Source organism: Saccoglossus kowalevskii, chromosome 5 (genome assembly GCF_978046115.1).
Source record: "Saccoglossus kowalevskii chromosome 5, keSacKowa6.1, whole genome shotgun sequence".
NCBI classification, from domain to species: domain Eukaryota; kingdom Metazoa; phylum Hemichordata; class Enteropneusta; family Harrimaniidae; genus Saccoglossus; species Saccoglossus kowalevskii.
In genome coordinates this window covers 42,197,117-42,325,193 of record NC_140645.1, presented here as the reverse complement: position 1 = coordinate 42,325,193, position 128,077 = coordinate 42,197,117, and the positions used below count along the sequence as shown (strand labels likewise).

Below are 128,077 nucleotides of genomic sequence, written 5' to 3'. Positions count from 1 at the left end.
TCAGAGTTGCGGACCAATTGGAACACATCGTCAAAGCTTAATTTATACCAACTTGTTGAACTGGCAATCAGCTGATACAATGTACGTTTCATCATCTCGAAGCAAAGGTCACGCAGCCAAGCGAAATCGCTGGCCTGTAGTAGTGTGTGCACATACCAGGCCGCTACAACGTCGATGTCGGGGGGCGGTGACTCATTGGAGAGATACCGTTTAATATATGTGTGGCAACATACAGATAAACTCAAGACTTTGTATTTATAAGCCAGGAACACGATAGGGACAATCGTGTCGGTAGACAGATCGATTTTTCCGGTGTAGAAAAATTCAAGAAAATTGCGAAACACCTGCATGCACTCGGGATGCTCGTTGGTATTGTTGATGTGGTGGTAAAGGTCGCTTGCGTCCGTCGCTTTCTCAAACAAATCGCGGAACACTTCACTTTGCTTAAAAATCACAAGTTTGTGTAGATGTACCTCCTGTCCGTCGATGAGTAAGCACATGTCCGACTGGTCAGAATTGTCAAATAATGTACCGATGAGCTCGATGAGTTCACTACTACAGTCGGCCGATTCCGTCATTATGGCAGACCAGTAAGTTTAACAGACATAGGAACAAATGTCCTTGTACTTTGGAACTAGATAATTCAACAAAGTGCTTTCGTCAGATATATAGGCTTCTCCAATATGACTTCGGTTTATTACCCACGAAGTCAATTTTTCGAACAGATTGTCATAGTCTTTCACGCAGCGAATGAACCCGTAACGTCTTGCTACAACATACACATACACGCACTGAAGGCGAGGGCTTTAAGCTACGCTGGTGTAGACGACCTCGTCTCGGGACCAGGTGTGAAAATCCGCAGGGTGCCCGCTCTTCATACACCGCAATGTGATCACTAACATGCACACGCCGTTTTCGGTTAGTATACGTGACGTCAACCACCTAGTGTGCAGCCAAAACTGTGTCGGTTGGTCAGTGCACAACAAATTCCAATGAGCCTAGATTACGCTGAATAGATGACGTCGTACGTGTCATTTCGCGGAACTCATGCATATTCATATTTAATGAGTGTTAAATTTAATTTGCAGTTCAGCGAACTGCCACGGGACGCTTTCGCTTTGTTTGAACGTAGTGTGCAGTTTAATAGTAACACAGTCATAATAATTTTACACTCATGAAATCGTGTTTATTATAAAATGGTTAATCTGGATTTAGCGATCCGGTCTTTATGAGGAATATGCGCGTTCATTGCAGCTTAACCTTCGAATCGAACACGTGACGTCATTGACGCATCCGTCCCTGTCACTCGCCGGGTCTGTCGCCTGTTTAGTAAATCGATGTAAAAAAAGTAAATGCAAAGAATCACAGCTAAAAACTTTGTATATATTATGTAATATATATATTTACTATTTTGGCTTCGTTTATGTGCGGAAATAATGTATGGTCGGTATTGCTGTTAGTTTGTTGAAATATTATACTAGAATTGTTTTATGGAATGTGTTTAAGACCTGCAATTTTAATACGAAATTAACTTGAAGAACGCGCACTACACGGCAGGTAAATTTTAACCCCACAAAATGAATTAAAATGCCAGTTTACAAAAATGAAAACAAAAAAATCCACGTGGAAATCGTTATATAACGTAAAAATCGGGGTATTATGTTTTCAGAAATATCACTATTAGGTGTTTTGAAAAACTAAAACATGGCTCTTCGTTGCCCTTTACATAGTAGTATAGTCCAGGAAAATATGTTGAGAGAATTGGAAATTTACACAGAGCAACGTGATATAAACAACGATTTTGTAGCGTAATTTGTGTGCTAGCTTGTTATAATGTGGATATAAACGGTACTCTCGGGTATTCTGAATCGGTTGTAAGATCTCTCTTCGTAAAAATAGCATATTTGGGGCAGATCGTAACTTCGCTTACGCTCGGTTATTATCTCCCGCCATATTTACTAATTTTATACAGAGAGGCCGCGTATAACCTCTAATTAGAAACAAGTATATGATATTTCTGTGTTCACACTAATGTCATAACAATATACAAGCTATGATTTTTTAAGAATGAATTTTGCAGTAAACTCGGACGGAAGAGAAAATGTCGAAAATGTCTCACATTTCAGATATCGTGACCCAAACCCACATTTCCTATCAGCTGTGACGCGTGTCAATTTAATAATTACAGTACTCAATATAACGATTAGCTGAGCAATAAGAATAAACACTGTAATGCCACGAATAGTATGTAATGCATTAGGCTTCCGCGGCTGTAGACAAAATAATTAAAGCGAGAGGGTTGTCACCTGCGCACGCGCGGGAATTGAGTGCCAACCGACAACACATGCTAAAAACGCAAAAGCTCATGGGTAGACGCTTGTTTGTAAACAATGACACGCTATGGCCATCTGACGCATGCAAGGTGACGACTCCCCGCTTTAAATAAATTCCGTTCTTTTTCTATATTTGTATTGATAATATAAGTAGATAATTGTCACATTTTCATATACCCTGACGTTTGCAGTTAATAAATATCCTACATCACGTATATACCGAGTTACAATGAAATATGTTGAATAATTCTTGAGAAAATAGTGAAATAAAGTGTAACAAGTTAGAATTGTGCTAATTGTTATGCAAATTAGATTAATATCATGCAGATACTTCAACGAAATTGTGCTCAGCCTTTCAGTTTATCCTATGCAAGTTTCATAGAAATGCCATATATATACAGTACATGTTTAGATATCAGTGAAACAGCGCATGCGCACACACATCCACGTTAAACTCAAATTGGTGTATACGTTTTTTGCTTTGAAAACCAAAATTTAATTTTTTTTTGCATTTTTCAATGCTATAAGTTTTCACACGGGAGCCATAACATAACAAAGAAAACAAACAAACGTCAATTGCGTTAGTGTATTTTATTATAGTTTTAAATTTGCATATATTTCACACACCATTATTTACATTTATCATCGAAAAGGTATATTTATAATGTAAGATACAATGCTAAACTGTAAAATATTATCGGTACAATAATAACGACCGTGTTCGTGTTAATAAAATAAAAATAGACAACATAAATCACATGGAACACTCTTTCTACAGACTGATTTACAAGCCGTACGTCCACGTCATCAACAAACATTGAATTGTAAATGGCTTTTTATTAAATCGCAAACTGTTCTTTGGCAATTTTCATTTGAATTTATTGATGTGCATGTTATATGTCTATTAGGTTATTGTATTAGGACCTTTGAAAAATAATTTAAATTTAAAACACTTTGTAAATGTTACTGTCATCGTCCAGTCGGCCTAATAAGCCATTCATTATGGTTACTTTGGTAACGGCAATTCGATCGTAAATTGACATTATTACTATCTTCGAGAATAGTGAAGGTGATGCTAACATGAATTAGTCACATCTTTGCTTAAATTAAGCCAACACAAACATCACAATGAAAATACTAAGCGTATTGTATTCTCTGAAATTCAAAACAAATGGCAAGTTAGAACCACGCACGGACTGTTTGAATTCACACACCACTATTAAGGTAGAAATCTACTCATATTTTTTGATAACGCTGGTCATAAATCGCATGGTAATGTTTATTGATTTATTATATACAATCATGAAGCAATTAATAAAGGCCATGGCACGATGAAATAGCATTAGTTTGTGTGTTACGTTTTTTTGAGAAATTTGTCTATTTTTAAAAACAATTCAAGAGAACACAATGTTGAAGAAGAATTGCATTTTTGACACTTTTTAAAACCCATACTTTTGAAATAATTCAGGACAACAAGAAGTACTCATCATTAACAATATATGATTTTTCCAGCCTATATCACCACGCTAGATTTTGAGATATGGCATAGGAACCTATGGTAAAATCGTTATAATAAAGTATTAACTACAATACAACCATAATTTTCTAGAAATTAAGGCAGGTGACCCCGAAACAGGTCAATTCCCTTATATTGCCTTGGAGTATTGCAAAATGGATAAATTCTGGGTATTTTCATTTATCAGTAGACTTCTAACTTAAAGCGTGTGATTATATAAAAGCGAGGAAATGCAAACTGGATGAAATTAAATCAGTATTAAATATTATTATTTAAATTGACTTGACCTATTGACTCAATGAATAAAATAATCATTTTTAAAGTGCATGTAGCGTGAAACCTATATCAAACTGTAATGTGACCCATTTACAAAGTCACAGTTAAATTAAAATATCTGTGATTTAACACAGTCGTGGGTAAATAATAGGTGGGGTTTGTATATAATAATTGACAATTCGCCTGAGTTGTTTGCAAGTTCCAGGTACTTGCTAATTGTGTTTTTGTCTGTTAAAGGCGTATGGTCTTTGGCTGACTTATATATTCGATATCACAACATATTATATTCGAGGGTTCAAGTTGGCCACAAGAAACGTTGCATGTAGTAGACTTTATATTTCTATAGGGAAAATTACAGAAAAAAAATCTCACACACAGTAGAAAAAATACAAAAACATTATTGTGTAAAAAAAAATTCTTTTTAAAAACTAGGTGAAGAAGAACAAAATAAGTTGCACAATAGCTCTATCTCCTCTCTCACAGAGTTTTGATGGCTTAGCTCATTCCTGTGCAAAATGGCGACCGAAACGAATGGGAGTCAAAGGTCAAGTTGTCTGTAACAGAATTAATACAGGTTGCAGTACTATCGTGCGAATGAGTTACTCATTACTGCCGAGTAGTTGATTGAATGATATATACAGTATTCGTAATTTTTAAAATAACAAATAGAACTAAAAGAGAAGGGGAACAGCGATCACTGTATGGAATTGAGAACAGTCTAACCGACGACCAATTTCCAGCTAGACTGCTTGGAGGCGTCCATGTAATAAGGTTTCCCGCCGTTTATGATCATGCAGTATATCACTAAACGCGGCAAGCATTCATGTCGGAACACTTGTCAACCACTATAGGTGAGGTCAATCAGGTCAGGCCGTATTGACTTGGTTGTCTGGGTCAACTTCCGTTTTTCTTTATGCATGCTTTGTGTATTTGTTAAGGAATATTGAACCGAATTCAAACTCTGCATTACTGGGCATGTCATTAAGCCCATATGCATTATGGGAGAAATATTATCAATAAATGAAACTTGTATCAATTTGCAAATTCCCCAATATTAACATAACACCGACAACAATGTACCATTTTTAAAATTTCGACGAGATATGAAGAAATGCTTTAAATGATCAATATTGAGACACAACGGTTAATGTAAAATGTACTGATATTCTAAGACTTTTGCTTTTTGTATAGGTGTTTCCATTTTTTGAGCTGTTTTCATTTTTTGTATTCTAACATATGAAGAAGTGACATATAATATTCAATTTGCAATGCAACGCTAAGAGCAAGCTTAGCATTGGCATACTTGAAATTCAAATTAAAAATAAATCTCGTAGTACACCGCAGAGTTAGAACTGAAAAAACGCTATAAATAAAAAAAAAAAAAAAAAGGCTCGCACAAAGACTAAAAAAGACAAAGACAAAACGTATAGGAAGAAAATAACATTAAAGTATCTAAATAAAAATATACGAGTAAAATGGTGAATATTGACGAGCCTGAGAAATCGAGATTCAAGGCAAACAAAACATACATTGAAAAGAGCACAGTGTGAGTAAGCGTAAGCGATGCTTAAATTTGCATATATTTGAATATATATAGGATATTTGCAGGTTTGACATTTGATTGCAAAAATGAATCCAAGTTCTCAGAAAATTAAATATTTTATGTAGTTGAAAGGACATTTTTTTTTCGTTTCTTTTTTCGTTTTTTGTATTTGTAATCGATGTGGTATCGAATGCACATGGTTAAATACACGATATGCATGCATAAACATCACCTAGACAGACAGAGCTTTTTGACGACAAAACCTAATGAAAGGGTGGCTGTGTACATAGACGCCCTAAATGACGAACAACACCAACCTAACCAAATACAGTTGTCGCTTTCAACGAGATAGCTTTCACCTCACCTGCGCCATGTTGTGACGTCATAGATCATTTGTTGCTGGAGGACGCGACTCCTAGAAAAGGTGTATTTTTTCATTGTTTTCTGCAAGCTGATCTATCTTAAATCTGTGTTATGTAGCCTTTCGTATTACTAAATGTTTTGAGAGTATAACAAGTTTTAAAATTCAGAGAGGACTGCCATCAATTTCTGAATACATACACAGTGCAAGTGTCATAATCAGTATTTTACAACGAAGTAAGTGACGTGTGCTGCCAATAGAGGGCATACTTTACATAACATGTACAAGTCAGGAGTCGGGCTGTCTACTGATATCAAGACTTTAATGTGAAAATGTATTTTTTTGCACATTTTGTAATAAGTTTGGTCGCCTTCCACACGTTTTTTTTTATTTCAAACAAGTTCTACTAGAAATTTGTCTGATTTTGCTCACTGATATGATTAACTTGGTCACAATGACCCTGAATACACCTTTTCAATGAGTCACTATTGCAACAACGTGCTTTTAGGACATAAATGGGTGACATGTGTGCCATTAAAAGCGTCGATTTCGTTTCAATCTGTAGTCTGCCATCAATAAAGATCCTTTTTTTTCGAAATTTGACCTCAAGCTAGATGACGAACGATTACACAATTAAAATAATGTATATATATATCGAATTCGCATACGCCATCTAGTGATAATTAATGAATTATTTCTAGTACTTGTTTAATCTGGTCAGGTCGGCATGCAGTTTTCGAGTCTTCTTAATAAAAGCATGGTGTGTTCTTCAAATATATGAAATCCAATCGATCAAATTTACTGCGTTATACGGACAACATGGTTCTCTCCAAGCGGGCCTTCAATGATATCCTACAAAATAAAATTAACTATCTTATTTTAAGCAGCTTTTATTCCCCACAGTTTTGTTTCGAGAAAAATTAATTTCTATTAATAATAAATAAAGTACTCTACAGTATAAGTGTTCATTGTTTTACCCAAAGGTATACTATTATTGCGTTTATGTTACATATTAAATAGTTGACTGTTTTAAAATATAAAATTTAAAAATAATGTAATATCAAATATCAGTAAAATTATTATTTCTGTACAAAAAAATAAAATTGGAACGATATATTTTGCCTTATTCAATTGTGTGCATCTTTTTTTTTCATGCAATTTAAATAAAATATTTCTGTGCCTCGTTAAATTTTCTCAAAATGGATCATCACAGTCACCGATATCGTGGCTCCTGTTTACTCGTGTTCCCACTATATTCGCAAAAGAAGTTTTTGCGAGTGGGAGCGGTTGTATTGTTTGTCTGTGTGTCCTTGATTGTCGGTTTTGTTTTCCGGGTCACTCAATGCAGTGCACATGAACAATAGTAGCTTTTTCTGAATATAATAGTGAACGGCTTATTTTATTTAAGTTTTTTTTTTCATTTGTGGAAATAATTTGATAGAGCAAGGCGAAAAATTTTATTTAGCTTGCAATCATTAACATAAATATGTTCCTAGTTAGGGGGTTCGATTGATTATCTCACCTCTCCTTGCTTCAAGCACCATTCACCTCCAATCACGTACTTATACTGGTAATCACCTTCTTTGAGATTGAACTTGGCGGAAAAACACCTTTCTCTGTAAATGAAAAATAATTTATTATGCATTTTTTTCTATGATCATGTGAGTTAGAACAACAGTTATATCGACATGTAAAGTAGCCAAGCTTTCAAAGATGGTTTTATTTAAATAAATTGTTTTTGTAATTACCGTACAAATCAATAATGCTCTATTTATGCCTTGTTATATTGCATGAAATTATGATTTGTTGTCAACAATTATATATCATATTCGTTCCATATCAAATGAAAAACACGCATGCGTGTTCTGATTTTTGTAAATTGCTTTATCGACTGAATACTATTGTGCGTGTTTAAAAAAAGTGTCACGATTACAATACAATGAGTTCATCAACATGAAGTTTCAAACAGCTTTATTTAAAAGCAGAGGCTGCGGCACGAAATGTTACATGGGGGGGGGGGATCTGCTCACCAACCTCGCGCCTAGGGCCCGACATTACTAGGAGGTCCGGGGCATGCTCCCCCTTAAGAATTTTGAAATCAAGACCCTCTGAAACGCTATTTCCTGCATTTGAGGAACAAATTTTGCTGATACAAAGGGTTTCAAGCTTCAGCCCCTCTGCCTACCCCCTGTGCCACCGCCACTGAAAAGTGCTTGTTTTCGACGATATTGCATTTTGAACATGATGCGTACTGTACCTTTCATCGAATGTCATTGCACACTCCCTCCAATCCGTGAACTCCCCGGCGATTTGGACAGTGTTACCACTATCGACATCATTCCATCGAAACAATACGGTTGTTACACCAACATCGCTAGATCTGCTTTCAGACTGGTCTTTCGACAACGGGGTTGATGAATCCATCAGGTTTACGCCCGCCGACGTTGATTCTATAGGACCGTCGCTGGATTTCGTTCGAATGCACTCTTCAACGTTGCGAGGTTCAACCGCGCCGTGTACGTCCGATTCGCCTGCTAAGACGTCGCTTTGTGTATTGTTGCCGTCTGTCGGGGGTTCGCTGCTATCGGTGTCGGTGCTAACCTCGTATGAAGTGCCTTCGTCATCAGTTATAGTGATGGTGAACGGACAGGGATCTATGACGTCATCTAACTCTTTCTCCAAACTGTCTTTTTTCAATATATTTGAACTTTCCCGTGCATTCATTGACGGTGAAGCATCTTCAAACGTGAAACAGTTTGAGCAAACCATTGTCTCTTTATCACTATTTCCACCTACCGTCGACATTCCTACTTCAGCGACACTTATTTCAGCTAGTACAATGCCATCGTCGTCGATTAAAACCATCGCTTTATCGGTTTGAAGGATTCTAATAGTAGCTTGACATGCTTTATTTTCTCTAGTACTTGTCCAATTGTCGATACATTCAGAAAAGGTTTTGTCAGTTTGTTGTTCATTGTCATGCAATTTATGTCCGATTTCCGCATCTTTGGCGCTGGCGGCTAAAATAACCGACTCACCCGTCCGATCTGTTTCTAATATTTCGTCTTTAACTTGGGCAACAGCCAGACTTGTCGCGCTACACGTTCGATCATCTCTACCAAAAACTTCCCGTATTGCTTGACTTCCGTTCGAAATGTCTGTATTCGTAAAACCATCTTTCACATCCGGGTGTATATCGACCGACGTCCCTCTATCTGCTGTACTTGAGCCGATCTCGTCAATTTTCAATTTCAGATGTTCGTTTTCGAACGAATCCTCGTTCGCAAGTTTTTCCTCAGCGGCTATTAAACCATTTTGAATTTCCGAAATCAATTCGTGTAGGTCATACTCCTCAGTCGTGGAGGGTGTATTTTGATTTTCTGTTATTACGTGACACTCGTCATTGATATTTACCCCGCTGTCATTACTCTTTCTGACGCTCTCCGCAATAACATTTTCCTTGAAAGTGGTTGATGACCTCGAGAGGTCGAGACTGCAAACTAAACTTCCGTGCGCGTGAGACTCAGATTCGTTTCTTCTCTTTATATATTTGTCCACGTTGTTTTCACTCCCATGTGCGTTTGCTCTTGTCTGTTCCAACTCATGTTCTGATTGTATCCGATTGGACAAGTGTCTAGATTCAGGTGTACCGGGGTCTGTTTCATTCAGTGCTCCGCTTCTATTAACTTCTTGTTCTGTTTCATTTACTGATCTCCCATTGGTCGAAAGTTGGGAGGTTTCGAGCTTGTCATCAACATTGATGTGTTGGGAATAACGGGTCGCCTCAACCTGTTCTGCTTCAATATCGGACACATTTTTAACCTCGTCCGAGACACCAAGTTTTGCAACTACTTCATTTGTGTTGTGATCTACCTGTTTTATCTCGTCGCCATCGTTACTAGTCGTAGTTGTGTTTTTCCCGCCTAATATCGATTGTGCTTCAGAACGGACATATTTGTTCTGAAGCTCCCCAATATCTTGTTCCGAATCGTCCGATTTTAAAACCCCCTTCTCATTTTGTGTAATATATTGTGATTGCTGCTCAGAAATGTTGATGTCGTCTGCTTTTTCCGTCACAGTGCGGACGACACCTTGTTCAATTTGACTTACTGTCTCAGTCTCGTGTAAATGCGCCTCTGATGTCACACAACGCTCTGTGGCCAGGCTTCTATTTTCATTATTATGAGCATATTTATCATACGTAGTAATTCCACCGCGGTCTGTCGGCCCATGTGTATGTTCGTCTGCTAAATCATCCGAACTTGTTTGGTCAAAAACTATTTCTTTTCCATCAGGCTGAAAAGATTGTTCAGCATCTGCGGCGGCATGATGACTCTCAATTGTCAATCGTTTATCTCCGTGCTCTGTCACAAAACTGTCGACTCTTGTTTTGCGGTTATTAAAATCGTGAACATTATCGTCTTCAGGTGTCTGTTTATAGGCAGCTTCGTTCTCGTTCATCCCATACTTAATCGCAGCGCCTTTCTGAAAGACGATGGTGCTATTCTCACCGGACGCTGATTTTCCCATTTGATCGGCTGTCACTGTTGTACACGATCGATGTTCAGTAATTACACTGCTCACACTCTTAAGTAACTCGCGTTCCGCGAACGAGGATATCACACTCTCTCGTACATCCATGTTCTGTTCATTCTCATCCATGCCGTAAATACGTTTAGTCACTGTACTCTCCAATCTATCTTCTGTTTCTAGTGATGATTTAGTGACATCACTGTCAACAATTTGACCAAACTTTTTGCCTCCTTTCCAATTCTCGTCTGTGGCTAATTCGGCTTTGATTAATGCAACTTCTTTATCGTCCACTGATTTCAAATTAGTTTTTTCTTCCGCCATTACGTCAGTTTTGCCGATGATCCCAATCTTGGAAGAAGTTGGCAAGATTTTACTTCTACTGTCAACATCAACATCCTTACCATTGCCCCTGTCGTTATCGTTTATATTGCTTTTGGTGATTATTCCCACAGTTGCCATGTCGACAGCACCCTCGTCCGCATAGTTGCCTGAAAATAACAATGCATTACCATCTTTGTTGCAAGTTGATTGACCGATTGAACTATTGTTGTCCGACGATTTGTGATTGTCTCTGATTTGTGCGGGTTTGTTCTCCTGTCTAACTTCATCCATGTTGACAGGTGTACTGGTTGCTATGCCTTCTGTACTGCCAATACACTCTTCGACAAAAGACATTACACAAGCTTCCTCATGTTGCATGTCATTTCTTTCTGACAAGTTGTTAACTTCCGACATAAATGTAATGTCGCTGTCGAAAGTCGGATCATCAGATTTTCCAGTGTGATCTTTTGATGTTACTGACGATATCTTATTCACAAATTTGTCATACAATCCAGACTCATTACATCGTTTAATTTGATTCTCATCGGACGAGGATTCTAAGATTTTAGAATCTGATTCGACGTTGCCAGTCTGCCCCTTTTCTGTATTTAGCAGACCAGTACCTTCGTGACTGATGGTTTTCACTAATTTGTTGGTATTTTCAATAGCAACTTCATCGCTATTATCAGCAGTAATTTCATTACGATGTTCATCTTCTTTCAGAATAACTTGAACATCATTGTTCAGTTTGTTTTCTTTTGACAACGGTGACCTTATTTGACTTTGGTTTGTTTCGTGGCGTTGAGTGAAATTCTGATCTGTTGTGTTTTGAAGCGTCACCATCTCCTCGTTCCCGGGCAGAACACGACTTGTCGTTAATGTGGGTGACACGTGGCCAGTAGGTATACAACAATCGCCAATAACAACACCATTGTAAACTTGGTGGCGAATTGCTCCATTTGCAGTCTCGATATTCAAACTGTCAGAATGAGGGTACTCGCCACTCTGGTATTTTTTTATTGGTTGTTGGTTTTCTATTTCGTCCGGATAAATGTCAATACTCTCTAATTTAGTGACTGAAAAGTTTGTGAATTTAGTGTTGGTATTGTTCAGCAATGTATTCAAAGTTGAATCACGTGTGGTTTTTCTCGTCTTATCAAAGATGCCAAGAATTCCATCATTGGTGATTGACCTGCTTTCAAGAAAGGTCACATCGGTCGAACTACCAGCAACAACTTTGTCTTCGGTAGGGTACAATGATTTTTTAATATCAGTAGGGTGAACTATCGAATTACAACTATCGCCACTATCGGTCGCTGCAAGTATTCTTTTGTTTTTAATTGATTCATTATCGCCCACGTCGTCTGGCAAGACAGATGATTCAATATCCTTTGATGATGTTTCCTTGCCATCAGCTGTTTGACTGTCTGTGTTAATCCTGGTAGTAAGACTGTTCTTGGGTTGTCCAGAAATAAATTCAACCCCAGTTTCTTCTGTTATGTGCGCGTCATCACCAGAAAATGACCCTCTGATCTTTTCTGTTGAACTTTCAACGATATCCGGCATGACACGTGACTCTAATGCCACTGATGCAGCGACTACCTCAGTATCGGTAACTGTGACAATTTTACTACTAAGCGTGGAAGAAAAATCCGTCCCTAACGATGTGTCTTGTTTCCTGTCGTCCAGGTTCGCTGATGACTCGCGTCCCTGTTCATCAATGAATGGACGCTGTTTTTCGCTAAGCTCATAGCTGTCGTCTGTCCATGTTTGCCCGTAACATTTTGTGAAGCTTACTATCATTTTACTACCGGTTTCCAAGATTGACTGATGTTCTAATTCTTTCATACGTGCGATGGGTTCATTACCATATGCTTCTACAGTGTCTATGTTTTGATTATCCATATCACTCTTATTTACATAAAAAATTTCTGTTTTTAGAAGGGTTAAATCCGTCTGGCTTTCCGCGTTCGTTTTCAATCCCCTCACTTTTTGCAGACCTAAATCACTGGGGACCAATTTCTTAAGTTTCGTTTCATCTCCGCGTTTACCCGTCTTCCCGGCTGTACTTACAATGTGCGGGAGAATGGAATGTTCTTTTCGCTGCAAATTGTTTTTTCCCGCCTCTTTCGCGTAGACAGACTGTAGTGCATCTCCTGTGAACCGTTCATTTGGTGGCGTAGCAGCGCGAGCGTTAGTTTGTGTTTCATCTCTACTATGAGTTTCAGCTTTTATGTCTTCGTTCACTGTTTTTACTCGGTGGACTGAATTTGTATTTGTGACGCCAGTCTGCGTTGCGCTAAGTTCTTTGATGGTCCCAGAGTGCAGGTCTTGGTCACTCATTTTATTCGACAAATCCTCGTTAACAGTCACTGGACTCGGGCTAGTAGGCGGACTTACGTCATCAGCAGTTGAACCTTCTGATCCACTGCTAAACATCAAACTATTGAAACGACGGTTAATATAGTCCCAAAAAGCGTATTCTTCATTGCAGTAACGCTGACATTTTTCTTGGATGGAAAAAATCTGCTCCGGTGACCACATCGGGAATCGAAATAGCGGGAGAACTTGATTGAGATTTGTCACGACCGCCCTCTCGCGGTCTTTGTAGAGAAACCATTTCTCAACTGCTTCAAATAACATGAACTGTTCCTCCACTTTTAGTTCATTGTCCTTGAGTAGCGATACAATAATATCAAGCGGATAACTGAGCCACGAATCTTTCGAGATAATCCCTTGTATGTTGTTTTTTAATGCTTTCAGGCAACTTCGCCGGATCTTCACCAACTCACTGGCTTCTCTTACGTAACCATGCATGATCCATTTAACGACGACATCAAGGTCAAAGTTCGTGTCTGTACCTGACTCAAGGTAATGACACATCCACTGTAAACACATCAACGTCATGCTATCAACTTTGTATTTGATAGAAAGTATCAACAAGGGTATGACAATGTCTGTCGAAATACAAATTGAACCACTGTAGAAATACCTTAAAAACTCAGGGAAGACATCTAAACATTCCTCGCACTCAGTCAACTGTACGACTGTGTCCTCGACATGGCCCGTGTCCTTGAAAACTGCGTCACCAAATAAACTACGGAATATGGGACTGACGCGGGCAAGTATAATTTTATGCGCGTAGTACTCTTTATTTGATATCACCAAACATATATCACTCAGTTCACGCTTGTTAAACAAATCCGCCAACTGCTCGGAAAATAGCGGGGCGTCCCGCACCTGTGATCGGCTGAAGTACTTCAAGTCCGTTGTCAAATCCACATCGCTCTTCAGCGCCATGTTTTATGTTTGTTGGCACAGCGGCAGTCTGCCTAATATACAACCGAGATCCGAACAAAACGAAATTAGCGAGAATCAAAATAAGCAATATGGCGTCGTCAATGTGCCAATGTAGGAAACATTCTATCGATGATTTTCGACAATGCACGTATGTGTATATAGAATCCACTATATCGTTGTATGGTTACGACGCGACGTACACACATTACACTGGCGCGCATAGTAATACATTTCCGATCGAGCGTTCAGGAGGAGTCATGAGATCTCAGTGAGCAGCAAAATGACAGCTAGCTGCTGTGATCCATTGTGACCGCAGTGTGTCGGTAAACACCCAGTATATCTACGATGACACGGTAAGCACACGTTCTATTCCAGGTCACTCATAATTGTGGAGCCCTCACGACCCGTATGCTGTTCATGCCTGCAAGCTGTACGGTGAACACGTGCCCACAATATTTTTTATCATTTCCTGAACTTTGCCCCATCTCATTAAAAATCCAACTACCTTTGCAATTGACACAATAGTTAGTGGAAGTGATACAAATATATGCGGGGGTTCGATTATATATTATTATGATGTATACACAATGACGTCACGAACGTAAATGCGGTTGTTATCTTTCGCTTTGTCAATAGTCATTATAATAAAAGGTCTCGAACGAGGTGCCATGCTATCATAACACGTTTGCGAAAGCCATTACGATATCACAACACAGAGCCGTCTACTAAACATGAGATAAACAACTTACGGCATTCCAGTTAACCCCCCATCGTCATATCCGTGATGCCCGGAGCATTTGTGGCGCGATCTGCCGGCGATAAATTCTGTGGATTTGTTTATTCGGTGCTCGCTCGAAGTTGGTGAATTTCGTCGTTATATTTAAGTACAACACACCGTAAGCACATTCAAACACAGTCAGGGGAAAATATCTAAGTGAAGTGATCATAGTTTTTTTTAAATGCCCGTGTTTTCTTTTTAGTTGTTGAATTTGGGTGCCACTCACCTCTATTCCCGCCCTCTCCTTCTAATGTTTGAACAGTAACATTGACACAACCTCCACAACTAGAAGTTGCTCTACGTGACAGAATTCACCCACTGTGACCGGTCAATGGCTTCCCGGTAAATTAAAAGGAAAGTAACACATTTACAATTGTTAGCCACAGAACTGTGATTAAACCGCCACTAGTCATCAAGGCTGAACAATAGGTAATACCAGAATCATGAGATTTATTGAGCAGGGTTCAATACACAGGCTTATTATTGCTTGTATTTCGATAATAAGTTCCAGACACTAATCGACAAACACAATAACAACTGTAAATACGGCTATAGCTAGTCAATGAATTTTAAATTAATAATTACTTCTATTGTTCGGACTATAAACTGCATCGTTACATAACTAATATGATGATGTGAAATGTGCTTCTGGTTGTTAGCCGTTGCTAACTTCTGGACGCACATTACACTGTTTGTGTACTGTATTCTCTTGGGATACATGGGTAAAGCGTGTTACTATGCGACTATTAATCCACATACCGACATACACATAGAAATGCCTTTCCTTTGTTCCATGATTTATCTACCTTTAGTTGGTAATATCACCAAGCATAGGTCATGATGACGACCGGCATTCATGTTTAACGATTCACGTCGTGGGCGTGCACTAAAATTTATAAAAATAATGTCAAATAATAACTTAACAATTCCTCTGGCACAATATCTGAAATACAGCTTTGTTATTAGACAGCAGCACCTACTTAGTCATTGACTTTTTATATATCTATTATGTGTTCATTGGGTTTTAGTTTTTATATTCAGTTTATAGTTTTTGTTGGTGTTTCATTTTATTTTATTATATATTTCCGTTACTAACTTCAATTTAGTCTGTTTTGGTTGTCTTTTAAACTATTAGCCATTGTAATTTGATTAATTTTTAGCTGTAATTTTCTTTTGTAACATTTAACCTCCTTCAGTAGGTTGTTACAAGTTAATAAAATACATAGCGTGTCACTAAGGCAATTTTGGATATATATGTGTGACTTTGCAGTGTCCTAGGTGGTCCGAGGCGTGTGGATGTACAATAATAGAGGTACCCGTGTGGATATGTACTTCTGTGTTGCTTTGCAGGCGTCCGGACTAGTAGTCTGAAGCAATACTGGTTGTACCTTTACGCGGCTTGACGTCACGGTGTCATGGTGCGCAATTGTAGTCAATTCAGACAATACTATACGAACCTCTATGTGGCGTTGTGTCCACATAATCGCGGTCTGAGACGGGTATTTGAGGCAGCAGTAGATTCACTTCTATATGTAGTTCTGAGCGAGTTCTCGCCCAAGTCAACTCTCGTGGGGGAGGCGGTATATTTGAGAATTCATCAATAGAACAGCATTATAATAAATAAAATGCAATATGAAAAAAATGATAGTAATTATGTACATACGGGGAACTAAATGACAAATTAGAAGACATATGGTGATGCATTTTAATGTGTTTATGAGACAGCTGGTATGATGTAATTTACATGGTGCAAACGTTGGTGGATACAAATGCAGAAATCAATTACAGTGCTTGACACTGAATTTAAGTTGCAAAACAGAACTATTCACGTGAAAATATTTTATGATCTTAATTTACGCAAATTATTTGAATACATCTATTCATTCAAAGCTTGTCTGAATGACGGCGATCGTTTCCGTTTCCTGTTGTATGTGTTAGAATTTCCTTTGTCAATTATTTTGAAATAATGTTCCAACGCGCGTGGGTTAACCAACATATTTTCAAATTGTTCTGTTCCTAATTACGGCGGGCCCTCGAAATTTAAAACAATACAGATCTTAGTGAATTCTCGTGTTATTCTTCATTGCACGTGCACTTGACACGGGAAACAATGTTATATATATATATATAATAACACACATGTAATATATACACCCAACGTTGTATTTGATATTGATATGACACTACCCTCGCACCCGTCCTGTTCGATAGGAGACTTATAGAAAATTACAAAACGCGTGTAAAATATGTTTGTTTTAACTTTTTTATATATATATTCATTTGTCGTGACAAGTGCCCGTCACGGTAATGCAATGCGCGTTAAATAAGATCATCAAATATTGAATTTCTGAATACTCGATAAAAATATCAAATACATTTAATTCATTTTGTAAGCTAAACATGCTTCTATCATCTGAGCATGTTTTTAACTTACAGAAGTTATTTTCTATCCTTTATTTGTAATTGTGTAGCGTGATATTTAAATTTATAAAACTGATCAACATTCAGTTGGTTCTGAACTTGAACATTTTCAAGGGAAACATGATATACTAGTAGTTGATATTTAGCAGCTTGCCATCGAACCCAGCCTGTGCCGTGCGATGAGCGGGTATTATGCATTCCACGCGTCGCATGCGTCTCACGGGTCTCATTTGAATACGAATCGTCGAGAGGATTATTCTCCTGGCTTGATCAATCGAGTCACAAAAGGCTATACTCAATCATATAATATAAGGTACAGATTGAAATCAAATTCAAATAAATGTAATTGTCTCGAGCAACTGGTGTTTACCTTTATTTCTACCTTTCAAAAAAGTTCATAGCACGAATGTATGAGAGTAGACGAATGCGATTCGGGTGTTGCTGTGAATATATTTCTGTAAGCCAAGTGCTTGTTGTTCGATCACGTGACCGACATTGTACAAGAGCGTTAACCACAACATAATGCCATTATAGTGTACTGTCACGATAAAAACAAGTCCGCTGCGAATTAATCTGGGCAACGTAATGCACCAGTAACAGATTCGCGCTTCAAAACATTGGTGTTAAGTAACCACTGACCCGTACATTATTTGACAGGGTTGAAGTACAACTTAAGTAGAATTATTCACATTGGTATCACTAACAACATGGTCACGGTTGACCCAGCCTGGTATTGAAGGCGTTCGTCATTTAATAACCGGTTTGTTCTCATTAAATCCTATAAAACTGTGTTGTTGTTCTAATGATCCAGCAGGATATTCATTACAAAAAAGTTATTTTGTAAATAATCGGAGGGGATTTATTCTCGTATATCACGTGACCTAACGGCTGAATATGAGATGCAGTCATAGAGCGAACGCAAACCTGTATGTGTAATCGACACGTGACATACTTGCTACGATCGACACGTGACATACTTGCTACGATCGACACGTAGCTTATGGAACCATCAGAGGCGAACGCATTGACACGATATCACTAAAAATAGAACACCCGTTACACCCATGTGGTGTTTACTTAGATATAAATACAATAAAATGAATTATATATTAGATATAATAATACATTCTTTTATCATCTGGAACTGTACAATTTGCATAGCAATGTTAATCACCACTCATTATACAAGCATGACACGTCACAGACACTATTTGATGCGACATGAATAAATGATATCACTGTCTGATGTACAACGGGACGTCTAATGATCGTTCGACTTTTTTTGAAATACAGACTTATTCGTCTGCACCCAAATATCTATGACGTGTTGTTTCAAAATGATAGTTTCACTGTGACATTCTCCTATCCCACGCATTGTACATTTCTGTAGGTGGCTACACATATAACCAATTAACGGAGTGTGTTATCAAGCTGGTTATTTAACAATGTAAATTACGATAAAATTTAACACAAAATCTAAAATTGCAGCTTGTAAAAATATAACGACGAAATAGTTCATTGACCTTATCATTTCGGCTATATACGTAACTATGTTGACAATTCTCGGATCCTCTCGTTTGGCTTCAGAATTCAGCATTATTCAGTATGTATTTACAGTGTATTTTGTTAAATTTAGTAATTAGTGAAATAAGCTAATTTATTCAGATATGGACAACTATATCTATTTTCATCACACATTATATCACTTTAATAACCTGCTTGCGTGCATGGTAAAATATCAATTCGTACATACAAATATACAGTGTTACAGCGAACAATCTCCATGACACGACGTCGTTTCCGACATTGGTTATATGCGACGTTTGCTGCTGAAAATACTATGCAAGTCCTACGAGGGATGTACGACGATGGTGGCGTTTTGAGATTGGCAATTTTGTTATAGATAATTGTGTGTATTATTGTTACAGTATCTGTCGTCCACTCAAACTGTTATATCTTATTTAAATTGAAAATGATTATTCATGAGGCCGGTCGAGTGTTTCGTTTAAATTCCGACATAACTTTATTAACACTTACAGACTTCTCGGAGGGAGTGAAAATGGTTACAAAGGTAAAATAACTAAAAACAAAATAAAATAATACGTGTAATAACAATGAAAAAACATGAGATAATGAAGATAGAAAGAAAATACAGGCAAAACTAAAGTCAGGAAGCACATACAATTGTAACAAATAAATCGGCAGGAGTTGCTTAAGTCTATGCAGTTTTTTTATATATATTGTGCGTATATTTAGCGTTTTTTTTGAGATTAAATATATATCGTCCTGATTTATGGAAACTGTCTTCGATATACTCGTAAATATATCATGATATATTCGATATACTATTCCATACTTTCGTGGCGTATCTAGTGCGGTGATAACGCACTGATGTCTGAAACACATCGTTATTTACTATATCATTTACATTCATCATTGGTATTCCATGGAATAGTTGCCAGTGCGGTACATCTCCAAATGTTACTACATCTACAGTACTGTAACTCAATTACAACGAGTCGACTAATGCCTGGGGCATTCACTGGGGGTCACAGGGGGTCAAGCAGTTCCATGTAAATATATATAATCGACATTGGTTACAAAGCAGTACAATAGTGTATGTTTTCTCTCACAGTGTTTACGTAAATCACTGACTGTGGTGAATGAGTTGATAAAGTTAGAGGAAGCGGTTATATTCTCAGCTCGGCTAGATGTTTGTTTGGTTGGGGATTATATTGCCCTGTAAATGAACACGTTATCATTGTAAGAGTCGGTGATATTTAAATTCGGCATAGGCTGCCCAATACGATGACCGACATGGTCTTGCTGTAGCAAAACACACATTGGTTGACAAAACATACGAACCAAACTATTAATGAAAGAAACGTAATTTATTTAGCCCACCCTTCCCCCAATAATGGTGAAGAACAACACTCATTTTTAATTTACGTGTTACTGCTGGCAACTTCTTCCAACAAAATAGCAACAACCCAGTCGATTGGCATCCTTTCAACTACTAATAGTGTCATGATTCCTAATAGTTGAAACATTGAAAACAAGCGTCACGACGACACCCTCTCTAGTTAAACATGTCTGTATATGTTCTTAATGAACAACACAGCTGAAATAAAATCTTGATTTGAGCCAATTCATAATTAATAACATAATTCGAAAATATTTAGAGAAACAAGAGTCTGAAACTTGTTCAAAAACTGTATCCGAACGACCTTGACATTTGCGGGTTAACTTAAAGTTATTCTTGCTAGCTTGTTATTTAAATTCCATGAGTAAGTGCCGACTATAACACAAGTAATAAACAAATCTCCACGTTGATCTCTCACGTTGTCAACTCTGTGATCCGTTGATTAAAGTTAACCTAGAATCTTCTGCCTAGTGGACAGAATGATTAATTCATTTTTATAAATAATAAATTCTGTTTATTCATATGCATTTAATATTCAAATATAACGCTCTTCCCCGTTTTGTGTCATGTATATGTACGAACTGTCCCCTCCATTTACTAATAAGACCAGTATGTTGCGTGTTGATAGCACAGGAAGGGGAAGTCGGAGGCTATTTTTGTAAATGTACGTAATTTAGTTGTTATTGTCTACAGAACATATACCTATGGATCATTCAGAGGTTATTTATAGCATATCCGGTTAACATAAATATACTTTATGGTGCGTTTCGAAAGACCCTTCTCGATACCGACTGCTGTATTTGACTGCTTAATGTATTGTATTTTAACCAGACTCGTTTTGTGACAATGGAGCAGTTTACTCGAGAGATACGACTTGATATTGCCATTGTATTTATTTATTTATTTATTTATTTATTTATTTATTTATTTATTTATTTATTTATTTATTTATTTATTTATTTATTTATTTATTTATTTATTTATTGTCGTGTTTATATATATATTGTCAATTTCACAATTTCAAAATATCTGTTCGCCATTGTGCGGCGATATTTTCCAATGAGTGTACAGACGGGAACAAATGACTGCTTTATGCCCAAATTCAAAATGGCTGCTACTATACAGATAATAATGTAGAGATTTACAGATGGAAACAGACACTTTATAATACAAACGTCACCCACTTTGAAGGCTGAGTAAACAACACATTAGTACCTCAATAGTAATAATCTCATTAGTTTGACGACGACAATATCTACACAACGCAGGTGAATACTATTTACAGGGTGTTGTGGAGTCTTTGTAGACATTTCTAATACCATTGTACTGTGCTGTAAACACTGCATGAATGGGTAAATGGCGGAAAATATGCGACAATTGAGCTAGGGTGTGTTTTGGTATTCCAGTGTACACTCGGCTTTGCTATTGAAGATAACGTAACCTCTGACCTCTTGATGCGCCTGTGATGATAACATCTGACCTTATAAATTTACCTACACCCTGCAGTGATGTTCTTTCTGTATTTGTATATTCCTATATGACATTTTAATGAGATATATTAAAAACCTGTAATTTCAACAATTCCATTAGTGATGGGGATCTTTCTGTGGCGATCATGATGTCACCACAAAGGTCCCGGGGTTCCGACTTGTGGAAATACCTGGAACCCATGTTTGTGAAAGGGGTTTTCAAAATGACCCTAAACACGTTTTAAAAGGTAAAAATTTCGTACCCTTTTCACTGTTAGAAAGCTAAAATTCGAACCCTAAATGTGTTGAGTGTTTTAAAATCTATTTACGGCATGAAACAAAATTAAAGCAGAAATGTTGTTAGCATTTAAATGACAATTAAGACTGTGACACCTTCACAATGTGGCCATAATATCCTTACTTCTAAATGATTTACACTACAACATATTATGTTAAGATCATATTTATTTTTCAGGATTATGCAAACATCAAGACATTTCTCCAGTTTGGTTTCGACAATTTCCATCATTGAGGATCTATCTGAAACCCGTTTTCTTACACAGACATGCGTTCAAGATCATTCTTTAAGTTGGACCCCAGGACAAAGGTGTCTATGTTTTAGATCGTAGTCGTCCTGCTGTAGCAGTGAATGCTAAGTTGAGACGAAATTTCACTACGAGTCGTTGATGGCGCACTATACTAGAACGCTCAGAAATAGCGATGGACATAAAAAAGTTGTGCATGGACATTAAACGAAATATTGTTAAATAACGTTTGTTATTATACCCCTGTAATTATATATATATATATATATATATATATATATATATATATATATATTGCATTTCAATAACCTATTTAAACATTTTTTTTTTTATTTTTTACTTTCAACTTTCATGATTTTCATGTAGCAGGCAATGCCGTAATAGGAAAATTTCCAGCTTTATAATACCATGAACAAATAACAAACAAGTCATTCAAGTCCCATCAATAAACCAGTTGTCGATTTCAATATCACGCGATGTCTCCCTGCCATTTTATCTATCCCTAGTAAACGCCGATGTACTGTTACGTCATTTGTTTGCATGTTTTAACTAACCTGGGTATGCATGTATGTCGCACTTGGTATATAGTATGTATATATGCATATAGTACGTTTTTTATTTGATGAATTACATATTATATTTAATGACAGTAACTGCAAACAACGGCAATTTACCCCCCCCCCCCCCTCATTCGATGCAATCAACTGACTCTTGCCAACTAGTAATTGAGAATGCGCGCCGGTGAAGAGCGCCTGGCAACAGTCGAAAACCCTCAGAAAACTGTATTTTGCGCTAGTTGTTGAGACTCCCCCAAACAGTACAATGTAACAATTATACCCCAAATGCATCTGATGCAGATTTAGTTGTTACCTCAATGTTGAGTTTGTGCAGTTTTCTCGACGTTTGTTGTTGTCATCGGTGTTCCACAAAAGCTCACACAAAGCTCATACATAAATAAATGGCGGTACAGTGGTGCCCGTCATAACAAAATATAAAACGTTTTGAGACGAGGCTCCGGCCAAGAACGGGGGAAATAATCGCCTCGGTCAGAAACAACCGATACAATTACAAACAAATCATTGAAACAAATCAAAATTGAAAATGTATACATTTTATTTGTCACAGTGCCATCCTCTCATTACAAGAATATCACTACGCTAAGTGAATATCGGCAAACATACAATTACCTCAATCTGATTAAAATAAGATCCTGGTTGGCTCAATTTTTTTTTTATTTTTTTTTATATAATTACTATAATTATTATTTATTTTAATTATTTACTATAATTATTATTTATTTAAATTATTTTTGACGTTACAATTATTTTGCTGCAAGAATGGTTTTGTTCGTGAAAGCCACTGGGATCTGAACAACCCGCATAGGAACTCTCGTTCCAGAACCAGGCAATTTACTCAGCCAATCACATAGCGTCTTACAAAGCGGTTAAACTTATGTTTTGCGCAAGCGTAGAACTCCAGATGAAAAAATGGCTGACCACATATGTACTGCTGCAGAGGTGAAGTTCGAGGTATGTTTATGCGTGTTTCGATGAATTTCGTAATTGTTACTGACAAACAATCGTTGTCTCCTTGCATACTTCGCATATTGTCTTGTTTGTAGCTGTTATCCTGCAGCGTAACTTTGCGTTCGATGGCCGACTGGTTATTTAGCTTCTCAGACTTGAAACTAGTAGTACGCCCGTAGGATGCGTGCCTTGGCACACGTTACCCGAAGATTTCAGAACGCACTCGCATTTATCTGTTTTATGTGTTTTCGTAATGTCATTTCGTAATGTCATTCAAGTCGGCCAATTTTCGCCTGAGTCACAGCATCTTTAGTAACTTCTACTTTGGTCTACGATATCTATGTATATGAATACTAGTGAGAAAATTTATTGCAATATTTGTCATTATTTTGATTTTTCGTCAAACGGTCAAAAGGTCAAATGGCGGTGTTGGCGTCGACAGTGTTGTGTGAACGTTTCGTAGTTTTTTTGTGGACTTTGCGTATTCAGCAGGAAGCTGCAATAACTTGCATATGTTTTGTCGCAATTGTGGAGATTATTTATAGATAGACAGTACTGATGTTATGTCACTATTTGAAGCTTGGCAGGCAGAGCACTTCCTGTTGTCCAGCCAGTTCAACCCTTACAAGAGCTTACTTGAACAAATACAACATTAGCATACCTATAACAAAAAGGGTATTTTCATAGATATTTAAAAGGGAAAAATTAGGTAAATTTGATTATCTACCCTAAATTACAAGTCAAAAACTAAAGGTCCGCCCAGTTTTTAATGTTTTTTCTTCTTTTTTATTCAATAAACACAAGTCGCAAATTACTAGTATTTTGTATTACTGCATCTAACAATGGCTAGTGTTTACCAGTACTGTCAATCTTTAACCAAGAAAAAAAGAAAATAAACTAGGATCTCACTAATACTACTCCCTGTCACAATCCCTCTATCCTCATTTCCAGACCAGGGATAGAGGGACTATGTGTACATCTCGCACTACCTGGTATCTAGCATTATTTGATAAAATAATAAACATCCCCTCATGCTATAGTCACATCAGTTTATTTGATTAAAAAGTTAAGCCCCATACAAATGCATCTGACCAATGCTCATCTGTTCTATAGTAGTTAGAGTTATCTCGATTCGTGTTATTGTCTTATTAAAAACCTGGTAATACACTGCTCGAGTGGTACTACTTATACATGACTGTGACCTATGTTATTTTTTTACTATTTAATTTTAAGGTCTTTGGGAAGTTCGATGTCAGTTAAAAGAAGAACAAAAATTGGCTATAAAGTATCTATTAGGTAAAAATGATGTACTTGCAATTCTGCCAACTGGATATGGGAAATGTTTTCAATGTTATAATCACCAACTGATGGAGCAATCATAATTGTATCACCTTTGGTGTCCCTGATAAAAGACCAGGTATGTACCTAATAAAATGATTTTAGTAGAATTCTACTTTACTTCCCCTCTAAAAAAAATAATTCAATTGATTGATACAAACTTGATTAATTACATGTACAAATTAATGTTAATGTGCTCCTTTTTTTCTTTAGATATTTTTCATCAGAAATTGTGGTTTGTCAGCAGCAACAATAACAAAATTAAATCTCGATGCTGACCTGCCAAAATATATTTTTGGTCGCCAAAGGCTTAAAGAATACACAAAATATGGTAACAAGATCATTTTATTAGTGGTTGATGAAGTTCATACAGTTCCAAAGTGGTAAGTATATCACTTATTAACAACACATTGTACCACAGCGTTTTAGAATTTGTTGTTTAAAGCCATAACCATCGAATATGAGATCAAAGCATAGGCATCATCAAATTTGCTACAAATTAAAGCGGGAGGATTGTCACCTGTGCACATGCAGGAATTGAGTCTCATGTGATGATAAACAACACTTTAAAAATGTGTAGGCTTATGAGTAGATGCTTATTTGTGAACAATGATGCGCTATGGCCATCTTCATGCGCAGGTGATTACTCTCTACTTAAACTACACGTATAACTATTCGATTTGCCGAAACTGCCCAATTTGTGACAGCCATGGTACAAATTAGTTAAATAATGCTTTACAAAAATTTGTTCACACTCCTTCCAAGTTTCAAATCCTCAAGCCCCTAAGACAGAGGAAAAATGAATTACCGGTATCTATATTAAATTAAGTTACACATGTTGAGTATCTTCATTTTTGCTCTTTACAGGGGAAAGCAGACTATTGCTCAAAGTAACAAAGGCAGGCGCAAAGAGCAGGAATGTGCATTTAGAGAGTATTTTTTCTATTTAGGAGAACTATGATCCTATTTTCCTGATGTGCATTGAACGCAACAGCATCCAAATTGGTTAAAGTCACAGATCAAGGACAGTCTCCATTTCAGACTGTAATAATATAAATGTGTGTCCCAATAAGGCTAATGTTATACATGGTGTTTTGAAAATTGTATGTGATATCCCCTCAACTTTTTACTGGATGGTTGATAAGTTGAGAAAGGAAACTGACCAGTTTCCACGTACACTTGTCTACTGTTCATCACTTGATTATACATCTAGATTATATGATTACTTTGAAGAATATCCTGCCTCAATTTCTTACATTGGGATGTACCACAGCGAAACTGATTCTGTAGTATAATAGTCTCACTTAAAAGAAATGACGAAAGTGTCACATACAGAGTTGCATATTATTTTTTGTACAACAGCTCTTAGAATGGGTATTAATTGATATGAAAAATTTTCATCATGTTATTCACTATGGTCCTTTATTTGATATAGAGTTGTATGTACAGGAATTTGGGAGAGATGACAAACCATCTCATTCCGTTATTTTGTATCATACTTAAGAAACACAAATGTATGCAGACGGGTGAAACTTTATGAAGATTTTGCTTCAAGTTTGGAAATAAATAAATTGAAAAACAAAGTATTATATCACAGTTGTTGTGATATTTGTGTAACTAAGTGTTCATGTGGACATGGCAAAGATGAGAGTAGTTACCGGTATATTGAAAGACATCTTATTCATTACTGTGCAGATAGTGATAGTGTTAGCAGTGACAGTATAGAGTCTGTTGCAATAACTGAGAATAGCTCAAGCACTGGTACAGAGGACTGAATGTGCCATTGATAATAGCAGTGTGAAGTTGGTATAATCAGACTGGCATTGTATTTGTATTTTATTGTCAATGGATTAAAAACATTTGAAGAATAAGCATTTTCATAATGTTATTCAGTGGTGAACGAGAATTGATCACATTGTCATAATTTACAAGTGTGACATGAGGATCTGTATTTGTTATCCAACAGATTCAAACAAATATTCCTGAATATGTGAAAATTCTTATTTTGGGGATATTTTTAATCCAATGTTGATACGATGCCAAGTAGATTTTGAAAAACTTCAATAATAAATAACTACCGGTAATTAAATTTGTAGAACCTTTTTTTTTTTTACCCATTTTTCCTCAGTATGAGTCAGCCATGTTATTTGTGATTGACTACAGAAATTGTTAAAAGCTCTATCTTGCATATGAATTATTACTTGTAGTACAAAATTTCCTTTATTGGATCTGTCCCCATGGTGGGAATACATGTACAGAGACATCAGTTATATTATTTTTAATAAATTATTAACAATTGCCAATGTGTCTTAATTGCTGTGAAAACAGTTTTATATTTTGTTCCCTACACACATTTAGAACTATAAAACCATGTACCTAGGGGGTGATCCTTGTTGACAATACAACTGCATTTTATTTTTTGACCAAAAAATGATTCTAACAGACTAAAAACAATCATATCAGCTCTGCTGAGCACAGCCAACCATTTTTCAATCCAATAATTTCATCTGTATTCCGGAGAATCTTTTTTTCTGGTGTATCCACTGGCAAGATTTCCAGCTTTATTCAAAAACTCTTTTTTAAAACCAAAACTACATACGACATAGTAGCTAACAAACAGAAACAATCTGAAACTAAAAGAAACAAAATTAATAATTAGTTCACTTGTATTTACAGCTCCTATTCACGTTATTTCACGATAAATTATTCAATTATAGCGGCAAACACGGGGATTTCGCTGTAGTTTTCCTATTTTCCGCGGTTTTCTTTGTGAGATCAACCAATTTCGGACCATCGTCCTCAAAATAATTGATGAAAAAGTTTCGGAACCCATCGACAGTAGAAACTCGAGGCAAAAATAATGAAAAAAAAACTGCTGTTAAAATAGAGCAACTCGCATAGGATAGAACTGCAGCTCTCTGATTTCGCGTTAACACAACGATGAACGAAATACCAGACAGCGAAACAAAGCGAGCTACAGAACTGCAGCTAACCTCCGACGCAAAATAACAAAAAGTGATTGATTGATATCCATCATTACGAATGAATACAAACAAAATTGCATACATACATACATACACTGTCAGTTGACTAAAGTTGTCTGTCGTTTTTTGTTTTTGTTTTTTTACCAAGAAACGAATCTATAAATACACAATATACTTGCCAATAACAACTCCGAAATCTTCATGCTGGCGAAAAACTAAATGGCGACCATAACAAAAACACTCGCGTAATCTTGCACATGTTACAACGAATTTGATTGGCTGCTGTTTTTCTCGTGAATTGTGAGACTGGAACGAGAGTTCCTATGCGGGTTGTTCAGATCCAGGTGGCTTTCACGAACAAAACCATTCTTGCAGCAAAATAATTGTAACGTTAAAAAATAATTAAAATAAATAATAATAATAATTATAGTAAATAATTAAAATAAATAATAATTATAGTAATTATATAAAAAAAAATAAAAAAAAAAATAAGCCAACCAGGATCTTATTTTAATCAGATTGAGCACGGACTCTGCTTTCCTCTCGTTTGCATTTCTGTGAAGCACGTATTTTGTAATGACAGACGTAATTAGATGTCATAAATCCACCGTGACGTTGAAAATTTCCTCAAACTACACTCTCGAGAATGATGAAAGAATAGCCTGAAAACATCAGAATGAATAAATACACCCGTCGCTGTTTGTGATCTGTTTACAAAATCGCCATATTTGAAATGTTAATATTTGTAATAACGAATCGTATTGGTCGACGACTTTCTATCGCGTCCAGTCAGGTATGACTTCCAACATGCACGCTTATGGATAGACTAACCGCACGGGTTCGTAGAGAAAAGGGATGAACGGATTCGAAACTATGCGAGCTGACGATGTACGACTATTTGATTGACTTAGCTGAGTGCAATTCGAATGATCTGGTGTGTTTGCGTCGCATAGGAGCAAACAAAATCATGTGATATCTGTCAAGCGAGATTGAATATCCCGGATGAAAGTATAAACATATATACAGAAAGTATATACCTGACATCTTACAAACATGTATGGCTACTAACTTATTTAATTACAGGTGATAACAGCTTGGCGATATGACTGGAAACCATTCCCAGAGTAAATGTAGTACTAGTTGTAATGTTATGGGCGGAAGGGCAGTACAGACTGAAATCGGTATATAACCCATGATCTAGTAATCCCAAGAGTACAGTTGGTGAAAAGTTTCCTCATGAAATATTATGTGAATATTCTACGAAAGTAACCTCAAACCCTATCCTTTTCGGGGGAGTAGCAGGTCCCAGATGGTATTGTTAATTTCTACGCTGGGTGATACTATCATACAGATTAAATGGGTGACAAAGTCAAGTGACAATTTTAAAGTGAAGTAGAGTTATGTTTGACTTTACGGAATGCTCACAGGGCATACCTAAATGTATACTCATATCAAGTCCCCCGAAGAGGGACGGGGGACATTTTTCTTGCAACGGGGGTCAACAATTTCCCAAGAATGCTCAGCATTTCAGTTGTTGTAATTTTAATAATCAGTGATATCACACACCTCATTCACGGATAAAAGACAACTTCACTTGTTTTGGCTCATATATTAGGATAATTATTTTACTTCATCTAATCCCGAGAATAATGATAATAGTTTATTTTTGTTATATTTTAGTCCATCATGCATACAGTAATTATTAATTTCAACGTTATTTGTAAGCGTAATCAAGAAAATAATTTTCAAATTATTAAAGACATTTTTATATTTTGTGTTGTAAACATAAAGACAGCAATAGTGTTTCTTGGAAAAGAGAAGCGTAAAGCGTAAATACAACGCCTCAAAGGAAACATGTCCGATAAGTACTACAACGGTTCTAAACACGAAACTCCAACGTCCTCATCGTGGCTGCAGTCATTAACTCCCCATCCGTTACTACCACATTCACCTAAAGTTGTCTCTGTCCCTGTACATATTACGTCATCCATCCATATTATTCCGCTACCTTCGCCAAAGTGACTCTCAGCATGAACTTCACCACTTCTGTAAAAAGATACAAGCTTCATGAACCTCCATTTTTATTTGTAAAATCTCCATTTGCATTTGTAAACTCTCTATGCGTATTTGTAATACAAATTTGCATTTAGTTTCGTCTCAGACTACTATAAAACAGACTAGAAACGCATATTGTTGTAGTTGGGAATTACGCCCGTAGGATGCGTGTCTCGGTAGACCTCGCTGCTAGTTTATTGACGCACGTTTCCCGGAGATTCCCGAACGTACTCGCATTTACCTGCATCTTGTGTTTTTGTAATATCATTTTAGGCGCATACTTTTTGATATGAAATCTGTGTGTTTTGACCTTTCAATCGTCGTCGTTTCATATTTATTATCTCCTACTTTTGTCTACGATATTTATGAATATATAATGAGCAACTTTATAGTAGTGTTTCTCAGTATTTCTTTATTTTGAATTTTCCCAGAATCATATGTAAACAAATTTCTATAATGATCAAATGGCGGTGTTGGCGTGCAGAGTGTTCCTTTGTGTAGGCGCTTCGTAGTTTGTGTGGACAATGCGTTTGACAACTTGATATGCTCACGTAACTAATTTTAGCTACAATGTATTTCTATTCTTGCACATATTTACAGAAATATAGAGAATAAAAACAGAAATAACTTGCATATGTTTTGTCGTATTTGTGGGGAGTTCTTAACGAAGAAAAATGAACATTCAAGAAAGTTCGGCGCTAATATCCGTCACAACGCCGTCTGTCAAGTTTGAATCGTCAGCACTCCAATAAACTCATTATTGAACTTTTTGTATTCCTTATAGAAATTATCACCCAGAATAGCTTCCCAATCATATTCATCATCGTCTCAATCAACAAATTTACTTGAACAAAAATGTTTCCATTGAACAGATGAAACAATTTTCTCGACTCACCCAAATGATGGAGGACTTTTTGTGGTCCTAAATTATTTCTAAACATCTGCATATTTTCGTTAACATTGTGCTTTATGAAATTGTTATACGTCACTGAAAAACATAAAGGAATGCTATTTTATGGTGCCATGGGACTTTAGCTTCATGATTTAATAATAAACCAATGAACATTGTCATTTTTAGTAGTCTTCACCACAGTACGCTATCGTCCCTATTCTATAATGCTAACGTAATTATTACACAAGACTTTGCCACCAAAGTTCCGATCGCGTCGCGCAATATCCTATGGCGAGTGCATGATATCATAACTCGACTGCTTCCTATATTACAATACTATCGTGCAAGGCTTTCCTATCGTGTTACACAATATACTATAATGCGCCATTGTGCATGACAGTTTAACATGGGTTTCTAGGCTCTAATGCATATCGTGCAATGTTCCCAGACCCTATATCATGCTATTGTATTACATTATATCCTATATTATTATTCGATGTTATTTACTTGCTTTTCTTTCTATGCCAGCAGCTATGAGTTTACTTTATATCTTGTCATGTATGCAACACATTTTCTCCTGTAATGTGCTAACGTGTATTACCATGTCTCACTGTTACGCATACTGTGACTGGTTGAGTATTACATTGTATCTCAGAGGGACTGTGAATGGTATATTGCATATTACATATGGAGATTACATATTATTATACATCTGTCACCGTAACGCCATAAGCTCCAGCCTTACGTAATTTTACGGGGTATTTTCATCCTACCATATTAGGAAAAGCGAATATGGAATGATCACGCGCGTAAAGCAGTGTCCTCTGATAATAAAAACAAACATGGCTGCCACCATGTTTGACCGGATTCAACACAAAGAAGTTCGCTGATTATGTTCTAAATATTTTGGATTTCGGCATTCCAATGGTGTATCCTTGGAAGGAAAAGATGTATAGTAATAAGGTTATTACGAGAATACCACAAAGTATGCACTTAGACAGTACGCCGCGCGTCGATCGATACTCCCGCTTTACTCTCTTCGTGCATACCCCAGCTGTACTCGAAATGGATTGTTTAAATGGACAAGGCAGAAGTTGATGCGTCGAAAAAACGCATTGCTCTCTAACTTGTCTGACAGTTGGGTGTTATGGACTAAATTCACGGCGGACAAATTTATGAAATATAGTACTGATTGACTTATTTGAATTTGAAGCTCTCAGGAGACTGATTTACAGTAAGTGTCCCGTGATCTTCTGCCATCTTTAAAACATGCAAGGTATGTGCTCTCTACGTTCGCAAATCGCATGCAAGTGGTTTTACGAATACAGATGAATATTTTACCAATACGAATGGTGATTTTACAAATTGGGATTCTTGATACAAATAGAAATCATGGTTTTTACGAATACAATTGGAGATATTACAAATACAAATGGGTGTTTAACGAATACAAATAGACATTTTTAGTAGGAATAGAGATAGAAATTTCACGAATAAAAATGGAGATTTCCCGAATACAAATTGATACTTAACGAATATAATTTGAGGTTTTATGAATTTAAACATTGCTCTTAATATCTTTAATGAATATTGCAACACTTCATAGTTGGCACTATGTTCATACTAAGTACTGGAACGAACCTGTAATTAAGCTGCTTGCAAACAACCTGTGCATCTTTAATATCAAAATTGTCATCACACACAGTTCCCCATGTGTTGTCGTGTATTATCTCAAGTCGGCCTTCATAGGGTGTCTTTCCTCCAATTAGTCGAATGTCGTGAAACTCTAATAAAATATAATTTGCCATAGTATTAATAAGAATGTGCACTTTGTCCAGTGTTTACTTATATTTCGTGGACAGTGTGTATATCATATACACAACTTTGGGTTTAGGTGCAATGTACATGAATGCAAAGTGATGTGATGTAATAGACAAATTAAGATGCACACGTTACTGTCAAAGCACGAGTCACACTATTGCACAATCACCCCAGTAGACCACACAAGACAGCTATTGAGTGAGCCAACCAATTAAGCTTTATGATAGTGATACAATGATGTGTGTCAATAGGGTGTCAGGGGTGCTCAAGCGCTCAGAATCACAGACAGTGGTGTTAGGACTGACTAACTTGTCTCGAGTGGAAAGTAAAAAATTAGTTGCCTGGCAGTGAACCGTAGAGCTCCCAAATCAACCTCACCTCCCCGTGGTACGCCCTTGGCAACTAGCTCCTCGCGGTCCTAGGCAAACGAGGCTCTGGCTAAGGGAAGGAAAACCCAAAAAAGAAACCTACTGCGGAGGGCCAACAACCCGCCCAGTTCAATCGCTTGTCACATAACTGCAAGAAAGGAACTAATTAGTGCCAATAGGCAAAATGGGAACTGTAGCCTGGAAATCATCAGGATGGCCACTTCTGATGAAAGCTCCGTTTGAGAAGTCAGGCGGACGATGGACAGTTTTCTGAAGCCTAAACAAAAACCTCGTATTGGTACTTGGAATGTACGAACTATGCATGAACGTAACCATCTAAAACGGATCAAGTCATTAATGAAATGTACAAATACAATCTTGACATTCTTGGAATCAGTGAAAGCCATTGGAGAGGATCAGGTTCAACAGCGGCAACCAACTCAACCATCTTATTTTTCGGTAGAGAAAACTCTATTATTGAAATTAAGAGCCGAAGACTGAAATGGTTGGTTCACGTTCTCAGAATGCCACAAGACTCAATTCCCAAAACAGCACTTCGCTGGACGCCTCAGAATCAACGAAACAGAGAGAGGCCAAAAAGCCACATGAAAAAAGCCCATTACCTCAGAACTTGCCAAGGCAAACGTGACAAACGTGAGATGGCGACCAAGGATAGATATGAATGGAAAAACCTAATTGCAGCTTTATGACCCGGTGTGGGATAAAAAGGACCACACAATGATATGCCATCTTCATGTTGGTAAGATCTAGGAGCCCAGATGGTCTGTTGGCTACCTCCGCTTGATTGTATGAAAGTCTCCAGTTAATCTGGGAATTTTCTTAACTAACATAGACACACACCACACGAACAGGTGGTTAAGCGCCATTGTTCACAACTAACTGCGTAAACATGTGTCATATACTGTTCCTTGTCCTGCCAGATGCTAGGGAGTGTAATATTTCTCATATAATAGCCTATAATATTATATTGCATTTGGTAATGTATCACTATTTATTTAAGGTAGTGGTATCTGGTTACCAAATATTGTGTCACCTGGCATTTTGCATATTACACCGACATCTTCGCTGTGAACACAATCCGTAATTCCCCATCCACCATGGGTACATTGAGACACGGATGTTTCCACACCAGTACAGTTCAGATCATCTAACCATATTTTACCACTTCCTTCGCCTAATTTCGCCAATGAACGGAAGGTTCCTGGACTGCAGAGTAAACAAAGGAAGTAATGATAAGTCCTATGTTGCTTGCTGATTTTTTTCTTATAATGTTCCTCATTGTTTTTGTTTTATGTCAATAAAATATTTCACTTACAAGTAATCAAGTTGACGACATACAACTGCGACTGCTTTAATGTCAAAATCGTCATCACAAATTGTTCCCCAAGAGCCACTGTGAAAAATTTCTAATCGACCTTCCAGAATAACACCACTACTATGTGCACTGACTTCTGCATTTCCGGGTACCAAACGTATTTCTCCATCTTCTGCAAACAGTAGTATTTTTTTCGAATAAATTAGCAAGTCATTGGTGATAACATAGTCAACATAACATTTGTAATAATTACCGCATCGTGTAGGTTGTCGTGTGCTGGGCTATGAATATGCTTCTTGTTAGTGTGAAGTCTAAGCCGCATACATACATAAGCAAAACATACCAGTGCACAATTTCGGTATAACACACAAAGGTTAAATAATTAGCTGACTTGAATTGAATTTATTAATTTTTTATTTGTAATTTTGTCTGCATTCTGTGACACAATACTACTCCGGTTTAACACATATTATATTAATTGTGTACATAATTTAAAAAGGAAAAAAGTGTCTATACAAACAATAAAATAACTGACCATCTATACTATTTGCATTAACTATACCTGGAAGATGTACTTGACGTCCACAGACAATTAGTGCATCAACATTGTTAGCACACTCTCCTAGACTAGTCACTCCGCCTTCAATTTGGCCACAATCCGAGAGCCTTTTTTCTGATCCATCGCAATGAAAATATAAAGGAACTCTTGTAATCTCTGATACGTTTCCTTGATTTATGCTTGAGAGTTTCAGTCCATCACTGCAAAATTGAGATAATAGTATTTCACCAATTCGTAACTGGTTATAAGAGGAACAGTATTTGTTCTTGTGCATTTTCTGTATTTGGCATTGCTTTTCTTTCCAGAATCGATATCACATAAATATATCCTTATTTCATCTAACCTAAAATTGTCTGGTTTTTCTGTTTCTCATGAGTTGTATGTTATTATGTGATTCGTTTTATTATAAATAAACTCCGTTTGTTGATTGTGTTAAATGAACTCCATAATATACAACCCCTGACAGAATATCGTGTCACTGTCAATCAATACTGTCCTTGTGTTTTGTCATAAAACGGCATGTCTAATTGTTGTATTTTGTAAGCAGTTCCAATTTGTTAATTATTCATTGCATAAACTTCGTTCATTTGTTTCATTTCTCCACTGCGCATGTTTATTGTAGCCCATTTGCTTCGTTCTGTTTACATGCACTGTTTACATCGCACGCTGTTCATGCCCAGTCATTTCTGTTCGGGTTATTTTCATTTTCCTTTCTGGCTATGCCAAGAAGTAAGCGTCGCTCAACATGCTTTGGCTTCCAGCTCGATGTGGGAACCCACACTTGGGGCAAGCACAGAAAATTCTGCACCGGTCCACTGCCGTAGGAAGAGAATTGCCGTTCATCGAGCAGCTCAACTGCCCTCCTTAAGTAGTCTCTTTCCATCTCAAATCTCCGACGTAATTCGCCCACAGTTTCACACGCGGAACCACACGGTTATTTTGACGAGTTTTCAGACGGGGATGAAGACGACCGAGCTGAGCTAGCTATTTTGCAGTGCCGGAAACAATCCTTGTTGGCTAGAATCGCGAAGCAAAAAATTACAGGCGTAAATCTCTCAGCTGGAACTGGAACTTGTTTCTTGAATGCACATCCACCGGCCACCGGCCTATCATCCACGCGCCAACAGGGCACATCGCATTCTGATCACCAAATCTCGGACATTTCACTAGCGGAAGTGCGCAAAATGACGAATCTTCGCTCGCAGGTTGATCACGAATTGTCTCCATACTTCAATGCCATTGGAGCAAACAAAGGACACGCGGCTGAGAACAAAGGACCAGCCGGTGAGTACATTATTCGCGACAGTCTCGTTAATTCCCCCGGGCGTCATGCCGAGAGAAAGTTGCCCAGTTTGAAATCTCCAGATCAGTTTGTTCCATCATTCTTTTCTTCACACGAACTGAAATACGACGACTTATCACTCAAACAATTTCTACAGGGCAGGACCCATCTATGCCCAAAGCAGAACAATAGGGGCCGATTACGTCTCTTGCACGATTTGTTTGTTAAACTACCATTGTACAAACGGAGCTATCACGCTGCAGTGACTCGTTTAATCGATGATAACAGACGTTCATGGGACAGCGATTACTCAGACATGAAAGAATTGTTTTTTTATTTCTCAGCCGACAAGTTGAAATCAGTCAACCAGAAACAGACGACAAGCAATGGCAACAAAAAATACCTCCAACCCGGACGGATTGCATGTGTTAGTGTGTACAGCTTTCAATGCTCATTCGATCCATGCAAATTCAAACACATTTGTAATCATTGCTATGTTACCTGCAATCATCTTAATAATCACAGCGATAAGCACTGTAAACAGAAGTCAGGCCCATCCATGCCACCACTACACCACAATAAGCCCCACTCCGCGTGACTCCAGGTGCAGCCCTCAGACACCACGACATCAACTTGTGACCTCCGTGTTCAATCAACTCCTATACATGTATCTCTAGACGCTAGTGTTATCTCGCACACCTATGCCAAGCAAGCCACCAGCAGCTACATCACAGCTGTCACTTACAGACACAGCATTACCCAAGTTCAGCACCACAGGGCCTTTATAATTCAAGGTTGTCGAATCCTGGTCTCTTCTGGTCTGAACATTCAGCGACATTTTCTACGTGATTATGACGACGGCATCAGCGACTTTTATAATTTGGTTGGCCCATCAACTACTCGCGTGATTTTCTCCCTACTTTGCACACACCGAATCACACATCGGCATTACATTTCGCAGATCATGTGGACAGTTTTTTGGAATCGGAGCTCTTGCTGGGTGCATCCATCGGGTCGTTCAACACTTCGTCCTTGTCTCGTCCGCTCATTACATCACCATTAATGACCGTGGCTAAGAAAAGCTCATCTTCCCGTCGCGTGGTCATCGACTTGAGTTTTCCAGAAGGCTACTCAGTCAAGGACAGCATCCCAGGGGACAATTACATTGGGTATGATTACAAACTGAGATATCCTACTGTTGACTCCATGCTGGATCGCATTCGTACACTTGGTTCTGGTTGCCTCATTTACAAACGCCACCTCAGCAGAGCATACAGACATCTTCGCGTGGACCCGGGAGACTACCACCTGCTCGGCTATTCATGGAAAAGGAAATACTACTTTGATGTTTCCCCACCTTTCATGTTATGCACAGCGCCCCTAGTGTGTCAACGGTCAACCAATGCAGTGCATTACATCCTCACAACCAAGGGCACGAGGAGATCAATTATATCAATGATTTCGGCAGAGCCTAGTTACCAATCAACATTACTGCGGCTTTTGAGAGTCTAGGAAATCAGCTCAATGAGCTTGGCCTTCAGGAATCTGTGGCTAAAGCATGCGCTCCTGCTACTAGTATGACTTTTCTCGGTTCTGATTTTGACACAGTCAACATGACCATTTCCGTACCCGTCGCCAAACTCACTCAAATTCAAGAAGCGCTATCCAACTGGAACAATCGGTCCTCTTGTTCCCACACAGAACTACAAAGTCTCATCGGTTTCTTGTCCTATGTCTTGAATTGTGTTTGCCCAGATCGTTTGTTTATTTCCAGCATGCTGTCCACGCTTCGCACATTCACACCCGTATTGTTTCGCAAAGATCTCTTATGTTGGCAGAAATTTTTACAGGACTACAAGGGCGTTTCTATGATACACACCCAATCTTGGTCTCCACCAGACACTGTTGTGTATACAGACGCATACCTTTCAGGCTGCGACGGCATCTCTGTTACCCAGTTCATCCGCTCACTTTTCCCACAGCACATCATCAACATTGGTTTGTCTATCAACGCATTGGAATTGCTAACAGTTCTGGTCGCACTCAAACTCTGGTCCCATACTTGGCGCAGGTTTCGCTTGCAAATAACCTCTGACAACACGACAATGTTTGAATTGATCAACTCTCATCCTAACCAATCAGATTTCGAACTCAGCTGCTTGCGGGAGATCGCATACTTCCATGCACATTTTGAATTCAATATCTGGGCCATAAACATCCCTGGTAGGAGCAATGGAGCAGACGCAGCAAGCCATTCACATTTATCTGGCATTTACAAGTCTTGTGTGGAAGAGTTACAGTCAAACATGGCATCTCAGAAGTCGGCGTACCTCAGGAAACATTCCAGTTCATTCACCCTTGGTAATTCGTAGCATTTTCTTTTTCACTCCTGAAGGTAGTCAAGCTCCGCTCGCTTCTCTGGATCACCAGGCGTCCCGCTCATTCTACTCGGCATTTGCTTCCGGTTCATTGCACAACATTACAACTCAATGGCGTGCATTCTTCCTTTTCTGCCATTTCTTTCGCATCCAGCCAGTGTCGGCTACAACACAAACTATTATTTGCTACACACAGTCTCTCGCCCGCTCGTTTTCAAGCACAGCATCTATTCGCAACTACCTCAACGGCATTCGTCTGCTGCATCTCTTCGTCACAGAGACCCAACCTTAACTCGACTCATTCGAACTGTGACTTGTTCTCTGGGGAATACAGTGGATAACCAGCCTCGCCGCAAGTTGCCTATCACACTGGATATCCTTCTTTGCATTCATCATCTCTTGGACGTTACACTCCCGCTGCACGTTACACTGTGGTCCGCTTTCCTCATCGCATTTTTTTCATTCCTGTGTAAGTCCAACCTGGGTCGTCGCCTCAGGACGGCGTCATGTATTCACGCTGCTATCAAGTCCGGCCGAGTCAATTCAACACTTTTATTTTTGGCCTTTTAGAGCTGTATTTTGCTGCATGCCAGAAATTTAATTTTAGATTCTGAATCAACAGAATAAAACTAACTAACTATTTTCCTTTGCCATTGAATAATTCCGGTGTAATCACTTTCTAATTGCACGCTCTTCATTGGGAAATTACTTTGCAGGGCATCAACTGAAATTGATGTAGACATCAAACAATGTCCCTTTGCGTTCATGCATGAAAGGGTTCTTCTACTCAGCACGTACACTCATATAGAGCTTTTGATGCTAATCCATGCCTAAAGTTAGTCAGCATAAATCTGTCATATAATGCAAAAGAAATGTGTAAAATATCAATGGTTTTTAGAAAAACTGTCCACTTCAATACACTCCAATATTCACATGACATATTTTGCTTCACTACCAGGGTCCCTAACTACACACCTTTGATGATACAGACTTATGAACAGGTAGTCAATATTTCTAAGCCATTTTATGTCAGACATCAGGCATCTATTTTTTGCGGTGTGTTTGTACACTCCTGTGTTGCGAAGCAGATCAGTGAAGGGGGTCATATTGTTATGCTAATATAAATCTCCAGAAATAGATCCACTGTATTTACATGACAATACAAACTGGTAGTAACATCCAAGACACCTAGGTATATTTGACTAAAGATGAACTATGAACTTGAATTATACAGAAAAGCAATTAGACATTTTTATATATGTAATATGTCTAAAAGGAGAAGATATACCAAGACCAAAAGACAAATCCAAAACCTTGACATTATATTGTGCTTCGCAATAATATTAACAGCCGTAATCCTAACTCAACATGTGATTCCACATACAGATCACACCTGACAGGACCAGGTGATACCTACAACAATCTATGATACAGTATATTGGGTAACGTTGCTAATGGGAAATGAGTGAGCTCACTGCTACTACGGGAATAATGAGTCTCTACCTAGATTATCTTTATTCCCTGATAATGCAAGGGGTTTAAAGATTACTCATTGGAATATGCAGTGACTTGCCAACAAAATTGACCAAATGAAACTCATTGTACAGGATGAGAAACAAAAACCTGATGTTATAGGGATTACGAAACGTGGCTCAACAAAAACTATGCAGATGCCTTTATTAAAATTGATGGTTATCATTATCCACCAGAGAGAAAAGATAGGTCACGTGCCACGCATGGTGGGGTAATTAATTAATTATGTCAGCACATACTTCGATTATGATCGGAGAGATGATTTAGAGTCTGGGGACATTGAAAATATATGGATCGAAATCAAACCCAGAAATGCACAACAAATCCTGTTACGTACAATTTATAGACCTGAACATGACAGAATTCCTGTGTGGTGTGAAAAATGTGAAGGAGAACTTGACAATGCTTATATGGAAAACAAAGAGATTATTATCATGGGCGACCAGAATATTGATTTACTGAGGCAAAACGAGGTTCCCCATTGTTGGCGTGATATTGTGGAGGGTTTCCAACTAACACAACTCATTACTGAACCCACAAGAGTAACAGAAACAAGTGGATAACTCCTTGATCACATGTATGTGACAAATTCTCAGAATATAAGACAGTATTATATCGTTAAATCGGGAATGCGTGACACCACTCAACCCGTTTAATTCATAAAACAGGTGAACATGGCAGCACACCACCATCACATATATGCTACAAGACCTTTGACCCAATGAAATTCAATGAAGATCTAGAAAACTGCCATGGAATATCCTGGACATGTTCAATGAAGTCGAAGAAGCCCTGGATACTTTCACTACCTTAGTTGAAGAGGTTTTAGATGAACATGCTCCATGGCGAGAGAAAGGTGTCAAACAACATAAACAGCCACAATGGATATCAAATGACATTTTAAAAGCTAGCATACCAGAGACAATTACGCTAAGGTACATGATGACATAAACTATAAGATCTGGCATAATAAGGTGGTTAATATGATAAAAACTACAAAGCGTGACTACTACATTAGTCTATTTGATCAAAACAAATCGAATAATAGGCACACTTGGAAACACTTTAGAGAACATGACCCCAAGCCCACTATTCCCCCTCCACTCAAACGTAAAGATGGGGAGGCAGTCTTAACGAATCCCGATGAAAATGCCATGTGTTTCAACTACTTTATCAATTTTAGCAATTCTGATACTTTTTTACCATTCCCCAAATCACGCAAGAATTCGTTAATTCGTCCAGTTAAACAGACGATATAAACTACAGAAAATATCGGCTAGGATGATTTTTGATCTTCCTTCGCGAACTCCGGATGACTGTGATGGATAGGGTTGATTACCGGCGCTGTGTTATGATCTATAAACCATTGAATAATCTTGCTCCAACATATATATGAGACAAATGTTTAAAAAGGTCAGAGAAGTCAGCACTAGGACTACCCGAAATTCAGGCAGTTCCAAGTTATACTGGGCTCCTGGTAAAATCTTAAAGTATATTCAGATAACTTCCAATTCTCGGCTGCTGAATTTTGGAATAAAATATCACTTTGTGATGGTGACTCAATTGGAGCTTTCAAAAGTAACTATTTTATGTCATAAATTTAGTTGTTATGTTATATTTCTGTAATTTCTTTATTTATAAATGTATTACTAATTTCTGTATATAGTACTAATTTTTGAAGACCATGTGTGAGATGAGCCTATGGCTTAACATGCTTTTTTTATTATTATTATTATTATTATTATTATTATTATTATTATTATCGCTCTTACTTAAATCCAAGTTGTTTACATATAACTATAGCTACTGCGTCAGTGACGTCATCAGCACATACTCTTGTCCATTGCGCAGCATTGTATAATTCGACATATCCCTCATTTAATAAATCACTACCCACTAGCCTTACATCACCATTTTCTGAAATATAAAAACACAACAGATTTTAGTAATATGGATTAAACAGGTAGTCATATATACCCTCGTACTAATAATTAGTGGTCTGAGCCTCGTATTAAAACATATCGTTACCATGACTATCGAAATATATGTACGTACCAGTAATCGAAATCGATTAATCATTGGTTTAGTTCATTGTGTCATCAGGTTTGTTATAGGTTTTAGATATGTTGACCACAGACATAAACTGGCATAAAATACTACAAAAAATATTCTATTGTGAAATTACCAAATCAGATTACATGATCTTTTCTTGACCTGAAAGTGGATACTTTCGGATTTTATCCGGGTAAAATTACGTAATTATACCTTCATAGTCCACCTCATTTTCACAGACAATTAATTTATCAGTTTGTTCACTGCACTGTCTTGGTGTGTAATGCCCGAATACACGACAATCCAAAATATTTCGTTCTGAACCAATACATCTACGATTTAACGAGATTCTTTCAATATCCAAAGTGTTTGCCAACTCATAAGAATCAATTAGACCATTCCTGAAAATCAGTAATAAAATCACTCATTGACAAAGCAGTGACAACAAACTATAATAAAAATTATATATTGTTCAAAATATTCATTTTCCTTTTTAAAACGCACACATAATTGCAAAGGAGGTGTTACAGAGTCTTCAACCGAATGTTCTTATAACCAAACTTTATTCTCAAATTATCTTATGTGTTTACATGAAGTCGTCTGAACAAGCACATTTTAACAGCGTTTATGAACGAATTTTCAACATGTAATAAGTTTTTGTCTGTATTGCATTTCGCCGGAAACGAAAGGCTTATAATCTTTATCAGTTCGCACGTGACATTATACGAGTTTAAATTATGTCATTTTGAGTGCAGAGAGGCGAACTCCGTAAAAATATTTTACCTGAGTTTTCTTCCACAACGTGTGTGCAAAAAAGCTGTATGTGGACATAAATCCCGGTATTTCATTATTAATATAATCATGCACCTAATATTATATACCTGTATCCTAGTTGTTTACACACGACGTGGGCAGTAGTATCCGTGACGTCATCGTTGCATATTCGATTCCATTTTCTGTCTATATAAATTTCAATGAAACCTTTATTTGCAAAATGGGAACCAACAAGTCTTACGTCCCCATTATCTAAATCGAGAGAAAAATCAATAAATTCATGTATAATATGTTGGTTGGCATTATGCATGCTTTTATTGGTCAATAGACCGATCTTCTAAGAATTTTACAAATCCATAAATGCACGTCCCATGTACTTATGGTAAGACTGTTATTGACTATAACACGAGTTGCATGTGCATTCCTTTGCTATTGTTGTACATATTTATAGAACAACTAGAAAACAATAATATAAGATGCCTTACTCGGAATTCTACATGATATCACAACTCCCTGTGTCTGACAGGAAGATTCGGTATTTCCGTAAATGCAATCCACCAGATAGTTTTCATTCCCGTTACACGTAATGTCTTGTACCATTATATCACTAAAATTGAGTCCATATCTGCCAGCATTGTAACCGATTTGTTCGTACCTTTGAGTAAAGATGTTCTTTGTTAATAGAAATATACGAGAACATGTGATATGCTATTATCCATAACACCTATTGCCCACTCCAAACACTTTTCGTGGCGTGTTAGACAGGTAAGAGAAAAAATACCAGAACACTAAACCTGTGAACTGGTCAATCGATATATATTTTACATGGATGAGACTTCCATATGTACATATGACAATAACTATAGAATATCATAAAGTAGTCAATGTTGGCAAAATATTGGCTTTACTAAATAATTACTGTCAAACGAACATTCACGTGAATACCGCGCACGACGAGATTCGAACTCGCACACACGACGAAGCTCCTCGCGACACGGCAAAATGCAGTATACCCAGTATATCTATGTGTTTTTCCCAGCTACACATTACTTAAATGTATAATCTGCTGAATTTTACGCTGTGAATGCGATGGGTTAATGTGTATTACTCACATATATCCCAATTGTCTACAGACAACATGTGCTTCGTTTTCTCGGAAATTGTCGCCACAAATTGTGTGCCAATTATTGTTATCGTATATATCCAGTCGTCCTTTTGTGGCAAAAACATCGCCAACCAACCTTACATCGCCTTCGTCTGGTAAAAAAAGATATTGCAACGTTATCTCCGGGGTGGGATGATTTTTTCTTTGTAAGAAAGGTAAATCAATCTAATGCGTGAATGGACGAACCGTTAAGAAAACACGTCTGAGGGTGTTTCATTATAATGCGCTGTGTTTCAACGAAGCAGTATGTGAACAAAACAATATTACCGGGCACTTTACATCGAATAGACACATCCTCGCTATTATCACAGTTGTGATCTCCCCATCCACGATGAGCACACTTTTTGAGTCTATTTTCTGTCCCTGTGCATTCGATTTCACTTAGCCAGATTGGACCACGCCCATGTCCGTACGCCCCTTCGTTTTGAACTTCACCACCACTGTACATTAACAGTAAATATTTCACTCAATGTACGAACGCATGGAAATGTGGAAAAATCAACATTACATTTGATTTTGATATAATCTCCAGCTTTCACATTATTAGAGTCAATTTTTTATTTGCATCAAAGGGCATTGGCGCCACATGAATACAATCATGAGTCACATCTACAATTATTGGATAGAGTCATTGAGTATAGTAGAGAACTTTGATAAATTTAACAAGAGCTGTTTCTTCCATTAAATAACAACTGAAAATAATAAGGCCAGCTGTTATAAGATACAACATGGCACAACATACCTGAATCCGAGTTCCCGACAGACAACCTCACTATCTATTGCGTCAAACTTGTCATCGCATACTGCACCCCATTGTCCATCAAAAAATACTTCTACTTTGCCTTCATATGGGTGATCACCTCTCACTAGTCTTAAACCAGACTCTGGGAGGTCGACAGTCATATAAACCATTATAATAAACACATGTAATAGAAATATCACCAGCAATAATTAACTATTCATGGGCTGTTGTAGATATAAAAATATTATACGTCTGTCACCGTAACGCCACATGTTACAGAGCGCGGAGTATTTTCATTCTATCATATTAGGTAGGCGAATTCCCAAATATGGAACGTATACGCGGGTGAGCGTCCTCCAAATAATAATAAAAAAAACATGGCTGCCCCGGGGTTTGACCGGACCCCCACAAAGAAGTTCGCTAAAACTGTTCTAAACATTTTGGATTTCGGCATTCAGATAATGTATTCCTGGGAGGAAAAGAAGTATAAAAATATTACGATGATCCTGCAAAAGTATGCACTAAGACAGTACATGGTTGCATCGACCTCATAATATAACAAAATGAGCGTCATTTGATGACTGTACGTTTGTTATACTGTGCATTTTATTTCATACTTTATTGTGTGTTTTTTTTGTTATTACGAGTTATTTAATTCCTGTCACGCCATTGTACAATGCGACAGTTATTGATTTGAGTTTCAATAGGTAAAATTCGCATAGGTATTTTTAATATACAAGCTATGTTATTTCTTGCGGTACGAAGTAAAGCCAGACATAGATGTTTTTGTGGCACCTGTTAGAAGGCGCTTTGGCATACCGCATTGGCTTGTGGTAGTGTATTGTGTGACTTGGTCAGTCTAGGCGTTGCCACGTCACAGTCAGCAGCTCGTCAAGTGTGTATTTGCTTTATCTCACTGCGTATCATTCTAAATGAAGGACCCGCCAGCTACCTCTGGTGTACAGCAGCTTCTGCAGGAAAATAACGCGCAACTTTTGCAGTCGATTAACGCTCTAGTTTCGCAAAAGATGACTTCTTTAAGAGACTAGTTGCAATCGTCGCATGACCTGTCCACTCAAGTCCAGATGGTAGAAATAAAGAAAGTAAAATATGGCATTGTTCCTACATTCAAACGGAAAGCCAATGAAGATCAGTATAAGCACAATATCAAAGTTGCGGACGTATTAGAAGAGGTGCAGTCCAGTTTGCAGCTTGCAAAATATGATACCGTGAAAGAAAAACTTGCTGCAGGTATGGACTTAATCGAAAAGCGCCAGAAATTGGTCCTACTTGCAGATACCTCTGAATACGGCTGGAGTACAGCCTAAGAATACGTATCGCATGACTTGGCCATTGACAGTGAAGACGAGAGGAGATTATGGAAAGCCGAAACGAGAGCGAGCAGAAAAATCAAGGATAAAGTTCAGAAGGCAAAGAAGACCCGTACTCGAAGAATTGTCAGCCAACAGGACCTTACCAGTTCCCAGAGTTAGACTTGACATCAGACACCCAGCACTAGCAAAGGTTAGTGGTCCCAGACAGGGAGTCTGTTTTGGTTGTGGTCGGCAAGGGCATTACCGTTTTGAATGCAGAGCTATGCCAACAAGTTGAAATCTGCAAACTGGTCCCAGTAGTGGCAAATGACTATTACATGAAAGAAATTTAATCGAGATAAGTACCGATTTTCGTTTCCTCTCTCATAATTTGCGTTTTTCGGATGGGAGTGCTATGCTCGCCGATGGAGATGCGATACCAGGGTGTAGTCCGGTTGTGGTAAGGGATCGTCTTTTGAAACGTATAAATGTATGGTTACAGATTTCTGCTTCTAAGTTCGTTATAGATCCTATTAGGTTTGGGTATAAAATTCCCCCTTTTCTCCAACCCGCCACCCATATTTCTAAAAAACAACAGGTCGGTACTCAATAATTCTGCTTTCGTTGAACATTCCATTTCTAACTTGCTTTTGTCCACAGCAACCGAGGAGACGTTAGTGCCTCCTTTAGTATGTAACCCTGTGTCAGTGGCTGTCAACAAATAAGGTAAGAAGCGCCTTATCCTGCACGTTTTCAAGAATAAATTTCGCTTTGAAGACCTGAAAACTGCTCAGGATATTATTTTAAGCCAGGATATTTTTTATTTAAGTTTGATCTTAAATCTGGTTACCACCACATCGATATTTTTCCTGAACATCGCAAGTACCTGGGTTTTTCGTGGGAGTTCGCTGGGAAGCAACGTTATTTTTACTTTTGTGTTTTACCCTTCGGTTTATGCTCTGGGCCATATATTTTTACCAAGATACTTCGCCCATTAGTTAGTAAGTGGCGAGGGGAAGGGAAAACCGTTGTGGTCTATCTTGACGACGGCCTTGGTGCCAGTGGTTCACTAAAGTCCGCTTCTGCGTGCGCAGCAGCAGTAAAAAATGATTTAAATAATTTTGGTTTCATCACAAATGAGCAGAAATGTCAGTGGACTTCAGTTAGTAAGTTAGTGTGGTTCGGAACAGTGCTCGATATGGAGCAAGGTAAGTTTGTATTACAGTTGATCGACTCAGTCGCCTAGAGGTGACTATCACTGGTATTTTAACCAATTCCGTACATTCACGTACGACGTCCAGGTTTGTATCTGCCAAGAAAGTGATTGTTTCTATGAGAGTGGGTGCAGGTAATATTGCTTTACTTATGACTAGAGCGCTGTATTGCGCCCTCTATCCTTTGAGTTCTTGGGATAGTTGTGTTTTATTATCGGAAAGGGCCATTGTCAAACTAAATTTCTGGAAAGACAATGCTCGTAAACGGCGCCCCCATCTGGCACGTTGAAAAAGCAACAAGGCTGGTATACTCCGACGCCTCTGACAAAGCGTTTGGTGGGTAGGTGGTTGAATGTGGCATTTCTGCGGTACACGGGATGTGGGATGAGGGAGAGCGGTGTCTCACTTCTACATGGAGAGAACTACAAGCAGTTTACAAAGTCTTGTGTAGTATTGTACATTTACTATCAGGTCGTACTGTCAATTGGTTTACAGATGGCCAGAATGTAGTGTTTATTGTACACAAGGGCAGTATGAAGTCCGATTTGCAGGTTATTGCTTTAGCTATATTTAGTAGCTGTTCCCAGCACGGAATTTCTTTAGAATTGGATCCCAACGAGTGGCAAACAAAATTAGAATAATTTAAGCACACAGTAAACCAATGTAATGGGACCAATGCCCAGGGACCAATGATGAGAGTACACCAAACCAGTATATGACCTGCCACTTCCTGATATACTTGCCCTGGACTTCCCTTCTGTTTGCAACCCGGTTTGTGATAATAAACATGTGTGTGAAACTTTATTTCCTTCAAGTCCACCTGTGTTTCCCTTGGTAGCATTCATACTTACTGTCCGGAAAAGGGTGTCAAATATCCACAGTTTGTCAGAAAAGAGGTAGGAAATTTGAGTTCATTTCTGTCTGATAAGGGGTACAGGGGCAGGGGGTAGGAGGGTAGGGGTTTCAAACAACCAACAAGTACCCCCCGGGTAACAGACACAGTAACTACAACACAATTTGTGTAACTACTTCTAACTATTGTAATACTGTTTTTCTTCAATCCTAACATTTTGTCGAGTTGCATTAAAGCTTTTTAGTTGATTGCCAGATAATATTGTATAATTAATTTGTATATTAATTAGAAATTACATCATTATTACATTTTTTTAACATTAAGATTTTGTTTAATTGCGTTGAGGATTTGCACATTCGTACTATTATACAGCGAGAAGTTTATGACAGGTTGTGGGTAATGGTAATATAAATAATTAAAAATAAATCTTAAATCATAAACTGTATACACCAAATAAGATAATAGCTCTCACCTTCTGTTGTATCTTCACATGAAATTCCGACGTCTTCTGAATGCTCACATGCGTGTACACCCCAGCCAGAATGTTCACACTCGTGTAAAGAATACATATAGCCTTTGCACTGAAGGTTTGCTAACCAAATAGAGCCGCTTCCTGCCGGGTAACTTCGTATCGTCCCAATTCTATAATGAAATATACTAGTATATGATAACCAGAAACAAATGTTCGCACAGCTACATATTTAAGCAACAACCCCCCGCGGCCGCCGAAGGCGGGTATACCACTTGATATTGCACAATTCACGACATATATGCACGAGCCGCAGGGGTTATTGCTATTATATTATACCAGTATATTGACAATTCGATAAAACTAGTGATAAAATAAGTTTACTTGCATCTACTATAAGATCATGATATGGCCTTCGAACATGAATATTTATAAGAATAGTTATAGTTGTAGTTGTACACTGAATGCATACAAAATTTACATACGCAACACACTTAAAATTGAATACAAACTAATTGTTATTCCGAAACATATTCACAGTGAATAAAGCAGCGTAAACACAAAAATTAGCATAACAATAGATGACCTTCCTGAGCTTTTATTGACTGCATCAACGTCATTTGAAATACAGGGTTGCGTACAGTTTGGATCATTAAAGTGCCTGTGCAATGCCCACCCTCACGTTTCCCATTTTAGATCTGTGTCCCATTGACATGGGCAGTTATTGATTTTTTTGCCGAAAATGATTACTCGTATCCAAGTAAATTTGGGATATTTCTTGTGTTGTAGCCACGCCCACCTATCCTGAAACGGTCGACTGTTTCCGGATTTCCGACTCTTGCCGAAAGTGCGCCACCAAATGCCAAAATGTGAGAGGAAGTCATCCCCCTGAGCCGTAATAACACTGGTTATTCAGTATACTTTTAAACGATATATATTTTGCGGTCGGCGTTTTTTTTTTCTTTTTTTTTTTTGACTATTTTAATTTTTTGAGAGAGTTTTTAGATGTTGTGTTGTGGGCAGTTGCAGTGAAACGTATAGTCATAGTGTAAGTATTCACACGTTTCTAATCGACCCGAAGGTGCGACATCATTGGACGAAAGCCACTTAACCTCAGATTCATTTTTTTGGGGGAGAAACTGTCGTCGTTCATGAAAAAACAACGTCGACAACATAAACCTGGCGCAACACTTTTGAAAGAAATAGATTGGACCATGATCACAGAGGTGGATTTCAGAAGAGAGAGAGAGACGTCCGGCAAGTGTTTCAAATGAGTTGACTTTTTTGCGATCCTGATTATCATTTTATAGAGACCATTTAGTCCCTGTTAGGTAAAAGGTAGCAATAATTTTGACAGTGACACGAAAACGAAGCGTCGGACAAACAGGAAATTACACAGCCCTTACACACTGCTAATTGTTTTCATTTACGAAGGCTAAAAGTTTCTGAATTGTTAGGTGATTGGTGTTGAATGTCGAATTCACACCTCAGTTCTTTTTTTACCTCCATGCTTGCAACTTGATCTGCGTAATATTTTCTGAAATAAGAATCCGGGCTTGGTCAATGTGTTTCCACCAAATAAAGTTTTAATATGATGTTATAATTATGACAATCACGTCATGGATCACGCTAACTCGAATCCACTCTGAATTTATCTGTATGTGTGTCGATCTCGATTATTTTTGTTATCCAATTAAACACCGCTTTTAACGCACTTGCACTCGTCGTGACCCGACGCGTTCACCTATTTCAACAAAATTTCAATTTATTTCCACGCGGCTGTCATTTATTTAGTAACTGAGATTTGTCGTTTTTTTAAGTATTTTATAGTGATCACTATAGTCTAATGTTTAGAATGACAAAATATGTTCTCTTTTATTTTAATTTTGAAAGTTTTACTCAGACGATCGATGAAATAAAACAGTGTAGTGACGTGCCTAGTAACCTGCTAAATAACGAGATAATTCCGACGTCAAATTTTGTCCAGCAACAGTGTACAAACGTGCGCCGGTGTCGGTGACGATCACGGTGACCAGCTACACCAGAACGGACATATTTCGCATCTAACTCAACCTCATGCAACAAAAATTGATACTATGTGTTCATTATGGTCCATTCCTCCTCGTCGAACAAGTACATAAGTGAAAATTTAGTCAAAGACGAGAAAACTGCACAAGAAATTTGCCTTATTTACACGTATCGGCAATGCAAGCTGCCATGCGACTTCCCCTTCTGACGTCACAAGGGGAATTTCTGTATGCAAATGAGAAGCTAATGAGGAGCCTCGTTTTAAAATACACAAAATAAAGTTGCCGTAGATTGAGTTTAAAACACATGTTTTCACTTAAAAAAATAATATGCTTCGAAACATGAAAATTAATAATATTTATGTATCAATGGATAATTTTAGGCGTGAAAATAGCAGCCATTTCACAGGCACTTTAAGGTAGAGATGCAGTTTATTTGGCTTGCTTTTTAATTGAGTAATTAGACAATGAAGATGGTATTATATATCCAACATGTTATATATTTTCTGAAAGCTTATTATACAAACTTTGTAAAACTTGCCTTTATTTTAAATATCCAGAATGCGTTTTTGATTTTGGGTCAAACATATGCTTTTTTGGACAAAAGTGGTTTAAAAAAAATTAGCTAAAAAACTTCAAGTCCATTTGTGGGTAAAATTACATCACTGGATACCTTGGTATACTACTAATTCAAATGCGTCCACTCATCTCTCTAACGACTTTCAAAGTCGCACAGCATGACCTCAAAGTTCACTCTTTTCTATTTTTGCATAATTTATATATCCATGTTAATTGCGGACTTGTTATTTTTGTTCCACTCGCCGTAATAAACTGTCCGGACGCATTTTGAAGGGGGAACACCTTGTCAATAATGTGTGAAAATTTCGAGGCAAATAGCCAAAGCGTCTATCAGCTATTTTAATTTAAAACCCACGAATTCACCAAAAATAGAAGACGAGAAAAAGGCTAATTTGCATATTTGCGCGTTAAACCGGGAATTACTGCTTTGTCATACTTTCTAGACTATTGAAATTGAAAGTTGACGTATAGACATAGACATTTTATGTAAAATCGTTGGACCAGAACAACTGCTCTTGAATATATAAATCAGAAACACGTCATTCATACCAGTGTTTTGATGGGGTCGGTTAAAACACGTGGCAATGCCTAGTAAATATGACGTCATCTCATGAATTATTAAACAGGGGGCGGTCCTAGGAAGGTGACCTTTTATCACGATCAAAACATCATGGCTTCTCTTCGATGTATTATCAATAAAAAATCTACGAGTATTTCAGAGCCTATGGTTTACCGTGAAGAGTACAAAGTGGGATATTAAATTATTTATCCTTGATGATTTTTATGTAGTATTGAGAACCAACTCCAGGAAGCGAACGCACAATAATGAATCACAGTCAGCTGGCGCACACGTGATAATAAAATAAATACGATATTTACTGTATGGGGGCCGCCATATTGAATGACGCATACAACTAAATAAGAGACAAGTTGTGAAACGCGTTTTTCATATTCCTACAAATCAGGACAAAAATACCAATCTTTCACAAAAATACGGTCCGTTGGGGTTATATTAAGCCAACCGATAACAAAATTCGGCCGAATTCGTCGTTTTTGTGTGGAAAAATCCCTTGCATACGAACACCTAATTACGCGAAGAACATAGAACACTAAGTCGGGGTATTTGAAACTAAAAATTGGCATTCCAGCACAGCAGCCAATCAGCGACGGCCTAACGCTTAGATGACAATTTCGGTTTCAAATACCCCGGCTCACATCGATTTGTTTTTCGTTCGGTGGGTAGCCCTGAGTACAGTCCTGTAGGTTGGCCTTCTCCCGCTGATCATTCGGCCCCCACAGTCCTGAGAAGTCGCATAGACCAAGGATTCGACACCCGCCTACAAATTTATGGCGGAGAACCGTTCTGCAGTTTTCATGATTGTATCCAGCTAAAACATCTATCGACCAATCTAGCAATCACAAATACATTTTTTGTGGCCGAAAAATTAATCAACATGTACAGTACTGGAACGTTAGTTTTACGCAACGAAACAATGTTTTGTTAATGATTATGTCAAGAACAAGATGGCGGCGTATATTTTCGGTTGACATTAGAAAATGTTGATTTGATCGATCCTAGTGGGAAATCTTGTGTAATTTCGCTTCCAGTTAAGGTATTTAGAATAGTTAGACGTATCGACCTGCTTATTTTTTTAACTGCAAAGCTGAATGACTGTTAAATCGCCCAATACATTCTTTCACATTAGTATCGAATCCTCGGTCTATGCGACTTCTCAGGACTGTTGGGGCCGAATGATCAGAGGAAGAAGGCCAACCTACAGGACTGTACTCAGGGCTATTCGGTGGGCTGATGCCTTCAGTGTAGCTTTTGCATCTTCCGACATAGAAATCATCTGAATCTTCTTTCTACCTCTTTCTTTTCACACCACGCATAATGTAATGATAAAAATTAAGAAAAAACGCTGAGGAAATATAATGTTTGGTTTGCTAGCGAGCGAGAACTGATTTGAGAATAATTGCACATGCGCGTGAATTGAATGAACTATGACCCGTACAATCTCGATTTGCATATTGTCAATCAAAGGTCTTGTTATTTGGTTACTCATGCAAATTAGGCAATTGGACATAAACATTGCCACGTGTGAGTGTTTTTTTATTTTTAACCAGAAAATAAACAGCAATTTTAACGGTGTTCCAATAAGAATTCATTGGTCAAATTTTCACAGAATGTTCTTTAGATAAAAATCTATATAAAAAACGAAAAAAACTATTTTTGATTGAAATTCACAAATAAAGTGCATCTCTACCTTAAAACAACGGATTATTCAGGTTTTCATTCTGGTTTTTGTACAATTTGGACTGTAATTGGCCCATTGAAAGTACAGTTGTGAAATAAACCTGTTCTCTAACTCATCATACTACTTGTAACAGTGGATATTTGACGTTCAGCGGTACTTGGTTCGACCGAAGAGTAAGTTTGTTGGTGTAAGATCGAATTCTGGCATCGTGTTTGTGGCACGTACATGATATGCCTTGTCTCAACTCCGGCCGAATGAAGGACTTTGCATGCTGTCGCTCTAATTACCAAACGCTTCAGCGTGGTATTAAGAGTTTGTTTTCAGGGGTGGGTGATACCAAGGTGGGAAATGGATGCACATATGGGGTTAATTCCTTGAATTGCAATATAGAGGGTTCAGGCTGAAATACAATATATAGTGTTTTCATGTTTCGTCTGCTATTTCTGTGGTATTCTGCTGCTGTAAGTAATGCACGATTTGTTCCGAAATTCAGTATATTGTGTGTATTCTAGGGTTATTCGTTTTTTTGCTGAAAACACCCCTATTTTTTAGTGGCAGAGTCGAATAGTCTCACTCCCACTGGGAAATCTGCATCTGCTTGAATGCGAGTTAATTAAACACATTTTCCAGACCGGCGAAAGAGTATGCAACAGCCAATTTTAACAGCCTGTCACATGATTTTACTCTGAATGTCAACATGAAAAGAGGCTAGTCCATTTTACGCAGGAGTAATTGGGAGTAGAATATGTGAGGGAAAGTATCAACAGAGATGTGTATAGTGTAAAGTAATATCTATCCTTCATTTGCATCTCTGAGCATTTCTGTTTTAGTATATTGGTTTGAAAATGTTGAACTTGCATGATTTGCAATGTGTTTTTTTACTGGGACTCCCCTATTGATCGAATCCCGGGTTTGAACGAGAACGGCACACCACGTGATTCGTTTGAATACAATGCTGATGGCAAACATGCTGTGTTATTGCGGTACTCCACTGACGGGATGACTTACTAGTACTGCATGCTACAACTTCGCTTGTGATGTTGCTTGTTAGCCATGGATTACATGAATCTTGCTTACCAGTCAAATGACAGTGGTAACAATGTCGGCGCCGGCGATCTCTTACCAGTGCGCAACGTAGCCAAATTAAAAGGCATGATCATTTGGGCACTGCTATTACAAGACTTTGGCTGTTGCCATGGTAGCGGTGGGTCAGGATTGTTTTTCCAATTAGTGATGGTACGACCTGCCTGTCAAGTATGAAAAAAATTAGCCAAGCCAAAAAAAATCACAGAAGAGTTAAAAAGCCATTCCTGCTGAACAGTTACTCTAACTTCGGGGTCAACTTTCTCATTAATGAAAAAAAGATATCAAAAATTCAAATAGTAACTTTTTGCCCACACTCAAGCCGAGTACAATGAGCTATGTCTGAGGTGTTGTATCACAGGGAGTTGGACAAACTTATGTATTTTAATAAATTATTGAATAATAAAATGTTATATAACTTTTCTTTTACCCCCTCCCCTTCCTGGTATCTATTTCAAGTATTTTTGTCAGTTTCAAATCGTTCACCAGCATTTTTGGCATGTTAGATGTTCATCACATAGAATACTAGGATTGGAAGAACTTAATGTTTGTTGACCACCTGGAAACTGAGTTTTATAAATCTTGAAGGGCTCTCGGAAGATCCACCCGCTGCCTGGACCCGCAGTAAAATCTCCGATTAATATGGAGCCGCAACCATCAACATCGATATACCATGAGGTTTCTGCTGGCGACGTTGCGGCGTTACTCAGTTCCAAATAAAGATTACCAACGCCAAATTAGCAAAATTTAACCGGTAACCAAGACTCAGTCTATCCACGACCAGCAAGCAACGTCACAAACGAGGTTGTAGTGTGCAGCTCACGAGTCAGCGACGACCGATTTCAACGAAAGTCATTCCGTCAGTGGAGTACCGCAGTTGCACGGCATGTTTGCCAATGCACAGATCTGTGGAGGAACTTTTAACTTCAACATCAACCGTGTATCGTAGTCGCCCAGTTTAAGTTCTGGTTCTGTCGTGGTCCCAACTAATGGGCGACAGTCGTCGTGTCGCGTTCTGTTCGATATGGGATTCATAGTGACGTATACAACGCGTGTAAAATACATTGTTTATTTACATGAAATTCGAACACGCGCTGCGCTACGACCACCGCGCTTAAACATCCACGAGTTATTTATTCGGACAATGACTTAAATTAGACGTCTGATTATTTTATTTTCACACGTACAGCGACACGCGTCCCACACTGGCAAGCGTTGCTAGGTCGCAGCACTGTCTTGGAGCATATTAATGGGCAATTGGGTTCCCCGATCTAAATTTCCATCCCGGTTTGTTGCACGTTCTTTTTTTAATATGAAATAATCAAATATGGGACATATGTATAATAACAGAACCCCACACCCTCCCCGTGGCTTCGCTCGTGAAAGTACGGCAGCAGGATACACCGAATCACTCGTGAAAATAACTTCCATACGCAATGAAAGCCACGGGGAAGGTATCTGTCATAATACTTCATTATCACTGAAAACATTTTTCCCCTGAAATAAATTCCAGTGAATATGCCATTTCTCTCATACTTTATTGAGACACAGCGCAGTGAAAATTGGATTCACATGTAATGCTTGAAAACATGTCAGCAAAAATAAATTAAGTGAAATTCTACGTGACTTCATAATAGTTGGAAATGAACACATTACACCCGACCCTACCACTCCATACACAATGTAAACTACACCCAAAACATCCTTTCACCCACAGTTACTACCGTGTTTCACCAGTGTATTCTATTTGACGTCAGGAGAAATTGAAATAAACAAATTAATTATAATGTCAGCCTCTAGTTGACCACTGATTAAATAAACTACCTCGTCTTTATGTCAACTTGCAGTTATTCGTTGCCTACATCAGTGACTTCAAAATATATGTTTCAATCCCAGGAATTTCACTCGCTGTTAATTGCATGGGAGTGCCAGTCTTTAATGAATTTCTATTGTCATGTCAATTTCTTGCGATTACTCGGAACATTAAGCTGTAACCACATACCGCCTAGGTGCTGTAATTAAATCCTGGTGTAAGCACCATATGAACTATGAACAATGCATGTGAAGCCAGCTGTGGGGTATATTCAATCCTATAGATTTCTCATTGTTTGGTAACTATTTGCTGCAAATGCAACAAAAATCAATATAAAAAATATTACCCACACAGTATTCTACAGGTTACTTGTATAGTACAGTGGTTGGTGTACACTCGGCACAAATCTGAAGCTTTCAAAATTATCTTCATTATCTCCTGTAATTTATTTACCCATAGTAAAGAATTACAATACCACAATTTCACTGCAATTGTGTCAGCTAGAATTCGAACGCTGCTACGGGACACCGGTTGTTATTGGGGCATACATTGCCTGTGACTCGTATTTTTTTGCATTTTTTTGTCTTTCAATCCCACAATCTCATCTATTTGGTGATGGTCACCAGTTAAACTTAAGATCATGTTTTCGTTGTTGGATGTTCGCAATCCATTTCAAAGTCACAACACGGAGAACACAGCCTTCTGGCGTTCGTTTAGGCACCGTCCCTCACGGTGTTGAGGGAGGGTGGTTTAGGTTTGTGTGGCGAACGACGATCACCCAACGACCGACGCTCACAACTTGGATCCCGCCATTAACAAATAGCAATATTATGGTTGTATAATTTTTCAGATGTTTTTAATTCGGTATTTTTTCCACTATATTTCAACCACTATATTTCCCTAAAAATCAAATACTACCTGTTTTATGTATTTCCGTAGTAAACCTGTAGCCAATTCATGTTCCAGTGCCACTTTGTTTAGCTGTGCATTATCAGCCAATATACTATTAATTGCATATGCAAATTTTGTGTTTGGACCAATCAAATCGATGGATTAACACCATCAATACACTGGTATAATATAATTGCCCATATCTACCTTGTTTATCAAATATGGCCCATGCCTCTAAATATACGTGAAATTTAAATGATAAAATATAATGTGAATTATGAATAATGTGAATAATCTAAATTATTGTTATGTTAAATTATGTTCTACTACACATCGACTGTTCAGTAAAAGATGATAAAGGTGGTATGTTGTAGTCACAGTCTATAATGTGATTAATTTACTGATATTTACTATATGGGGGTCGCCATCTTGAATACGGCATGAAACTAAATAAGGGACAATTTGAGAAATTCAAATCAGGGAAGAAATACCAAACTTTCACAGTCACATGATCCGTTAGGTAATATTAATCCAACCGCTATTCGGCCAAATTCGTAGTTTTTGTACACACGAACACCTAATTTTAAGAAGAACACAGAACACTTTCGCGGGGTATTTAAAACTGAAATTGTCATTCCAACTCGGGAGCCAATCAGCGACGACCTTATTTATTTACAATATTACACGAAGAACCAAGAACATTATGCTTGAATATTTAAATAAATAAAATACAATCAGATTATCCGTTTCTATATTTTGTTTGATATATGTAAATCTTCCTCTGATTTTTTTTAAATGTTTTTGTTCCAGGCGACAGTTCCGGACATTGAAAGTCACTGTTGTCTCTCCTGACTTTTTTTTTGTAAATCCTTCTGATTTGATACTTACTTGTATCCCAGCTGTCTGCAGGCCACCAATGCGTCTATCTCATCAAATCCATGATCACAAACTGTACCCCAAATGTTATTATGGAACACCTCAAGGCGCCCATTCTTTTCGGTGTCACCACCAACCAGTCTTATGTCTGTCAGTAAGCACATACGGTATGACATACATATGGAACTCAAGTTTACGTTGAAATATCGAATCAATCACAAATTTATGCAGAACAATTTACGTATTTCATGCCTACAATTTGTCAGAATTTTTTTATTGATAAAATATATTTATCTGTCCATCTTTTATAGTTCAACCTATATCTTTGTATATGAAAAGAAAAGGGGAAAAGACCTAATGTTATAACAGAAATATATAAATAAAAAAAAATATTTTCAGTCGTATCTTTTCTCAATATTTACCATTATTGCATTCTACTCCCACATCCTCAATGTGATCGCAGTCTTCCACTCCCCAGCCGTTAAAGGGACACGTAGACAGCGTGGTTTCTGTTCCGATGCAATGTACATCATCCATCCAAATATTCCCAGTACCTTGTCCATAGGCCGCAGAACTACTGTGGCTTGCGTATCTGCAATTAGTAAAAAGAGAAAATATATATTTCATCATTTTATTGATCTACTGTAAACGTCACATTTAATTTATTCTTTCTAATCACTGCTTGATTTAGCTTCATAACGAGGCACTATTATCTGCGAGATAAGACATTTATTTGAGTTGTCTGATGATCTGGTACTGAGAATATACAAATTGTACAATATATTTGGGTATATATTATTGTATTATTCAAGAACATAACAATGTTCAAATTACCCAAGCCCTAACTGGGAACACACTACTCGACCATTATCGCTATCAAACCCGTCATCACACACTGTTCCCCAAGCACCGTTATGGTATATTTCAACACGGCCTTCGAAAATATTTGTACCACTGGGAACCAAATCAACATCGCCTTCCGCTGTAAAATTAAATAGTATCATAACATAGTAAATAAGTAATCATAGAGACGAGTCACATAATTACTATTGCTATGGGGTCAGAACTCCACTTGAGCGTTGGTATGGTGTTCGAGTGTGTTGGAGTGTTAAAATCTGTTTCAACCTTTCGTTTGGTTGGGAATGTTATTACTGTTTTGTTTTCTCGTATTCACTGTTTTATGCAATTGTACCAGTTAGGGACACTTGATTAATTAAACTTACCTGGCCACGTTGTTGCTTTACATATGAAACACACGTCTTCGCTATGAACACAGTTATGAACACCCTAACCGTTGTGGCGACATTCCGCTAAACTATGCTCCATACCACCACATTTTACATTGTCCATCCATATTTTACCTGCACCTGGATTTGAAGAGTGCCAAATTGCGGCACGTATACTGGAAACCCTGTGAAAATGTTAATTGCAGTTTCCTAATCTGTACAATTCCAATATAATAAAAGTTACAACAGCTGCACAGTAGAAAGATAAATTTACCAGCCTGGTGCGTTAAGGCACGATGTTACTCGTGCACACGTTTTAACGCCTATAGCACTGACAATATTCCGTGTCAAAATGTTTGTAATTAATCGTTTAGTATTATTTTTGGTAAAACTGTCAAATAATACGATGCATAAAATGGCGCTTCCATAGACCACAATTAAATCACATTTCGTCAGTAAAAATTCACTATGAGTATAGTCATTTTTAATACCTCTTGACATGAACAGATACATTGTAGATATTTGTTTTCACCATATGTCGACCGGAATTTGGGGATATTCCCCTGCCATAGAAAACCAGGGCCGTAAAGTATAAAAAACATGCTATTGTTACTTCGATATGTACATCGATTTCCTCCGAACCGAGTACGGTGACCCCCATAATCTTTGTAACATGAAATAAAATGGCATTTTGAGTAGTATTCTACCTACCGTAATTCATATTATGTTTTAAGTATTCATAAAGAGACTGTTGAAATAACATTGCGTTGTACTAGGAGTTTTTTAGTGTGATTATTATGTTTTATTATTTGTGTGCTTTTTTCATCTGCGTCTTACAAGGTCAGCGACTTACAAGGTCAGCGACTTACGACTTGAATATTTAGGTCATTGTTTGTTCCAATTTGTATTTGGCATTTGCTAAATTTTTCGCGAATATTCCATGACAATTCGTTATGACGTCAGCTATTCACAGAAGTAAATAAAGGGTTGTAGGCTGTTCCGAGTTGGGTTTTGTAGTTCAGGTAAGTAGCTGAGTTTAAGTTCAATTAATAACAGGGGCAGTATTTTGGACTCAGTGCGGGGTAGAAAAAATGAGCGAGTACCTTACTTAGTATCATAATAAATTTACGATAATTAATATAATTAATACTTCTACAAGTACTTTCTTCAGATAAACATTCGTATTATTAATAACAAATCTGGCTTGCATGAGTGTATTTGTTTTTATTTTATTTTTTTTAGATTGACCAGTTGTTTATGTGTCACATTGGGCCCCGCGTTGTCTTATGCTCATATTTTATGCTCCTTATCAATCTTATTAAACTTTGGGTTTGTCAGCCAATTTGAGCGTATCTACTATAAAATGGCGCGTAACACAAGCTCCGATTGGTTGTGATCTGGACGCAACTTGCTATATGATTAAGTGTTAAAGATGTCACCGGCCAACATAGTATTCAGCTAAATAATGTTTTAATTATATTAAATTATACTTGTACTATGCAATGGGCCAATATTATTTGTTTGTGTCATCAATTGACCAAATACTGTATGTAGTTATTACAGCCACTGTTGGCAAAATATCATTCTTCTTGTGTAGAATTAACTACACAGTAAACAGTTGAAATAGCTCAAAGACAATCTAAAAAAAATAATTAATAATAATGATAAAAATAATAATGTTTTTCAAATATTGTGCTTCCAATTCCGAAGTGATAGTGAAAATTACCGAAAGCATGTCGCACTATATTTATCATGAGTACGTTTCTATATATTAGTAAATAAATTCACTCGCGATTTTCTTCATTCATTGATGCCAGTTATAGATGCAGTAAGAACGATAACATGTTTTTAATGAATTGAATTGAATTGAATTGCGAGATACATTCTCTTGTGTGGCAGATGCAATATAATTCGTTCAATAAAAAAATGAAAAACACTAATACGCTTATCAGTGATTATTGTTTATATTATTAGAAATTAGATTATTGTTTCTGACATGCTTGAATACAATCAACAGAATAATACATTCATATCTTACGTATGTCCTAACTGCCGACACACTACTATCGCTACCTGATTATTGATATCATCGTTACAAACAGTGCCCCATTCCCCATTGTGATAAATCTCTAGTCGACCACTTGAATCGTTTGGTGTGCCGTCTAATTTCACTAGTCTGATGTCCATATCATCTGAAAAATAAGATAGAAAATCATAGATTGTAAGGAGATTTATTTATAACATAGAATGTCGTGATTGAGAGCTAGTCCCTGAAGAACACTTGTGACTGGGTACTGCATCATTGAAATACTATGAGCGACGCAAAGTCGTTGTAACTCACATCACTGCTATCATCTTACAAATTATGACTGCCAATCATATATTCAGTCACTGTTACATTGCCATGATCTTTTTTTCATCTTGCACACTTTTACTTGGCCAGCCGATGAAACGCATAAACTCCTTTCTAACTTGTGTCTACTTGCTAAACGACAAGTATAAAATAACACGTTCTTTATACATGCTTTCGCTTTGGTGACTTCAAAAATATGTATAAAAGGTGTGAAATCTTATAACCCTCACATAGATAATAGTGTATAAAAACACCTTGATAAGATCCGCACCTTATGTAGTTTTTAAATTTTCTTCTCGCTACACGCAAATAATATAAACGCTATAGTTTTCATTCACATTTGAAGCATTTGTAGTGGTTGACAAAATAATATAATTGTGATCTACTGAGCTTGTATTGCATGAACACCATTCTCAGAATAAAAACAATGAAAACTGTAAATTTAAATATTGCATAAATACAACAAATTTAAAAGGCAATCACAATTAATATAAACTTACTTTGTTCGTTGTTACATATAACCCCAATATCTTCGTAATGTCCACAGTTATTAAGGCCCCAGGGACGATGGCGACATGAGACCAGCCGTGCCTCATCCCCGTTACATTTAATATCACTCAGCCACACAGGTCCTGTTCCTTCGCCGTACTTTGCACCAGTTCGTGAAATCCCACCCCTAAAGGGAATAGAGCATTACCACTGATTCATCAAGTATATCCTGGTCATGTGATGCCTCATTTTGCAGGGACGTACAATATCCACATTTGTTGCACATATACTGACAATGTTATATTTCTGGATGTTGATAATATATAATGACAATCCCAGGAACCCGATTTGTGCATGCAAGCAGATTGAACTTCTCTCCGCCTCACTTTGTTTGTCCTACATTTGTCATACTACACAAAAACTAAAAATATTGTATTACAAAAATAAATTATGTTGTATAACAGTAGCCTGTATACAACGTGTTCTTTTTGTCGTACCTATTGTAGCCAAGTTGTCGACAGATTACGTCCACAGTTTTGTTTCCAAATCCAGCTTCGCAAACCGTACCCCATTGTCCTTGGTGCATAACTTCTACCCTTCCCTGATTTGGCAGGTTGCCATTCACCAATCGGATTGTCCCATCAATCGCTTCAATGAAAAAAACAGATAATTATTATATATAATTTTAAAGTTAGAAAAATGATCAGTCATGATATAAAGTGTAACAAAAGGTGTTCAAAACACAAGTATACCCAGTCATTAGTGACTTTTGTTGATTCAGTGGCATTGTTTGATACTAAATATTAACTAAATATTTCGATAAATATCATATAGTTACATTGAATAAATACACCTTTAAAATCACACTTTGTAGATGCTGTAGATCACCTTTGATTGAATATTTTGCTATGTTATTAATCTTTTGTTTGCGAAAACTGCATTAAACGTTATAAAACCACCAACGTTGAGTAGATCACTCCATGCATATTGAATGGTAACGGCCAACTTCGATTTCAGATTTAAGGAAACACACCAAGACGAAATTTAATGCTGACGAACTGTCCGGGATTTTTTTTAAAAGAACCATAAGATGAACAATTTATGCAATCGAAACGATTTCACATGAGGAAACACGACGGACACGTAATCAAGATATTTATTTATATCACAGTTCATGTGACCCAATGTACTGGGTGTGTGTGTTACTTGGTAATTTTTCTCAATGTACATTTAGTAGTTGACACACGTGTATTCATATGTAGATTAGCGAAGAGTCTGAACTTAGAGCTAGGCATTTGCCATCTTGATATCTACAAAACACTGACCAGAATTGTGAGTGTTACAAGTGCGATTAACTATAAATAGTCATGCAAGTTAGTTATCGATGACAGCACAGCAATGGTGTTCATCCATTGCATCGCAATGCTATCAGCACGGTGATTGCTACAGCGTAACGAAAATGTATAATTAGTCAGTTTTATAATGCCTTCGGAGAAAAAAATGCGTGAAAAAAAAAATATATATATTTAACAGTACACCGCTAGAAGCTGCCAGGCTAGAAGTTGTCGACATGTTGCGAGATAAGGGTGAACAAAGTTTACTTATCATTTACAACTGTATGTTTTTTGTATTCCGCTTGCATGCTGGAAGCGCCTACGTCTTGTCTGTTTTTTTGTTTTTTTTTTGTAGTTTGCGAGACTAGTTGATAGCGCTTGAGGTAAGTTAAACCATAAACCTCAGAAAACATGGTTAAACTGGGTCGCGGACTCGTTCATGTGAGTCAATATTAGATTCGGATAATTTAATTTCGGAGAGTAAATATTGATCATCCTCACATGAATTGGGTACCGCAGGAGTATTAGTGGGATGTTTGTCTGATTCAGGGAGAGGGACAATCGTAGCTTGAGAGGGCAATGGGCAGAAGTTCCCCAGTTTTGTGTTCTTTTTTATATATACTGTATTATCTGATGGGTTAAGAATGCGAATGTGGATTTTATTTTGTTTAGCGGTAGTAAGAACTCGACCAGTTGTATATCCTTTAGCTGCGGTATGGTTAGCTGCAAACGTTGTCCCAATTAGGCAATCTGGCAATTTTGATTTCAGTCGGGCCACTTGAATACATTCAGTTTTAGGTGGAATAGCGAAACTACGAGCAGCGGAAAATGTTGTAGGCGTTTGAAAACTAAATTTATTGTTTGATGTCAAATATCGTGACAGAAATGCATAGTTTACAAGACTATATTAATCATTCGGCTAGAAGCATTAATGTCACCATACTTGACATCAAACATCTAACCCAACTTTCATCCCTTCAATTCCAAGTGAATGAAAGATCAGATTTTCCTAATGACCTCATGTTTGAATATCAGCGTCATCTTACTGGTTTACATTCACTGATATCTGGATTTCTTCTCATTGAATTCATCAGTCACCAACAAGTGAGAGACACCTTGGACCAGGTAAGAACACAACTTAATAACATAGCCACCGATTTTAAAATTAACCACAACGTGTTGTCGTATTATTTTCGCCGAAAGAGTGTTATATTTCACCAAACTTCAAATTATCTATATATTCAACTCCGCATCCCATTGTCATTGGTTTACGCAGAGTATGATTTATATCGTGTTATGAACTTCCCAGTACCAACGCCAGAGAACATACGTACAAATAATTCTACTCTGGATAAATCATTTATCAAAGCTGTCAACCTTCCTGTGTATTTAGGAATTTCATCACACGACTATACATACATCGAAATTTAGGCTAATGATCTTATGCACTGTAGTGGAGATAAAGTTAAGTCATGTGATCACGCCTTTACCATATTTCAATCTGATTCTTCTTCATGCGCTCATGCAATTTATCTGGACAAACAAGACCGTATTTCGAAATTCTGTAGCGTACAAATCTTAGTAAATTATAACACTAGACCATCGGCATTTTATTTACCAAACTCAAAAGCGCTAATCCAAGGTTTGACTGCTGATACATATGTTGTCTGCCCTGGGCGTGAGACTAGATCCCTGCCTCCATGTGAGTTGTGTCTTGTAGACATGGGATGCAATTGCAAACTTACTTCCAAAGAGATATCACTTCATACCAGTTTGTTGCAATGCACAGGCAATGATACATTTCTGGTACATTATGTGGCTAATCTCCATTTCACAAGAGCTATCTTTCAAAGCTATAGCTTAACAAACGTTATTGGGAGCCAGACGTTTGTATCGAAATGGAAGGCGGAACTTCCCGACCTATCCATACTTCAACACGCATTCAACCAGTCTCTGGCAACGGATGCAGCCCTTACCTTGGATTTAGCTAAAGTTGTCAATTCACATAATAAACGGTCGATTATGTACGCCTCTAATTTGGACCAATTAGCTTTCTAATGCCGACCCAATTTCGATTTGTTTTCTACGCCTTACTCATATTTGGCGCAATTATTCTCCCCTACAATGATATTAACGATCATATCTCTAACACTGCATCTTCTGATGTTTAAGATTCGTCGCCAAGGTGGTTTAATACGACAACTTCTGATAGCCACTTCGACATCAAACATAATTCATACCACTAAGGGTGCACCTATTTTATATTTACATAGTAGCACCAGTGAGCCTATTTCGGACCCAAATATATGCAATTACCCCAGCTCATTATCATTTTCTTTTATGCATGTGGCTATTTTATTAACTACAATGGTTGTGTTCTATTTAAGTAAAGCTATGGTGTTGAAACTCAAACGACTGTTGTTTTCATCTTCTTCCATTACCCAGGGTTCCAAAACAAAAATTATCCTTGAGCTATCTAACCCCATGGAAGCCATTTCGTTTTTTGTAAGGGATAACTCGGGGCTTCCTCACATCCAAACTCAACCTCAAGTGGCGAAATTTACAATTTTTGCTAGAAGACTCTAGGGTAGAAGAAATTTCGTTACCTCCTCAAATTTAGATCCCATTCGGCAAATCCTCCAGCACTATTCGAATTCTCCAAACCCGCTACCACATTCGTATCTTGGTTGGCGATGTCCCAGTTTTCACCGAAATTTCCATCATTAATACTAAAAATCGTGAAATCGAAAACTCATACGAGCATTTGAAGGCCATTCCACCCATTGCTACCAATATTGTGACGAATCCAGCTGATCAATGATATGTATAACTATGACGTGTTTACTTATGTCGTGCAACTGTTATAGCCATACAGCGATTTTCTTATTTTTTCTACATTTTCAGCATGTTTAAAAAAAATATACTATTACTTAATGTGAATATAATGTTTTTCTAATCCATGTACAGTATGGTTCCTGCAATCTATTTTTAATTTCATATTACCTTTTCAAGTATTGTTTTAAATTACCACATATATATACTAGTATATAAAAAAAAATTGTTATGTATATTATGCATTGTTATTTTCATGTATTATTTAGATTTTATTTTGACTAATTGATCACGCTAATTGAAATTTTCCTCGAGTGAAAGACTCGCGGTCCAGGCGCATTAAATACATTTGCGGTCCCGACTCATTTGAAAGACTCGCGGTCCAGACTCATCTGAAAGACTCGCGGTCCAGACTCTTCCATTACCTCCACATTATAATCCTCCTATTCATTTAATCATCAATTTTGTTTTTATATTTTCTTCTATCTGTATTTAATTTTTTTATATATTTCTTGTTGTCTGTATCTGATTTTGTACAATTCCTATTGCATATATTTAATTTTATGCACTTCCTACTGTTTGTATATTTTTACCATACGTTGCCACGGTCCGAAAATGGGGTCATTTTCATCTTTTGTTGGACAGGACAGTGTCACCAAGTTGCATTGACGTTGTCATGACGATGCTATGGGGCGACTGGTGGAGTCCACATGCCGTCATGACAACGCATGCAAAGTATTTAGACTATTGGTTGAACGATTAACACTGTCGTTTATAAAAATGGGGGGGGGGGGTTCTAGCGTATTAAGTTAGAAGAGGACCGGGGGCGTATGGTGACGATTGTAGTTGTAATAAATATCCGGCTATACTATATTACTGGTGTCCTTGTGACTGAATGGTGCGTATAAGTGTCGAGCGATCCTCGTGTACCACTCACTGCCTTGCGAGTTACCCATTCCCCGTTACAACCACTTCCCGTATATTCAACCCGACGAACCATCCACCCATAACAACCCCTGATAGACGAAACCCGCATTGTTTACAATGTTCCAGCATTGAAAATGCTCCGAAATTTTAACACTATCTGGCCAAGACTGTCAAGGCAAGAAAAATAATTTCACTCCCAGTGCCCACTAACTTTAAGGAATTGATTGGGAAAAACAAAAGACTCATGTGCTAGTAGTGATCACAGTGAGCGTATAACCTATCAGCAGAATCTAGCACGCGAACAAAATTTTAGATTGCGCAAATTGAAACGCGCTGCACTACTATCTCAGCAAATATCAACTTTGAGTTGTGGCCGTACATCCGCACATTCTGATGTAGATGGTAATAAGTATGCCGACTATATTACTAACGACATACTAAAGATGGTTCAAAAATAATGTTCAATGTTTGCTTACAAATAGTTATTTGATGAAAATTAATGAGTTAAATTGTAAGAATCAGAGGGCGAAATTAAAAACTAATTCACCTTGTATACCTTCAAAGCAAAACAGTCCAGTTCTAGGATGTGATTAATTTTGTAAACAGAGAAGCAAACGTAATATCCAAGGAGCTGCTATGTAATTTGTCTGCTGCAGAAACAAAATATGAGACACAAAGTATGTCACAAAAATTAACTACGTTCCAACGAAGCGTACAACTTTCACCATTAAGTACATATAATGATTTATGTTTGTTTGTTTGTTTCAGAGAAACATGTAATTACTGCCGATACTTATAACGAAACACAACTCATAAGATCTGAAGGACTGCTACAATAAAAATGAAAACCATTTACTGTGTCAAGAAATGTACATTTGACAAATTTTGAATTGAATCACCTTACTGCACTGTATTGCAATAATCCAGAAACAGGTTAAAAAGGGATGTGTCAATGAAAGTGAGAATGGTTGATAGGAAATTGTCTCAAATCTGCTCTCTGCATGCAGAAAACCAGTACCTGCGATGCAGAGTTATTAAAGTGAGTGTTTATGCGTTTGTGTATAATGTAGTTTTAGAGAAAATGATACATACGAATTCAACCTTGATATCACACTTTCAAATAAAAAAAACATATTAAGTTTACGTGAATATTGTAAAACAATGACCGAATCCCGTGTATCAAATATACCGACAAATTCCATCGAACGTCATTAGTCAGTACAAATTGCGGGTGTGGGTAACGTGTTGTAAACCAGATAGAGTGCTTCGTGGTCGCGCAATCGTTCAGATATTATACTTGGGCATGTAACCATTGCGTCATTCAATAACTACATAGTCATTACACAATAATTATGTTATCATGTGTTCATTATACTCATAGGCTTACATGAGATGCAGGTGTCCCGCCCTCATCCACCTGTCGCTAGGCAACACAAAGAGGCTATCGGACCAATATTTCGGATCCGAAGTGGACGATGGGGTAGCATTGTTTTAAAAGGGGCCAGCTCACACAGTCCCCAGAGAATGGTCCACTCAATCAAGGGCAATGGATAAGTATTGTGCCGAACCAGCTCTAACCGTACCCACAAGCACGCTAGCATGAATGATGAGACCTTAATAATTTTAAGCAATAAACAGTATATTATCTAACAACTAGCAGTCATACAATGCAAGATCAGTAAACTGCAATATATACACAGTAACATTAATCATAAATCACAATTACCAATATACAGTTGTGACTCAAACAGCATTCAATGCATACAAATATCTCTACAATCCAGTGAAAACAAGCAACCGACTGTTTCTTTACAAATATAACTACACAAGCTATCAGGCATCACTATGCTCTGCACCAGTAAAGTTTCGATCGGCTACAAACTTTGTGCAACTCCTTATATGGCGATAGTCTTAATGACGTCACAATATTTACTAACCGTAATAACGTATGCCACAAAACAACTCCTACAGATAAATAACAAATCACAAGTTCAACAAAAATCAACAAATGTAAAAACTTACGCACATAAAACTAAATCAGTGGAAAGCAGCAACCATGTTGTTAACATATTTTCCGTTCAACTTGAGCAAGTGTTCAAAATTCGCGCGCTGGCGAATACAATTTTGGCGGCAAATAAACCAAAAATCAAAAATACGTCTGCAATCAAGATCCGACACGGACAATATCTCAGCACAACAACTTTGAAACAATAATTAACTCAGGGAAACCGAAACAGGAGCGGTAGGGAAATAACCCAGGGAGAGAGTGATCCCGATCACGCTAATAAACGGTTATTACATCACATCCAACTCGTCGTCGACCTCAGTATCACGGCAGTTTATTATCATGACAAGTGTGATACTCGGTTATAGCGAAGTCGGCCTATCACACACGAATCAAACGGTTTACCTCAAAGTTTCCTTTCGATTTACTCGCTTACCAGCAAATTTCACGCCGTCTTAGTTACTTGTCGATGTCCCGAGTTTACCGCACAACTCCAATGGTGACTCTGATGATTCCTCTTCTCTGCCACAAATGTTCAGCAAGAATCGATGCAGTAACTCGCCTGATTTAGATGAATTATCTCTCCGCTCACTGTAACGAAGTTCAGATTTTCCGGCCATCTTCTCATCCTATTTCTAGCGCGTTCCTTCCACCAATCCAAGAACTCGTCTCTCCAGGTCAAAGGTTGCTCACTCCAATTAGCATAAAAACTCCAAATTTAGGAAAGACATCCCCCAACCCATGTCTCGCTCCTGTACACGGTGAATTCTAACAATTTAAAATAAGCCACATACCATGGCATCGGGCAAATACCATGGCAACCAGCTCAGTTTCCACATAAATACTAACCCAAAAAGTGATCACCCAGTGAATAAACCGATAATAAAACATCACTTCGTACATCACTTAACTACTGAATAATAGTAAACTCAGTAACCTAGTCAACGCTAATACGACGTGTGACACAGGTAAATAGGGGACGCAGGCAAAATGCCGTAATTACAATGACCTAACAAATAACTCAAAATTCATGTATATGGAGTATTGAAAAGAAAAAAGAACATACATTTTCAATTTATTTGAATAGAAATACCTGGTATGGAAGCGCTGTGGGTAGCAACGACAACTCCGAGTAAGCACGCTATGGCTGCATAAACCGGCATTCTTGCTGTTGTGAACATAAGTTGATGTTGCCTTCAAGAGAATTCAGACAAGACTGATTATATCACTCGATTGTAGCATGTGGGAATATACAACATATAGATACTGAGTAACATAATCCCTGTCAGGAAATCACATATATCCTTTTGACAATATTATATTTCAGGATAAGTCTTATCTTCATGGCAATTGGATCCGTAATTCAAGTAAGTATTTAATTTCTCTTTCCTTGTAGACGACCGTTTACGGTACTTTCTCTTACTCATCAATCAGTTCTTTGTCTTCTAGACTGGCTATTATACATACTACCAGGTCAGCAAGGGCAAGTTTTGTATTATGTATTTTTTTAGGAAATAGAAATTGTGTTTTTATAATAATATTTCTTATATTGTGGAGATAAGAAGTTACTGACATTGTCAGTTGAGTATTTTTTTGCCATTCTAAATGTATCGGGAACGCAAATACAAACATTGTCGACGTCGAGTCAATAACTAGTGTTGAGTAAATCATATCATGTCATAGATTTATTTTATTAACCTTTTAAGTTCTTTGCAAACCTCCGTGTTAACGGGTCAATAAAGTGTACCTTATTAGTAATCACGTGACATTGGACTTGACAATAGTGTCGACATTTGGTTTACTTGCTTATTATTTTGTTATCTTCTAATCCTTTCCTGTACTATACATGGAGTTAGTAAAGTTAGTATTAATTAAGTTAGAGATGCAGGTTCGTGGGCACTTGGGAGTGAATTTTTTTTTTTTTTTTTTTTTGCTTTTTATTATCCAAACAGTCTTGGCTATAGACTGTTAAAATTGTGTAGAATTGTGAATAGTGGAACATACTCAAAAGACGATTTTAAAATACAGATAACAGGTGCAAACATTCTCTCTTTTGAATGCTTAGTTAGCAAGATTTGACAAGGCTGTACATAAATAATAAAAAAAGAAACTTGGTGAAAAAAAGAAATGGCGGGATCTCCATATTATGCACTATATTAAACTTTTTTACAAAAAGATAATACATTTAAATTTGGAACTGTTACAGCTATTTTAATTATGAGCATTAGCAAACTTCTTACTGAGTGAATTGTTATGCATATTAGCAATTATCTCAGCTTTCTTTTTAGTGCACACCGCAGAACTAAAAAAATAGCTCCTAGACGCTTTGACCTTTTGTTTTGAAATTATAACAAATGATTGACAATGTGTTTATCTTCAAAACGCCGTTGGGGTATTGTTTTTAGTTGAATAGTGTTACAACAATCGTACAGACAACTAGCCTGGTGTTAATTTATGCATAAACTTGAAGTAGTGAAATTTTAGCTGCTGCCCTGCAAAATTGACGACTGGTAGACAGTTTTCAAGACGACACTTTCTTCATAGTAAACAGATGTACCCATAAACCAATATTGACAGGAAACAGAAGCATGGTTTAGAAGCTATTTTTTTAAATCACTTTTGACCAACAAAACTCATTTTTGTGCATATTTCAAACTACAGTGTCCATAACAAAAAAAAATACTAACACAGTTTTAAAATTCATACAACAAGCTTTCCGAAAATATATAATTTTGTGCTCAATGGAGGTCATCTTGGTTTCCTAATTAACTAATTAAAATACCTGTCATGTAAACTGCATCTCTACCTTAAATCTATGTAAGCGCAATTGATTCGAAAAAGTGTTGTATTATATATCAAGTAAAACGTCGCTATTAAAACTTAAACACAATAGTACATTTCTATCAAAAAATAGGTGGTATCCGTTATCGAAATACTTCGCTCGGCTAGGTAAAGCCAAGAATATTCCGCCCATCGAATTGTGTGATCGGGAACGTTGTATTAGAGAAACGTCCACCGCCCACTGTTCCATGGTTGTAATTAAGCAAAGATTAAAAACAGATTCGCCACAGTATTCCAGTATTAACATTGGTTTCGATGTTATTTTCCCCAATATATTTTCATTCCGTTTCATTTTTACCTCTGTTTAATATTAACGTTTTTAGCGTTTTCAAAAGACTGTGTTTTTCAGTGAATAATTAGGTTCCGATCTTTAGCGGTTGTATTTTTAAAACAGTCATCAACACTAACAAATAATACATATCAACTGCACCGACCATATAGTACATTTACTTTAACTTTGTATTTTCTTTAATAAATAAGTGAGCCATTCTGGGGTATGTATATACAAACAGCCAAATTGCAGTGTTAAACACCAATGAAACTGCCAACTAGGTTGGCACTGATACTGATTGATACTGAGGTAAAAACTTGACATATGTTTATTCTTAAACAAAAATCCATAGCCACTGTGCTGTGTCAGCAATAATGTGGAATCATACATTCTGTTTCACCTGTGACAAAATGGTACGCCCTTCTTCCAGTTCCACGGTGACTGTGAAATTATTAAGAAAACACTAAGCAGTGCTGATATCAATTATCGTATAGCAACATTTATAAGTCCAAGAAAACAAAACAACTGACGGCTGCCACTGCATGAAAACCCTTTAATACTGACAATATTCACTGTGAATACAGTAAAATCCATGTTCTATATAGAAAGTATTTAATCTGAATAACTGGTGAATATTGGCAGTATTATTAAGTATACGTACTCTTTTTGACCAGTAAAATACTTTGCCTGAATTCAATCGGATTCATCCATGAAACATTTCTGTATTCATATGTGTTCTTATTTATCAGAAACAAGATTATGCTAGTATATCGTCTGTATTTCCTCGGATTTATACTGTTTAGTACTATTCCCCAGTTATTAATGATACACTAGGTTTTCATAATATGCTGAAAATATGGGATCATATTGCTTGCCATTTTTCCAGCTATCTATCTGTCAACTTTAACTTTTTAATATGCCATTACCATGTGATAAGTTGTTTATTGTAAATTTATTATTACTGTACTGTATAAGATGTTATTTTCACTGGGATTTATTTTTGCTGAAAATGGTTTTTAAGGTCAAAAAAAGGGAAAAAGAGATTTTAACTGATATTTATTTTGGAAAAAATTGAATAAAATAATCTACAGTGACATATTGGGATATATATTCATTTCTTTTGGGATAGTGGCTGAAATAATTTACTTTCACACACGCAATTTATAACACAACTCTGTTTACTACAAGGAACTGTCACAGTTTAAATTTCTTTATTAATGCAAGAATATCAAATTTTGAAAAATGTAAAAAAAATGTAAATGTAAATATATTTAATCAATATCAATAACTAAATTGCGTGGGTAGTATGCGAGAGAAGCCAATCTCATATCCAAAACTTTAATTAGGTCATTGAGTTTCTGTGCTCTCCAGGGAAGCGATTTGAAAAAAACCTCTTCGTCTCCATCCTCTTCATTCGACATCAATTCGCTCTTTACATTTTTCCATGGCTCTTTCTCTTTTTCTACTAAAACTCTCTCCATTCTTTCCATTGTCTGCAACACAAATTAATAAGATTATGTTATTTGCACATGGACAAGAATTACTTTAATTTGCCTGTTCTCTGAGACAGAATGGAACTGAAATCTAGTTCAGAATTCAGTGTACAGGAAATCAATATGTCTTCCACTTATAATTGCTTCATAGAGATGCAAGTGAAATCGTACAAAAATGCTTAATTTGCCAATATTGTCAAAAGCAAATTTGCTGCTGAACATTCTGGTATGTCTACTTTGAAACATAAAATCATAACTTGTAAAAATGGTTATTTCAAAACTAAAGCAATACACACTTAAAAATGAGTACATGAAATTGCAAAAAGAAAGGTACTGCAGATTTCTTGATAGATGTTTACACTGCGGCATTGAATCTATGACATTATTACTCTTCAAGAGCGCCCCAGTGTCGTTTCTCTTGTGCTTTTACCCACAATGCAACCTGTACATTTATTCACTTTACTGATTAACACAAAATGTGACATCATTTTATGTAGAATAGGAATACTATGGCTAATACTATTTTTATTCTCATAACGTGTTGCTAAAGTGGGCAGTTTAAACTTGACCAAAAACCTTTAAATGAAACAACACTCTAGTCACCTTGAACATGGAGGTAATTCTCTGTTTACCTCCATGCCCTGAATCAGTTAGAATTACTTTCTTTACATACTGTCTTTCAACTGATAGTGAACTTTGGCTACCTGCCATCTGTTTGTATGACCTCGCCTTCTATTTTTGTTCTTTTTCTTCAAATCAGGATCAACATTTTCTCCGTACCTAAGTCTACAGTTTTCATAAGTTCTGGGGATTGCAACTGTAATTGAGAAAAAAATTATTATTATACTATACAGTTTTGGTTCAAGAAATATGTCAGCATTAGACCACCTAAATCTTGATTCAATTGAAGAATGCAATGTGTGGTTTGTGTCTGGCAATCATTAAAGTGTGACATAATTCAAATTATTCTAAACTCTAATTCAATGCATCATTTCACACTAACCTAACTTTATAGGAAGATATGACCCAACTTATGAGAAGATATGATGACAAAAATCTTAACACGTGAATTTTATAACAAATGAACAATATTTTTTTTAATGACTGGATGATAAAAGCAATGAATATAAAAAAAACATGTGAATACTCACTCTTGTACTCATTGGCAGTGTATCTATCCCAAAACTTCAACGACAATTCAGAAAGTATTTTCTCTCTTGCTTCCACATTATGCTTTGTGTTGCATCTAGAATAGAAATTTTGCAATAAAAAATGTTTCAAGTTTAATTCTAAAAGGGAATGCTGTTACTGCAAGAATACACCAAAATATTATTCTCTATGACCCCATACGACAACTGCTCCACATACTAAAAAGAACAAAGAAATTACTAATAATGACAACTTTTATCCCACCACACTAGGTTACTGACATGAATTTCTTTGTGTGGTATTGTTCTGACTTGTGGGCCTTTTATTTATAGAGAATTCAAACTAAAAATTACTCGCAATGTGTATGGAAGTCATTATTATACATTTACTGATGATTTATTCTTAACTTTTACATTGGAATGCCTGAATACACAATAAATTAACCTTGTAATGACTTAAAAATAGAGAACTAAAAATTCTCTATTGGACATATATTTGTATCTGGCACTTACCCATCAGGCACTCTAAACTGCATTTCTTCACCAGACTTGACGAAAAGACTTCTTATTGTAGCCTAGTGCAATAAGACAAAAATTCAATGAGAAATTTAGAGTCATTACAATATTCAAATTAAAACAAAATTACAGACTTGGAAACCCAGAAAGCAGATCTTCTGCAAAACTATAACTGAAATATCAGATTTCTTGTTGCTGTTGTTGTGGTCAGTTAAATGACTTACTGTAAAATACTTTGAATTAATTTTCGCTGAAGGAATGATTCAGTGAAAATAAAATCAAGCAAATATATCTTTCCATACATTTTCATACAAAAAACACCTGAAAAGTCTTTTCAGTGAAAATTAATTCCAAACAAAACAAAGTATTTTACAGTAGTGGAGAGGATTTCTTGTCGGAAAAAGGCCAACACAACATAATCAAATCAGTAAGAGAAAGATATATAGACCTCATGATATACGTAAAGTAATATCAGATGCTAAAAAAGTAAGCACATCCTGTTTCACATGTGGCGCCAGTCGTACATATTTCTGGGTCATAATCAAATGATTTCTGTTTGAGAACAGACAAGTTACATTGATGTCATTTAAGATCATCTTTGTAAAAGTGTTATTGTATTTAACCGCTGGCTCATTCGAACATATTTGGATAATGAGGACTGTCGTCCTTTACACAAAACTTTAGTTTGGATGACAAAAACCTTGATAGATAATGTTCTTAATTTGTATGCGGCATTGTAACATAAAAGTAAAGGATTAATTATAATTACATGTTGAAGAATATCAATTCAATCAGGTACATATACAAACATACAAACATGAAACACGAGATATCACCAATACGCGTCGTCACTGTAAGCAGACGAGCTTCTCGTTACACCACGTCACACTGTAAGCAGACGAGCTTCTCGTTACACCACGTCACACTGTTTAAAGAGAAAGATATATGAACCCCCAAAACAATATACGGCATCATTGACCTGGTGTTCTTAGATATTCCCTAAACACTGATTACTCCGCTATTTTGAGATAACCAATCATTTATTTTAGAAACCGTTTTTTATTTCCATATCAATGATCGAGTTAATCGGACTACTGTAATATCTTGAATGCTAAAGGCTGACTGCAGTGAGTTGTGTATGCAGGCTTGCAGTGATGATAATAAGGCGAATCTCCTGAATTCTTTAAGCTTACTGCCTGAAATTCTCCCGTTGATCTGACGATATTTTAGCACTATGTACCTATAAGAGTTGATGACACTCTCTGTATACATACAAGAGTTTAAATTGTAGTTCATATGTTTATCATCGCAACAGAAAGATAGAAGGCCTGCTTATTGCTATTGAGAGAGGAACCCACACAACCATATCGGACAAGGGGTTCTTTCACTGCTAGAATGGGGACAATACAAAACAATAGTACTGGAAATGAAATACACATATACCAACATATCAAGTTGAAGCTCTTGACTTTAATACCTCTCAAAATATTTACGACAAACAAAGCACAGAATAATACAATGAAAACAATTATTAAAATAGGGGATTGTCTAGGGGGCACCGCTGATGGCAGGAGATCGCAGAGAAGTTCATACAAGTTTCACAGAATGATGATTGAAGCCTGTATCACTTGTCTCACAATATCGCAGCAGCAATAAACAGGGTACACAGTTGAAATGGTGGTCCACAACTGTCCTCAGTGTAGCCTATTTATAGGTATAAATTCAGGTACACCACCTGGGTTCCCACATGAGCCAATCAGAATGTGGTCTTGCTAGCAGCTGTCTCACATGGGCATGTCAGTACAACAGAGTACACCTGGTAAATTCCAATTGTCCTTCCAGAGTTGTAAGCAAGTATGACCTGTCAATCACCTTTATGACAGTTATCACACGGCAATGCACCGTTTCTTCCTATGATTCCATGCAAACTTATATTTGCAGGGTTTGAGGCAATATAAGAAAACATAGAGTACAGGATGCTAACAAACGCAACGACCCTGCTCATTCCAATGTAAACAAACTAATTTTGCTATGACCACACTCCACTCCCTGGTTTGTAATATTTTACAAAGCTTTGTTTCATGCACTCCTGTAGTTATGTCGTGTTTCTGAACATTGTACTCTGGATAATACAACTGTACATTGTTCGATAGGTCTTTTCTAGCATATCTTTCATGACTAATTTTCTTTTATATTACGCGATTTTACCTTATTTCTTAGAATATGTCACAACTCTACACTGTCGCCTTGTAAAATTTGCTAATACCCAACATTCTTAATCCCAGGTATCGCCTCTGCTGGTATCATCTTGTCACCCCAGTGGTGACCTTTGACGATAATAGAATATGCACTGTTATTTTCTCATACTCAAAGTATGCCTCAGAATTTCAGTTTCAGAATTGATTCAGATTTAGTTGTTTCTCAGCATCCACAATGTCGACGAATTCACCCAACATAATCAATATAGAGGCAAAAACGATATCTTGACTCAAATAAGAACAAATCTTATGTATATCGGGTTGTTCAGATTTTTAATTTTGTTTTAAATTCCAATTATTACATTCTAGAGTTTTTATAAATTTGCATGAGCATTGATTACCTGCAAATACGTATAAATCTGCTCAGCATGTTAACATTCGAACCGACTACATGAGCATGCGCAGTTTCGACAGTGTCGTTTTAAGGTAATGAACATCGTCCGCCGGAACAGGACAGTTTAGATTGTTGAGAGTAAAGTTAAATTATGATCATTTATAAAACTGTGTTCCTTTCACACAACTTAAACGTAATTTGATCACATTCCACGCCGACTTGTGACATTTTTTAGCAATTTATCAACCTTTTATCGTCGACATAGATTAATCGGATATGCTGAAGTCCAAATTGAAGGAAAACAATTGTATATATTGGAATGTACATGCTATACAATGCCACTATGTACAATTGGTTTGCCTTATACTTGTTTGGAATGCATGCATTTTTGAAAAATACGTCCTGCATCCTAAGTTTCAATTCGAAATTTATAATCTAGCTGGAAATTTTGAATTTAGAAATTAACGAAGAAAAGATGATTGTCTAGTAAGAAACTCTCTAAAGCAGGATTTGAATGTTTGCAAGACACTATAAAACAATTACCAGCATAATAATTATATATAACAATTAAAAGTAGTTGTATATAATATACGAAGCTCAACACGTGTGTTATATACAACTATTTAACGAGTTCTATATCATCAGTGAATTACACGGATCTCTCAACCCGACTTTTGATGGCACAATTCAAGGAATTCAACTATTCTATTCTTTTCATTTTATATAACAATTAGAATTAACATCATAACTATCTATCCACGACACTAATGACGACATTTCATCAGACGATGTCTGCGCGATGGACACAAATATTAAAAGAGATCGTCATGGGATGTTATATCAGCAAGCTAGAGAATTTCATCTCCCTTAGTCATAATTTGAACAATTCTCAATACGACATCAGTTTGGAAGTAGTTCAGGGTAATTCCGACGTATGATATCGTTGTTCTTGCGTTACACGCCGAATGCTTTCTTTGTATACTAAATGCCCACCGTTTTGTTCACTGTTCTAAAAAGTGTACGGTAGCATTGCAAGATTCGCTCTGTTATAGCCATTGACTGACCCGGTACTCAATCTCGATTTATCGTACTGTTCACCTCTACAGTGAAAATGTTGCCTAACTGTAAATGGCAGTAACTGCCTCATAATAGTCCAATATTAAAAAAGCCGGCGACTGTTGATCAACGCGGATACGAAATACGAGACATTACCAATGTGTAAATAGATAATCGATGAAATTTTTGAAATATATCGAAGAAGTCAAATTCGGTATTTAGTGCACTTCGCGAGCAGATCAAAGCTCCCATTCATGCTTGGTACTGCGAGAGCGCATTCGGATGTGGGAAAATCACTGTTCATCCGCAGCCCATTTAAATGTTAAATACATTTAAATAAATACTTATCGTTTTCTTGTTGCAAATTATTTAATATGCCAAATATGTGCATTACATTTACATTCTATATAACAACATTCGTTATAACACAAAATATTTGAAAAAAACAACCAGTAAATACTGACATCGACCGCCGGCATCTGACACTTCGGGGACGAATAGTTGATATTTGCATGTGACATAATGCGGAACAATCTGCAGCCACAACACATAACTTTATAACCTGATAGATGTACAATTATCTTGGAAGTATACGCTATATGTGAATTATAGCAGTACATTCGTATCTTACAGTCATCATTAACATTAATTTGTTTGGTTTTCCAACACAATTACGAGAACTGAATATTGTCGTGTGATTTATAATACCAGCGAGAAATATTGATAATTATGTTTTCTTCTGTTTAATATTATCGCTAATTTGCATATAACATACAATTGAAAATGATTAAGCATTCATATGTTCATATGGCGATCAACGTATTGTTCTGTCATTTATAAAAACAAATTGCTGCCTATTATGATTACATTATTGTAATTATTAATAATAATGTATAATATAATAATAACTGTGCAAATGGCATATATATTAAGGATTTGTGAAGAAATACCTCAATTCTAAATTCTCACATTTGATTTCAAGATATACGATACGTTAATCAAACCTTTAACACTGAAAATGAGATAAGTGATTTCTAGTCTTTTTAGACGATATGACGCACACATCATAGCAACCGGCCAAATCATTAAATTACAAACACACGGACAAACACTGACATGGTAACAGTAGCCAAGAAGCTGCCAGCGGAGATGAATGCACCGCTACAGACTCGGGTATACTGAGGAGGGGGTACAATTCCCGAGTTGCAGGTCACCCCATCGTCGCCATCTCCATTGTCGCAACACAAGGAACACTGGATGTTTTCATTGATGAGTTGTAGGGCAATGTAAGAAGCCTCGGCATCGTTCTCAACTAAAGATGGACACTGCTCACTGGATTCGTACGCATTGCAGGTATCCGAACTAGCACATCTGTTTGTTAAGAAGATAACTCAGATTATTATATATGAAATCGACATGATCTGATGAAGTATACTTTCATACTAAAATATAATATGCGTTCATATAATTGAGCATAATCAATCAACTCATGTCGCTGGTTTGCTTATTGTTTATTATTTTTGTTTTATTTTATATAATAATCAAACTTTTATATTTCTTAATTGTTTTCACTTCGTATAAAATTTCATTTTAAATATAGATATACTGAGATTGTATATAATGCTAAAGTAAAAAAAATACATTACGTGAAATCGCTACATTATATTCTAGCCGTTACGGATTCAGATTACGTCCCCTAAAACCATCGCTAACTATACACGTATGGAGTCATTGCCCCCTAATCAAACATCATCCATCCGCCCCTGTTCTAGTGTGCTGCTCGTGCCATTCAGTGTTCATACAAAAACGTGACTATTTGATTGATTGATTGATTGATTGATTGACTGTACTTAGTGTAATTCAACATGAAGTCATGTATGGCGGCGGTTCGAATTTGATTTGGATAACAAGCTTTAAAAAAGGCGCTGACCCCACCATTTTTTAATTATATAGGACACAATGGCGTTTTAACATAATACGCACCCTTTCGTTATCGTTAGTTCTCCGTCCAAATAAACAGCTTCCGTTTGGCACAAACCTTCATCGCTAGAACATGTTTCAAGGGTACAACCATTCAAATCATTTGTAATTTGCGTGGTATCTAAAGGGTTACTAATCACGAATGCGCACGTGTAACAACCTGCAAAACAATTGATAGGATAATCAATATTTATAATTATAGGTTTCCTGATAATTGATAAAGATGATCATTACGCGATATGTTGCCAACCAATCACAGCCAGCCTTATATTAAACCACACAATAATTCATTCTGAACGCGCTGTTTGTAACATGGGGTTGTACTTGCTGGTTGATGCAACACGTTTTTTGTACACAATTCGACAGCAAATGGTATGACGAATGAGTTGTGATAAAGAAGACGCAAACTGATACTTTAATTTTAAGATTTTAAAACTATTTGTACATACTATTTTCGCAGCAGTTATCGGTCTGAACGTCGTCATATTCGCCGGATTTACTTCCACGCTTTACACGAGAAATCATTCTCTCTGCGTCAACAATTCTGATGTCTTCGTTTTCGTCTTCATCGCGGCGAGCACGGCTACCTGATTTAGAACCTGATTTAGATTTGCTAGCCTCACCACATGTCCGAGTCCTATCGCGAGTACATTCATAGCACGATGACCATCCACTCCACGGACCGCATCCATCTGGGATAAACATATAATCACCCACATATTACTTTAGTTCGACACTATGTGAAACACAACAAAGCACAAATGCATATTATACACATGTGCATATGTTATCATTACGAGTAATGACGAATTAGGTTAATATTCAAATAAAATATTGTAATCAATTCGATGCAAAAGTCGATTTTCCGAACTTCACCCAGATCTCACGATATGCATGAAGCACGGATAGAATGTTTGCTACAAAAATCAAATGATTTTATTTTGAATCTGGTTTTTAACAGTTCAGAGTCATATCACTAATCCCTCAGAGGGGGAGAGGGCGCTGAGATACCCTTACTTCATCAAAATTGACCATCGTCAAAAGCGTATAGCACATTACTAAACGTGAAAAATATCCCAAAAATGTTTTGACAGCATGACAAATCTATGAACTTTGTTACTTCTGTCAAGGAGATGAGCGGCAGCGATAGTTTTTAGGTTGATTCGTCTGTTAGCAAGATAATTCAAAAGTAATTGATGGGTTCTTAAAGAAATCTCAGGATTGGTTGTCTTTCAAGTTGATTCGAAAACGATCTCAATATATTTTCGTACATATATTGGCATGGTTACCATGGTAAGTGTTTTTTTTTATTTGTACGGGCGAATTTTCATGAAATTGTCAGGAGAGGGTTGTCTTTGATGCAAGGACCAATTCATTCATCAAATGTTAGTAAAGAGATGGATTCGATTGCCATGGAAACAGCAAATACAAGAACATTTTTTCTATTTATAACTCAAAAGGCTATTGATGGATTCTCATGAAATTTCCAGGAAAATATACCCTTATATGGATTACATTTTAGTAGAGACGTGGATCCGATTTCCATGGAAACAGCAAGTTATTTACTATTTATAACACAAAAAGGTTATCCGTGATTCTCGGTAAATTTTTAGTAGGGTTCACCTTAGAAACATGTATCAGTTGATTATAATTTACAAGAAATATGACTTGCCAAAACAACAGCAATTTCGGGAACGGTCAAATATTTATAACGAACAAACCTGTACAATTTGGCTTTTCTTTTGAAGAATAAAATATACACTTAGTATGTGAGTATGAATAATTTATACAATAATGTAGAGGTATTAGTGAGAATATGTAATGTGCATCTCTAGCGTTTTTCCCTCTCTGAAGTGTTCTTTTCTGTTTTCACGTGTCACGTGCGTATGGATTTCTGTCGTGTGAAAGATCAAGGGGACGTTCATTATGTTTCATGGGTGTGGACACTCGTGTGTGGTGGTATAGAAGTGTGGGGATGTAAGTGTGTGGCGTGTAGTTGTTCATTGTGTTGGTATCTAGATTGATGTTGGAGCTCGTACAGTGGAGGTGTGGGTGTGTGTATGAGGTGTAGGTGTTCATTGTGTTGGTATGACGATGGGTGTTGGAGCTCGTAGTGTGGAGGTGTAGGCGTGTGTATGAGGTGTAGGCGTTCATTGTCTTGGTATGTAGATAAGTGTTGCAGCTCGTAGTGTGGAGGTGTATGTGTGAATGGGGTGTAGTTGTTCATTGTGTTGGTATGTGAATGAGTGTTGCAGCTCGTAGTATCGAGGTGTAGGTGTGTGTATGAGGTGTAGTTGTTTATTGTGTTGGTATGACGATGGGTGTTGGAGCTCGTAGTGTGGAGGTGTATGTGTGTGTATGAGGTGTAGATATTCATTGTCTTGGTATGTAGATAAGTGTTGCAGCTCGTAGTGTGGAGGTGTATGTGTGTATGAGGTGTAGTTGTTCATTGTGTTGGTATGTGAATGAGTGTTGCAGCTCGTAGTATCGAGGTGTAGGTGTGTGTATGAGGTGTAGTTGTTTATTGTGTTGGTATGTCAATGAGTGTTGCAGCTCGTAGTGTGGAGGTGTAGGTGTGTGTATGAGGTGTGGGTTTTCATTGTGTTGGCATGTCAATGAGTGTTGCAGCTCGTAGTGTGGAGGTGTAGGTGTGTGTATGAGATGTAATTGTTCATTGTGTTGGTATGTAGATGAGTGTTGCAGCTCGTAGTGTGGAGGTGTAGGTGTGTGTATGAGGTGTAGGTGTTCATTGTGTTGGTATGTCAATGAGTGTTGCAGCTCGTAGTGTGGAGGTGTATGTGTGTGTATGAGGTGTAGTTGTTCATTGTGTTGGTATGTAGATGAGTGTTGCAGCTCGTAGTGTGGAGGTGTAGGTGTGAGTATGAGGTGTAGTTGTTCGTTGCGTTGGTATGTGAATGAGTGTTGCAGGTCGTAGTGTGGAGGTGTAGGTGTGAGTTTGTGGTGTAGGTGTTCATTGTGTTGGTATGTCGATGAGTGCTGCAGCTCGTAGTGTGGAGGTGTATGTGCGTGTATGAGGTGTATGTGTTCATTGTGTTGGTATGTAGATGGGTGTTGCAGCTCGTAGTGTGGAGGTGTAGGTGTGTGTATGAGGTGTAGGTGTTCATTGTGTTCGTATGACGATGGGTGTTGCAGCTCGTAGTGTTGAGGTGTAGGTGTGAGTATGAGGTGTAGGTGTTCATTGTGTTGGTATGTAGATGGGTGTTGCAGCTCGTAGTGTTGAGGTGTAGGTGTGAGTTTGTGGTGTAGGTGTTCATTGTGTTGGTATGTCGATGAGTGCTGCAGCTCGTAGTGTGGAGGTGTAGGGGTGAGTATGGGCTGTAGTTGTTCATTGTGTTGGTATGACGATGGGTGTTGCAGCTCGTGGTGTTGAGGTGTAGTTATGTGTATGTGGTGTAGGTGTTCATTGTGTTGGTATGTGGATGGGTGTTGCAGCTCGTAGTGTTGAGGTGTAGGGGTGAGTATGGGGTGTAGTTGTTCATTGTGTAGGTATGACGATGGGTGTTGCAGCTCGTAGTATCGAGGTGTAGGTGTGTGTATGAGGTGTAGTTGTTTATTGTGTTGGTATGTCAATGAGTGTTGCAGCTCGTAGTGTGGAGGTGTAGGTGTGTGTATGAGGTGTAGGTTTTCATTGTGTTGCTATGTCAATGAGTGTTGCAGCTCGTAGTGTGGAGGTGTAGGTGTGTGTATGAGGTGTAATTGTTCATTGTGTTGGTATGTAGATGAGTGTTGCTGCTCGTAGTGTGGAGGTGTAGGTGTGTGTATGAGGTGTAGGTGTTCATTGTGTTGGTATGTCAATGAGTGTTGCAGCTCGTAGTGTGGAGGTGTAGGTGTGAGTATGAGGTGTAGTTGTTCGTTGTGTTGGTATGTAAATGAGTGTTGCAGGTCGTAGTGTGGAGGTGTAGGTGTGTGTATGAGGTGTAGGTGTTCATTGCGTTGGTATGTCAATGTGTGTTGCAGCTCGTAGTGTGGAGGTGTAGGTGTGTGTATGAGGTGTAGGTTTTCATTGTGTTGGTATGTCAATGAGTGTTGCAGCTCGTAGTGTGGAGGTGTAGGTGTGTGTATGAGGTGTAATTGTTCATTGTGTTGGTATGTTGATGAGTGTTGCAGCTCGTAGTGTGGATGTGTAGGTGTGTGTATGAGGTGTAGGTTTTCATTGTGTTGGTATGTCAATGAGTGTTGCAGCTCGTAGTGTGGAGGTGTAGGTGTGTGTATGAGGTGTAATTGTTCATTGTGTGGTATGTTGATGAGTGTTGCAGCTCGTAGTGTGGTGGTGTAGGTGTGAGTATGAGGTGTAGTTGTTCGTTGTGTTGGTATGTGAATGAGTGTTGCAGGTCGTAGTGTGGAGGTGTAGGTGTGTGTATGAGGTGTAGGTGTTCATTGCGCTAGTATGTCAATGAGTGCTGCAGCTCGTAGTGTGGAGGTGTAGGTGTGTGTATGGGGTGTAGGTGTTCATTGTGTTGGTATGTAGATGGGTGTTGCAGCTCGTAGTGTGGAGGTTTAGGTGTGTGTATGAAGTGTAGGTGTTCATTGTGTTGGTATGTGGATGAGTGTTGCAGCTCGTAGTGTGGAGGTGTAGGTGTGTGTATGAGATGTAGTTGTTCATTGTGTTGGTATGTGGATGGGTGTTGCAGCTCGTAGTGTTGAGGTGTAGGTGTGAGTTTGTGGTGTAGGTGTTCATTCTGTTGGTATGTGAATGGGTGTTGCAGCTCATAGTATGGAGGTGTAGGTGTGTGTATGAGGTGTAGGTGTTCATTGTGTTGGTATGTCAATGAGTGTTGCAGCTCGTAGTGTGGAGGTGTAGGTGTGTGTATGAGGTGTAGGTTTTCATTGTGTTGGTATGTCAATGAGTGTTGCAGCTCGTAGTGTGGAGGTGGTGGTGTGTGTATGAGGTGTAATTGTTCATTGTGTTGGTATGTTGATGAGTGTTGCAGGTCGAAGTGTGGAGGTGTAGGTGTGTGTATGAGGTGTAGGTGTTCATTGTGTTGGTATGTCAATGAGTGTTGCAGCTCGTAGTATCGAGGTGTAGGTGTGTGTATGAGGTGTAGGTGTTCATTGTGTTGGTATGTGAATGAGTGTTGCAGCTCGTAGTGTGGAGGTGTAGGTGTGTGTATGAGGTGTAGGTGTTCATTGTGTTGGTATGTCAATGAGTGCTGCAGCTCGTAGTGTGGAGGTGTAGGTGTGTGTATGAGGTGTAGGTGTTCATTGTGTTGGTATGTAGATGGGTGTTGCAGCTCGTAGTGTGGAGGTTTAGGTGTGTGTATGAAGTGTAGGTGTTCATTGTGTTGGTATGTGGATGAGTGTTGCAGCTCGTAGTGTGGAGGTGTAGGTGTGTGTATGAGGTGTAGTTGTTCATTGTGTTGGTATGTGGATGGGTGTTGCAGCTCGTAGTGTTGAGGTGTAGGTGTGAGTTTGTGGTGTAGGTGTTCATTGTGTTGGTATGTGAATGGGTGTTGCAGCTCATAGTATGGAGGTGTAGGTGTGTGTATGAGGTGTAGTTATTTATTGTGTTGGTATGTAGATGGGTGTTGCAGCTCGTAGTGTTGAGGTGTATGTGCGTGTATGAGGTGCATGTGTTCATTGTGTTGGTATGTCAATGAGTGTTACAACACGTAGTGTTGAAGTGTAGGTGTGTGTATGAGGTGTAGGTGTTCATTGTGTTGGTATGTGAATGGATGTTTCAGCTCGTAGTGTTGAGGTGTAGGTGTGAGTTTGTGGTGTAGGTGTTCATTGTGTTGGTATGTCGATGAGTGCTGCAGCTCGTAGTGTGGAGGTGTATGTGCGTGTATGAGGTGTATGTGTTCATTGTGTTGGTATGTAGATGGGTGTTGCAGCTCGTAGTGTGGAGGTGTAGGTGTGTGTATGAGGTGTAGGTGTTCATTGTGTTGGTATGACGATGGGTGTTGCAGCTCGTAGTGTTGAGGTGTAGTTATGTGTATGTGGTGTAGGTGGTGTAGGTGTTCATTGTGTTGGTATGTGGATGGGTGTTGCAGCTCGTAGTGTTGAGGTGTAGGGGTGAGTATGGGGTGTAGTTGTTCATTGTGTAGGTACGACGATGGGTGTTGCAGCTCGTAGTATCGAGGTGTAGGTGTGTGTATGAGGTGTAGCTGTTTATTGTGTTGGTATGTCAATGAGTGTTGCAGCTCGTAGTGTGGAGGTGTAGGTGTGTGTATGAGGTGTAGGTTTTCATTGTGTTGCTATGTCAATGAGTGTTGCAGCTCGTAGTGTTGAGGTGTAGGTGTGAGTTTGTGGTGTAGGTGTTCATTGTGTTGGTATGTGAATGGGTGTTGCAGCTCATAGTATGGAGGTGTAGGTGTGTGTATGAGGTGTAGGTGTTCATTGTGTTGGTATGTCAATGAGTGTTGCAGCTCGTAGTGTGGAGGTGTAGGTGTGTGTATGAGGTGTAGGTTTTCATTGTGTTGGTATGTCAATGAGTGTTGCAGCTCGTAGTGTGGAGGTGTAGGTGTGTGTATGAGGTGTAATTGTTCATTGTGTTGGTATGTTGATGAGTGTTGCAGCTCGTAGTGTGGAGGTGTAGGTGTGTGTATGAGGTGTAGGTTTTCATTGTGTTGGTATGTCAATGAGTGTTGCAGCTCGTAGTGTGGAGGTGTAGGTGTGTGTATGAGGTGTAATTGTTCATTGTGTTGGTATGTTGATGAGTGTTGCAGCTCGTAGTGTGGAGGTGTAGGTGTGAGTATGCGGTGTAGTTGTTCGTTGTGTTGGTATGTGAATGAGTGTTGCAGGTCGTAGTGTGGAGGTGTAGGTGTGTGTATGAGGTGTAGGTGTTCATTGCGCTAGTATGTCAATGAGTGCTGCAGCTCGTAGTGTGGAGGTGTAGGTGTGTGTATGGGGTGTAGGTGTTCATTGTGTTGGTATGTAGATGGGTGTTGCAGCTCGTAGTGTGGAGGTTTAGGTGTGTGTATGAAGTGTAGGTGTTCATTGTGTTGGTATGTGGATGAGTGTTGCAGCTCGTAGTGTGGAGGTGTAGGTGTGTGTATGAGATGTAGTTGTTCATTGTGTTGGTATGTGGATGGGTGTTGCAGCTCGTAGTGTTGAGGTGTAGGTGTGAGTTCGTGGTGTAGGTGTTCATTCTGTTGGTATGTGAATGGGTGTTGCAGCTCATAGTATGGAGGTGTAGGTGTGTGTATGAGGTGTAGGTGTTCATTGTGTTGGTATGTCAATGAGTGTTGCAGCTCGTAGTGTGGAGGTGTAGGTGTGTGTATGAGGTGTAGGTTTTCATTGTGTTGGTATGTCAATGAGTGTTGCAGCTCGTAGTGTGGAGGTGGTGGTGTGTGTATGAGGTGTAATTGTTCATTGTGTTGGTATGTTGATGAGTGTTGCAGGTCGAAGTGTGGAGGTGTAGGTGTGTGTATGAGGTGTAGGTGTTCATTGTGTTGGTATGTCAATGAGTGTTGCAGCTCGTAGTATCGAGGTGTAGGTGTGTGTATGAGGTGTAGGTGTTCATTGTGTTGGTATGTGAATGAGTGTTGCAGCTCGTAGTGTGGAGGTGTAGGTGTGTGTATGAGGTGTAGGTGTTCATTGTGTTGGTATGTCAATGAGTGCTGCAGCTCGTAGTGTGGAGGTGTAGGTGTGTGTATGAGGTGTAGGTGTTCATTGTGTTGGTATGTAGATGGGTGTTGCAGCTCGTAGTGTGGAGGTTTAGGTGTGTGTATGAAGTGTAGGTGTTCATTGTGTTGGTATGTGGATGAGTGTTGCAGCTCGTAGTGTGGAGGTGTAGGTGTGTGTATGAGGTGTAGTTGTTCATTGTGTTGGTATGTGGATGGGTGTTGCAGCTCGTAGTGTTGAGGTGTAGGTGTGAGTTTGTGGTGTAGGTGTTCATTGTGTTGGTATGTGAATGGGTGTTGCAGCTCATAGTATGGAGGTGTAGGTGTGTGTATGAGGTGTAGTTATTTATTGTGTTGGTATGTAGATGGGTGTTGCAGCTCGTAGTGTTGAGGTGTATGTGCTTGTATGAGGTGCATGTGTTCATTGTGTTGGTATGTCAATGAGTGTTACAACACGTAGTGTTGAAGTGTAGGTGTGTGTATGAGGTGTAGGTGTTCATTGTGTTGGTATGTGAATGGATGTTTCAGCTCGTAGTGTTGAGGTGTAGGTGTGAGTTTGTGGTGTAGGTGTTCATTGTGTTGGTATGTCGATGAGTGCTGCAGCTCGTAGTGTGGAGGTGTATGTGCGTGTATGAGGTGTATGTGTTCATTGTGTTGGTATGTAGATGGGTGTTGCAGCTCGTAGTGTGGAGGTGTAGGTGTGTGTATGAGGTGTAGGTGTTCATTGTGTTGGTATGACGATGGGTGTTGCAGCTCGTGGTGTTGAGGTGTAGTTATGTGTATGTGGTGTAGGTGTTCATTGTGTTGGTATGTGGATGGGTGTTGCAGCTCGTAGTGTTGAGGTGTAGGGGTGAGTATGGGGTGTAGTTGTTCATTGTGTAGGTACGACGATGGGTGTTGCAGCTCGTAGTATCGAGGTGTAGGTGTGTGTATGAGGTGTAGTTGTTTATTGTGTTGGTATGTCAATGAGTGTTGCAGCTCGTAGTGTGGGGGTGTAGGTGTGTGTATGAGGTGTAGGTTTTCATTGTGTTGCTATGTCAATGAGTGTTGCAGCTCGTAGTGTTGAGGTGTAGGTGTGAGTTTGTGGTGTAGGTGTTCATTGTGTTGGTATGTGAATGGGTGTTGCAGCTCATAGTATGGAGGTGTAGGTGTGTGTATGAGGTGTAGGTGTTCATTGTGTTGGTATGTCAATGAGTGTTGCAGCTCGTAGTGTGGAGGTGTAGGTGTGTGTATGAGGTGTAGGTTTTCATTGTGTTGGTATGTCAATGAGTGTTGCAGCTCGTAGTGTGGAGGTGTAGGTGTGTGTATGAGGTGTAATTGTTCATTGTGTTGGTATGTTGATGAGTGTTGCAGCTCGTAGTGTGGAGGTGTAGGTGTGTGTATGAGGTGTAGGTGTTCATTGTGTTGGTATGTCAATGAGTGTTGCAGCTCGTAGTGTGGAGGTGTATGTGTGTGTATGAGGTGTAGTTGTTCATTGTGTTGGTATGTAGATGAGTGTTGCAGCTCGTAGTGTGGAGGTGTAGGTGTGAGTATGAGGTGTAGTTGTTCGTTATGTTGGTATGTGAATGAGTGTTGCAGGTCGTAGTGTGGAGGTGTAGGTGTGTGTATGAGGTGTAGGTGTTCATTGTGTTAGTATGTCAATGAGTGCTGCAGCTCGTAGTGTGGAGGTGTAGGTGTGTGTATGGGGTGTAGGTGTTTATTGTGTTGGTATGTAGATGGGTGTTGCAGCTCGTAGTGTGGAGGTTTAGGTGTGTGTATTAAGTGTAGGTGTTCATTGTGTTGGTATGTGGATGAGTGTTGCAGCTCGTAGTGTGGAGGTGTAGGTGTGTGTATGAGGTGTAGTTGTTCATTGTGTTGGTATGTGGATGGGTGTTGCAGCTCGTAGTGTTGAGGTGTAGGTGTGAGTTTGTGGTGTAGGTGTTCATTGTGTTGGTATGTGAATGGGTGTTGCAGCTCATAGTATGGAGGTGTAGGTGTGTGTATGAGGTGTAGTTATTTATTGTGTTGGTATGTAGATGGGTGTTGCAGCTCGTAGTGTTGAGGTGTATGTGCGTGTATGAGGTGCATGTGTTCATTGTGTTGGTATGTCAATGAGTGTTACAGCACGTAGTGTTGAAGTGTAGGTGTGTGTATGAGGTGTAGGTGTTCATTGTGTTGGTATGTGAATGGATGTTTCAGCTCGTAGTGTTGAGGTGTAGGTGTGAGTTTGTGGTGTAGGTGTTCATTGTGTTGGTATGTCGATGAGTGCTGCAGCTCGTAGTGTGGAGGTGTATGTGCGTGTTTGAGGTGTATGTGTTCATTGTGTTGGTATGTAGATGGATGTTGCAGCTCGTAGTGTGGAGGTTTAGGTGTGTGTATGAGGTGTAGGTGTGCGTTTGTGGTGTAGGTGTTCATTGTGTTGGTATGTGAATGGGTGTTGCAGCTCATAGTATGGAGGTGTAGGTGTGTGTATGAGATGTAGTTATTTATTGTGTTGGTATGTAGATGGGTGTTGCAGCTCGTAGTGTTGAGGTGTAGGTGTGAGTATGAGGTGTAGGTGTTCATTGTGTTGGTATGTAGATGGGTGTTGCAGCTCGTAGTGTTGAGGTGTAGGTGTGAGTTTGTGGTGTAGGTGTTCATTGTGTTGGTATGTCGATGAGTGCTGCAGCTCGTTGTGTGGAGGTGTAGGGGTGAGTATGGGCTGTAGTTGTTCATTGTGTTGGTATGACGATGGGTGTTGCAGCTCGTGGTGTTGAGGTGTAGTTATGTGTATGTGGTGTAGGTGTTCATTGTGTTGGTATGTGGATGGGTGTTGCAGCTCGTAGTGTTGAGGTGTAGGGGTGAGTATGGGGTGTAGTTGTTCATTGTGTAGGTATGACGATGGGTGTTGCAGCTCGTAGTATCGAGGTGTAGGTGTGTGTATGAGGTGTAGTTGTTTATTGTGTTGGTATGTCAATGAGTGTTGCAGCTCGTAGTGTGGAGGTGTAGGTGTGTGTATGAGGTGTAGGTATTCATTGTGTTGCTATGTCAATGAGTGTTGCAGCTCGTAGTGTGGAGGTGTAGGTGTGTGTATGAGGTGTAATTGTTCATTGTGTTGGTATGTAGATGAGTGTTGCAGCTCGTAGTGTTGAGGTGTAGGTGTGTGTATGAGGTGTAGGTGTTCATTGTGTTGGTATGTCAATGAGTGTTGCAGCTCGTAGTGTGGAGGTGTATGTGTGTGTATGAGGTGTAGTTGTTCATTGTGTTGGTATGTAGATGAGTGTTGCAGCTCGTAGTGTGGAGGTGTAGGTGTGAGTATGAGGTGTAGTTGTTCGTTGTGTTGGTATGTGAATGAGTGTTGCAGGTCGTAGTGTGGAGGTGTAGGTGTGTGTATGAGGTGTAGGTGTTCATTGTGTTGGTATATCAATGAGTGTTGCAGCTCGTAGTATCGAGGTGTAGGTGTGTGTATGAGGTGTAGGTGTTCATTGTGTTGGTATGTGAATGAGTGTTGCAGGTCGTAGTGTGGAGGTGTAGGTGTGTGTATGAGGTGTAGGTGTTCATTGTGTTGGTATGTCAATGAGTGCTGCAGCTCGAAGTGTGGATGTGTAGGTGTGTGTATGGGCTGTAGGTGTTCATTGTGTTGGTATGTAGATGGGTGTTGCAGCTCGTAGTGTGGAGGTTTAGGTGTGTGTATGAAGTGTAGGTCTTCATTGTGTTGGTATGTGGATGAGTGTTGCAGCTCGTAGTGTGGAGGTGTAGGTGTGTGTATGAGGTGTAGTTGTTCATTGTGTTGGTATGTGGATGGGTGTTGCAGCTCGTAGTGTTGAGGTGTAGGTGTGAGTTTGTGGTGTAGTAGTTCATTGTGTTGGTATGTGAATGGGTGTTGCAGCTCATAATATGGAGGTGTAGGTGTGTGTATGAGGTGTAGTTATTTATTGTGTTGGTATGTAGATGGGTGTTGCAGCTCGTAGTGTTGAGGTGTATGTGCGTGTATGAGGTGCATGTGTTCATTGTGTTGGTATGACAATGAGTGTTGCAGCACGTAGTGTTGAAGTGTAGGTGTGTGTATGAGGTGTAGGTGTTCATTGTGTTGGTATGTGAATGGATGTTTCAGCTCGTAGTGTTGAGGTGTAGGTGTGAGTTTGTGGTGTAGGTGTTCATTGTGTTGGTATGTCGATGAGTGCTGCAGCTCGTAGTGTGGAGGTGTATGTGCGTGTATGGGCTGTAGGTGTTCAATGTGTTGGTATGTAGATGGGTGTTGCAGCTCGTAGTGTGGAGGTTTAGGTGTGTGTATGAAGTGTAGGTGTTCATTGTGTTGGTATGTGGATGAGTGTTGCAGCTCGTAGTGTTGAGGTGTATGTGCGTGTATGAGGTGCATGTGTTCATTGTGTTGGTATGACAATGAGTGTTGCAGCACGTAGTGTTGAAGTGTAGGTGTGTGTATGAGGTGTAGGTGTTCATTGTGTTGGTATGTGAATGGATGTTTCAGCTCGTAGTGTTGAGGTGTAGGTGTGAGTTTGTGGTGTAGGTGTTCATTGTGTTGGTATGTCGATGAGTGCTGCAGCTCGAAGTGTGGATGTGTAGGTGTGTGTATGGGCTGTAGGTGTTCATTGTGTTGGTATGTAGATGGGTGTTGCAGCTCGTAGTGTGGAGGTTTAGGTGTGTGTATGAAGTGTAGGTGTTCATTGTGTTGGTATGTGGATGAGTGTTGCAGCTCGTAGTGTGGAGGTGTAGGTGTGTGTATGAGGTGTAGTTGTTCATTGTGTTGGTATGTGGATGGGTGTTGCAGCTCGTAGTGTTGAGGTGTAGGTGTGAGTTTGTGGTGTAGTTGTTTATTGTGTTGGTATGTGAATGGGTGTTGCAGCTCATAGTATGGAGGTGTAGGTGTGTGTATGAGGTGTAGTTATTTATTGTGTTGGTATGTAGATGGGTGTTGCAGCTCGTAGTGTTGAGGTGTATGTGCGTGTATGAGGTGCATGTGTTCATTGTGTTGGTATGACAATGAGTGTTGCAGCACGTAGTGTTGAAGTGTAGGTGTGTGTATGAGGTGTAGGTGTTCATTGTGTTGGTATGTGAATGGATGTTTCAGCTCGTAGTGTTGAGGTGTAGGTGTGAGTTTGTGGTGTAGGTGTTCATTGTGTTGGTATGTCGATGAGTGCTGCAGCTCGTAGTGTGGAGGTGTATGTGCGTGTATGAGGTGTATGTGTTCATTGTGTTGGTATGTAGATGGGTGTTTCAGCTCGTAGTGTGGAGGTGTAGGTGTGTGTATGAGGTGTAGGTGTTCATTGTGTTCGTATGACGATGGGTGTTGCAGCTCGTAGTGTTGAGGTGTAGGTGTGAGTATGAGGTGTAGGTGTTCATTGTGTTGGTATGTAGATGGGTGTTGCAGCTCGTAGTGTTGATGTGTAGGTGTGAGTTTGTGGTGTAGGTGTTCATTGTGTTGGTATGTCGATGAGTGCTGCAGCTCGTAGTGTGGAGGTGTAGGGGTGAGTATGGGCTGTAGTTGTTCATTGTGTTGGTATGGCGATGGGTGTTGCAGCTCGTGGTGTTGAAGTGTAGTTATGTGTATGTGGTGTAGGTGTTCATTGTGTTGGTATGTGGATGGGTGTTGCAGCTCGTAGTGTTGAGGTGTAGGGGTGAGTATGGGGTGTAGTTGTTCATTGTGTAGGTATGACGATGGGTGTTGCAGCTCGTAGTATCGAGGTGTAGGTGTGTGTATGAGGTGTAGTTGTTTATTGTGTTGGTATGTCAATGAGTGTTGCAGCTCGTAGTGTGGAGGTGTAGGTGTGTGTATGAGGTGTAGGTTTTCATTGTGTTGGTATGTAGATGGGTGTTGCAGCTCGTAGTGTTGAGGTGTAGGTGTGAGTTTGTGGTGTAGGTATTCATTGTGTTGGTATGTCGATGAGTGCTGCAGCTCGTAGTGTGGAGGTGTAGGGGTGAGTATGGGCTGTAGTTGTTCATTGTGTTGGTATGACGATGGGTGTTGCAGCTCGTGGTGTTGAGGTGTAGTGATGTGTATGTGGTGTAGGTGTTCATTGTGTTGGTATGTGGATGGGTGTTGCAGCTCGTAGTGTTGAGGTGTAGGGGTGAGTATGGGGTGTAGTTGTTCATTGTGTAGGTATGACGATGGGTGTTGCAGCTCGTGGTGTTGAGGTGTAGTTATGTGTATGTGGTGTAGGTGTTCATTGTGTTGGTATGTCGATGGGTATTGCAGTGCGGAGGTGTAGGTGTTCATTGTAATAGAGTTTGAACGGGTGTGAGCACGCGTTGTGGTCTCGTATTAATATTCTACAAAAATACTACGTATGTAAATATGTCACTGCTCACCAAAAACTTCGTGATAGCATGGTAACTCATCGTTGCATAGCTCTTCGGCGCAACAGTAAGTACATGATTCTTTTACAGTGCCATAAGCACAGTAACGATGATTATCAAGATAATTCACTCCACATTCCTACAATATTTTGAAAATAACACATTTCAATTGTTATAAAGCCATAATGATATTGAATAACTAAAAAAAAAATTGTTGAGTAGTTTTACTCTTGTTTTCTGAAAATCAATGACACAAGAGCCCGATTTGAACAAAATCAATGTATTTTATCAACTGGAAAGTCAACAAATAGACAGAAGGATTCAGTTATTTCGATAGTAATTTCTGGTTTGAAAATTATTTTTTCAAACGTAGTACAGTGAAGTATGTTTTTCACACAATAAATTCAATCTGTTTTTATTTATATTTTGTTACCAATTATAGTACTGTGTTTTTTGTTTTGCTTATTATTTCTAGAAAATTGAAATGTTATCTTTGCCATCGAGTATTCAATCAATTTATCAATCAATCAATCACTTTGTCTTCTGTCACGCCTTTCTCAAAATGGGTGCATAGCATGACACGTAGTATAACTATGACATATGTCAATGTTGGTGATCAGTGTATGGGTTGACACATAGTATAACTGTGTCATATGTCAATGTTGGTGATCAGTGCATTGGATGACACATAGTATAACTATGTCATATGTCAATGTTGGTGATCAGTGTATGGGTTGACACATAGTATAACTGTGTCATATGTCAATGTTGGTGATCAGTGCATGGGATGACACATAGTATAACTATGCCATATGTGAATGTTGGTGATCAGTGCATGGGATGACACGTATTATAACTATGTCATATGTCAATGATGGTTATCAGTGCATGTGATGACACGTAGTATAACTATGCCATATGTGAATGTTGGTGATCAGTGCATGGGATGACACGTAGAATAACTATGTCATATGTCAATGTTGGTGACCAGTGCATGGGATGACACATAGTATAACTATGTCATATGTCAATGTTGGTGATCAGTGCATGGGATGACACATAGTATAACTATGTCAATGTTGGTGATCAGTGCATGGGATGACACATAGTATAACTATGTTATATGTCAATGTTGGTGATCAGTGCATGGGATGACACATAGTATAACTATGCCATATGTCAATGTTGGTGATCAGTGCATGGGATGACACATAGTATAACTATGCCATATGTCAATGTTGGTGATCAGTGCATGGGATGACACGTAGAATAACTATGTCATATGTCAATGTTGGTGACCAGTGCATGGGATGACACATAGTATAACTATGTCATATGTCAATGTTGGTGATCAGTGCATGGGATGACACATAGTATAACTATGTCAATGTTGGTGATCAGTGCATGGGATGACACATAGTATAACTATGTTATATGTCAATGTTGGTGATCAGTGCATGGGATGACACATAGTATAACTATGCCATATGTCAATGTTGGTGATCAGTGCATGGGATGACACATAGTATAACTATGCCATATGTCAATGTTGGTGATCAGTGCATGGAATGACACATAGTATAACTATGTCATATGTCAATGTTGGTGATCAGTGCATGGGATGACACATAATATAACTATGCCATATGTCAATGTTGGTGATCAGTGCATGGGATGACACATAGTATAACTATGTCATATGTCAATGTTGGTGATCAGTGCATGTGATGACACGTAGTATAACTATGTCATATGTCAATGTTGGAGATCAGTGCATGTGATGACATATAATATAACTATGTCATATGTCAATGTTGGTGATCAGTGCATGGAATGACACGAAGTATAACTATATTATATGTCAATGTTGGTGATCAGTGCATGGGATGACACATAGTATAACTATGTCATATGTCAATGTTGGTGATCAGTGCATGTGATGACACGTAGTATAACTATGTTATATGTCAATGTTGGTGATCAGTGCATGGGATGACACATAGTATAACTATGTCATATGTCAATGTTGGTGATCAGTGCATGGGATGACACATAATATAACTATGCCATATGTCAATGTTGGTGATCAGTGCATGGGATGACACATAGTATAACTATGTCATATGTCAATGTTGGTGATCAGTGCATGTGATGACACGTAGTATAACTATGTCATATGTCAATGTTGGTGATCAGTGCATGGGATGACACATAGTATAACTATGTCATATGCCAATGTTGGTGATCAGTGCATGGAATGACACGTAGTATAACTATGTTATATGTCAATGTTGGTGATCAGTACGTGTGATGACACATAGTATAACTATGCCATATGTCAATGTTGGTGATCAGTACGTGTGATGACACATTGTATAACTATGTCATATGTCAATGTTGGAGATCAGTGCATGTGATGACACGTAGTATAACTATGTCATATGTCAATGTTGGAGATCAGTGCATGTGATGACACATAGTATAACTATGTCATATGTCAATGTTGGTGATCAGTGCATGGAATGACACGAATTATAACTATATTATATGTCAATGTTGGTGATCAGTACGTGTGATGACACATTGTATAACTATGTCATATGTCAATGTTGGTGATCAGTGCATGTGATGACACGTAGTATAACTATGTCATATGTCAATGTTGGTGATCAGTGTATGGGATGACACATAGTATAACTATGTCATATGTCAATGTTGGTGATCAGTGCATGGAATGACACGTAGTATAACTATGTCATATGTCAATGTTGGAGATCAGTGCATGGGATGACACATAGTATAACTATGTTATATGTCAATGTTGGTGATCAGTACGTGTGATGACACGTAGTATAACTATGTCATATGTCAATGTTGGTGATCAGTGCATGGGATGACACATATTATAACTATGTCATATGTCAATGTTGGTGATCAGTGCATGGAATGACACATAGTATAACTATGTCAATGTTGGTGATCAGTGCATGGGATGACACATAGTATAACTATGTTATATGTCAATGTTGGTGATCAGTGCATGGAATGACACGTAGTATAACTATGCCATATGTCAATGTTGGTGATCAGTGCATGGGATGACACATAGTATAACTTTGTCATATGTCAATGTTGGTGATCAGTGCATGTGATGACACGTAGTATAACTATGTCATATGTCAATGTTGGTGATCAGTGCATGGGATGACACATTGTATAACTATGTCAATGTTGGAGATCATTATTGGTTGGTGATTATTCTGTGCATTGTTCAGTAAATAAATCCATAGAGTAGCTGTAGAATGCTGTAAAAAGACGTTCAAACCCGTAGTGAGCTGATAGTGCCTTCTAGTGCCAGTCTACCCTGGTGCATGATGGGAGATGATCATTGTTGGTAGGCTATTAATAACAACATAATGAATACAAATACGACAAATACTTACTTCAATATCGGCACACCTCTTGCTTATTTTTATTTTGTCGTTGTCTTTCTCAATCACAGTCTGACACAATTGCTAAAACATAATCAATAACGTATACTTGGTAAAACGCCCTTCCCGAGCATAAATTACTTATTCATACAATGACCATATGCCAATAATGTGGACAGTTTTCCCAGTGTGATGCCTGCCAAGTAATAATCCTTGCTCTCAAGCATAATCCCCTTCTATATATTTCATAAAATGTGGCTCGCCTCATTTTGATTTACCATGTTCACAGACAGAAAATCAACTAATGAATACGTCTTTGGCGACGGAAGACACTATACTACTTAAATATTAATCGGTTAACTAGCCCAAAATCACCCGAATATAGCAGCTGGAACAGTGACGCTATGTAATAATTAAGTGTTATTAAGTTATTTGGGTAAAAAGTATTTTTCCGAAAACTACCGAACATTTTCTTTGTGCCTGGGTAGCATTCTAGAGTGTATACCATTGCATAATAAAGTTATTGAAAACAATTCCGAACAAATTTTGTTATAAAGTGTAAATAAATTACAACCGCAGTTTTCAAATTAAGAAAAGCAGATCAAATTACTTTTTTTATTCGGTGTTACATAAATACGTGGCCACCACTATCGGATAATATTCGGACGCGTTGCCCCATTCGTCCGACCAGGGGCATGCGTCCTACACTCGAGGCATTCTATAACATGTATTTTCCCATTTAACACCGACAATATATATATAGTCAAATGCAAATCGCTAGTTTGAATAAAACAAGATTAAACTGGCATTTTAACATTTTTAATCTTTTTTAACCGGGTTTTAACAATCAAAACACTAATCTCCAACGCCTTAAAATTAGGAAGTGGCTTAAACAACGATTGACCGTTGATATGTTTTGTTTATATATTATACTATTCTTTGAGGTATTTGGGGGCATAGGACATATAGTACAAAAAAGTCCAATAATAACACTCACATTCTCGTCACATTGTTCGACATTTTGACGGCAATCAAGATTAGAGTCTGAGTCTGTACAGGAATAGCACTCATCAACAGCGATTACGACCTCGGCATACACGCCTGAAAATATAAAGAAGTTGACGTCATTCGGGGCGTTTGGGAAATTGTAACCTTCAAAAATATATTCTTTGAGTTTATCTTTTACCCTGATTTTACCATTACAAACAAAAGATATCGTTTATTGCCCGGCCGGCGATACCCCATTCATAATATTAGTAGCGCCCTTTATCGCCAAAGCGCTTATGTGACGTAACATTTTTATCGTATGCGCGTGTATATTTGGTGTAATCTATATAAACAAAACGAGATGATGTGCTTGAGGATGAATCAATCGACTAAAATAAGATCCCCTTTCACGGAATACCGGCAGACTGACATATCTGTATATCGCCATGAAAAAGCACATGTCGTATATGCGAGGGAAGGTTGAAGGTAAAGTCGTTAGTCGCAGTCGCTTGTCGTTTACAATATATCAAATATTTCAAAATATTATTTTTTATTGACGTACTACTGCCATTTATTTACGGAAACTCGCCATCGCTAGGGGCGCCAATCATAGAATTGGTGCATTGCGGACTCGGAGCTTTCAAGTAGCTGTAACTAATGACTACAGGGGAATGTTTAACTCTGTGATTATTTGACAAAAGTTCTTACATGATACAAAAAATTGTATAAAACTAAACAAATACAATCGTTTCCTGGGGGATTAATACACTGTGAAGCAAAACATGTAGTTGTTTGACGTCAACAGATTGTCGTCTGTGAAGAGGGTGCAGTACATATTCACACCAGTGTACCAGTTATAATGGCATATACGGTGAATTTAAACTCCTCCTTTCAATGTGCTCAATAATAAGCGTAGTATCAATGGATAGAATACATGGTAAACGGTGTGAGTACAGTTCAATTCACTTATTGCGTGTCCAATGCACCGGTGTTTATCACATGTACAGAGCAAGAAGAAGTCTAAAAAACAAGACGCTTCCGAGGTAAAGGAATTGGAATACTAGTAGTCGAGGGACGTCACATAACGTTGGTGTTCGAGATAGCACACAATTATCAAGTTTAAAAACGGAATATTGCCTCGCAATCAAAAAATGAACGCCATTGAACTTTTATATAATAATATTTGGTGTGAAAACTGATTGTTTATAAAATTATTCATATCTGATGTTCATTATAACACATATTTTCTTACAGTGTCCTACAACGTCGCATTGATTATTTTTTAGTTGTTGTATACTGTTAAGTTTTATCGAATTTCTCCTGTTTTAATAAATGTTTTTGAATATCATAAATTACAATTGACAAGGAAAGAATTTAACGAATGTAAAACAAAACCGCACATGTCGACGTTTGGCATTTCAAATATAGTCACAGGAGTCGAGATTGAAAGCCGAAAAAAAAACTGACAAATAATAGTGCTGATTTTGACCTTGCCCTTTGTGTAACATCACAATAAATTGCATTTCTTCACGATAGTTTGCTAAAAGATTTATATTCCATTTAACATTTCAATCTGGGAAACCAAGCCTGAAGCAATGAATACGTAGCCTAACAATAATTACTGTACTCGCTCTACGTCACACAAACGAGGTCGTGTTTAATTAGATTTTACATCAACGTATACTGATGCTAATGTGGGAAATAAAAAATCGGCAAAAATGTGACAAAAAAGGAAAATAGTTGCTAACGGGGTTACATAATGTTTAAAATGTTAATATTAACATTGTTAAATTATAGAAATGAGCTTACGTGTAGCTGCTATTCCAAGCAACAGAATAAACACAGTTCTCATATCCATGGTCGAGAGAGTGATAGTCTTCTTAGTTGGATTAAAAGTGATCTGGTAGCTAGTATACCTGACACCTACAACTTGATGTACAAAACATAATGTATGTATTTTTTGTTTACAGACAGTGGTCTTCTTGACTACAAGTACGTACAACTAAACATATATAACCGTTTCCCAGGTGATTGGTACAATGCGAAGAAAACCATAACAGTGTACGATCTATAATGGTATATACAAGCAATTTCAATTCCATTAATAGGGGGCGGTTCGAACATTATAAATGTGAAGAATATATTAACGTTAGAGGGACAATTCAATCTATTTGCTGTAAATTAAAATGCATCGTCGCTTATCACATGTTGTTTGTATGTGCAGAGAAGGTGAAAGTTAGAACAACTTCCAAAAAGTTGAAAAATATTGTCAGTCATACGACTTTCTGAGTAGCACGTCTATAACTTATAGACTAATCTGTTGAGTTTGAAATCTGCAACTTTGCGAGGCTAGTTATGAGATCATTTCTCATTCTCGCGAATGGTGTGATTTGCACTTCGTGATAGGTTATACGTTTTGAAATACCTAACCAAACATCATGAATATTCATTGGAGTATTTGCATAAATGATCATTTTACATGACTAGGATAAGCAGTCCAACAGTGACGTCATTTGTTTACATGACTGCCAACGAACGAAGATTTCTACACCATACTTTTCAACATTATCTTTTAACATTATCTTTTCGTTTTAAACATATTTTACTGTATAATTTAAAGTGGAAAATACCATTTTGACATAAAAACGTATAACATATGATACTTATTTATAAAACATTCATGTTAGTTTACGTTAAGGCTTGTTCTGAACGCTAGAAATACAAGTACAACACAAATATCATATCCTAAACTCGGTACTGTTATTTCCTAATGTTCCACTTTGTAATGACATTGGAGACAACAAATCCCTACGATAATACCCGTGCGTCAATCATGTTTATACGCCCATCACAAACAATAGACGGTAACAAATGAACGCCAGTAAACAGCCACTAACGAATGTACGAGTCTAAAGGATCAGAAACTGTGACCCTGTAATCGCAACAAGATGAAGCGCGTCATAATATTTCCATGGTTTCATACATATTACGTTCGCCTGTAATATTGGCGCCTGCATGCCCTAGTGTTATTAGCACTCGGCTAGTCTTAGCAGGAAAATATCCACCGTTCTCATTCAGTCCATTTATAAACCGATGATGTCATGACACTTGCTTGAGCAATATCACGTGATCTATCGACATGACACGGCCTTCCGCAAATCGAAGTCTTTTAAACAAAGTTGTGGATTATTATGGAGCCCAACAACATTGATTCCTACTAGTAATATATAATTTAAAGCTTCGAATTTCACCGATTGTCGATACTTATCTGCGAAAGATACAGTAACGATATTATTAACAAAATATTATTTAATATAAGCAAATAAATAACGTATAATGCAGCAAAGATTACTACCAGTGTTTCTACATAGAACAAAGTTAAGTTTACTAACAACGACAGTATTTATGTGTAAAACTCTACAATTCGATATATGTGACGTCAGACACCATTAAATTGCACTGTGGGGGAAAAGAAATATATTTATACGATTTTTGTATGAAACAGCAATTTGAATTGGTAAACACTGTACAATTCTGTAAAAATGCAGTAAACCTGATTATTGTTTCTGTTAATACGCCCTATAACACATATCCCTTGTGTGTGGTTGGTTGCAAGGTAAGTGCGTGATTTTGGCAGACGCAGACGAGCATCTAATAAACACAATTCATCCGAACCGTTCAGGAAAGGTTTGCTCGGTTTGATTTTTATTGAAACCTTGATCTCGCGATACGTGAGCGATGCGTTATGTATTATAGTTTTCGGTGCTGGTGGTGGGGCGGGTAATATAAGGAATGTTTCAAGAAACGCATACGAAGAGAATGGCATCGTATCGAGGAACTGGATGCATATTTGGTCGAGAAGACAACGGCCACAGATTTCGTAACAATTCTTATCAGTTGTCTCTGGGACGATAATTCGTAGCACCCGATTCAATTGAGAACAGTTGTCTCTGAGACGATAATTCGTAGCACCCGATTTAATTGAGAACGAGTTGTCTCCGGGACGATAATTCGTAGCATCCGATTCAATTGAGAACAGTTGTCTCTGGGACGATAATTCGTAGCACCCTATACATACAATACCATAGTTTGACCTGTTCACGTCATTTGGCACTCACTCAGATCAGTGGAAAGCTGTTAGGAGGCTGCATATAATCTGCATTTAATGTCATTGCTAAGACCTAGGTATATTCTGAATAGATTGGGGACACATTTAATGTCATTGCTAGGACATGTTTATAATCTGTATTTTGGTGACACATTTGAAGTGCGGTGGTCGTCGCTCCAAGCATGCGCGAGATATGGGTCTCACAAGATGGCGACTTTGACCAACGAGTACAAACTGGGAGGTTACCAGGCTGCAATTAGATAATTTGTTTGGTGATTGGAAATTAACAAAGAATCAACGGCGGTAATTAGTGCATGTCACGCCCAGGTCAAAACTCGGGCTCGCGATTTTATTAGAAGAGAACGCTGAATTGTGGAAAAATCAATGTACAGCACACTGCATGTCACAAGGTCTGTATTAAAATACGTTCACTGTCGTCAGTTAAGGATAAGATCCACTATATGACAGCGAGGTAGGATATGACAGCTGAGATAGATTGTTATTATATTTTATTATATTTATTTTATTAGTACATTTATGTCGCGATTATTTCAACTTCCCCGGTTCAGAAAGATCGTTAACGTTACGTACAGTCAAGACTCGTGACCTGCACGTGATGGAAATCACGTCACAGTAACTTTGGAACCCTGTTTCAGGGATCGTCGGAAATAACTGTAAAGCTACCGAGGTGGCAGTCTGAACCGGAGAAATGCTAAATGCATTCCATTCTACACAGCAATCGTTTTGAATTGACTTCCAGTAGTTTACTGCGAATGTGTGGAACGTGACACTACATTGTGTAATTGAGTGGTGTCAATTATCCCTGTGCATCGAATGGTTCCGCCGTTAAGTTCCAGCGTATTGTGATGTTAATCCCAGGGGTACGACTATATAATGCGTGAATGTCACGTCATTGGGTTTGCTTCTTCAGACATCACGGTGGAGGAATACCCTTGACAAAGTTGGTCCCAGATTTTTGAAGTTGTGGTGACGCACATGGCTGTTCGAATATTCGATGAAGACTCACCAGCGCTGGGTTTCTGCGAGCGAATGGTCTCGACGCGTAACATCGTTCCTTCGTCAATTCTGCTGTCCTGGTGGTGACTACATTCCGTGTTCCGTACAACGAGCGCCGACTTACATCACGGACATAACCACAAGTCGTACGGACATAACTGTGAGTCGCATGCACCCCACACCCACACTTTCCATTAGTCTAGGGCACTAGCAGTCAAGTGTTTAATTATTGTATTTTTGTGAAATGCATGCTGTATCTTTTATGACTATCGTATTTTACGTGCACAAACCGGTTAATTAAGACAACAATTGAAACGGGGAATGCCGTATTTTGTTTGAAAGTTGTGTAGCTACACCACGAAGTCTATTTATTATTAATCTATCATTTATTATTATAAATTACCCGTTCGTGTTTGTGAGCTCTGCTCTGAGGCATTTTTCCATCACATGCGCTGGTGCTCATAACCCCGACCGAACCGTATACATTTATTTCCTTTGTTTAGGGAGTGAACCGTATATATTTATTTCCCTTATTTAGGGAGTGAACCGTATATATTTATTTCCCTTATTTAGGGAGTGAACCGTATATATTTATTTCCCTTATTTAGGGAGCTGTTAATGTTATTTGTAATGCATTTGTTTTCCGTGATTAATTAAATTCCTCTACTTGTTACTGATTAGTTCGTCTTCTCTAGTATGCTGTGTTTGTATGTTCGTATTCCCAAACATATTGCTGAACAGGTCACAACATCTCATTTAGAGGTATGAACCATAATTTGGTACGGGTAAAAGAACCACGCAACACGAGTGATATTTGGAACCCGACATTTAGACATTCGTATAATTTATCCAAATATTTAAATCAACCTCGTGACACTGCACTAAGGGCATATTTGGACCAAAATACAACGCGATTTAACACATTTCTGTTTATTAAATGAATACTTTAATGAAACTCGTATGTATGTACGATACACGACGAAAATAGAAGCACTATATATGTCAGTTTACGACGTCAACAAATCCAGGAATACCGTGCGAAATTTAAGTTATCAGTGATACCTACGTACACGGCGCAGCGACTACGGACGGACTGACCGACCGACGTAGTCGTGTTGTTCGGTAATTAGCCCCCGGTTTCAAGTAATCATATAGTACATAACTCGTCCCAATTAATTCAGGATTCCTCAGAGTCGCTGAGCAGATAATTTTACAGTTGTTCGACCGTTCGAAAATTAAAGGCAACTCTCCGAAGAAACGCCGCCAACCACGAATCAGCATTTTATACATCAACCATAACGTCTGCGCAAGCCTAATATTAAGTTTTTGAACTCTGAGAAGTCAATATACAAATATATTGACCACCAAATCCGAAGGTATGATTGGCTGATAGGGATATGAGGAATAATATTAGATTTGTACTAACACTAATAGTATGCATGTTTCAATCTACTTCAGTCAAATTTAACAACACGTGATGAAAAAATATATAGTAATAATTAGCTAATTAAACTGAACAGATTAATCACATTAGATACTATTATCAGACATTGGATTGTAGAAAATTACTGTATGTATGTGATATGAACATCTTTGCTTTGTAGGGAATACAAAGAGCAATTAGCACTAATTTTTATCTAAATACAAACAATAAAATATATTCAATATTATTCCTAACTGAAAACATTCCCTAATGCAATGCAACAAAACTTACCATTATCCTACATTTCTGATATTTCTGACAGCCCCTTTCTTGACGTTCACTTTTTTATTTGTTGCAATTAAAAAACGAGCACATAACAAGTTCAAGTTGCTGTCGATTATCCATAGCATGTATATATGCCTGAAGGTGTTTTGTTTGGCCAAATCAGACAAGTACAGAAATATATACCCACACCACTTTTACCATATTGTGACCTATGTGTCGAGTCGAATTCGATGACGAAGAACGCCCTCTGCGGTCGCATATTCATAGTACAATGTAATAGATATGATTGTCTATTATGACTGTGTTTTAGATGTTATTTATTTTCAATTGCACAAATTCGCGCAAATTTGTATTACAAATACGAATGGAAAATTTACAAATAAAAATATTATGAATATAAATATGTCATTTATAAATATGAATTCAAATTCTTGCACGTAAATATGTTTAATAAATATTGCAGCCTTCCATACGCAAAATCACTAATACTTGTTTCTGACCGATTAGGCTGCCCTATACTAATAATGCACTATACTGCCCTCAAACGGCAGGACTGTGATTTTGTCAGCATGGGGGCGCTCCAGCATGTGCATATAGACATAAACTGAAGGCCTGTACGATCGTATTTTGTCATAAATGCGTCGAAATTTGGGAAAATATCAGATATTTATATAATCGGTCAATATTTTCAAAAGCCCAGTGTCTTTGCATCACTCATGGACAAAATATTTTGAGGTAAAAAATATGTGAATGGTTTGTTTCCCTCTTGTGATTAATATAGTTCAGCTAATCAGCCAGAAACAAGTAATAGTGATTGGGGGGGTCAGAGCCGCATGGATGATTAAAGCGGGGGAGTCGTCGCCTGCGCATGCGTCAGATGGGCATATGGTGTTATTATTTACAACCAAGCGTCTACCCACGAGCCTTTGCGTTTTTAGCGTGTGTTATCGTTGTTTGTGACTCAATTCCCGCGCGTGCGCAGGTGACTACTAGCCTGACAAGTTGGCGTAGGTGGCGCCCTGGACTGCTGCGATCCCCACCAACATAGCTATCTCAGACTGGCGGCAGGAGGCGATCGACACTGCACTGTGATACATTCAGTTTATAACACGGAAAGATGCAGAGAGTAAAGATTAACGAAACCTGAACGTCGTTAAAATGTGACATTTGAGCATACCACACTTACGCCATTGACATCCCTTAATATTTGTCAGTTTTTGTTTCATTGAGTTTGAAAGCGACTCGCTACGACAATCTTTGCACAGCACAGTAATGGTAATTTATTTAGCCAAGATTTTTAGATTTGATAAACGGTTTGAAATCCACGCTTTGCGTTGCCTAACAGTTACATCGCGTCGACAATGAATTACGAAGTATTTAGAACTTATCGCTGACGGAGAAACTTTACATACAATTTATTCGTGCGTACATGATTAAAACACAACACATTTACTATCATCATCTCCCGGTCAATGGCTATTCTCGACGTGGTAAGAGCATTAAAGCTAATGGTGTAAAAAAAGTATTCGTAGGAAGAGGCTATAAACGCGTTTGCAGAAAATGTTAATATGAAGTAACAATTTCATCACGTTGATTGACTTTCTATTATTATATGTCGGTAGTAACAGAACGTGTTCCGACAGATTCGCTTATTGAACTGTTAAATAAATTGTCACTGTTTTTTTTTTCTTCACGACTCGTTCATATTTATTGACATTGAGTAATCGCACGATTTTTATTTGTGAAGCCCGAGATGTGAAAACGTATCAAAGCTCGGAAATAATATCATAGCTGTGAAAGTGCTGTGTTAAATAATCTTTTTTTTTTGTTAGTGTCTCTGCTCTTATCAATCGTTCTTCGTCATGATTACGTTAAATTGCTATCAGAGATGCCACGTACACTTGCATTCTTATAAAGCTAGGCGAGTGTGTGTTTGTAAACGGTTTACTCTATTCCATTGAGTCTCAAGCAACGTTTTTAAAATATTTGCACATGCTTGGACGAAAAAATTCTTAGTTAAACCGCCGAGTCTACTGTTTTGATGCGACCTCGCACTGTACCCGTTTTTTTCAGACCATCGCTTCGCGAATTTTTACCATCGGACAACTTTTATTTTCCTGGACAATACGTCAAACCGACTCGGGCTTGTACATAATGAATAGAGACGTTCAATCAAAGGGTGTTATACATTCGGGTCGTTTCATCGAAATAAAGAGGTTGTAAACAGGTCATAAAAACATCGTTTGGAAGGCTTTAAAATAATCGTGCGGGTTATGAGCTCTATCTGAATGACTTAGTAACAAAAAACGCACACAGTACGTTTGATGATCGAAACTGTTTTACAATCTGTTTATTTAGATGACACGACGCGATTGTGATACGTTTCAGGACCGCCTATCAGCTTACAGACTCGCCAAGAAATTACAGTTAATGACGAGTCGTACGATTTTAATTCCAGGCAATCAGTAATACAAAATGTCGTGGAAGAGTGTTTTTCGAAATTAAACCTAACGTAAAAATGTTTGTCGATAGGACGAAAAATAATCTACTAGTATTCAACATTTTTAAAGTCATTGACCTCTATGATAAATATGGTGGCGTTCGTATAAACATGGTGAATTTTAGGGGGTAACCCTATGGAATAACTTCAGCCTCTTTAAGCATTTTTAAGAAAACTTACAAAATAATCTTAGTGAAAAAATTGTTGTAAATGGCTCAAGCTTATAGTGTGTATATTGTGTTTTTTTCCTACAGAGAGTGCCCAATGAAAATAACTTTATTGTATATTGGCCTACCCTCTTTAAATAAAGTGTTAAATAAATAAATAAATAAATAAATCTACCACCGCTAACAAAACAGTATTACAAATTCAATAAGCTTCTCAAAGTTAGCGGGGTTTCTAAATCCAAACACATCGAAAAGAGATTACCCCGCTAATTACAAAGTGTTTGATATATAAATAGAACCACGTTATTATTATAAATAGTTCATGTCATTTTATTCACCGTATCAAAAAATGAGTCTCGAAGTCTACGTTGAAAGTCAGCGCGAATTTTATGTTGACGTGTACAATGCATTGACTTCGACTGGTAAAACAAAGAACATAATGTTCTCGCCTTACAGTCTGAGTAATGTCTTATTTACGTTGCATGTAGGTGCTCGCGGATCTAACGCCAAACAAATTGAAACGTGTCTGGAAGTTGTAATGATTTTCATCTCAAAAACAGATCTTTGCAGAACGCCGAACGAAGGTGAAAAGAAATACGCGTTACATAAATCCAACGCTATTTTTGCTGACAATCGAGAAAAATTATATGAACCTCATCGAAGCGTTTTACGGCGGTAGATTCTATTCGATCGATTTCATGAATAACGCTGCCAGTGTGATAAATAAATGGGTGTCTCGAAACACGGACGGCTTAATCACCGACCTCGTATCGGACCTCGATTCAATGGTGAAACTCGTCAACGTAATATATTTCATAGGAAAGTGGGAAACCATTTTTAATCCGGTTTATACTACCCTCCAACTATTTCGCACGAGTGATGGTCTGGTAAATAACGTCCACATGATGTTTCAATCAATAAATCTCAAATACTAGTATTACCGATATATGGATAGCCAAATTCTCCAAATACCTTATAAATATGGCGCATCGATGTACACTATCCTCCCGTCATCGCAGAATGACACCATGCAAACATTAATGACGGCAGATAGATTGACGAATCAAATATTTGCGAAAGCGTACAAATCTGAAGTTAATTTATGGTTACCTAAATTAAAGATCGAGTTTCCGCTAAAGGAAATTATGACGAAATTGAACATGACGGACATGTTCGAAGCGAGAAAAGCAAACCTATCGGAATTAGCAGAACATTTACACGTAAATGACTGTATTCAAAAAGTTGTTTTAGACATCGACGAAGAAGGGACAGTGGCAGCGGCCGCTACTACGATGTCGTGTGGATTGCTTTGTTCGAGACCACAACCTATTGATTTCAAAGTCGATCGCCCGTTTTTGTCTATGATACGAGACGATGCAACGGGTCTAGATTTGTTTTTAGGGACTGTTACAGATATGTCGACATGAAATTTAAAAAAGAAAGAAAAAAATGACCAGTTATTATTTATTTATTATCACGATCAGAAACTTCTTAAGGTCGGGATGGACGAGGTATTGAGATGATGATGTATTTCATAACCTAACATACTACACTAGTCTTAGCATTTGCGGGGAGTCTGACTAGAGACGTTCAATCAATGGGCGCTATACAATCGCTTCGTTTGATCTAATTAAACAAGTTGTAAAACACCGTTCCGTAATCGTACTGGGGGGTTTGAAATCATTGTGTGCGTGTTGTTTCGTTAGGCCTTTCGGATCGAGCTTACAACTGCGTTCGTCCGATAGAAGTTTAACATTGCTTTCAACTTAGTGCCTGCGTTGTTCGTTAGTCTAATAAAATGTTCGTTTGTTTTGAAATCGATACACGCGTTGTTTGCTGGGATACAAGAAGTACGAGCTTTCAACTGCGCGCGTCCGTATGTTAATGAAAAAAACAAAATAACGTACGAGCACAGTCCCTCTATCCCTCTATGATAGAGGGACTGTGGTACAGGCTTAGCGTTGGGCGGATAAAAATGTTTCGTTCGTACAAGTTTGTTTTGAAATCTATGTTGCTTGTCGAAATAAAATAGTCGCCTTAGTGCGCGCGTTGTTTGTTAGCGGGCGCGGGTTGGCACAGAAATAGGGCCAAGGGTTGCGTGTATGGTATCTATCGAAAAACGTTTTGTTCCGTTTCCCAATTGGATTTTCAAGACCGACGGTATCTACGTAGTTGATCTCTGTTTATTAACGATTAGTACTACACGTACGGATAGTCAGTCCCTTTAAAGAAAGCAAATTAGTTTATCGCTCAACGATGTCACGTTAGTATTGTACGTGCCGGCTACTATTATACTCAGTCGGTTGGGCGAGTACACTTTAGTCTATTCCATTGAGAAACGCGTCGTCTTAAGCGATGTTTTACAACATAGTTTTACACATGTTCGGAAGCAAACAATCCATTGTTTCTATTGTTTCGACGTGACCTTGCACAGAACGCGTTTTTTTTTCAGACCATCGTTATAATCGATTATCAAACGTACTGGAGCGAGGGTTTGAAAGCTATGAGTGCATAGGTCCGTTCGAAGAGAAGGCGGCCAGATACTGAAAGTAATAAAAAAAATAACCGACGAGCGTTGTTCGTAAGTGGTAATACAAATAGTTAACGAAGAAACATGCTTTGTTACATCTGAATACAACTTAGATTGAATATTATTTGCGTCTCTATGTCAATCGCAAACTTGGCGTGCGAGCTAGCGAGCGAGTAATACCTGTCCCCATCGACTGTATTCATCGGGTCTATATCCACTTGTTGTAAAACGTTGCACTGGGTGGGAAAGTAAAATCAGATGACTACAATGAACAGTGTTCAACTATGCATGGACAGCAACATTTGCCGATTTAATTGCTATAACTGTATGCTTACTTTTACTTTATTTTTCCACAGTAGTTTATTCATTTTTGTTGTTGTTGTTATTTCACTTTTGTAACTATTTCCGCTTTATCGAGTGAGTGTTAAAGATTTGATACGACTGTCTTTGATGTCCGTGTTGGATGTATGTGCGTTGTTGGTAACCAGGGTAAGCGAAGAAAAAGTACCCCTATCGAACCAGTAGGGGCGGACGCCCCCGGAGACAAACAGCGTTTTGACGATGGATGAAAATATTATAATTGTCGAACGTTTGATCCACCAAGTCCGACTGGTGCATCATGCGACACCCCACCCCGAGTACAATTCTGCGACCCAATCACTGGCTTAAAGGGGAGCAGAGGTGTGGCTTTTGACACTCTGTATATAAAATTTAAGATCTATGAATAAGTTCTGTCGATAAAAACAACTTGTATGTGCTGCGAAATGCCCTAAATATCTGGTATAAAACGGGCTGTGAGGCAGACGACAAACGTCCGCTTTTTCTGGCGTCATTTCGCCTCTAGAGGGCCAGTCAAATGACGTTCAAAATAGTCATTTTCAGGGATAAGAATTTTCCGCGGAATTCTGCGGATTTCTAAGTCCCAGGGATAGATTTTCTGAAACGTCTAAATCCGAAGAGAAAATTTTAGGGAAAACAAATCTTGTTCATTCACCGGAGTAAACATGCTGTCCGGTCATTGTTGCTGGCTGCAAGAGGCCTGTATTCAATGTATGGTTGAAGGGAGACAACTCTAGGTGTCTCCAATGCGGAATGTTCGCGACTCTTTTCATCAGTACAATAATAAAATCCGAAGTGGTTACTAAGTGTTTGAAGTAATATGTAACGATTAACACGATTGGCTGGGTTTTCTCTGATGGGCCAATCAGTGAAGAGCTTCATTTTTCTTTTTACCAAAGGCACCATTTTATTGTGTCAATTGTTAGCTGAGTTGAATCGTTGTTTACAAGTTTCAAGACAACGAGTCGGCTGTGCGAGAGATCAATAAAGACATTAGGAACAAATTGCGTTGGGCAAGGTCCGGGGCATGGCTTGACAAGGAAGTGACTTTGACCGTGCGAATCGGGAAGAAAAATGTGGTAACTGAACAAGTCAGGAGGCTGGTTGGCGATCGGCTCCGCTCAAAAAACAAGCAATATGTTTTAGGCTGTTTCCATGGTAGGACTTGAACGGGAAACTAACATCAGCTTATTACTAAATGGGCCCCATATACGAAGTTCGCAAAAAAACATTCAGTCTTTAGAAGTCACTTAGTTTATTACTGAGATGTATTCTGCTGTTGCATTTATTATTTCCAACCATTTTGCGATAGTATTTTCTAGAATGAAGGCAGCATTTACAGTTCATTCAAAGTTCAAAGTTGCGTTGGGAATTACGTTGATACAGTGTAACAATGTAGGCGCCGGTGATATCTTACCAGTGTGCAACGTAGCCAAAATAAAAAGCGTGATCATTTGAACTGGTAGGAGGTAATAAATTTGGGGCGAAAGTATTTATAAATCAGTTTTTGGCTGCTATCATGTCAGTGGTGAGTATTAACAAAATCAGTCAAGCCAAAAAAACAGGAGTAAAAAGCTGTTGTTGGTAAAATGTTACCCCAACTTTGAGGTCAATTTGTTTGCCCACACTCAAGCTGAGCAAATGAGCTGTATGTCCGTGCATTTTAATCCTAGAATTGTAGGGCGAGATACAATTGGCACAAGGTATTCAAAAAAATAAGTTTGTTGGATGTTGCCATGGAAACGGTGGGCCAAAATTTGTTTTCAGATTTTACAACCTAACTAGGGTGAAGGTTCGGACCCCGGCTACTTTACTTTCAGCTGAAAATTAAAATTCTCATTCTCATCCCTGCATTTTGACTGGAGTCCATGGTGGGTATGAACTATGTGAATAGGCAGGTTCTGAGAACCCTCTGCCTAAGTTTTACAGATACATAAATTACTTATTAATTAGCCACTTTAAGCTTTTCTGACATCTCAAAATTAACTGATGTAACTTGGTACTTTTAGGTGTGCACTGTGATAATATGCAAAGCTGATTAGAATGGAAGAAAATATGTGCATATTGATTCCTGATTTTGTGTCTGCAAATGTTAATTTAGCTACATACAAATGGGGAATATGTCATTGACCATAAGTGATCTTGATAATGCATTAGTGTTTACACATTTCCATATTATGATTTAAAACAGGTGTTTGATCCAATACTGTTTACATGGATGCAATTCAGACAGAACTAGATGAAGTGATTGCACAGTGAAATGATCACACAATAAGAAAACAACAACAGTTTAATGTGCTGTGAGGAGTGCCAAATTTACTGTATCATTTGCCAGAACTAACAGGTAATTTATTTGCTAAACATAGTTAAACTATGTAGACCTTGCTGTTTGTTAAATAATATAATTCCCTTTATCATAGTTTGTTTCAATATGAATATGCATTGTCATAATCAATTTTGCATACAAACACATTTTAGGGTTGAAATAGCAGTGTGAAACCAATCTATCAAAAGTCCTTTATTCGTGTTATTGACTTTGAACAGTTAATACTTAAAATGAAACTGAATCTCCCTGGGACTGCTTCTCTCATGTACTGTTTTCTCATAAATCGTTTGATAAATGTCATCATGCACATGAATGGCAAAGTAGATTAAAAAAATATTTTTTCGCGTTGATGTTGAAGAAAAAACAGTAAACATAAATGTGTCGCTGACGATGGTTTGCATTCATTACTACATCATCCGACCACATATTGCTGCACTTCCCTCCATCATGTCATACTAGTATAAATCAGTACATGTTCTTATAAATTCACCACTGATAGCGTGATTTTGGATCATGCTCAGGCAGCAGATCTCGGCATGTGTCGAGTTCCAGTCCTCAGAGCATCTATCGGCATGAACACCACTGTCATTTCTTATCTCTGCATGTTTTCATTTTATCAGCTGTTCACTTCTCTCTCCTCTGGACACCAACCAACCAACTCTTTTTAGATTGATTAAATTGAATGTGTAAAATATATGTTATTGTCAATGACAAAGTCCTCGTCATGTTTTATTGACTTTATCAAACAATGAAAAGCATGTTTAAATATTGGGATAGCATTTAGCATATCAATTACAAATTTGCATGAAACAGGTATAAAAACTATGTTTGAATGAAATTGGTCAATGCATGCCCCAGAAACATGTTAATGACATGTCCAAATGTTGATTTTTGGGACAATTAATGGCTGTCAGTTGAAGATCAACAAAATAAAACATTATGAATATGCTCAACAGTTTACAGCCGTTCTGAGAATTATTGAGACAGTTAACAAGATTACTTGCAACTTTGCAAAACACTTTGGTCTTTGCCCAATCTCGAATTGTCGGCAACACTTGATTGATAGGCGTGTGGTTGTCAGCATGGTGAATTGCAAATATTATTTGTAACCATTCTTTATTTAGTCCCCGTTCGGACAAAGTCCGAAAATGGGGACTTATAATTCGGTCTCCGTCTGTGCGGAGTCGTATTTCAGAATTCTTTGGAACGATTCTGTTCATTCTTTGCATGTGCCTAGTACTTTATGTGGGACATGTGCACATGCAGTGGTTTAGCGATTTGACTCGGAATGGCCGACTGGCAGCCTTCTTGTTTTTTGAAAATATTGTATTTTGAACACGCTTCTTCAGTTTTTATTCAAACTTGATACATAGATTATACCTGTTGGGATACATGTCCATGACAATTTGTTTCAAAGCCATTTGACTTTTTGGCCTTACTACTATATTTCCAAGATTTATGTACCATTTTCATTCGTATTTGGCACATACATCATACATGTCAGTTTATTTCTTAATCAGATCAAAGATGTATTCAGGTCACATTACAACAGTTCATGTCACTTGAGTTCATGTATTCAGGTCACATTACAATAGTTCATGTCACTTGTGTGCATGCATTCAGGTCACATTACAACAGTTCATGTCACTTGAGTTCTTGTATTCAGGTCACATTACAACGGTTCATGTCACTTGAGTTCATGTATTCAGGTCACATTACAATAGTTCATGTCACTTGTGTGCATACATTCAGGTCACATTACAATAGTTCATGTCACTTGAGTTCATGCATTCAGGTCACATTACAACAGTTCATGTCACTTGAGTTCATGCATTCAGGTCAAATACAGAATACATATTTTTGAATACAACTTTCCCTTTGAAATGTGGATGCAATGCTTTGCCTGTTATGTATGTTTGTATTGTTTGGAATAGAATTAGTAAAATTATTGTGTGCAAATTAAATTTCCCTTTCATCTTTGATGATATGGGCAAAGAAAAAATGACTGATATAAGTAGTAAGTAAGAATATGAATTGAGAATACATTGGCCTTGAGCGAGAATAAAGTTACAAATACTGATGTATGCCTTGAAAGTCAGTCATAGTTCATCTCAACATTCATTTTCAATATCTTGATATATCTATTTTAGGAGGAACTAATTAAACCAACAGCAGATTGAAGAGAGCTGGAGCAGCAAACATATATACCAAGCTATACAAATGATGACACTTTGGAGCAATTTCTGGATCACATTATGAAGATTGTCATTTTTACTCCCAGAACACATCAGCAGAGTAGACAATTGATTGAAATACTGAAACATATGTGGGAGAGTTGATTATTTAAAGTGAATTTATTTCCACGAAATGTCATAGACTATGCATAGTGCTGATTGTCTGTCATTGGTAAATTTAAACTTATTTTTGAAAACTGCCACACCTGATGGTCTGTCATACATGACATTTCCATAGTACAAAATGATGTTCATGTACATCCAAATTTTTTGCGTGAAGAATTAGTCCACCATCCATTGGTCACCTTTGAATTTCACCATATCAATTTTGTTGCAAACTGGACACTTGTATTTATATTCACATTACTAAACAGTCCAGGTGATATTGTGGCATATTTACACAAGTCAAAATAAATCTTGATGTGTTGCAAGGGCAAAAGTGAGAGTATAAGTATGAATAAGAATGTTCAATGTATGATAAATATATAAATTGTAATTACACTTATTTGTAAGATGTAACAAATTTGTTGTCAGCTTGTAATTCATACTGAGAGATTCCAAAAGACAAATCATGTGATGTTACATTACTGAAAATTTTGATTGTATTCATTAATGATCAAATATATATCTGTATGTTAAATAAAATAAACAACTTCTACAAGAACTTTGACTACTTGAAGAAATTTGACCACAATATCTGAAGTACTGTGTGATGTCTCATTATTTTGAAACACAAGTATTCACTGGGTTCTAATTTTGTTCTAATTTTTGCTGTTTCTTTGAGGGAACAATATATTCCATTGTTTACACATTTAATGTGTTAATGCATAATTTAGCAGTTGCTGTATCTAAATCAGATACATAAGCAAAACAATGGTTGTATCAAAAATAGTTGTGCAATGAAGTATTATTCTGAATAATATACAGCTGATTGCTGCATGATAATAGGAGACTCCCTGCTTGTGATGAGGTATATCATATATTTCTAACTTTTCTGCCATGAACGGAGATGAGAAACATTATAGGAAAATTTATAGCTGGAATAATATGACTAATTTATTTCCACTATCTATAGTACTAATCATTACTTTACAATAAAATTTGGTACACAGATGTCATCGGACAATGCGCCTGATAAGTTTGGGGTTAGTAACTATGCATATTAATTACCTAATTTGCATAGTTATTGATATTATGGCTTTTTCACTGATATTTCAAGTACTAATTATTACATTTCAATGACACTTGGTACATAGATGCCCTATGTTTTCAGTTTATATACATCCATAATAATTACCTAATTTGCATAATAATTAGCCAAATTTAAGCATTTTCACTTGTTTCTCATGTACTATTCAATAGATTTCAATACATACATAGATGTCCTGAGATGTTTCGCAGACCTGGTTAGTTTTTGGTTGAAATGTTGTGCGTGTTAATGACCTAATCTACATATTAATTAGCCAATATTAAGCTTTTTACTTGTTTCTCAAATACCTTTCAACAGGTACTAATTAAACATGGTACAAGTTTTTTGGGATAATGCACTTCCCTGATTATTTTTAGTTGAGATCATTGTGATATGACTGTTTCAGATGACTGTATATGGTCATGTGACCGCAATAATATGCATAACTGTAATATCTTAAGTACTGTTTCAGATAGAGACATGCAACTAGTATATTTTTTTTTTCTTACAATATATATGACAAAAATATTAAGTCATAATATATGGTCATTATTTCATTAAATATTGATAATTGTTAAACCAGAGTTACTTGGAACCTGACCATTGCTTACAGTTATATTTTTAAATAGCGTATTTGCTCACGTGCAAACTGTAATTATATAGTGAATACAGTATTCCTTATTTGCACTTTATGTCTATAATATCTTCAGCACACAGGAGTTCTAAGTTTTCTTTGGTCAAAATTATCGCCAAAGCAGAGCCAGTTATTTGCTGACATTTCAACTATTTTCTAAAGAGGCGATGCTGAAAAGCAGGGTATTAAACTACAAAAACTTGATAGTGCAGGCTCAATTGGTAATTTTGAATAAAAGTACAAAACGCATCCAAACAATATGCTCATTATTTGTGATGTTTGTAAATAAATGTCTAAAAAAACCTTCATACATGAGAAAATGTTGATAACATTTTAAAGAATGTTTTTTTCTGAATTGAGGTTACTGGATGCTGCATTTGAATACCCCTATCTAAATTATATAAACAAAATTATATAAACGGCAATGAATTTGATTTATTAATAACTTTTGAATTAATGTGAGCATACCATACAAGTTTAATGCATCCCCTGCTTGTATATCTAGAGGCTTAGAACAGGCGATGGGGGGGGCGCACGTAAGCCAACAGTGGATTTATTAAAATATGTATTTTGACCATAGAAACACCTCTGTCACTTACTAAGGGCATATTATTAACACAATGTTCAGGTTATTTATACCAAATCGGGAAAATATTACCGATATTTATACCTATCTTGACCAGACATAAGTCCGATACTTATACCTAAAATTAAAAAAAAACAAGACCCATTTCAGGGGCATGTCCGCAATGCAAGTTCTATGTATTGCCCCCCCCCCCGCGGGTATGTTACCACTTTCTCACTAATCACTTGATTAATATAATTACTTGGCTAATCGAATGAAAACTTGGTTTGATTCCTGGATATTGCCAGTAAAAATCTTTTAAAATTTAGAAGAAATACCTTAAATGAATATCATGTGTTCTTGACTTGCCTGAATAGTTATTACCCCCACATAATGGCCGCACAATACATTAGTAGGATGTCACAAGTTTAATAAGAATTATATATGCACAACTCTCGGCTGTGCCTCATTTTTGTTATCAGTAAAATCAGACATGTGCAAAATTTCTTTGACAACTTATCTGTATTTCAAATTTGTATTCTACGCTTTTAAACAAAGAGAAAATCTACTTAACCAGTTATGACTGATGATTATTTGAATGATTCTCTATAGGCCTGAGGGCATTGTACTGAATAAATTCGTATCATATCATATATGCCCAACATGACGTAATGTAGAACAATGATGACAATATTGTGAAGTTTACAAGAGCATATCTGTGAGTGCTATTTTACACTAAACATCACAACTGTGGATATTATGAACAATGGTCAAGTGATAAATAATAAGATTTGATTGAAAACAAGAATAAACAATTACGGACAATAGTGTATCTCTTATTTCCAGTCATAGTCACCAATATGAGATATATATTTGGTTTCTCCTTGACTGTTGTACAAGGTTTCTAAAATTAAAAAAAACATGCCCTGGTATCCTCCCCGTATACAAGATATAAGTACATTCTTCATAGTCACTTATTAATAACTGTTATTTAACAGCCATTTACATTGTTGCTAAGTCGGCGGGGAAAGTTGTTTACATATCGCGAAAGTTGCTGAGTCGGCGAGAAACTTGCTTACATATCGCGGAAGTTGCTAAGTCGGCGATAAACTTGCTTACATATCGCGGAAGTTGCTAAGTCTGCGCGGAAAGTTGCTGAGTCGGCGCGGAAGTTGTTGAGTTGGCGCGAAAATTGCTAAGTCGGTGATAAACATGCTTACATATCGCGGAAGTTGCTAAGTCTGCGCGGAAAGTTGCTGAGTCGGCGCGGAAGTTGCTGAGTTGGCGCGAAAATTGCTAAGTCGGCGATAAACTTGCTTACATATCGCGGAAATTGCTAAGTCGGCGAGAAACTTGCTTACATATCGCGGAAGTTGCTGAGTCGGCGCGGAAATTGCTAAGTCGGCGAGAAACTTGCTTGCATATCGCGGAAGGTTGCTGAGTCGGCGCGGAAGTTGGTTACATATCGACGATTGTCGCCATGGGCCACCGTAGATGTTCTAATCTTGGTGTTTTTCCAGTGATTTCTCTTGGTGCAATCCAAATACAGTAGGTGTGTCTTGTTTACCTGAGATTTGCAAGAGTTTGAGCTGGCCAACATGTTAGTTTTTTTCATATGGTTGATTACTGGCATGTTGATTTCCCATTTTTGAGCCATATTTTCAACTTTCTTCGTCATTTTCATATAACATTGTCGTCTATGGAAATTCAATTAGTGGTATGAGCCCTGAAGTAACAGTTTGCCTAGGACCACCTGAGGTTGTTGTTTTAACCATAATTATGGCTCTATTCAGATCTATTTGGCAGATCTCATCTTACATAACCGAAGTTTACTTTGAACTAATTATTATAAGTTTTGACCTATCCTGACCTTGCATAGATCTGATAATTATGAGGTTGTGTGTTCAAGCACACATTTCATGAGATCAGCTCCATTTATTTGGCAGGTATAGTGCAAAGTAACTGAGAATCTTTTTTTTATTTTACCACTTTTCTTGCTTTGTATTCAACTATTTAGACACAATGGAGTATTTTTTTATCCAGAAATGTCATATTTTGCTATGCGTTTCACCCATTTCTGTCAATCTCTTATATCTTGGTTGAAGATTTTGAAAATTTGTAATTCGGTATATTTTTTGCCCTAATCTTATTAATTGGCTGTGGTTGGGCTGTGGTCTGTAAATATTAATGTTTTTATTAAACTGGTCCAAAAATTGTATTCATTCATCAATGAATTATTCATGTCACCACTAATTTCAATGGCTCTAGGAATTCTGAGAAAAATGCTTAACCCCATTTTATGTTTTTTTTTGTCTTATTTTCACATTATGGCAGACAAACTTAACAATTTGTAGTGCGGTCATTTCTAATGTACCCTATTCAAAGTTTAATGAGGTCAAAATCCCAAATATTTAAATAAATTCTCAAAATTGTGTTGTGTATCTTGTCACTGACAAGAGATTTGCATACTGTCAGTATATTAGCCAAGTATTACAACTCTTCCAATTTCACAATTATTGCTCTTTTCTCAGAATTTTTGTGAATAGTTAGCTAATTAATCCCATCTTGAGTTTATTATTGAACAGTGCATGTAACCCCCCCCCCTCCCCAATTAATCAGAAATCCTGTTGATTCAAGTTTGAATTTAATTTGATCAGGGATGTGTAATACGAGTATTTTATATTTAGACCCTTTTCTTGTTTGTATATTTTTATTTTTATTTCTTTTTAAATCATAAAATTGTTTCGTTGAACTACTTTTTTTCACATAAGATTTGATTAAGCTTTTTATGTTGAGCAAATTCTATGTGTGGCCATGGTAAATCAAACCACTGTTGTGTTTTGGTATATCCAAGGTTGCCCGTCACAGGTCTCCGGCCTAAATGCAGATACCGTGGAATTGTTTTTTTTTTAATTAATTGGAGAAATATTGAGCTGATGAATTGAGACTTTTGATTCAGTAGAATTTTTTTTTAAATTATAGTGATAAACTACCTTTAATTGTCATTATTCTATGTATTATTTCTAGAAATTAATTAAAATTACTAATCATGCCAAACGTTGGTCTGTACTTGTTTGTGGTGAATGAGCACATCATACCTTACAGTACTGCATCTAATAATCAGGCTTATATTCATTGCCTACCATCTATTTTGGTGTTATGCTGAGTGTGTATGTTGCCACTTTCTACAACTAATTTTCTTAGTATATGGTGCCACCAAGTGGTAGATTTTGACAAATAACTCCCAGGGTTTAAATTTTGGGGATTTTTTTTGCATGGGGAAATTACTCGTCTAATGATATTCCATCATATATAAGATCAACAAGAACTTTATTAAACCTTCTTATTTCTCTTAAGGTCTCATGCCACTAATCAACCAATGGCTGCTCGTAGTTAATTTAAATGCCTAGCAAGAACCAATGAAATTTTTTAAATATTATTTTTCATAGGTGCTCCCTGTTTGAGGGCGTAATCACCTGGGTCAGAGGTGAGACCAACATGTGGTCTTTTGTTTACTACTTAGCGGCTGTGTACCTGTGGGTTTATTCTGTGTGTTAATGGATGTTCTAATCTTGGTATTTTTCCATTGATTTCTCTTGGTGCAATCCAAATACAGTAGGTGTGTCTTGTTTACCTGAGATTTGCAAGAGTTTGAGCTGGCCAACATGTTAGTTTTTTTCATATGGTTGATTACTGGCATATTGATTTCCCATTTTTGAGCCATATTTTCAACTTTCTTCGTCATTTTCTTATATATAATCGCGTCATATGTTAACATTGTCGTCTATGGAAATCATGATTCAATTAGTGGTATGAGCCCTAAATTGGCGCACGAGTCAGCACTCTTCGATCAGTTCGTGGTAAATCCGCCATACCCTAGTAAACGCCTACCATAGTTACTGTCGACACAACCCATACTTTTTGCAAAATATTGATCGAGTATCTACTTTCCATCCTCTGCTCTCGTTATTGTCAGGTATTTATAAAAGAATGTTAATAAGGCACAGGGCAGACTGTCGACAGTATGGGCACAGGGGTAAAGACATTTTAAAACAAGATGTCTTCCACCACACTTCGCACAAAGGATGTGGGTCGATACATGCACCTCCCAAGAGAAAGTATTTGTGCTGCTATGTGTCTCAGTGCGACATGAACCAAAACAGATACGTAAAAAAAGGTAAAATCAAATAAAATCGTAAAATATTGAATTAATAATTGGAAACAAATGTCGGGTTAGATGTAAACAACGGGGAGTCGTCACCTGCGCATGTGTCAGATGGCCATAGCGTGTCACTGTTTACGAACAAGCGTCTACCCATGAGCCTTTGCGTTTTTAGCGTGTGTTGTTATCCTCGCTTGAGACCCACTTCCCGCGCATGCGCAGGTAACGACTCTCCCGCTATAATGATCCCCTGCTCAAAAACAGTACATATGTCACTAGTAGAGTGACTGTGGTCACGGGGACAAACGCTATTTTTTATTCGGTGAGTTAGGGAGACAAACTACTTATTTCCGGGAATTACGATTTTGTGCTGCGCAATGGCGAGTTCCTCTTCACTCCGGGAGTTTCTAGACAAACTTAACGACGATTACGTGTCTTGTGCGATCTGCCTGGAACAGTGCAAGAAACCAAAGATATTGCCATGCCTACATACATTCTGTGAAGACTGTTTGGAACAGCTGGTTGAGCAAACACACGCACGACGTTTTCGCTGCCCTACTTGTAAAAGTATGTGTACTTCTTGTATCGGAAGCCTTAAGGGGAACCATTTCATGGTATCTCTTATCGACCTCGTCAATGAAAACAGGGAGAAAGAGGCTGTTGTTCTCTGTGATGTGTGTGCTACAAACGCAGCCAACCACATATGTGTTGATTGCTCCAAAGATCTCTGTGAAACTTGCATTAACGAGCATCGAACAACTCTTAGTCATCAGGTATTGACGCTACAAGAGTGTACTGAACTGAAAGTTGAGAAAGAGGTGAGCTGGTATTCGATTTTAGACCATTGTTTAAAACACACTAACAACAGGTTGGATTATTTTTGCGAATCATGTAATGTTGATATATGTTTCGAATGTACCATAATTGACCACCGTGTACCCCAACACGTACATCGGTACGCTGAACATAAGTCACAGTCACGAGACGATGACGACATAGCACATGAAACGTTCAACGCACTGAAAAGGAAAGATTGTATGGATGATAATTCCAGCGTTGTCAACAGCAATCCTATTAAAACTCGCAAAATGGCCCATAAAGAAATAAACCAACGCCAATTTGTGTGGGTTTCGAAGTGCGGCATAGGCAGTATTCCAAGGCGGCTTTTGAAAGGGGACACTGCGAACATTATCATAACTACTCGCAATAAGCATGGCATTCCTGTCATGTCGCGTCAACAAATTATAGTTAAGGTAGTAAAACCCGATGGATCTAACTGCGATGGCGTGCTTATTGATAACCACGATGGCACATATACGGTACCTGTACGCGGGGAAATTGGTGGTAAATATGTGGTAACTATGACGATAAGGGATCAACACATTCCTGGGACACCTGTCAAAATAGTCGTTGATCAATCTGTGGTGATGAAGATCGGTAAACAAGGTCATGGAAATAAAGAGTTTTATTTTCCAAATCAGATTGTTGTAAACCGAAAGGGCGACTTTGCGATAGCCGATACCGACAACGGCCGATTACAGATCGTGAGTCAAACAGGCAGATATAAAAAAACTATTTTACTTCCGCAATCTATGAAGCCAACAGCTATAGCTATGTCCAATGGTGACAAATACTTCACCACTGATGCAAGTAATAATGAGGTCGTTGTTCTAGGCAACAACGGGGTCATCCTGAAGTCATTCGGAAATGATCGGCTCGCATTCCCCCTCGGTATAGCGATCAGCCCACAAAATGGCGATGTGTACGTAACCAACAGTGGATGTGGCACCATCGAAATCTACACACAGGAAGGGGATTTTGTTCGTTCATTTGGTTCCCGTGGGAATTTGGGCGGGCAGTTTAGTTGCCCATACTCGATAGCTTTTGACAGTCATGGGGTAGCATATGTTTCGGATTCGTATAATCACCGTATTCAGGTATTCAGTTCTGATTCGCGATTCCTTTACACCTTCGGGTCAATCGGCAAAAATGATGGGCAGTTCTATTATCCAAGAGGCGTTGCCATTGACAACGATCGGTATGTTTATGTCACTGACCAGGAAAACAGGTTACAGAAGTTTGATTCGACTGGCAGATTTATTCGCCGGATTGATAATGTCAACGACCATGGCTTGAACATGCCTACAGGTATTGCCTTTATCGGGAACAGTCCAATGAAAATAATTGTGGTGGATACGAACAATCATTGCATTAAAATATTCGTACCCTAATTGTATACGATACGTATCGGCATAGAAACACCGGCACGCAAACAATTTCAGAAATTCAATTAGTGTTTATGATGAGGGTAGATAAATTCGACATAGTTAATATTTAATATTACATGTATACTCAAAAGTCAATGAATGACTTAACACATGGCAGTGAAATACTTAAACCACTATATTGAAAGCACAAAAGTGTAAACAAATAGTTCCGATGACATATGTACGTGAAACAATCCCTCCTGTAATCTTGAAATGATCACCCCGTATTTCAAAAGAAAATTTTGCTCATCGTTCACGACAAGGATTTCTCATCTGATTTGGTGTTAGGAATTTAGTTGACTTCGCTCACCGAATTTTCTCATAACTCATCCGTCTTTATATAACCAAGACCACTTCTACTTAATACAGAGCAAAATTCTCTTAGAAGGCGTGAACATTTCTACTGATTATGTTCGTGTTACTTCCCATTTATAGATTGAGATGTTTGTAATTAATGGAAGTTTTTGATAGCCATTGTCAATCAGCTGTTATTGATTTTTAAACATTGCATTTCACATTTCCCACCCACGTTAGTGTAAGAGAGAACAAAGAAACACTACTCATAATACAGACACTGAGATCAGTGTTGTTCGCGACTTTTATTACCGACTAAATTACCACACACCACCATTGATAGATGATTATTATTGCCAGTGAGGACGATTACGGCGATAACAGCTCGGCCAAGTAACTGTAAGCAATCACGTTTACGCATTATTGAGGTAGACACTTAAATTCTGCCGGTGGTATGACACATCATGAAACAGATGCCCAAATGAAGAAAATAATCTGCTCAAAGTTAGACAGCAAATTGGTTAACCGGTGTGTCGCCATCAGCTCTCTTATATAAATACCATATAAGTATCGGAGAGTAAAACTAAAATATTTCTGCCAAGTATAATATTATTATACTTATTTGTTCACCCCATCGTCTAAGTATTATTGTGGAGTTGTGCGGCTGTAGTATCTCATTATCAGGACTTTATTTATTTATTTATGTTTCGTACCCGTGTACGCTCTGTATGTTTTTCACCATGCCAACACGTACGACGAATTTATACGATACATTGACACACTACGAGTAACTGACCTTTAATCTCGCAGGTCTTGAGTTTTGAGATTACGGCATTTCATTGGTATATAAATCTTGAATTGATTGCATACCACGGCTGTTGGCGGTAAAAGATTAATTTGAAAGGAAATAGTTGTTAATATAAACTTTGGCCAAATCCGAATTATTTACTAAATTCAATTAGCTGACCATCGTATCGTTCGAGGACGTTAAACTTTACTGGCTGTATTACGCATTCCAAGTTAAAGGACAGTGGTCGTCACACAGCGCGTGTTCCAATTGCATGTGTAAACAAACAATGTATGTATGCTTGTGTACGAGCCCAATATTGAAACAGGGCGCTATGCGACGACCACCGCCCTTTAAACTCGGTCGGCGCACATTTAAGATTTTTGAATGTTTTTACTATTCAGATTCTATATTAAACCAGAGTAATTTTACTGTTTCTTTAAATCTATGTAGTTTTCCTTATATTCCTTCTTATTACGGGCCTGTGCGTTATTTATTATGGTAACCCGTATTTGTGACGTCATAGAAAAGTTTTGGCCTCGTGATTGATGCCCGTTGAGACGCGCTGCAGTGATTGGTGCGTCCCACGATGTCACGCCATTCCGCACGCAAGAGAAGAAGGTGCAGGACAAGGGGAAAATGGCAAGAGCCGAAAGCGGGATTGTGTTGGAAATGTGAACACGAACGTGTTCTGGAAAGCATCAAGTCGGCGTACGAAAAGCTAGGAAAGAACTGAGTTCAGGGTGTTGCCGCCCTCGGACGAGTTTATGTTATTCCCGTGCCGCGAAGAAATCAAAGTGACTGTCGAACTTGCGTTGCACCAACTTTGTGGACATCCAGCGTTGGACTGTGTCGTCGATGACCGGATTGATATGACTCAGGAACTGATCGATAAGCGGTGAGTGATCTTTTGCAACGTAGGGCTCAAGGAACTTGACGTACATCAGATCGTGGAGCCTAGAATCATCGGGAGTAGTTGCGATTTTCTGAGAGTGATTATACTTGCCTCGTGGTCAGCGAATTTTCGGGACTGTACAGAACGTTGTAAATTGGTTGGCGATTTTTTGACATCGTACTGTATTTTGTTGACATAAGTTTATTATTGTATTATGTATCATTTAATAATTTTACATAGTAATTAGTGGATGTCGTGAGTCTGTTTTTGCCCCAGTAATTTAGTTTGGAGTTATATTACCCTGCGATTGTTCATGTTTTTGGCGGTTTGGCTATATCTTAGAAACCATCGCCGTGTAATTTTCAGCTTTGCGTTGGATAACGGTACTGTTGGACGCTACATTTCTCGGGCGGGGACATAACACAGACTCAGCTCTTCTCTTGTTTATTTTTCTGTGAAGCACATGTTTTGTAATTTTCGGAAACTGCTGTTGTATTAGGACATGTTGTGGCATTCTT

At 37.9% G+C, this 128,077-nt stretch overlaps 6 protein-coding genes and 1 long non-coding RNA gene across 7 annotated transcripts; 3 read left to right on the top strand and 4 right to left on the bottom strand.

Annotated features, from left to right (window-relative positions):
* Positions 1-2,909: 2,909 nt before the first annotated feature.
* Positions 2,910-14,661, bottom strand: LOC144360349 (uncharacterized). Its single transcript, XM_078013151.2, has 3 exons — positions 8,287-14,661; positions 7,552-7,645; positions 2,910-6,881 (listed from the first exon to the last, which is right to left on the bottom strand). Exons 1-3 carry the CDS (start codon positions 14,181-14,183, stop codon positions 6,828-6,830), a joined length of 6,045 nt encoding a protein of 2,014 aa, XP_077869277.2. The 5' UTR covers positions 14,184-14,661; the 3' UTR covers positions 2,910-6,827.
* A 9,112-nt stretch (positions 14,662-23,773) lies between these two features.
* Positions 23,774-25,542, top strand: LOC146746150 (uncharacterized). Its single transcript, XR_014929591.1, has 3 exons — positions 23,774-23,848; positions 25,079-25,262; positions 25,397-25,542. It is a non-coding gene; the product is annotated as an uncharacterized LOC146746150 (long non-coding RNA).
* Positions 25,543-29,954: 4,412 nt separating this feature from the next.
* Positions 29,955-70,286, bottom strand: LOC100377003 (scavenger receptor cysteine-rich domain-containing protein DMBT1-like). Its single transcript, XM_085499017.1, has 21 exons — positions 70,130-70,286; positions 63,066-63,216; positions 62,580-62,755; positions 61,765-61,918; positions 59,793-59,911; positions 59,335-59,482; positions 58,923-59,092; positions 58,510-58,705; positions 48,977-49,161; positions 45,125-45,266; positions 44,650-44,822; positions 44,330-44,474; positions 43,703-43,872; positions 43,325-43,469; positions 42,657-42,844; positions 42,164-42,308; positions 35,202-35,398; positions 34,640-34,811; positions 34,358-34,530; positions 32,756-32,900; positions 29,955-30,213 (listed from the first exon to the last, which is right to left on the bottom strand). The coding sequence occupies exons 1-21, from the start codon at positions 70,284-70,286 to the stop codon at positions 30,036-30,038; spliced, it is 3,429 nt and encodes a 1,142-aa protein (XP_085355143.1). The 3' UTR covers positions 29,955-30,035.
* A 3,700-nt stretch (positions 70,287-73,986) lies between these two features.
* Positions 73,987-75,955, bottom strand: LOC144353328 (uncharacterized). Its single transcript, XM_078009918.2, has 4 exons — positions 75,933-75,955; positions 75,423-75,517; positions 74,976-75,088; positions 73,987-74,271 (listed from the first exon to the last, which is right to left on the bottom strand). The coding sequence occupies exons 1-4, from the start codon at positions 75,953-75,955 to the stop codon at positions 74,050-74,052; spliced, it is 453 nt and encodes a 150-aa protein (XP_077866044.1). The 3' UTR covers positions 73,987-74,049.
* A 4,713-nt stretch (positions 75,956-80,668) lies between these two features.
* LOC144353330 (uncharacterized) lies at positions 80,669-101,784 on the bottom strand. The gene is made up of 7 exons (XM_078009920.1): positions 101,647-101,784; positions 99,848-99,951; positions 98,863-98,934; positions 95,432-95,558; positions 82,013-82,255; positions 81,567-81,723; positions 80,669-80,954 (listed from the first exon to the last, which is right to left on the bottom strand). The coding sequence occupies exons 1-7, from the start codon at positions 101,693-101,695 to the stop codon at positions 80,669-80,671; spliced, it is 1,038 nt and encodes a 345-aa protein (XP_077866046.1). The 5' UTR covers positions 101,696-101,784.
* An 8,200-nt stretch (positions 101,785-109,984) lies between these two features.
* Positions 109,985-110,764, top strand: LOC102806443 (antithrombin-III-like). The gene is made up of 2 exons (XM_078009921.1): positions 109,985-110,224; positions 110,459-110,764. Exons 1-2 carry the CDS (start codon positions 109,985-109,987, stop codon positions 110,762-110,764), a joined length of 546 nt encoding a protein of 181 aa, XP_077866047.1.
* A 12,929-nt stretch (positions 110,765-123,693) lies between these two features.
* Positions 123,694-125,547, top strand: LOC102806555 (tripartite motif-containing protein 2-like). Its single transcript, XM_006817410.2, has one exon. It carries the CDS (start codon positions 123,694-123,696, stop codon positions 125,545-125,547), a length of 1,854 nt encoding a protein of 617 aa, XP_006817473.2.
* The last annotated feature ends 2,530 nt before the right edge of the window (positions 125,548-128,077 follow it).

Excerpts from the sequence above, each read along its gene's own strand:
- LOC102806555 (XM_006817410.2), top strand. The coding sequence starts at position 123,694 with ATGGCGAGTTCCTCTTCACTCCGGGAGTTTCTAGACAAACTTAACGAC.
- LOC102806443 (XM_078009921.1), top strand. The coding sequence starts at position 109,985 with ATGAACCTCATCGAAGCGTTTTACGGCGGTAGATTCTATTCGATCGAT. Across the intron at positions 110,225-110,458 it reads TTCGCACGAGTGATGGTCTG|ATCGAGTTTCCGCTAAAGGA; the intron begins GTAAATAACGTC and ends CCTAAATTAAAG.
- LOC100377003 (XM_085499017.1), bottom strand. The coding sequence starts at position 70,286 with ATGGCCGGAAAATCTGAACTTCGTTACAGTGAGCGGAGAGATAATTCA. Across the intron at positions 59,483-59,792 it reads AGCGGAATGTCGCCACAACG|CGGAAGGCGATGTTGATTTG; the intron begins GTTAGGGTGTTC and ends TTAATTTTACAG. Across the intron at positions 43,873-44,329 it reads TGTAGACAATTGGGATATAT|GTACGAACAAATCGGTTACA; the intron begins GTGAGTAATACA and ends CTTTACTCAAAG.
- LOC144353328 (XM_078009918.2), bottom strand. The coding sequence starts at position 75,955 with ATGCAGTTTAGAGTGCCTGATGG. Across the intron at positions 75,518-75,932 it reads CAGTTTAGAGTGCCTGATGG|ATGCAACACAAAGCATAATG; the intron begins GTAAGTGCCAGA and ends TTTCTATTCTAG. Across the intron at positions 74,272-74,975 it reads GTCATACAAACAGATGGCAG|ACAATGGAAAGAATGGAGAG; the intron begins GTAGCCAAAGTT and ends TTTGTGTTGCAG.
- LOC144360349 (XM_078013151.2), bottom strand. The coding sequence starts at position 14,183 with ATGGCGCTGAAGAGCGATGTGGATTTGACAACGGACTTGAAGTACTTC. Across the intron at positions 7,646-8,286 it reads GCAATGACATTCGATGAAAG|AGAAAGGTGTTTTTCCGCCA; the intron begins GTACAGTACGCA and ends TTTCATTTACAG. Across the intron at positions 6,882-7,551 it reads GGTGCTTGAAGCAAGGAGAG|GATATCATTGAAGGCCCGCT; the intron begins GTGAGATAATCA and ends TTTATTTTGTAG.
- LOC144353330 (XM_078009920.1), bottom strand. The coding sequence starts at position 101,695 with ATGGATATGAGAACTGTGTTTATTCTGTTGCTTGGAATAGCAGCTACA. Across the intron at positions 95,559-98,862 it reads AGAGGTGTGCCGATATTGAA|GAATGTGGAGTGAATTATCT; the intron begins GTAAGTATTTGT and ends AAAATATTGTAG. Across the intron at positions 82,256-95,431 it reads ATGCTATCACGAAGTTTTTG|ATGGATGCGGTCCGTGGAGT; the intron begins GTGAGCAGTGAC and ends TGTTTATCCCAG.